The sequence below is a fragment of the Geotrypetes seraphini genome, chromosome 10, assembly GCF_902459505.1.
Source record: "Geotrypetes seraphini chromosome 10, aGeoSer1.1, whole genome shotgun sequence".
In the NCBI taxonomy this organism is placed as follows: domain Eukaryota; kingdom Metazoa; phylum Chordata; class Amphibia; order Gymnophiona; family Dermophiidae; genus Geotrypetes; species Geotrypetes seraphini.
The window spans coordinates 134,995,504-135,097,369 of record NC_047093.1 but is presented as its reverse complement, the minus strand read 5'-3'; the positions used below and the strand labels follow the sequence as shown (position 1 = coordinate 135,097,369).

The window sequence follows — 101,866 nt, the reverse complement described above, 5'->3', positions numbered from 1 at the left end:
ACTTAGCCCAGTGTTCTTCAACTGCTGGTCCACGGACCGATGCCGGTCCACAGAATAATTCTTTTATTTTTGCCGGTCCATAGGTGTAAAAAGGTTGAAAAACACTGCTCTAGTCTGAATCTGTGTGGCCAGACTAGAGGTAGCAGTGTGTTAACCTGCTGCATCCTTTGTCTGGGGTTGGACAGAAAGCTCTCCCGGGAGTAACTCTATATGCAAGACAGCCTGCCTGTACCGTAAACAGGCTTCAGTATATTTTGGTTTTAAGAAATAAAGAGTTCTTGTGTAAATTTCATACCTGCTATGGCCTCTTTCTGTGAATGCTCACTGCTCAATCATTGTTCATGCTATCCCAAACCCTTTTCCTAAGATGGAACCCAGGGCATCCGGAAGTTTCGCCTCCAGGTATATTTTGGCTCCAACATTCACTGCTATACTAAATTGCATTATCATAAGCATTACTGACCCACTATTGAGCTCATTTTATGAATGTTTATCGGAATATGCCATTATAATCTTTGTTCACTTGACCTAGAATTTTTGATCAATTCATAAGGCTACAATGAAATGTTATTTTTCATATCTTGGGGGGGTGAGAGGGGGGCAGTGCCCTTCCAGGACCGGGAGGGGTGCACCAGGAAAGCTGCAATGAGGAGAGCAGGGAGGAGAAGCAGATTAATTGCGGACAGTTCATCGTGTTGAAACGGCCGCGATGAAACTGTCCTAGACCCTCTACTATGTATTTTTTTACTTTTATGATTTTGTTACTTGATTTTAGACTTTTTGATGAAAAATAAAATAAAATTTCATAAATGTGCACGATGAAAAAAAAAAAGCTACGTAGCCATAAAAATGTATTTGAGTGGCATATTCAAATGAGCAAAGCCAATAAAAATGGTAGATGATAATGCTTTATTTAATTATTTATATACCATTTATAGTCTAAGGCAGTGATTCCCAACCCTGTCCTGGAGGAACACCAGGCCAATCGGGTTTTCAGGCTAGCCCTAATGAATATGCATGAGAGAGATTTGCATATGATGGAAGTGATAGGCATGCAAATTTGCTTCATGCATATTCATTAGGGCTAGCCTGAAAACCCGATTGGCCTGGTGGTCCTCCAGGACAGGGTTGGGAACCACTGGTCTAAGGGGCTCATAATCGAAACAGAAAAACGTCTAAAAACTGGCCTAAATTGGTACTTGGACGATAAGTAACAAAAGTCGTCCAAGTGCTGATAATCGAACTGGGTTTTAGATGTATTTAAAAATGACTTAGGCCTTCACAGTGCTGCTGAACGGCCAGAGCTAAAAGGGGCGTTTTAGAAGGAGTGGTGAGGGTGGGATTTGGGCGGGACATGGGCCGTCCTAGACTTAGTTGTACTGCATGTATAACCGAAAGTTGGAAAACACTGCCTAGATGGAACTTAAATGTTACATCCTTCAGCTACGCAGACGACATCACCATACTCCTCCCCTTCGACCCATCAGAGCCCACCACTACAGCAAAACTGGAAATAACCCTAGATGCAGTGGAAAAATGGATGGTAGACCACAAACTGAAACTAAACTCAGATAAAACAAAATTACTTCTGCTCGAAAAGGCCAAAGCTCCCACCATTACAGAACTGAAAATTAAAAACACCAAATACCCAATAAAGCCCGAATTCAAACTCCTAGGAGTAACGATAGACAGATGCTGCACCATGCAGTCCCAAATCAATAAAACATCCCAGAAAGCTTTTTTAATTATGAGAAATCTACGTAAAATAAGAAAATTCTTCGACCCAGCACAATTCAGGCTAATTGTCCAATCCCTAGTCTTAGGTTTACTGGACTATTGCAACTCCCTCTATCTACCTTGTCCTGCCAACATGATAAAACAACTTCACACTATACAAAACACTGCCCTCAGACTGATCTACTCCCTGAGAAAATATGATCATATTACAACTGCCTTCCTAGACTCTCCTGGCTACCTATGCAAGCACAAATTCAATTCAAATTCTACTGTCTATTATTCAAAGCATTAAACGGCTCCGCCCCCCCTATCTAAATAACCACCTAAACCAGATCCTCACCTCAAGACCAAGAAGAACTCCGAACACTTTTGCCTTCCCTCCACTCAAGGGCACTCAGCGCAAAAAAATGTTTGATAACCTTCTGGCGACGCAAGCAGCAAAACTTAACCACTCCATCTCCAACCTGTTGACGGCAACGGGCGACTTCAAAACTTTTTGAAAAGAAATCAAAACCCTACTTTTCAAAAAATTTATCCAGATATCTTAACCCAACCCTTCCCCCTCCTCCTAGATAAATTCTCCCCCAAAACCTCCACTTAAATAATCTCTTCCTCCTCAAAACACCAACCAAGTATTCAGATCCCTGAAATGTAACGTAATCTTATTTGTACTCTAACTGTAATCTATTTGTTATACCACACAGTAACGTACAGTCAATTTAATATCCAATTTGCAAGTTTTTCCAGAATTAATCCAGGTACCTCTCCTCCCTTGTAACCAAAAAAAAAACAAAACCCCAAAACTGTTGTAACTTCACTGGAAATGTCCAGTTAGCTCTTTTGTAATCCGCCTTGAACTGCAAGGTATAGGCGGAATAGAAGTCCCTAATGTAATGTAACTTGGGCGTTGTGACTTAGGCCATCTAAAACCAGGTCTAACTCCACAGAAGGTATCCAAAGTGACCAGAGAACCACTGCAGACACAAAGCACAGACCTCCACACACTGCCCCAGTGATCACTGACCCCCCTCCCTAAAAATCATAATAACAACTTTACATATCTGCCTCCAGAACATCAGCACCTGGCAGCCTGGCATAGGAAAGCCTAGTAGAGCTACACAGAGGTGGCTTAAGTGGTCTTGGGGGTGGGTTATTGAACCATGGCGAGAAGGACCCAGGCCCATAAGCCACTCTAATCACTACATTCATGGTGAAAAATGTGCACCCCCCTTAAAACCCTTTTGTACTGCCATATAAGTGGCTCCTGCAGCCATAAAGGCTATTGTGGTGGTAGATAGGTGGGTCTAGTAGGTTCTGGGGGATGTTTTGGGGGGGCTCACCATGACATAAGGAAGCTGTAGTTAGATGTTTCTGTGGCACCCTTTTTGTGAAGTTCACAGCAGTGCCCTGTAAGGTACCCCACTACTGTGTTGCCATGTCTGGGTGGTCCAGTCCATCACTTTTCTGGCCCCTCACGCGCCCAAAAGGTCTTTTTCTAGGCATTTATAACTTAGATGAATTTTTGGGCGAAAATGGGGTATAAAGATGGACGACTTAGCAGTCTGGGCGATCAGACGGCTGGACGTAGAGTTGGTCAATTTGTGGGATGTATTTCTCGAAAATGGACCTTTTCCCGTGTCCGACTTTGGGTGACTTAAGCCAAAACAGACTTAGACGTTTCTTTTCATTCAGGCACTTAAGCATTTTTTTTCTGTCTGTCCTGGTGGGCTCACAATCTATCTAACGTATCTGGGCAATGGGGGATTAAGTGACTTGCCCAGGGTCACAAGGAGCAATTTTGGGATTTGAACCCACAACCTCAGGGTGCCGAGGCTGTTGCTCCAACCACTGCTTGGAAAACAAACAGGAGAAACCGCCTTCACGCCAGTGAACAGCAAGAAACAACAACAAAGGTGACCAAATGGTGCTCAATCTCTTTTATTGTTAAATCGTACTAGATTAGATGTACAGATTCACATACTCTTATTGTTCATTGAGTTGACATTGAACCATGAGAAACACCACCACTTGAAGACACGCAATAAAGTGAAAACCTTTCAGCACCCCCTCGGAATAGGTTACTAGAGTGAGATTCCTTTGGCTGAATTGATGTTGACGATGCCCCTTTAAGCCATGACTAGCTACATGGCCAGTCATTTTATTTTTTCAAAATAACCTTCTCCTAATTTACTCACCCTTGACCCTTTGTAAAAATTGGTGTGTTATTTGCCATTCGTCACTCCCCAGATACTGTCAGTATTATTAATGAATAGATTACAGATCGTGATTTAATTTTTCAGTCCTTGCAGACCTCAACTGTATACCATCCAGTCCTGGTGATTTGTTACTCTTTAGTTTGGCAGTCTGCTTTACTACAACTTCTAGGTTCACAATGACTTGGTTCAGTTCAATTTGAATTGTTATTATCAAAGAATGGTTCTGGGCTGGGTATCTCCCTGACTTTCACCTCAGTAAAGATCAAAGTAAATAATTCATTTAATTTTTCTGCTGTGGCCTTGCTGAGCATGTAATTTGCCTGTACCACTACTAGTACGGGAGTAAAATTGACACCTGAAGCAGCCAGCATTGGTGAATTACTGTCCATTGTTGGTGATACGATTTTTTAAAATTTTGTGAAGACTGACATTCTGCATCTTAGAATCTGTGAACCAACTAGAACAATTGTTAAGGTACGCCTTTTTCTTTTTCATTAAGCATAATTTTTTTTTAAAAGGAGGATTTCAGAGCCATTGACGTGATGTCTCAAATAAAACTATTTTTGGAATTAAGGTCTTCTTCCTCCTTTTTTTAATATGAGTGGATGTTCTAACCTCCCCGGTGATCCGCAACACCGAATCCGACAGACCACTGGCAGCTGAGGAAATCCCAGCGTGGGCAGCAGGGGAAGCCCGGGGCTCACCCCCGCTGAAGAGTGATGCATGCGCAAAGGACAACCCAGTACACCAACACCCGAAGCCGGGTCTCCCTCGAGGTGGCCAGAACATTTTGTGCACACGCCAGCCGCATCCATTGCTCGGCGCCCAAAGAATGCACTTTTTCTGCTTGTTTGAAGTGCTCATAATGAATGTGCCAAAATGCACAATGCCGTATAAAAACGATGGCCTCAGGCCTTTTTTTTTTCCTTCAATACAAATCTCCTTTTATTTCTTGTGTCTTTTACTGTTTTCCTTTTTTATTTCTTCTCACAGCCAACCAGCTGTATCAAGGAAAAGCAGACCCCACAGGCACTCTAAACTGTAGTTGGTGCCGGTATCTGTGGCCAGGTATACAGTTGAGACCCCTCTAGATTCAGAAAAACCTGGGGAGGTAGGAGAAATGGGGGAAGGACTCAACCCTTCCGAGTATGACACCCCTGAGGTCGATAGGACCCCCGAGAAGGTCTCCCAAGCTCAGTCTGGATAGACAAAGGGACAAGAAAGATTTATTAACCAAACCCAACAGGCCTTAACGAAACCTCAGCACAGTCTGCACCACCTGCAGGAGACTGAGAAAAAAGACTGAATGTAAGAGGGACTGCACAGCCCAATTGTACTGATGTGAAAAGTTAGTGTCTCAGTCTCCACCTGCTGGCAGAGGAGCGTAAACCCATCCGTTTCTGTGCCGGTCTGGAGGGATGATAAAAAATGGGTTATTTTAAGGGCAATTCTATAACTTCATGTATCACTTGAGAATACTGGCAATATCAGGGGTAAGTGTGTACTTAGGTATATAAATGGAAGCAGATTGACTAAGTGCTATTCTATAAGGGTGCATAAAGGCAAGGAGGGGAATGGTCATGGGCATTTACGTGACTATAATTACTCTGGGTTACGATACTATTCTATAACAGAAACAGGGTGCCCAGATGCCGTTACAAAACAGGCTCTCACCGCATTGGAGCATCTAAAAGAAGGCGCCCACTTATAGAGCGTCTGAAGCAAGGAAGCCTATGACATTTTGGAACTTTTGGCGATCACATTAACTTTGAAGAAATTACGTGTGGGTTCCCTCAGGAAGCCTGGTCTAGCGAAACGCGTCAGAACCTGGAAGAATCAAGACTTCTAAGATGAGTACACAGTAGCTTTTTTGAATCGTTTAATACTTTCAAGTAGCTGGAGGTTTTCACCAATGTAATGTTTGAAGTGCAATGATTGAACACTGAGGACACTGCTTTCGGGGGTTTCACCCCGTTGTGACCTTCTTTTACCAACTGACTGGTACTGAGCACTTTTAACCACATTAAGCTTAGCTGTTCATATAAAAGCATAGAGTGGGTGTTTTCATATTTGCATGTGCTCATATTAATCCTGTCATATTGCCCTGTTATGATAGTAGGTTCATAGACAGTAACGCGGAAGACAAAGGCGCGCGCCGACAACTGAGCGCAAGACGGAGGCGCGCGCCGAAGAAAAACTTTTTAGGGGCTGCGACGGGGGGGTTTGTTGGGGAACCCCCCCCCCACTTTACTTAATACATATCGCGGCGGCGTTGTGGGGGGTTGTAACCCCCCACATTTTAGTGAAAACGTAACTTTTTCCCTAAAAACAGGGAAAAAGTTAAGTTTTCAGTAAAATGTGGGGGGGGTTTACAACCCCCCAAACCCCCCACAACGCGGCGCGATCTGTATTAAGTAAAGTGGAGGGGTTCCCCCCCACACTCCCCGTCGTAGCCCCTAAAAACAGTCTTTTTCTTCGGCGCGTGCCTCCGCACTGCGCTCAGTTGTCTGCTCGCGCCTTTGTCCCGGCGCGCTTTTGACCTGACACCGAACTATAAAGACGCCTACTTACTTTTATGGATTAAGCTCCAAATAGCTGCCAATTCATAGAATTGCCCCCTTGCATTCATCACCTCTGTTTTTCCACGCACAAGTAGGATTAGACACACAGAGGTGACATCAAGTGGATGGCGCAGACTGAGTTGGGGCGTTTGTTACGCAGGAGGCATGCTTATCCAAAGAATTTACAGGCTCTTGTGAGCACCAGGCGTGCTTTCACCCATGTATATGGCCAATTAATCCTGTTCACAGAGAACCCCCCATTACAGGTAAGTAACTCTACTTCAAGTACTCCGCTACTGCCTTATTCACACTATTACTTTTAGGTCAGCAAAATCAGAATCACCCCAAAGTCATTCTCCTACTTAATGTACATTGATATCTCCTTCTATCATATTTCTGCACTCCAAATATCTAACCCATACCCTCTTAAGATCCTTTCCTACCCATCTCCACATTTAATCTCCTCCTTCCCCACCTGTACCTGCAGTTGACACTAGTGCTGCTCGATTCACTGATTCACTTTGGTGAATCGATTCAAATCGATTTGTTTCCCCCCCAAAATGGCTCACTGATTCAGTAACCAACCGACACCCCCCCCCCCCACACACACACACAGTGAGACCTGACATACCTCTGGGCCTCCTAAACCAGCAGCAGCAGTGGTGGTGTATAGCAAGTAGATGCAGTGCTCTGAACAGGCTACTCATGGCCTGTTCCCCCGGAGCCTTCCCTCTGCTGGGTCACTGATGACGCGGTAGAGCAGTGGTCTCAAACTCGCGGCCCGCCAGGTACTATTTTGAGGCCCTCGGTATGTTTATCATAATCACAAAAGTAAAATAAAACAGTTTCTTGATCATATCTCTTTAGCTATAAATTACAATATTATTATTAAAACTTAGCCAAAAGGAAAGTATTATAAACTATAAAGAGTTTTACCTCATGCAAAATTGTCATTTCTTTAATAAGACATTAACTATTTTTTCCTGCGGCCCTCCCAAGTACCACCAAATCCAAAATGTGGCCCTGCAAAGGGTTTGAGTTTGAGACCACTGCGGTAGAGGGAAGCCTTGGTGAGGCAGGCCACAAACAGCCTGTTCATAACAGCTGGCTACCGCTGCTGCTTTAGGAAGCCCGATGGTATGTCAGATTGCACGGGGGGAGGGGTCGTTGGGAAGTGCTGCACAGAGGGATGGAAAGCTGCTACACAGAGGGTTTGGGAGGCAGGTAGGGATGGAAAGCTGCTGCACATGGAGATGGAAGGGATGGTAAGCTGCTGCACCGGGGGGGGGGGGGGGGGGAGAGGAACAATTGTTGGTCATGGTTTGGAGGAGAGGAAGGGAAAGATGCAACAGAAGCAGAACGGGATGAAAGAGAAATTCTGCATATGGTGGAGGGGAGGGAGACATACATGGAGAAGAGAGAGGGAGAAATGTTGGACATAGGGTGGAGGGCAGGAAAAAATGAAGAAAAGGTGCACATGATAACAGAGGAAAGAGAGAGATGCTGCATGGAAGAGAATAGAGAGGTTTGACCCAGGGCACAAGGCAGGGAGAGTATATTTCATCTGTTTAATATTGTTGTTTTTAATTCTGGTTTAGTATTTTGATAAGCGTTCAATCTAATTTACAATAAATTTGGAAACTTGGGGCTCCTTTTACTAAGCTGCACTAGCGGTTTTAGCGCGTGCGCTAGACGCCAACGCCGCCATTGAGCTGGCGTTAGTTTTTCCGCATAGCGCAGGGGTTAGCGCACGCTAAAAAACGCTAACGCCGCTTAGTAAAAGGAGCCCTTCGAGAGATGATAAGACAGTGGGAAAGAGATGTTGGATATGGTGGTGGAAGAGAAGGTACAGAGATGGAAGATGGATGGTGAGCACAGAGAAAGAAGAAAAACGTCAAATGGGCAGGAGACCCTGGTGAGTGAGTTAACAGGAAACAAACAGAAACAAGAGCCTGGGACCAACATCCTCTATAATAAAACCCTAGGCGCGCATGCGCACTTAGGCTTTTGTGATCCCCGACAGCGTGCTGTGTCCTTCCATGGCGGATTCTATTTGTGGCTTGCGCCGGCTTACAACGACTGTCGGCGCGTGCAGGGATTTGAGCGGCGGTGGCAGTTTCACTCCTGATAGCTGGCGCCTAGAGGAACGGCTGGAGGGTGTTGTGCGGCTGCTGTGAGGTGTCCCTTGCTGGCTGGTAAAAATTCCTGCTGGAAGGGGTGCTGCTGGACAGGGGGAGCAGGGAAGGGGTGCTGTTGGACATGGGGGAGATACAAGGAAGGGAGAAGGGCTACTGTTGGACAGGGGAGCAGGGAAGGGGTGCTGGACAGGGGGGAGGTAAAACGAAGGGAGAAGGGCTGCTGCTGGACAGGGGGAGCAGTGAAGGGGTGCTGCTAGACAGGGGGGAAGTAAAACGAAGGGAGAAGGGCTGCTGCTGGACAGGGGGAGCAGGGAAGTGGTGCTGTTAGACACGGGAGATACAAGGAAGGGAGAAGGGCTACTGCTGGACAGGGGGAGCAGGCAAGGGGCAGTGGTGGACAGTTGAGGAAAGAGACAAATAGAAAGAAAGAAAGACAGACAGAAAGCAGCCAAGGAGAAAGAGAGAAAGACACACACATCTATTCTAGCACCTGTTAATGTAAAGGGCTTAAAGACTAGTGATTTGAATAATTTGACCAGAGAAAAGGTAGAAAAAATAATTGGATTGGATAGGTTTATTTATAATCTGCCTTGTACAAGGCAAAGTACATTAACACATTCATAAATATAGACAAATGGCATTTCAATTAATAAGACCATAAGAAGGATTGCAATACTGGGACAGACTGAAGGTCCATCAAACCCAGTATCCTGTTTCCAACAATGGACAACCCAGGTCCTAAGCACCTAACTAGATTCTAAGTAGCAAAACAGATTCTATGCTGCTTTTCCTAGGAATAAGCAGTGGATTTCCTCAAACCAGCTCATTAATGGCCTATGGACTTCTCTTTTAGGAAATTATCCAAACCTTTTTTAAGCCCCGCTAAGCTAACTGATTTCACCACATTCTCCGGCACCAAATTCCAGAGTTTAATTACACGTTGTGTGAAGAAATTATAAGTAGTAGTAGAAGTATGTCGCTGGAGATGACAGCCTGTCCCTATTCACTGACTGGAGGTTCTAGGATGATTTAGATAGGAGCAAATAACATAAGACCATGCTGCCTGTTCTGCTAGGATGGGGCCTGCAAGTCTCATTTGGAGTGCGCCTAATATAGTCATTTATTTTTCCAGAAGGCTTTCTCCCATCGCAATATGCCAATCTAAACAAAGTTAAAAGTGAACACAAGCTATTATAACCAAAATCTTCTAGATGGTTTGGTAATGCTCAGACTCTTTGGGTCTAATTTATTGGAGACATATTCTGTTTGCTGGTTATAGTAAAAGCATTGCTGGTTTTGGCCCAATATGAGATCTAAGTTATAACTTAAAATTTATTTGCATATGCAAAGGTATGATCAACCAGCTGTTTCCGTGTCCTGAACGCTAGTTCATTGATGCCTCCAATGTGCCGAATTGGCTGCTCTGACTCCCAATTCCCCTCTGCCAGAAGGGCGTCATCTGGAATGGGAAGCCCATTCCAGATTGCCAAGTTATGCAGCATACAGCAGACGGTGAAGATTTTGCACACCTTCTCTGGTGTGAAAGGCAGGGCGCCTTTGGAATTATCAAGGGCTCGAAACCGCGCTTTCAGAAGCCCCAGGGTTTTCTCCATCACTCTGTGTGTGGTCCGGTGGGCCCGGTTGTAAGCATCCTGGCTCTCCTCTCTTGGATGCAAAAAAGGAGTCATGAGCCACGTTTCCAGAGTGTACGCGCTATCACCTGTAGCCAAAAAAGAAATTAAGAAAATGCGCTCTCATCATTAATTCAGTCAGGGAAGACGCACAGTAATATACAGCAGACTCTCAGTTAACCGGCACCCATGGGGATTGGTAGATGCCGGATAAGGAGAAATTAGGTTCTTACCTGCTAATTTACTTTCTTTTAGCTTCTCCAGACCAGTAGAGGTCTCCACCTGCTGGTCATGATTGGATATATACCCATTTGTAAAGATTAACCTCTACTGGTCTGGAGAGTGCTAAAGAAATGCAATTTCAGGTTGCTTGAGAGTTACTATTAAAAATGGGCCTAATACTATACCCCATACCAGACTCTGTATTGACTTGATATTAATACTGAAATATAGAAAATAAAAGCAAATTAAGATCACTTTAAATTACCGATAGAAAACATTTTTTTCGGCATTTTAGATTATTTACATTTCCTACTGTAAAAAATTGCATATATAAAAAATTTTTCTAAAGAATTTTATCTTTTCAAGCTGAATCATGGGATAAACCCTTTTCTGTCCTGATAACAAACTAACTCCCATCTTTCCTTTAAAAAAATGCTAAAGACCTACTTATTTGACAAATTCTTCTGAATGTGATTATAATACACTGCGCTTGACTGGTGTTAACCGTGTTGAACCAAGAGGTTACTGCGGTATAAAAGTGAATTTGTTATGTTATGATCCTTTTGCCCAAATATGCCAAATTTCAATCAACCTTGATACTTCACATGCAGGTTAAACTTCTCTCTATTGTGAAGGTCATTTAAGTTTCGCTTCAGTTCCATCCGCTTATACGAGGATATTTTGTATTTATCCTGTGAATTTTTTTTGTATTATCGCTGTTTTTGTCCCCGTTACCCCCATCATCTAACATGATGTGAGAATATTTACCTATGAGCCAGCCATGGCCGGATCCCTCTGCTCGCATGTACTCTGTTAAGGGACTCTGGTTGAGGATATGGGCGTCATGGCTGCTCCCAGGAAATTTGGCATAGACATTGGTGATTACGTGCTGGTAATCACATGCCACCTGCATGTTCATGCTATGTTGTTGCTTTCTATTCCTATAGACTTCTTCTTCCGTACTTGGCGGGATCAGGGCCACGTGTGTGCAGTCCACAATTGAAAGCACCTTCGGAAAACCACCTATAGCAAAGAATCCAGTGTGAACTGCTCGAACCTCAGTTTCTGTACAAGGGAAATGGACAAAATGATCCACATGCTCCATCATCCCATCCAGAAACTTTTCTAGGCTGCGGGATACAGAGGCTTGACTGATACCAGTTGTGTCTCCTGTCACTCGCTGGAAAGATCCCGTTGATAAGAATCTTAAGGCCGCTAGTACTTTGACCTCTACAGACAGCGTGTAGGGAGTGTCTATGCGAGGTGAGAGATGAGGCCTGAGGAGTGTGCAGAGGTCTCGAATAATGGGAACGCTGAGCCGGAAACGTGAGAGAGACTCACGCTGGAGCAGTTCGTCCAAGCTGAGTCTGGGCTTGAAGACCCTACGTCGAGATGCCCTTGAGCGGTATCGTCCTTCATCCATAATTAGGAGGATCCTCAGGGCAACAGAAGTGCACTGATCTCCTGGATCAATCATCTTCAAAGCAAGATTGAAAATGCTAGTGTCACCTGAAAAGAATTATATTTCTTGTCTAAAAGTAATCCAAATGTTTACAGCTATAAGCGAGAGCTTCCACCGAAGTAACACTAAATACTAGCAGAAAGAGGGCATTATCTTGAATCTCTCCAGCTTGGGTAGATTAAAACATGGCCTGAGTTTGCTGTGTTAAAACAGGGAGAAAGGGAATCTGTGTGCACAGATCAGGAAACAAACTTCTACAGCTACCATCGTCATAGTCGGATTCCTGGATTCATCCATCCGGCTGCATGATGACATGAAGAACCTAAAGGACAAGGAAATCAAAAGTCAAAGTATGACAAACATGAATCTCAAACTAAAAATCATTTCATTTTCAAGCCACATCATTTGTAACCAGTTCAGCTCATAGCTACTCAAGATATTTGTTGACCTATTTCAGATCAGCTGGTAATACCATACCATATCATATAGCTCATTATATCTCACAGTTTTCAATGAGGAATCATTGCGACTTACAATAAAATTAGAATTGCTTATTACATTAGCAATTTGATTCTGGAGAGCGGTTTGGGTAGAGATCGGTCATTATGAGGAGAAAAGATAAGTCTTGAACATTCTTCTGAAGCTGTAATAAGAGAGAACTTGTTGTAAGTATAGGGGTAATCTATTCCAGACTCTGGGGCCCAGGGATTTGAAGGTGGACCCAAATAGATTTTTTTTCAGTTAACATGTTGAACTGAGGGAAGAGATAGCTTAAGACACTGCAGGTTTCTTGCATTACGGAATGAACAAGAAATCTTGATGTCCGATTCTAATCTGCCAGAGTTATCATCATAAATCGCTTTATAGACCGTAATTCATTTGACATTTTGTCAAGATCAACTTAAGAGGTATTTTACTTTCAATTCTCCCAAATAGCAAGAATGCGGTCAAACATTTAAAGAATGTTTTTTTTTTCAATTCAGTTCTCAACAGGGTATTATTGGCTGAACTTCATATCATGCTTGATGTTATGCTTTGGAATGTTTTCTTGCTTTATAGAAGGAATCGTTGTAGCATGCAAGATACCTTTTTCCTCAGTCATTCAGCTACTCTCTGTGAAAGCTGGGTACTCAGATGGATAGTAAAATGTGTTGCAGTTATTTGGATTGATCATTATGAGAGATTTCAGAAAGTCTTACAAACCTGGCTATTTCCTGGAGAGGATTGGCAGGCTGAGGAGGAGATTCATTATGTTATTGGGGGAAGGGGGAAGAAGAATTGAGGAAGGAAACTTAGAACTTACCTGCTAATTTTTTTTTTTCTTTTACTCCCACCAGATCAGTCCAAAACTTGTAGGTGCTGTGTTGATGGACACTATACTCACAAGTTCTGGACTGGTCTGGTGAAAACTCCAAGGCAAAAGCCCGGACAAAATGCCGGGTTTTGAAAAGCAGTCCTGACCCACAGCCATGTTCTTGAAAAGGAGGACCTGTCCGGGGAAATCCGAACCTCTGGTAACCCTATAAATCTGAGTTATTCTTTCCAATAATAATAATAATAATAACAGCTTATATACCGCAATACCGTGAAGTTCTATGCGGTTTACAAAAGATTAAGCAAAGGTACAAATTGACTGACTTCAAGAGGGGAAGAAGAAAGAGAAGTAGTAATAAGACAGGAAATTCATTGTTGAGGAGAAAAGTGATCAAAAGGACAGTGTGCATCACTTTGTATTTGTCCACATTAAATTTCATCAGCCATTTAGACACCCAATCTTCTAATTTCCTAAGGTTTGCCTGGTATTTTTGCATAAATATATGCACATAATTGTGCCTGTAATTACATCATCTTGGATATTCTGATTTAATTAATATTTTGTTATACTGTATTATAAAAATTCAGTAAAAATAATTATTTCAAAAAATAAAATTACTTATCTCAATTTTTTTGCACTCACAGTCCACTAAATAATCCAAGTCTAGGCAGGTATACATAATCAACGCCCCTCCCAAATCCCGCCTACGACCTCTTTTCCACTTCCGGGTTTCCATTTCCGGTAGCTTCCACGCACGTAGCCAGACAGAGGCCAAAATTCTCCCCGCCTCTTTATGCCTTTTAATTCAAGAAACCAATCAGAAAGCGAGAGCCGGAGCAGACCAGAAATCAACTTGGAGCTGTCTCCGCCCCTCGCGTCGCTGTCTTATGGGTTCCCTAGCAACAGATGAGTATGGCTGTAGGAACTCATCATCTTCGCTTCGCCGAGGCGACGTAAATTCAGAGAGAGGCTTGCACCGCATCGCCCTTCCGCTACGGGCGGCCATATTGGGGTTGGCGTAAAGACGTGCTCTGCATTTGATGCTTGCTAATATTATGCCTGCTGCAGCCATATTATGGTTGGTGTAAACCCCTGTTTAGCCTTTGGATACTTCCCAACAGAGCTGTGGACAGTGGAGAGGCCCGAGTGAATCTGGGCATGCTCAGGGGATACTTCCCAACATGCACTTGTGGTGAGACTGTCAGAGGCTGTTTGTCCTCTGCTAGAAGATTTTTTTTTTAATTGATTTAGGGGGGTAATAAATATTCTCTTCATGGTATATCACTGAGATCCTGTGACAGCTGATTCCAAAAAGCATCAGCTCCCTTCTGCCTATCCCTAAAGAATCCCTGCATCTAATCTGCTTCCATCACTCCCAGCACTGAGACCCTGAACCGTCATCCCAGCTGCAGGTGGGAAGTAATGTCTGGTCCAGAGTGTGAGCAGGTAAGGGCAAAGGTGGAGAAGCAAATGATCTGGCTGTAATACCATCCCATCCCTACCCTCTTCCTCTCACCCTCTTCCCTGGGTCTGGATTGCCTTTTCTTATTCTCTTATCCCATCTTAATATATTGGGTCTTTTTTCTTAAAATATCTTCTCTTATACTGTTCTGGTTTCTACTTTGTATTTGCACTTTGCCTTTCAACCCAGTCTTTGGGGCATATTCACAGCCATACAGGCTTTCAGGATATCCACAATGAATATGCATGCACTCTCTCCTTGGTATGCAAATCTATCTCATGCATATTCATTGTGGATATCCTGAAAACCCTGACTAGGGTGTGCCTGAAGGTCTAGGTCAGGGGTGTCCAATGTCGGTCCTCGAGGGCCGCAGTCCAGTCGGGTTTTCAGGATTTCCCCAATGAATATGCATGAGATCTATTTGCATGCACTGCTTTCAATGCATATTCATTGGGGAAATCCTGAAAACCCGACTGGACTGCGGCCCTCGAGGACCGACATTGGACACCCCTGGTCTAGGTTGAGAAGCCCTGTTCTAGAGCAGTGGTTCCCAACCCTGTCCTGGAGGACCACCAGGCCAACCGGGTTTTCAGGTTAGCCCTAATGAATATGCATGAGAGAGATTTGCATATAATGGAAGTGACAGGCATGCAAATCTGCTCCATGCATATTCATTAGGGCTAACCTGAAAACCCGGTTGGCCTGGTGGTCCTCCAGGACAGGGTTGGGAACCACTGTTCTAGAGGGTTGACAACTTCATGTGTTCTGTTGAAGATTTGCTCTTCAACTCTATGCTCTATTGATTGGGGTTTCATTCTGATGCTGCATATACAGTTCTGTTGAACTCCTCCGCTGTTTGTGCTGTTTTAATTTGTCACATGTATACAGCTGTGATGAATACCTGCTCCTCAGCTGTCAAAGCTGTATTTTAATTAGCGCACTTTCTGCTCTCCGGCTGCCTTTACTTTAGTCATGTGGCTGTGAAGATTTGCCTTATGGTTGCCTGTGCTGTATTTGCACTTTACATCTATCGGTGATGTAAGGTTCAGTAGTCTGTGTTACCATGGACTGTGAGCTCAGTTTAAAGAATGCAAAGTGTGTACAAAACATAACTTAAAATTTAGCATACATTTTCAGGAGAGGGCAAAACCCAGATGCTCTGGATCCCATACTTTCCATTGTAAAAATGCAAGCAGAGAGTATCCAGCTTTTATTTATTTGCTTCTTCAGGATGTGTGTGTATGGGGGGGGGGGGGAAGGAAAGGCTGCAGTTTCTCATGGCAGTGGGCTGCTTATGGCTCTTGCCCTAAAAGCAAATCTACAAGATCCAAATAAGATTTCTGGAACCTCTTGATCTGCTTTTAGTTTTCTTCATTGCTAACAAGAAAAAGGGAGAGCCAGAGATCTAATTTAGATCCTCTGGATTTCCTTTTAGACTTGAGGGTTGCATTGATTGGTCATGACCAGTTTTACAGGCCATATATACTGTATTTTCAAATAAAGAAAACAATGTTTAAATAACACTTTTACTCCTGTGTCAGCACACATTTTTTAATGCATTTATAGCTTTATTTAATTTGGCAGAAAGTTTAACCCACAGGTAGGTGTATTAAGAGAAGTACATTTTATTCCGCTGGCCTGTTTGTGGCCTTCTGTTTGTCTCTGACCTCATCTCCTCTTTTTCCCTCCCAGATCACGGTGACATTTAATGACGTGGCAGCTTATTTCTCGGAACAGGAGTGGCAGGCTTTGGAAGAATGGCAGAGGGAGCTTTACAGGGGCGTGATGAAGCAGATTCACAGGGCACTCTTCTCTCTAGGTGAGGGGCGCACTTTCTTGTAATTTTATAATTTTTATATGTAGATTGCGCATTATTCAGAATGCTGCCATTCGACTGATATTTAATCTGAAAAAGTTTGATTCATGTCACCCCTTTGTGCCATGAATTGCCAGTCGAGGCTTGTGTGAAATTTAAATTTGGTTGCATTTGTTATAAGGTATTGTTCGGCCTTGCACCTAATTATCTTGTGGATTCGTTCACATTTGTAAATTCAAAGCACTCTCGACGCACTCATGCTGTATTTACCTTTCCTTCAGTGAAAGGCTGTCAATATTAAAAAAAATATCATCAACATCTTTTGTCGTTTCAAGCTGCAAATGGAATAAAGATTTTAATTCTCTAATAGCGACCTCTTGCTCATATCAGCATTTTAGAAGACAAAGGAAACTCTGGAATGAGAAGGCATAGGATGAAGTTAAGAGGTGATAGGCTCTGGAGTAATCTAAGGAAATACTTTTTTACAGAAAGGGTGGTGGATGCATGGAGCAGTCTCCCGGAAGAGGTGGTGGAGACAGACACTGTATCTGAATTCAAGAGAGCCTGTGGTAGGCATGTGGGATCTCTTGGAGAGAGAAAGAGATAATGGTTATTGTGGATGGGGCATTTGGCCTTTATCTGCCATCATGTTTCTACTGTGTTTCCCCAAAAATAAGACCTACCCCGAAAATAAGCCCTAGCGTCATTTTCAGAAAAATAACCCATGGTCCCAGGATTTGCCAGCAACTGTTCAACCAGCCACCACTGCCACCCCCCTGTGCAGTCGAACCCCTGCTGACCCTCCATCCTTCCTTCCCCGCCGACCGCAAGCGAGCCCTACCTTCAACCGAAGCAGCGTCGGGCCAGCAGCACTCTAAATAGGCTGCTTGGCCTTGTCCATCGGGGATTTCACTCTGCCGCGTTACTGATGGGGAGGGGTGCTAAGGGTTCTGCTGAACAAGGGTTGGGAAGGAGGGAAGGATAGAAGCTGGGCAAGGGTTATGCTACACGAGGGATGGGAGGGAGGGAAGGATAGAAGCTAGCAAGGCTGCACGAGGGATGGGAGGGAAGGATAGAAGCTGGGAAAACTTCTGCTGCACAGGAGGATGGGAGGGAGGAAGGGGAGGAAAAATGCTGCACACGTGGAGGAGAGAAATGAAAGAAGAAGAATTGGGGTGAAGGAGAGGAAGTGAGAGATGGTCCTGTGCATACCCCGAAAATAAGACCTAGTGCCTTTTTTGGGCCCCACTGTCTTATTTTCGGGGAAACACGATATGTTTCTTTCAAAATCCATTTTGTCAGAGAGTACATGGTTTAGAGCAGGACTGTGCCCTCTTCTGATTTCACACATTGAATTTGCCAGCTTCTTATTAATCTGGTGTTCTTAAGTACAGTATCACCATCTTCACAGAGAGTAGTGAAGATCAGTGGCATAGTAAGGGAGAGTGGTGCCCCCTCCCCTCCCCTCTCCCCCTTGTCATGCGCACGCCCTCTTCCCTTTCCCCATACCTTTTTAACTTCTCCAGCATGAGCAGCATGCCCATGTTGGTGTTGGCTCGCCCTTTGATGACATTTCCTATGCATGGATCCCAGAAGTGACGTCAGAGAAAGTGCCGATGCTGACATGGGCAGCAACCTTGTGCCGGGGAAGTAGAAAGGCAAGGAGAACACGCGCATGGCAAGGAGAGGAGCAGGGTAGAGGAGGAGGGGTACCGCCCCTTAGGAAGATCACGCCTGGGGCAACCCCCCCCCCACACACACCCTTTACTAGTCCACTGGTGTAGATACATTCCCAGTTCCCTAGCCCTTGGGATACACTGGTTGAAGTATGGATTCTGAAGAGAGCAGAAATCCTTAAATCTACAGAACGGTAAGTTCGTTTTCAGTTAGAATAAAACAAGTTTTTTTAAGGAACTGTTGAATCCAGTCTGGTGATATTATTAAGCTGTCTGGAATCCGCTGGATAGCCAGCACAACTACATCCATTGTATGCAAATTGTCTCGTGCATATCCTTTATGAGAATCCTAAAAACCTGACTGCCTAGGTGTACCCGCTGTAAGTTTCAAGTTTATTAAAAATTTGATTAATCGCTTATTCAAAATTCTAAGTGATGTACAAAATTAAAATTACAAATTTCAGGGGGACAAAATAAACTACTTAGACTATACACACAGAACATACAAAACAGAAAAGGGAAAAAAGGGGGAAGAAATACAATTATTGAAAGTAAGTAAGACAAAAAAGGAAAAAACAACAGGGAGGGTGAAAGCAGAAGGCTTGAGATAAATCAGAAAATAGAGTTCACTGAAGGATCCTAATCTAGCTTACTAATGGTCAAATGCGTCTTTAAAAAGAAAGCATATGAACTTGCTCTTGAATCTGTCGAGAAGACGCTCCTCCCTTAAATAAATGGGGATGGAATTCCATGTTTGAGGCGCTGGACTTGCTTACCTACTCCTTTTCTTGCCGAATCATTTTCCTGCATCTTTTCTGATTTTGTCTGCAATTAGTCACCCTTATCTTCTTTCTAACTCCTTTCACTCTATCTTATCTATCTCTTATGTTCCACCTGCTTTCTATGGAGATGTTTTAATATGTACTATAAGTAGCTTACTATGCTAGGTGGTGCTTTTATATTTATATATATATATATATATATATATATATATTCTTCTGTTGTAATTGTCTATTGCCTGTGTCTTTATTATTCTTGTTGTACACTGACTTGGGTGAATTTCTTCAAAAAGGCAGTAAATAAATCCTAATAAATAAATAAAACAATAAAATTCAATGGTGTTTTTATAGTACACTAATTTGTTTTGTTTCTCAAATAACATTGCATTTCCTCTACTAGGGTTAGTAAGGGAAGGAAATGGGAGGCAGGGCCAGCATTAGGGAGGAGGGGGGTCAACCAAGGCAACTGCTCTGGGCCCTGGGGCTCCAGAGGGCCGCTGTGGGCCAGGCTGTCCTTCTCTTCTCCCCACCCTGTTTCGATGCCCCTCCCCCACCTCTCCTTTTAAAATGGAAAGGAGTCACCGGCGCAGCAGCGATTCTCTAGCACTGTTTGCGGCTTCTTCGATGCTGTTCCTTTGCCGTGGACCACCCCCCTCTGATTCAACTTTCACTTTCTGCTTGGGCAGACCACGGCAGAGGAGCTGCACAGAATTGCTGCCACGCCTGCGACCCCTTTGCATTATAACAGGTGAGGGGGGGGAGCTTTGGAATGGAGTGGGGAGAAGGGAAGGTCATCCCAGCCCATGATGGCCCCCTGGAGCAACTGATTTTTAAATAAAGGGAGGAATGCTGGATGGAAGGACATGCGGTAGACCCAGAGGTAGGGGGAGAGGAAGGGAATGAGGAGGAAGGGAGGGCATTTGTTTGGGGGGCAGGGAGGAGGAATTGTAGGTCTCCTCCTTAATATCTCTCCCGGGTACCAGCATGTCTAACACTAGCCCTAATGGGAGGCGGGAGGCATGGGTGGACACTTAGTACAGAAATACTGAGTATCATTTTCTGGAACCCCGACTTGAAGCTAATGTTGCATCTTTCTCTTTGCTTAGGTTATTCCATTGCTAATCCGGATGTTTTATTCCGCATTAAGCAAGATGATGAGCCGTATTTCCGGGACCCCTTTGACTCTGAGGGAAGCAACAATATCGGTGGTAAAGATGCAGGTGAGAGAGAGTTAGAGCAAGACAGAGGTTAAAGGAGAGGCAACGGAAAGGGAGAGACATAGAAAAATGATGGCAGATAAAGGCCAAATGGCCCATCCAGTCTGCCCATCCGCAGAAACCATTATCTCTTCCTCTCTCTCTAAGAGATACCACTTGCCTATCCCATGCCTTCTTGAATTCAGACAGTCTCTATCTCTACCACGTCTTTCGGAAGACTGTTCCACGCATCTACCACCCTTTCTATAAAAAATTATTTCCTTAGATTACTCCGGAGCCTATCACCTCTTAACTTTATCCTATGCCCTCTCGTTCCAGAGCTTCCTTTCAAATGAAAGAGAGTTGACTCATGTGCACTTACGCCACATAGGTATTTAAATATCTCCCCTCTCCCGTCTTTCCTCCAAAGTATACAAATTGAGATCTTTAAGTCTGTCCCCAAACACCTTATGACGAAGACCACACACTATTTTAGTAGCCTTCCTCTGGACCAACTCCATCCTTTTTATATCTTTTTGAAGGTGCGGCCTCCAGAATCATACACAGTATTCTAGATGAGGTCTCACCAGACAGAGATATATAAATGATACTGGTGCGGGGGTGTCAGGTGCCCTAGGGGATCCTCCAATCATATGCCTCCTTCAGCTGAATTTCAGGGCCCTAGGCCAGGGTTAGGCAATTCCGGTCCTCGAGAGCCACGGGCAGGTCAGGTTTTCAGGATACCAACAATGAATATGTATGAGATGGATTTGCATGCACTGCCTCCTTGAGATGCAAATCTATCTTGTGCGTATTTATTGTGGATATCCTGAAAACCTGACCTGCCTGTGGCTCTCGAGCACTGGAATTACCTACCCCTGCCCTAGTTCATCTCTCTTCCACCAGGATGGTTCTAATTAAGCTCAATAACCATGGTTATCCCATAGCAATCCTTTAAAAAAACAAAACAAATTGAACATTATAAATATTAAACTTTGCTGCCCTTCAATATACTACCATCCCAGGCAACTGCCTAGTTATGTTTAATGGTTAAGCCACAGCTGCTCACAAGAAAGATTAAATATAATAAAGAGACCTTTGGACAGTCTTGGCATCTTCAGTAAAAAGTCAATAAAAATTATTTGGTTGGATCACTGAATCTGTCCTCTTATAATAGAGGTGTGGGGTCTACCGTGAACCCAGAGCTGCACAGAATGGGAAAGACTCTCAGTGAAAACACACTGTATCCACTAAAACTCCCCTGAGAACAGGCATGGAGCAAAACATTTCCCCTCATTACCATACGGAATAGATATTTTTGTTAGCGTCCCTCCAGACCAGCCTAGACACTTACCAGCAGGTGGGTGGAGATTGAGAACTACAGAATTCTAGTGGAGCCTAGAAAGGCCAGATTCTCAAAACTCACCGTGCATTTAACGATGTTCGCTAAACCGGTTCTAGCCGGTTTAGCATGCAAGTATTTTGCCTGCTGATTCTCGGAACGTGGCCTTTTCTCCCCGTGGCCTTTTCCGAGCTTCCTAGCAGCTTCTGACTCTGCCGGGCAAATGTAGTACAACGAGGTCATTACTGTTAAAATGGTAGTAAAATGGGGGTCTAATATTTAAACGAGCACGCCGGGCGATTCTCCAAACGATGCGCCGGTTTTTAATGATCAAAAATTGCTGGCTGGTTCGAGGCTGCCGGTACTGCGAAAAGCACATCTCAGGCATGTGTATCTGGCTGTGGCTCATGATTAAAAACAAACAAACAACAAAACCCCACACTATTCACATAAATTATAGTAATATAGTAATGGGGGGAAAAGAAATCTCAAAAGCAGGCATCTAGAGCGCATTTATTAAAGGCATGTATTAAAGGCTTGTTGAAAACCTACGATTGCACCTCCCTTCCATCCAATAGTACTTATTTAAGATAAGATAAGATAAAAACAAACCATATCATAAAATCTACATACCATATTTTTCGAACCATAAGATGCACTTTTTCCATCCCCAAAAAGGGGGTGCGTCTTATGGACTGAATATACCACGTGGCCCCCACCCCCGGTACCTTTTTTATGTGGCGATGGTCCAGCGCGGTCTCCTGCTGGACGGCTGCCTCTTTGCAGAGCAATGCACAACGCAGGAGCGCGACCTTTGCGCTTCCTGCCTGGTCCCACGCCGCTCTGTGATTGGCTGCAATCAGTTACTGACTGCAGCCAATCACAGAGCGGTGCGGGACCAGGCAGGAAGCGCAAAGGTTGTGCTCCTGCGTTGTATGTCGCTCTGCAGAGAAACGCAGCCATCCAGCAGGAGACCGCGCTGGACCACCGCTAATTAAAAAGGGTACCAGGGGAGCCATTCTTCGGGTGGCTTCGGGCTGCAGGCTGCTTCTTCGGACTGTTTCGGGCTTTGGGCTGCAGGCTGCTGCGGGCTTCCCAGCACCAGACCACCAGACGCACCTATGTGTAAAGGAGGAAAAACCAAGAAGAAAAAAATTCTGAACCAAATTTTTTTTTTCTTGGTTTTTCTTCCTCTACAGGTGGGTGCGTCTTATGGTCCGAAAAATACGGTAATTAATCAATTTCTTCTCTTCAAATGCCAACTAATAAATCACAAAAATGCAGTAACAAACAGCTGAGTTTTTAATGGTTTTTAAAAACTGGAACCGGTTTACACGCAGTCCCAACTGGCCCACCAGGGCATTCTATGTTTTAAGACCAGCCATGCAGAAAGTCATCGCTTTATAATTTCCCTGCGCTATTGGAATTAATAGCTTTTGATTTTCGGATCGTAAAGATCTATTAGACTTATAAAGTGCCACAACTTGTGGAAAGTACCCTGGTGTTTGATGGTAGTCTGGTGGACCACAGAAACTACTTTATCCCCCACTTTTACAAAACCACAGTAGCGGTTTTTAGCGCAGTCCGGCGCACTGAATGCTCCACGCTGCTCCTATGTGTTCCTATGAGCGTTGGGAGCAATATGGAGCATTCAGCGCGCCACCCTGCACTAAAAAATGTTATTGCGGTTTTGTAAAAGGGGGGGGGGGTTCATTAGGAAGATTTTAAGATTTTAGTTTGTCTTTTATTTTATATCTGTTCTTATTTCTGAGCACGGATTTGTGTGCCTGCTACAAGCTCAGTCCCCTCAATATCCTGATGCAGCCGTGAGGCGAAATGCTGGACATCATCGGCCGGGCTGAGAGCTTGTTTGCTTCACACGCTAAAAGATAAATGATAAAGTTTGTTTGACTTGCTATTCTGAGATTTTGAAAATTAGCTATTCTGAAAATTTGAATTAACAAACAACAGAGGTTTTTCTGCCTATGAAGTTACCAGCCCTCTCTAGTTAGAGGAGGGTTTCCTCCCTGACGGGGTTCAGAGGCTTTTCCTCCATGTTGAGAATCTATTAGCTCTTGTCTATTATTGTTTCATAGCTGGTTTGGATGTTTGATAAGTAGTGGCTTCCCCATTTTTATCTCAATAGCAGGCTATGGACTTTTCCTCCAGGAACTTGTTTTGAAATTTTGCTGCTTCTGAAATCTTGGCTGTGACTGTCAAAGAACTAATGCCAGCACTATCATATTATAATACACATGTAGCCACTAGCAATTTGTCCATTAAATCTGGGTCCGTTAAGTGAGGGCTGACTATATTGATGTGTACAGCCTTTCGCCCCCTTTTCCTGAAGTACTTATCTGTGCGAGTATGCGCAAAGCAGTTTCTGATCTTCCCAGTGCATACACGTATTGCAGTGCATCGCAAATTGTGTGCCTCCTGAGATTTCAGGTGTGCCATGACACACTGGGGAGGAGCAGAGATGCCGGCTGACTGTCTAGACTTGCAGGGATCTCAAAGTCCCTCCTTGAGGGCCGCAATCCAGTCGGGTTTTCAGGATTTCCCCAATGAATATGCATTGAAAGCAGTGCATGCAAATAGATCTCATGCACATTCATTGGGGAAATCCTGAAAACCCGACTGGATTGCGGCCCTCAAGAAGGAACTTTGAGACCCCTGGTCTAGAGGATGTGCCTCTCGAGGCAAGAGGCACGTCCTGTAAGCAATGAGCTGGAGCCAACGCCTCTCCTCTCTGGCCTCTTCCCTGCTGACATCCCCCACCGGCGTCTCAAGGCCCGTCTGGAGGGCCTTCGTGCAAGTGCGGACCTCAACGTGATGATGTCACACATGCACGTAACATCATCACGGTGACGTCTGCGCACTTCAGATGCCTCAAGCCGCAGCCATGTTTAGTGGCTCAAGAAAGTTTGCAGGACACTGACCTATTGGATGCTTGAAAATTGGGTTGATTTTATATATATATGCACAGGCGTGAGTCTGCACTCAGGCGTGTTAGTGACACTCTGATTGTCGCCCCAAGGTTACCCCTTCATCCGACCTGATGTTCTGTTCAGGATTAAGCAAGAAGAAATGGAGGAGGCGTATTACTGGGATCCTCAGGAGCCAGAAGGAGGAGATGAGACTTTTTGTACCAGCGCAGGTAAGATTTTATAGAGACAGAGTGGTGTGGAGTGGGCAATATCAATGTCTGATATTATTTTATGTTAAACTGCCGTGATGTGCCTAAAAAATGATAGAATACCACATTAATAAATACAGTACAGCTCAAAATTTGTGTTCGGCCTTGTTTCAGTGTTAGCATTTTTTTCACCCACTCGGTTGTAAAAGACTTTTTAGGCACTCGGGGTTCAATTCTACAACTGGTGTCACAGTTTAGGCCAAGGGTGGGGAATGAGGGCCGCAATCCAGTCGGGTTTTCAGGATTCTCCCAATGAATAAGCATGATAACTATTTGCATACAATGGAGGCAGTGCACGCAAATGGATCTCGTGCATATTTGTTGGGGAAATCCTGAAAACCCGACTGGATTGCGGCCCTCATTCCCTTCCCCTGGTTTCGGTGCTTCACATGCAGCACATTGAGGCCCTGAGTCTCAAAACTGCGCCATAAGTTAGGTGGTGATAAACGGCGTGGTAATTAAATTAATTAATTAAAAACAAAAGTAGGCGCGGTTTGCGCTGGAAGTCGACGTAAACGCCAGTAGGCAGCTCTTTAGATGCGATTCTCGTCACAGGTAAGCACTGTAAATTTAGGCCTGTGAAACCCTGGCCTACATTTCTGGCGCCTACTTTTGACATGGCCACGATTTTGTGAATCCAGCCCCGAGTGCTAATTCTATAATTACATCTGGGCTCTAAGATTATGTTACAGAATCCCAGCATAAATTGGCATCTCTGTGTGCCTGTGTTAGGTCAATAGCAGACATTTTATTTACTTGTTTATTGGGATTTATTAACCGCCTTTATGAAGAGATTCCCCCAAGTACAATTCAACATAAAACTTTCAATTTTGTTAACAGCATTAACAGTAGTAAAAAGGCCAAATGTAAACAAAAATCAGCAAACTGAAACGTAATAACAGGACTACCATGAATAGGGTGACCAGGTTACCCATTCCAGAAGGGAAGATTTTTGGCCAGTCTTGGTTTTAAAATAACATCCCTAAGCAGTGTGGGATTTGTAGTCCATGATTCTACCCATTGAAATCAGTGCTGCAGGTCCCATAATGCACCAGGATGAGGTTGCAGAAATCTAGGACTGGCCTTCTGGAATGGGTAACCTGGTCACCCTAACCATGAAATAGTTTCAAAAGTATCCTTATATCAGCACTGAAATTCAAATAAGTGCGATATAATACAGTGTGGACATAATGCTTAATAAACACCTAATAAGCACACATCAGAACTAACACAGATGTGCCGCTAATGCTTTTCTACAATACAACTTATTCTGTAGCCGAGGGGCCAAGTGCAGATATTAGATGGGGACAAGATGGGAGGTGCAGAGTCTGATGGGATAAGCAGATGGGAGGCTAAACTCAAGTCAAGTTGTTTATACAGTTAAACAAGATATGTTTAAATATATTTATTAAAGTTTTCAAAAAATGTGCCAGTAAACAACACGGAAACTACAAAAAGAATTCTCAGAATTGTGCACAAAATATTGCTTTACCCCAGCCTACCCTTCCACCACCCCCTAGTCCCACAGACCCCCACATCATCTACATGTCATGAGCAACGAAAACAGAGAAGAGAAAATCATAAGTTCAAAAGTCTACCACGGGCATGAGGAGTAAGGTCCTTCCAAAAATGTTCCCAAATAGTACAAAAGTGACGACCTAAATTAAAATCCAGGTCACCGACATGCCTGCGCTCCAGGGAAGCATGTACTATCATCAGCGATCTCCATTGGGCAAAAGTTGGTGGTTCCACAGACAACCAGTTAGCTAAAATTGCTTTCTTACCAAGGAGCATCACCCTGGCAATAAACGCTGACATTCCTTTGGGTTTCAGTGGTGTAATGATATAATGTCCAAAAAGTGCTCGCAGGACAGGAGTCCAATGCTGGCCCCACAAGGATGTAACATAGTGACCCAATCGTTGCCAAAAACGAGAAATATGCAGACAAGACCAAAACATATGTCCCAGAGAGGCATAGGCTCCACTACATTTAGGGCAAGTATGAACTAGAGTGATAACCATCCGATATGCTCGAATGGGAGGTATAAAAAGACGTACAGTTAAACAAGATATAAGGAACTGATTTAGTTATAGTAAGCTAGTCTAGGTGCGGAATGAGTGTATAGTCGATCACCCTATGGATTAAAGGTTTGGGAGAATTGCCAGGCTTTCGCCTACTTCCTGAAGTAGAGTTAGATGTAGCCCTTCTGGGAGTAAATTCCAGAGCATGGAGGTTCCTCCTAAGACATGAATCTACGCCAGGGGTAGGGAACTCTGGTCCTCGAGAGCCGGGTTTTCAGGATTTCCCCAATGAATATGCATTGAAAGCAGTGCATGCAAATAGATCTCCTGCAGATTCATTGGGGAAATCCTGAAAACCTGACTGGATTACGGCTCTCGAGGACCGGAGTTCCCTACCCCTGATCTACGCACTTAAATATGCCACTTTAGCGCATAACTTACTATTCTCCTCTTTTACTAAGGCATGCTAGCTGATTTAGCACACGCTAACACGCCCATTATATTCTACGGACGCGTTAGCATTTGGCACGTGCTAAATCGGTTAGCACGCCTTAGTAAAAGGACCCCTATATGTTGTAAGCTCCATTCATAAATGTTGGTCCCGCCCATGCTTCTCCACTGCGAACACCCCGTCGCAGTTCAGCAAGTTGCTTGCATCACTTGCAGAAGAGCGCCGAATGCAAACCTAGTGCTTCTGACGTGATGTCTTCTGCTAATTTGGAATTGGATGGTACGGGGAGGAGGTTTCCTATGATTCTGTTAGTTTTCAGCAGATCTCTATTCTATTGGGAGATCAGATAGTTATTTGGTAAGGTGGTCCTGGATGACAGATTTTTACTGTACAGGCACAAATTGTTAGTTATTCAGCCTGCCTTTGACATGCTAAAAGCAGGGCTATAGAGTCAGAGTTGGTTAAAAAATGTACTGACCCCAATTCCAGCTTCAAAATAAAAACTTACAGCATTATAATCTCTAATCAGAAAATAATGGATATATATTGAAGAACTAAGGCTGGTATTGGGCAGACTTGCATGGTCTGTGTCCCGTATATTGCCTTTCAGTTGAGGATGAGCTGGGGAGGGCTTCGACTGCTGGGATGGTTTAGATAGGCTGGAGTGAGCTTCGATGAAGGCTCCAGTAGTTGGAACCTAAGCACGGTACTGGGCAGACCTCCAGGTCTCTGTCCCATAAATATCTAAGAAAAAAGACAATTTATAACGTGTGTAGGAAAACAGGGAAGCACGGTGAGGACTGGCCTACAGAGTATCCAAGGGTGTATCTTCTGTCATTTACCCCTCCTTTACAAAGCCGCACTAGCATTTTTTAGCGCCTGCCACCAAGGTAACAGATCCGATGCTCATAGAATTCCTATGAGTGTCCGAGCTGTTACCTCCATGGCCGGCGCTAAAAACGCTCGTGGGGCTTTGTAAAGGAGGGGGTTAGAGTATGACGGCAGAAAAGGGCCGTCGGCCCAACGAGTCTGCCCACTCGAAGAACCCTCCCTCAACAAGAACCCTCCCTCTTGAGAATTTCCCGGAGCGAACCCACTCCAAGAACCCTTTCTCATCGAGAACCCTCTTTTTTAAGCATTTCCCTGGGGTTAGTATGGTAAATTTATCATTATATACTTTTTTAAGGTCAAACCATCTTTATTATCTTTAACAAATTAACCCAAAGCGTGTAGAACTGTGTAAAGCTGCTGCCAGGCAGTGAGACTATTGGATTCGCATTTTCCCCTGATGGGGGCCCTTGTTGGGAACTTGCTCATGTTTGAAGTAATGCCTCCAGCCTTCACATACCCCACCCTCTTTACAAAAGCGTAGCGCGGTTTTTAGTGCTGGCCACGGCGGTAACAGCTCCTACACTCATAGGAATTCTATGAGTTTGGGAGCTGTTACTGCCACAGCTAGCACTAAAAACCGCGGTAAGCTTTTGCTACAATAATTTAACAAGTTTATTAAAATTTGTTATCCCGCCTTATCTGTAATCAAAGCGGTTTTACATGATAAAAATTATAAAATGCAGGGAGTAAATAAACATCAAATTCATTACATCAAAGAAACATCAAGAGACAAACTTTCTTGACTGACATGACTAGCCAAACCGAAACAAACTGGCACGTGAGGAAAAGGGGAAGAACTGCAATCAATGATAGGAAAGAACAAAAATAGGAAAAAACGAAAGTCAAATCAAAGTGGTGTACAATAAATAAAAACAGCGGGCTATATTTAAAATAAAAACATAACAAGGGGAATGTACACAGACAAATTAACCAAAGTAAACACAAGAGGACGAAAAGGACAGGAAAGGTTTACAATATCTTAAGGGAAAAACAAGCAGGAGAGGAACAAGAGGGCAAGATGTGGAAAAAAATAAAAAGAAAGAAAAGTAAAGATTAACGAAGATACTGACTACTTGGTTACAAGTAGTGTGAAAAAGTTACAAGGAAATTAACCACCTAGTCAGAATCGTTGAGAATAAGTTGCAAAGATAATGACGCCCTAGACACAAGTCATGACAAAAAGTTGCGGGGGGGTGGGGGGGAGGGGGGCATTAATCAGCAAAGAGATTCCTGCACCAGAAAGGAAAGCCAGAGAAAACAAAAAAAAAAAACTCTGTGGAGTGACGATGTTCCTAAATGGACTTTATTTGAAAGTGTACACTGAAATCATCCACATAAAATAATTCCATTCACATAAAAATAAAAATAAATTCATCCACATAAAAATAGGTTATCCACATAAAAGCCTTAAAGGACCTAGTCCGCTAGGGATACAGGACCCAACACGGTCCGCGTTTCGACAAAAAGTCTTCTTCAGGAGTCTCTGGGGGTCCTATAAAGGTGCAAGCAGTGTCTCACTTCCGGCTCACCACACAATTGTTTCCCACGTACTCACCTTTATAGGACCCCCAGGGACCCCTGAAGAAGACTTTTTGTCGAAACGCGGACTGTGTTAGGTCCTGTATCCCTAGCGGACTAGGTCCTTTAAGGCTCTTATGTGGATGATTTATTTTTATGTGGATGGAATTATTTTATGTGGATGATTTCAGTGTACCTTTGGAACTTTGACACTTTCAAATAAAGTCCATTTAGGAACATCGTCACTCCACAGAGGTTTTTTTTTTTTGTTTTCTCTGGATTTTCTTCTTTGTGGATATTTTGGGGTCAGTTCCTTTTGTTTTTTGCCAGAAAGGAAAGCACAAGTTAGGTGATTTTTCTTAAACTGACTCTTGTTATAAGTTAAAAGGTTTTTAGAGCATGATTTTTGATCATTTAAAAGTATCACTTATGATAGCGGTTTTCTAAGGTAATTAATAAACCTTGGATAGAGATGTAACTTCGCAGAGGTATTTTTCTCCACTTGTTTACTGAGAATTTGTTTTAATTTCAGGATATCTGGGAGGGGGGAAGGGTTTCTAATATGTAATCACAGATTGGATAACCTAGAATTATTAAAAGTATATTTTCATACATATATCAATGTAGCAGAATACAAAAATGTGACTTAATAAAGAAGTTAGCAAGAAAAAAAATATCAGAAACAAACCCCCCTCTTCTACAAAGCCACGCTAGCAACAGCCCTGAAGCCCTTTAAATCTCTATGGGCTTCGGGGCCGTTCCAGCGTGGCTTTGTAGAAGAGGAGGAAAGTACTGTAGTTGTTTTACAGTGTCCCACAAACTTTTTGGCCGGTGGCACACTAAACCCAGTGCCCTGGCCAGAAGGCAACCAGAAGTGCGTGGATGTCAACACAATGTGTGTGATGTCATCACGTCGACATCCGGGCATGCGCGGAGGCCCTGTTACTTCGGTGGGGGGATCCTGGAGGAGGGGAGGTATGGGGAGAGGAAGAGAGACGCCGGCTGACTGCCTACAAGACATGCCTCTCACCGCGAGGGGTCCAGTACAAAAAGGATTAAAGGACCCTCTGTTAGGCTTGTTATATACTTGTTATATATTTTCTGTATATGTTATATATGTTTTATAGTCATAGTTTCAATAAATTGGTTATCCTTGAGGTTGATTGATCGTGTCCCTTCCCTACTCCTTTTTTTTGTCTATATCAATACACGTGGGGTTGTTTTTTCCTTTTTTGTTGTGGGGTCATGGACTCGTTGACATTTTCTTTCATTACTCCAGCAGGGGAACTGGTGGCCAACAAGTGGGAGAAGGGAAAATACCTGGAAGAATGCATTGAAAAACTGAAACTTCAGGAAACCTTGCCCAGAAAAGCCGTGGAAAACCTTTTTCAAGACCCCGAGCAACCCCGTGGTTTTAAGAGGCAGCGCAAAGCGATGTCTCACCTGTCAACCCCTTCGGAGCCCCAGGCAGATCTGTCCAGCGAGAGCGACGGAGGTTTCACCGTCCCTACAGGTCCAGTCTCGGATGAGGGCGTCTGCGAGGGCGAGGAACCAGAGATGAAGGTGGAATCTGGGAATAGCTCCGATTCAAATCCCACTCCGAAGCTGCAGAAAGCGAAACCGTACAAGTGCGATCAGTGTGAGAAGCGCTACATTAAAAGTTCACACTTAAAAGTGCATCAGAGAAGCCACACGGGGGAGAAGCCATACACATGTGGTGTCTGCGGGAAGAGCTTCAGCCATCGTGAGACTATTGTGGTCCATCAGAGGACTCACACGGGGGAGAGACCCTACAAATGCACGGAATGTGAGAAAAGGTTTTTGAAAAGTTCTGATCTGAAAATTCACCTCCGGATCCACAACGGAGAGAAACCTTTCTCCTGTACTCAGTGTGACCGGACCTTCAACCACAGGGGAGATCTGAACAAACACCAGCGGATGCACACGGGGGAGAGACCATTCCAGTGTACATTGTGTGGGAAGACCTTCAGTCAGAAGGGCAACCTTTTGCTACACCAGCGGACTCACACAGAGGAGAGGCGCTTTGCCTGCACGTTGTGCGAGAAAAGGTTCAAGCAAAAGACAGAGCTGGCCAAGCACCTGAAGATTCACAGCGGGGTAAAACCATTCAAGTGCGAGGAATGTGGGAAAAGCTTTAACCGGAATCAGAATCTTTTAAGACACCTGAAAGTACACCTGGGAAAATACGAAAGAAATGCTGATGGCTGCTTTGTTGGTGTCGCTTTCAATTAACGGTAGTCAGAACGTTTCCAGTCTGGATATGGCCTACCACAGGCTTAAGACCTAAAAAAAAATTAGTTCCAGATCATTCCTTGTTCTTCTGGAACATTTAGCCGTAGCCCTGTATTTAAAATAATGTGTATAACTCCTAATTTGACAGCTATAGTTCTTTTTTCTTGTCAGCTAATAGGACTCCAGACCTCAGAATTCATTGCAATAGGAGTTGTGAGAATCCAGGCTCAAGGTATTCAATCAAACTGTGTCCAGTAGGATAGGCTAGGCCCCGCTGCTTCTTTGAATTCTTTAGACCTGCTTTCCCTAGGCAATTTTAGAAGTAGAAATTCACACATGCAGTCGGAATCCTAGACAGCAAAGCCTTGATTTAAACATCCAAAATCTCTGATTATAGTTTAGGTCAGTACTTCCCAATCTTTTTTGGGCCGTGACCCTATGGCCATGGCTTCAGCAATCTGGTGACCGTGCCAAGATACATCAGAATGACTAGCCCATTTAGTTCTGGGGCAGGTTGTGACCCCAAGCACACCGTGTGTGGCCGCATTTGATGGTCGGGACCCACAGTTTGGGAAGCCCTGGTTTAGGTACTTGTTGGATTTTCGCACCTGCTGAACACAGCTCCCAGAACACAGAGGAACAGTCCTTAGAAACAATAACTGTGACCCTTTAAGGACCAGGACACTTTTTGTTCCCAGCTTCAGTTGCAATCAACCTGACCAGGAAAATGTTGGAGGTGGAGTGGGAAGAACAGAATGCTGTAAAATGATAGAAGGGAGCAGAATACCTGACTAGGAAAATATTGGGGGTGGGAAGAGCCGAATTCTGGAAGATACTGGAAGGAAGTGGTATACCAAGTCCTGTCAAAAGGCAAACCTGGACAGCAAAAATGAATTTAGGCCTGCAGCAGAAGCCTCAAGATTTAAGGAGCTGAAGATGTATTCCCTGTACAGATCCATGGTGAGACCTCATCTTGAATATTGTGTTCAATTCTGGAGACCACGTTATCAAAAAGATGTGCAGAGAATCGAGTCGGTTCAGCGAATGACCACCAGGATGGTCTCGGGACTCAAGAACCTCCCATATGAGGAAAGACTGAATAAACTGCAACTATACTCGCTCGAGGAATGTAGGGAGAGGGGGGACATGATTGAGACATTTAAATATATCATGGGCTGCATCGAGGTGGAAGACGATATCTTCTTTCTTAAAGGACCTTCAACCACAAGAGGTCATCCGCTGAAAATCAAAGGCGAGCAATTTCATGGCGACGCCAGGAAGTATTTCTTCACCGAAAGGGTAGTCGATCATTGGAATGAACTTCCATTGCAGGTGATTAACGCCAGCAGCGTGCTCGATTTTAAAAAGAAATGGGATATGTATGTTTGATCTCTAGCCGGGTGAAGTCTGGGGGTGGGTCATTGGCGTGGGCAGACTTGATGGGCTACAGCCCTTTTCTGCCGTCATATTCTATGTTTCTATGTTTCTAGAAGAGGGAAAGGGAAGATATGATACATTCACAAACCTAGCGGGTTTCAATAAGATAGCAAAAGGAGTGAGGAGCTTATGAGTATGGGGTCATCTTATGAAGCTAAAGGGGGAAAGGGATCATGAAAAGGTGGTAGACACCTGGACCTCTCTAATAATATACTGGTGCTTGTAAATATAAAATTTATAGTATAAATAATATAACAAGAACAAGATTTGGTTTTTGTATATCAACTTTACACTTGGGTGATTGGGAAAACACCACCGGAGACCTAAGGAACAGAGAACTTGAGGAGGAGTGAAAGTGGATTGAACTTTGAAGCAACAAACAGATAAGTGGATTTATTTAATATCTATGGTTGTTATATAAACACATGGATCAGTGAAGGAGATGGTTACTTCTATAATTATAAAGTGTTGCGGTTACATCAGGAGTGGTTATATGGAGAAAAGAGTGGAGTGATGATGGTCCTCTGTATCATTGGTCTCTAGTTCCATTGACCGTTGTGTGTGGGGTTACTGACCACACTCAAAAAGAATATTTATATTATTTATACTATCAATTTTATATTTACAAGCACCAGTATATTATTAGAGTGCTTTGTTTATATGGTTGAGTTCCCAGAATGCTATATTAGGGACCTGGGCCAGATATCTAGGAAGGAAAAGGGATGGGATTTGATATGATATACCTCTTTTCTGTGGTTACAATCAAAGCGGTTTACATATTATATACTGGTACTTATTTTGTACCTGGGCACTGAAGAGTTAAGTGACTTACCAAGAGTCCCAGGAAGCTGCAGTGGGAATTAAATCCAGTCCCCATGGTGCTGAAGCCACTGTAGACTATTCCTAATAAAACCCCAAATCGTGAAGTAATTCAAGTATGCATGAGAAAGACCCGGAAGGACCTTGATGGCAGAGAGAAGAAGCGACAGGCCAAGGAAGGCCTATGAAAACACAGCAGAGGAGAGGAAGGAAGCCAGATAGTCCATATCTGCTGCTGTGGACCAGGATAGGGGTGGGATAAGTAGTTTATGTCTGCCACTCTTTGTATTTTACATTCTACACTGAGCTTGGATTTTCAGCATTTTGGGACAGAGGACATAGTGCTCAGGAGAGGGGTGGTCCTCAAATTAAGATAGGGAGGCAAACAAACCAAATTTGTAGCCACCGACCCGAGAAGGCCTTGCATGGATGAGAAAGGTGAGAAAAGCAAAGATGACAGCAAGTTGCAATCTCTTTCCAGGCTGGAGAATTCTCGCACACAAAACATTTCCCATCCCCCACCTACCTAGGTTCAAGGTTCAGTTCTCCTGATGTTCTGACTTTAAAAAAAATAAAAGACCTAAGTGGGTTACAGAATTTCATTAGAATGAAAGGGTTAGGGGATCAGCTGTATTCAAAAATACAAGTGGATATTACATTAATAGATAAGGGGAAGTATGGTAGGTATGAGTATAGCTTAGTTAAGCTCTGGAATTTGTTGTCAGAAAATATGGTAAAAGTAGTTAGCTTAGCAGGGTTTATAAAATGGGCAAGTTCCTAAAAGAAAGGTCCATAAGTCATTATTAAGATGGACTTGGGAAAATTCACTCCTTAGGCCAAGGATAAGCAGCATTAAAATCTGTTTTACTACTTGGGATCTAGCTAGGTACTTGGGACCTGAATTGACTACTGTTGGAAACAGGATACTGGTCTTGATGGACCTTCGGTCTGTCCCAATATGGCGATGCTTATGTACTTATCTACCACAAAGGTTTATGGGGGTGGTAATCACAGATGGAGAAGAAACTCTCATTTATTGATCATGTACAAAGTCCTACTGGGAAAATAGAAGAAAAATAAATTAGTGAATAGAAATGATTGGTCATTTAGGGCAGTTGAAAAAGCTGCAGAAAAAAAAAGGCTTTAAGCAGAGCTTTACATTGGCTAAAAGAGGATTCTTCTGTAAATTAAATTATTGTGGTTGCCCGATTTGTCCCCTGACCGGTAAATTAAAAGCCAGAAACCCATAAGCTGCAGGAATGAACAAAGATGAGACGTTTCCTGTAAAAAAAAAAAAAATCAGGCCTCAGCAATCCTGCCTTTGGGCTTTTTGTGTTTCTTATTGTGTTGTCAGAACAATAAACAGTCCTGGACCGTCAGTGTCCACATACTTGTAAATATTTCTGCTGTGACGCATCGGCGGCCGATGTTATTTTATTATTTTCAAGTTGTTATGTACCTCTTGCAAGACGGTATACATTCAGGTACAAATAGGTGTTTTTATGTCCCTGGAGAGGTCAGAAGAATCTTGAGGGGGGGGGAGGGGGTGTTAACTTGCCCAGGGTCACAATGAGCTCACAGCTCTAACCATTAGGCTACTCCACTACTTGAAAAAAAATAATATTTTTTTATTTTGCTCAATTTTTTTTTCAGTAGTAGCTCAAGATAAGTTACATTCATGCACAGTGGGTATTTCCCTGTCCCCGGAGGGTTTCCAGTTTAGTTTTGTACCTGAGGCAAAGAAGGATTAAGTGACTTGCCCAAGGTCACAAGAAGTTGCAGTGGGATTTGAAGTGAGCTACACTTGTAAGTAAAAAGGCAAGGGAACGAGTACTGAATTGGAGAAAGGGCAGTGGATACTGCATTACATTACATTGATGTCTTCTATCCCGCCAATACCTTTCAGTTCTAGGTGGTTTACAACAAGAAATTAGCCTGGGCATTCCCAGGGAGATTACAAGGTCGATAGCTATAGTATGCGTCAGGATCTGGGAAGGATCGATATGGTTTGGTTAGACCATTTGATAAATTTCTTGAATAGTATGGTTTTCAGTTCTTTCTTGAATGTTTTGTAGTTGGGCGTCATGGTCAGCAGATTTGAGAGGTGGTGGTCTATTTTCGCTGCTCTGGTGGCTAGTAGACCGTCATATATTTTTTTGCTTTGCATGCCTTTGATTGGGGGTTGGGTAAAGTATGCTTGAGTTCTCCTTGGTCTGGATGTGTTTTTCCTGATTAGGCAGTTGCTCAGATAGCTTGGTCCATTTAGGGCTTTGAATAGGGTGCAGTAGAATTTGTGTTGTATGCGTGCTTATACTGGGAGCCAGTGTGAGTCTTGGAAAGCTGAGGTAATGTGGTCGTATTTTTTTCAGCGAGTATATTAGTCTTAGGGCTGTTTTTTGGACTGTTTGTAATTGTTTTAGCATGTTGGCGGGGCATGACAGGTAAAGTATATTACAGAAGTCCATGAGTCCTAGGATTAGTGGCTTGTACTATGAGTTTGAATTGTTCATTGTTAAAGTATTTTCGGACTTGTCTTAAGTTGCGCATGGTTGCGAATGCCTTCTGAACCATTTTGCTGATTTGAAGTTGCATGGTGCAGCCTTTGTCTATCATTATTCCCAGCAGTTTTAGGTTGGGTTGTAAGGGATATGTGATGGAGTTTATTTCTAGGTTTATTATGGTTGGGATTTTGTTTCTTTCTAGAAGTAAGAATGTGGTTTTGTATTGGTTCAGTTTTAATTTGTGGTCTCTCATCCATTTTGACACTGTTTCTAGTGCAATGTGTAGTTTGTTCGTTGTGTTGGGGGTGGTTTGGTCGAAAGGCAGGAGGATGGTGATATCGTCTGCGTAGCTGTATGACGTTATACCTTGTTTGTCTAAGCATGTGCCAAGTGTGGCTATGTAAAGGTTGAAGTGTTGGTGATAGTGGGGAGCCTTGGGGGGACTCCGCAAGGGTTGTTCCAGGATTCTGATTGCTCATTGTTTGCTTTTACTCTGTATCTTCTTGAGCGGAGGAATCCTTCAAACCAATTGTAGACTTTGCCTGTGATTCTTATTGCCTCCAGTGTTTGTAGTAGGATGTCGTGATCTACTAGGTTGAATGCCGCTGTGAGATCAAGTTGTATGAATAGCATTTTGCCTTTGCTTAGGTGTTGTTTGGCTGTGTCTAGGAGAGAGACTAGTAGTGTTTCTGTACTGTAGTTGCCTCTGATGCCTGATTGTGAGGGGTGAAGAATGGTGTGGGTTTCTAAGTATTCGGTGAGAAGTTTTGCTACGAGGCCTTCCATTAGTTTGACATATAGCGGTATTGAAGCTATAGGTCTGTAATGCTAAGAAATGCAATGTCATGCATTTGGGCTGCAAAAACCTGAGGGAATGGTACAGTTTAGAGGGTGAAGAACTTATGTGTACAACAGAAAAGCGGGACTTGGGTGTGATTGTATGTGATTTTCTTAAGGTGGCCAAACAGGTTGAAAAGGTGACGGCGAAAGCTAGAAGGATGCTAGGTTGCATAGGGAGAGGTATGGCCAGTAGGAAAAAGGATGTATTGATGCCCCTGTATAAGACTTTGGTGAGACCTCATTTAGAATATTATGTACAATTCTGGAGGCCGCACCTTCAAAAAGATATAAAAAAAGATGGAGTCGGTTCAGAGGAATGCTACTAAAATGGTATGTGGTCTTCATCATAAGGCATATGGGGACAGACTTAAAGATCTCAATCTGTATACTTTGGAGGAAAGGCGGGAGAGGGGAGATATGATAGAGACGTTTAAATACCTACATAATGTAAATATGCATGAGTCAAGTCTCTTTCATTTGAAAGGAAACTCTGGAATGAGAGGCCATAAGGTGAAGTTAATAGGCTCTGGAGTAATCTAAGGAAATGCTTTTTTACAGAAAGGGTGGTAGATGCATGGACAGTCTCCCAGAAGAGGTGATAGAGACAGAGACTGTGACTGAATTCAAGAGGGCCTGGGATAGGCATGTGGGATCTCTTAGAGAGAGGAAGAGATAATGGTTGCTGTGGATGGGCAGACTGGATGGGCCATTTGGCCTTTATCTGCCATCATGTTTCTTAGGAGATTTCGTAATGAAAAAAAGAAGACACGTTCCGCCCCCAGCCCCACCCCCTCATCTCTTCTTCCCTGAGTCCGGGCCACATCTGGAGAGCCTCTGAGCATGCGTGGATGCGACATGATGATGTCACTTGCGTGACATCATCATGTCGCATCTTTGCATGCTCGGAGGCCCTCCAGACACGACTCCAAACTCTGGGCCTTCCCAACCCCAGACAAACTGCCAGGTTTTGCAAATCCATCCAGGCAGGGGTACCATATTTTGGGCCAAAAAAACCCTGGACACATGGCTAGGGTTACCAGATGTCTGGATTTCCCCGGACGGCTTTTCAAAACCCGGCACTTCGTCTAGGTTTTGAAAATCTGTGACGGGCAGGGAGGAAGTCCATGCATGCGCAGGCTTCCTGTCCGACAAGGCAGGCAGCAGGGGTTGGAGCTAGAGCGGGCTTGGGGGCAGGGATGGGCATAACTGGGCGGGCCTGGGGTCGGAGCTAGGGGGGGTCTGGATTTCCCTCTCACACCTTTTTATCTTTGGCGCGAGCAGCCACTGCGTCAGCTTCGGCGCTCTCTGAGGTCACTTCCTAGGCGCGGGTCCTGGAAGTGACGTCAGAGAGCGCCGAAGTTGACGTGAGCAGCTATTTCGTGGCTGCTCGCACCAAAGATAAAAAGGTACGGGGGAGGGGAAGGACGTGTGCATCAGGGGTGCAGAGAGCAGGAGGGGTGCGAGCACCCCAAGAAAGACTGTTCCCAGGGCGGACTGCCCCCCCACCCCCCCCCCCCGATCTCATCTATAGTCATTGTGGCTAGCCTGAAGAGCCTGACTGGGTTGAGAACCCCTGACTCTAGATTAACCAGTTTCACCCTTTTGTTTTTGTGATATCAAGTTATTACATTTATGAAGCCAGACAATTAATTACAGTAAAAGCAAAAAGGAGCAGAACTATGGATTAACCAATAGCACCGTTCCACCTTAAAAGATTAAAGCAACCCTCCCAGCATGCTTTTAGCGGTCGGAACTGAGCAGGCGCAGCGGTCGTTGCTTTCCCCGCACGCAAAGTAGGATCGCGGCTCTGCGTACGGGATGGGTGAAATTCGGAGCAGCTGTGCGCATGCTCGGTAGCGCCCTGCTGGCGTTCTGCGCACAGTCGGTTAGGCGTTTCCCAGCATGCCGTGCTCTCTGTCTCGGCTTTGAGCATGCGCGGTAGAACGCGGCCATGCGGCGCTGGATAGCTGGACATGGCTGGTGGCGGCGCGCGAGGGTGGCGGTTCCTTGAAGTGTTTTGCGCTTAAAAAGTCCAGTTTTTCGGGGGCTGCGGTTTAAATAACTAGTAGACAGCGCTCCCTTGTGCAGAAGAGAAAGGAATGCTAGAGCTTTAATCGGCAGAAAACCCTCAGGAAAAGCTAAGAGGAGGGAGCCCTAATTGCCAGGCCTGGACAGGAAAAGCCTCGAGATGAGCCGCCCATAGACTTACAAAGAAATGAAGAGTCTGGTCTCAGAAATGTTCAAGCAATCTGGGAAATAACAGCTCATTCTGCTTCCTGGCCCTGTTCCTTTGGGGCACAGACCTTTGCTATCCTTCCTGGTCCTGTGCCCGTCTCCATATTGCCACCATCACATTGAGTGGGGGAAAAAGGTTATAATTCATAAGGATTCTTAGAGCAAAGGAGAGCTGCAGAAAGACAAGCCACGCAGGAGCATTATGTACACTCTGATGTTTATGCAGGAGTACGAACAGGTAAGGAAGCGTGCTGGGTAAATGCTACACTGTGTATGGAGAGTGGGGGGGTGGAAGGGGTGCTTGTCCTAAATGTCCTAGGGGAAAACACCCTCCAAGGATTCAAGACAAGTTCCTACTGAACAAGGACGTACGCTGGTAGGGCTAGTCTCAGGGCGGTGGTCTTTGACCGAAAGGGCCGCCGCGCGAGTGGACTGCTGGGCACGATGGACCATTGGTCTGACCCAGCAGCGGCAACTCTTATGCTATGACATGCGACACAGCTTTCAGCACCAGTGTTGTGGGGAGTGGATGAGTTACTTCACTTATCCTGCACATAATCCCCTTTAGTTTTAGAAAGTTGCATGTCCAGATTTCTGACCTGCACAGATTTGTAAGTACAATTGCATGCATGACAATAAATTAATTAGGTGCTAATTGTAGGATTCACACATAACTACCCTTAGTGTTCTAATCTAATCTTGAATTTCTGGGTCACACTATGTCCAAATAGGTTCAAGATGAGTTACAATTTGAAATTATGGGTATACAAGTAGGTACCTTATATACTACTACTATTTATAATTTCTATAGCGCTGAAAGGCATACCCAGTGCTGTACATTTAGGAAAGTAGGAATTCTATATGTTATATTCTCAAATTCCAGAGCTGTAACTCCAAGAGGGGTATGAGCCATGGGTAACAGGTATTTCAGGCACATAGGAGAATAGAAACATGATGGCAGATAAAGGCCAAATGGCCCATCTAGTCTGCACATATCTTTCTCTCTCTGAGAGATCCCACGTGCCTATCCCAGGCCCTCTTGAATTCAGACACAGTCTCTGTCTCCACCACCACTTCTGGGAGACTTTTCCATGCATCTACCACCCTTTCTGTAAAAAGTATTTCTTTAGATTACTCCAGAGCCTATCGCCTCTTAACTTCATCCTATGCCCTATTGCAGAGTTTCCTTTCAAATGAAAGAGACTTGACTCATGCGCATTTATATTATGTAGGTTTTAAAAAGTCTCTATCATATCTCCTCTCTCCCACCTTTCCTCCAAAGTATACAGATTGAGATCTTTAAGTCTGTCCCCATACGCCTTATGATGACCACACACCATTTTAGTAGGACCATCTTTTTTATATCTTTTTGAAGGTGCGGCCTCCAGAATTGTACACAATATTCTAAATGAGGTCTCACTAAAGTTTTATAAAGGAGCATCAATACTTCCTTTTTCCTACAAGCCATACCTCTCCCTATGCAACCTAGCATCCTTCTAGCTTTCGCTATCACCTTTTCAACCTGTTTGGCTACCTTAAGATTATCACATTCAATCACACCCAAGTCCCTTCTGTCGTGCACATAAGTTCTTCACCCCCTAAACTACCATTCTCTTGCTTTTTTGCAGCCCAAATACTCTTACATTTCTTAGCATTAAATTTTAGCATCCAAATTTCAGACCATTCTTCAAGCTTCGGCAGGTCTTTCTTCATGTTATTCATACCATCCGGCGTGTCTACTCTGTTGCAGATTTTGGTATCATCCACAAAGAGGCAAATCTTACCCGCCAACCCTTCAGCAATATCGTTTATAAAAATATTAAAAAGAACATGCCCAAGAACAGAACCTTGAGGCACACCACTGGTAACATCCCTTTCCTCAGAGTGATCTCCATTGATCACTACCCTCTGTCGCCTTCCACCCAACCAGTTCTTGACCTAGCCCGTCACTTTGGAACCCATCCCGAGGGCACTCAGTTTATTTATTAGACGTCTGTGTGGAACACTGTCAAAGGCTTTGCTAAAATCTAAATACACCACATCTAGCACACATCCTCTGTCCAATTCTCTGGTCACCCAGTCAAAGAAATTGATCATCCTCTATCCAATTCTGTGGTCACCCAGTCAAAGTAATTGTTCAGAGCTTGTGGGGACGGGGATAGAAAGATTCCATGGGGATGGGGACAGATTTGTCCTCATGTCATTCTCTACCATCTGTACTGATGGTTCTGCCCATCTGTATGCTTTTCTGTAAAAATATAAAACCCCATTTGTTCCAGAAATGTTTGTCGATTGTCGTTATTAACATAGTTTGATAAGTCTAAATTAATATAAACCACATTGGGACTTTTTAGAGAGCTAGCAGTCTAAAAGTACCTGGATTAGATTAGATATTGCACATAACCTTATGAAGACACCCATAGGTTCCATCTCCAGTATTACCCCACTTGGGAGACCCTTTTTTACTCCGACTTCTACACCATAGGCCTCTTGGAGGACGACCTGAGAATCCTGTCTTGCTTTCCAGATCTCAGTCACCTTCAGAGATGTGGTGGCATCTTTCTCGGAGGAAGAGTGGAAAGTGTTGGAAGATTGGCAGAAGGAGCTGTATGGGAACGTCATGAAGGAGATCCATGGAACCCTCATCTCTCTGGGTAAGGAACTCTGTAGTCACATTTCTAATGATTGTAATCATACTCTGAAAACATCACTGCCTTTCTATTCACTTTTTGATTTGATGAATTCTTATGATGATTTTTTTAGGGGTAATTTTATTTGCAAGTTTGGCTCAGTTTGATGTCAAGTTTTTGGCTTATGAAATTGGTCTTCTGATTCTATCCCCCCTCCCTTTTATAAAGCTGCATTAGGATTTTTATCACAGGCCGCAGCGGTAAAAGCTATGACTCTCTGGATCTGTAGTTTTGCTTTGACTATTGATGGTCACTACTGCTCTAGGGCAGCTGCCTAGTCTTGCCTAATGAGCAAACCTCATTGAAAACAGGATGAGCTCTCTTCTGATGAAGTAAGGAAGAAGATCAGACACAAATGTGGTGGGATTAACCAGAATCAAAGAAATGATCAACAAATTTTTGATCCCTCCCCCTCCAAATCCTATTCTTTCCTGGGATCTTTTTTACTAAATTGGTGATCTGAAACACAGAAAGTGGGATTAAAATGAGGAGACAAAAATGATCAGAGAAGTATGAAGCAAATTTCTTTTCCCTTATCATCCTGCAAGACCATTCCATACCAGTGAGTTGTGTCTCTTCCCAACCATGAGATGGAGGTAGACCCCATTGCACCCCCACAAAGTTCAGAATAAAAACGTACATACCTGCCTTCGGAACATCAGTACTTGTCATAGGAAAGCATAGTAGAGCTGCACAGAGGTAACTTAAGTAGTTTGGGGGGTGAACCATAAAGAGGAGGATCCAGGCCCATAAGCCGCTCTAACCACACTACCAGTGTTCTCCCCAGAAATTTTTCCAGCCGGGTGGCATGAAAAAGTAGCCGGGTGGGGCGGAATAGGGAAATTTGGTGGTGGGGAAAATTAATCCCCTCTTTTACTAAGGTGCGCTAACATTTTTAGCATGTGCAAACTTCTGCGCCACGCGGGAAAACTAACACCAGCTCAATGCTGGCATTAGCGTCTAGCGCGCGTGGTAATTCTGTGCGCACTAAGCACACGCTGAAACAATTTTCGCAACTTAGTAAAAGGAGCCCTAAAGGTGTACTATTTTTATTAGTTAATTATTATTTTCCAATGCTCAATATGACTTCATTTTTTAAGGTTTGACACTTGTGCCAGAATATTTTTACTAAATTTAAGAAGCATCCAATGCTAGAAGGGAATAATTAGATATTTGCCGTCTTTCAAATGGTATAGAGGTTTTAAAAAGGGAAAGGCGTTAATGAAGTCATTAGGTTCAGTATAGCCATTTATTTCTGCATGAATTTAAACAACTAAAAAAAAAGATAAAATATAGCTCATCCAGTCATACAAGAATGGCTCTACAGCAGGGGTGCTCACACTTTTTGGGCTTGTGAGCTACTTTTAAAATGACCAAGTGAAAATGATTTACCAACAATAAAATTTTAAAAAACACAAAGCACACTACGCAGAGAAAATGTTAATTATCATTTATATTCCACGGGTTTTCAAAGAGGTCAAGGCAGATGACTTTATGCAATGTCACCTGAAGAACAACTATACAAAAATAGATAAATATACCCCCTCCCTTTTTACTAAACCACAATAGCAGTTTTTAGCGCAGGGAGATGCGCTGAATGCCCTGCACTGCTCTCGATGCTGATAGGCTCCCTGCGCTAAAAAACGCTATTGCAGTTTAGTAAAAAGGGGGCAATAGTGCAAAATATAGACAGCAGATATAAATTCTAAAAACGGACACATTTTGATCACTAAATTGAAAATAAAATCATTTTTCCTACCTTTTTGTCTGGTGATTTCATGAGTCTCTGGTTGCACTTCCTTCTTCTGACTGTAAATCCAATATTTCTTTCTTTCTGCCACTTCCCTTTCCTTTCTGTCTCTCTTTCTTTCTCTCTCCCCCTGACTGCCTGTTTCTCTCTCCCCCTGCCCCTCTTTATTTCTGCCTTTCTTTCTCTATCTCCCCTTGCCTGTCTTTCTTTCTCTCTCCCCCTGACCCCCAAGCCATCGTGCCAATTTCTCCACTTCCTCGATTCTTTCCCTACCCCCTAAGCCACCATGCCGATTTCTCCCTGCTGCTTCTCTGAGCTAGGCCAGGCATGTACAAGTGCCGGACTCACAAGACTTCACATCTGACGACAATTCTAATGTCGGAGAGGAAGTTCCAGGCCAGCCAGGCAGCGATTGGCTGGCCCAGAACTACCTCTCCGACATTAGAATTGTCGTCGGAGGTGATGTCTTGTGAGTCTGGCACTTGTATGCGCCTGGCCTGGCTCGGGGAGGCAGGAAGAAAAAGATTGCAAAGGCAACGCAATCGACTCACATTGCCTTTGCGATCTACTGGTCGATCGCGGTCGACCATTTGGGCACCCCTGCTATTATGGTATCCTGTCCTGACCTGAGGAAAAGGGTTTAGTCCCCAAAAAACTGCCTTATTTCAATTTCCTATTTATAAACTTTAATATAGTTACAATACTACTTGATTCTAAGTAAAGCAACACAAAATTTTTTTCTTTACCTTTTGTTGTTTCTGCTTTAATCATCTTCTCTTCGCTCTCTTCTTTCTATTCAGCATTTGTCTTCACTCCCTTCCATGCAACATCTGTCCTCTCTTTGTCCCTTCCACCCAGCCTCTGCCCTCTCTCTCTACCCCTTCCATCTACTGTCCACCCTCTCTCAGCCCCTTGCATCCACTGTCCACCCTCTCTGCCCTTTCCATCCAGTGTCCGCCCTTTCTCTGTTCCATATGGCATCTTCCCTCTTTCTATGTCCTTCAATAAACTATATCCTGTGCCCTTTCTCTCCTTTGTACCTGATTCATTTCAGCTTCACCTCCCCCCCTCCCCTATGCTCTGGCATCTCTCTCTCTCTTCTCCTTTCCTTCCTTCCGTCCTTCCCACTCCACCCCATGATCTGGCATCTCTATCTCCTTCCCTTCTCTCCCCCCAAGCCCTGGCATCTTCCTCCTCTCCCTCCCCCCATATGCGCTGACATCCCTCCCCCCTCCATGGTCTGGTAGCTTCTTTCCCTCCCTTCCATAGTCTTGGTGTCTTTTGCCTCTCCTCTCCCTTCCCTGGTCTTCCTTCTCTCCTCTCTCTCCCCAGTTGGTTGCTGTTGCAGCAGCACTTCTCATCTCCCCTCCCCAATTGGGTCTGCTGTAGTAGCACTTCTCATCCCCCCTCCCCAATTGGGTGCTGCTGCAGCACTTTTCTTCCCCTCCCCTCCCCAATTGGGTGCAGCAGCAACATTTCTCTTCCCTTTCCTCCCAAAATGGGTGCAGCAGCAGAATATTTCTCTTCCCCCTCCCCTCTTCTATTCGGTGCAGCAGCGGCATTTCTCTTCCCAACCCTTCCAGCTCACAAACCCGTCGGTAGAGTCGCTAGGGAAGTTGTAAGCTTCCCTCCATCGCTGACCTATCTTTCATAGATCAGCGACAGAGGGAAGCTTACAACTTGCTGCTTTTACTTGCTTCGGGCCTTCCTCGTTGCCGGGTCCTGCCTACTTTCTGTTTCCGCGAAGGCAGGACCCGGCAGCGAGGAAGGTCCGAAGCAAGTAAAAGCAGTACGTTGTAAGCTTCCCTCTAGGGCTCTATCGTGTGCGTGCCGGCTACCCTTCTCTTCTCTCCGAAACTGGAAGTTGCATCCCGTGGGGGGGAGGGAAGAGAAGGGAAGCCGGCACGGACACGTTAGAGCCCCGGATGGAAGCTTACAACTTACTGCTTTTACTTGCTTCAGACCTTCCTTGCTGCCTTGTCCTGCCTTCGCGGAAACAGAAAGTAGGCAGAACCCAGCAACGAGGAAGGCCCAAAGCAAGTAAAAGCATGCTGGCAAAAAAAAAAAAAGGCAGGCGTCCAACAAAATTTTTGGCGGAGAGTCAGCCTGGAAAGGCGCATTGGTGGCAGCAGAAGGATTCGCCGGGCGGTCATCTAAATTAGCTGGGCGGTGCGCCCGGCTAAAAGGCCCTGGGGAGAACACGGACTACATTCATGGTGGAAAATGTGAGCCCACCAAAAAAAAAAACCAAACCCTACTCTACTGCCATATAGGTGACACTTGCAGCCATTAGGGCTATTAGGGTCGTAGACAGGTGGGTATAGTAGGTTTTGGGGGGTTCACCATGACCTACAAGGGAGTTATGAGAAGTTGGTGCCCTTCCGCTTTGTTGCCATGTATGGGGTGGCCAGTCCATCACAAGGCTGACCCCTCTCACGTCCAAAAGGTCTTATTCTGGACTTTTGGGACTTGGATGAATTTTGGGTCAAGAATATGGTATAAAGATAGATGTAATGGTGATAAAACGCTTGGACGTCCAGATAGATAATTTTAAAAAAAAAATATTTTAGACATACTTTTTGAGAATGGACATTTTGCCACTGCCGACTTTGGGCAACTAGCGCCCTACATTCAAATCCGACTTAGACGTTTCTTTTTATTATGCCCTTCTATGTCACTGGAACAGTTCAGAATTTCGATCTCTCTGCTGGTTGGGAGGAGATACAGCCTACTGGTATGGACAGGTGTAGCAGGATTCAAGGACAGGAAATGAACAGGTATGAATAAACTCTTCCATTCAAATATGTCAGAACTTTTTTCTATTCATCTACAAGAGCCAGATGAGAAAAACACCCAAATTTGTGCAAAACGATTTTTTTTCTTCTTGAAACAATGTGAACATGAACTTGTACTGTCATCCCACATGAGGATTTCTATAAGTGGACAATGCAATATGCTCTTTTGGATCAAGTTCGGCTATTTTCTCGGTGACATAGCTAATTTCTCAATCAAGTTACTCAGTCTAATAAAGCACTTGTAGAGAGATCTGTCTACTTCAACTGCTCACTACTTCTTTGGCTAATACTGTCGGCTCCGGGCGGCTTTCCCGCAGAGGAGAGAATCCTGCATTCACCGTGGGCCTCATCTGGGGCAGCCTCCTTGGAGCGGCTGGGGCACGGGCAGTGTGTCTGGGAGGGAATGCATGGATGGGAGAACATCGCAGGGGAGGAGACATAGGCATCCTGGGACTGTCTGCCAAGTCTCTTCCCTGAAGAAGCCCTTTCTGGAAACGTCAATCGCTCCTCCTAAACTTACTTGCTCCACTTCATCACTGACGCTGAAACCGTGGATTGAAGACAAAGTTTTATTTTATTTTTCTTTCCAGCTTATGATTTATCTTTAATCTTATCTATTGTTTTGCCTTTTGTCTTTGTTTTGTTCTATTTCTATCATTTAAATTTCTCCAGAATTCTACTGTTCAACGGCTCCCCCTTCTGCTTCTATTCCTTTCTCTCCTCTCTTCTACCTTCCAAAGTATTTAGATCAATGCTGTCTTGTTAAAATGTTTATTTTATTTTTATTTTTCCTCTAACTCTACTTTTCACTTCTCTATTACCCTCCAGGTACTTTAGTTAGATTGTGAGCCTTCGGGACAGTAAGGGAATTTTTCAAGTACCTTTCTTATTTCTAATCTTAATGTATATTTTCTGTAAACCGCTTAGAACCTAACGGATGTAGCGGTATATAAGAAATAAATTACATTACATTACATTACTGGTTGTTCCTAGGTTCTTCTCTGCCCTCTACAAGCTGCCGAAGAACACAGCATTTGAATTGTTTCAAGTTTATATAGTCTTGATATATCGCTTTTAATACCAAAGCGGTTTATAGTTGCAAAAAAGTTTAAATAAATTGAAATATTAAAAAATGGGAAACAATAGACAAGTTACATGGTCATTATAGACGAAACATGCAACAGAAGGGTGGGATATATTGCGTTAAAATAAAACGAGAGGGAAGCGGGAAGAACAACAGGGAAACTGGGAGAGTGTGGCGCAGTAGTTAAAGCTACAGCCTCAGCACCCTGAGATTGTGGGTTCAAACCCATGCTGCTCCTTGTGACCCTGGGCAAGTCACTTAAGCCCCCCATTGCCCCAGGTACATTAGATAGATTGTGAGCCTGCCAGGACAGATATAGAAAAGTGTTTGAGTACCTGAATAAATTCATGTAAACCATTCTGAGCTCCCCTGGGAGAACGGTATAGAAAATTGAATAAATAAATAAATCTGATGTCTAGCAATCATCTGAGTCTCGAGAACAAGTAGTCCTAGGGATAGATCTCAAAGGCATCTAAAGAGAGGGGATTTGAGGCTAGATTTAAAATGGTTGAGGTTGGTTTTCCGTCTTATGGCCAAAGGGAGGGCATTTCACAGTGTGAGGGCAACTGTGTCATCAAATAACTGACAAACAGAAGAGACCGTTAGAAGATACTATTGGGAAGAACGAAGTGACCGCAGAGATTCATATGGAATCGATTGTCTGTAAATGAGGGGATGTGATTAGACTAAACTTTGTATGCAAGAAGAAGAATTTTGAATGTAAGTCTATGGGAGATAGGTAACCAGTGAGCTTTTTTCAGGCTATGGTACTTTGCACATTTTCACACACATAAACTAGAAGAGTCCTGGGATGTTATTAGATCCAGCTTGGGACGTCCATATATATTGAGGAGCGTTACAATAGGCATGGAATCTGAAGAGTTAATTCCACCGTTTACCTAAGTTTACTATTTGCCTGCCAAAGTCTTGGATCAACAGGGAACAGACCAAGTTCAGCAAGAAGTTCAATTAGATATTACCACAATTTTGGAAACTTCAATTAAAGAACTGGTGAAACTTTCAACCCTTTTGGTAACTGTGGCATTAATGCCGGACAGAAATTGGATAATGAAATTATTCTTTAGAAATAGAAGTAAAGAGTTTCTATGCCTGAGGGTACAGATTTTTCCTGACGTTTCCAAAGAGACTCAGAAACGAAGGAGTCAGTTCCTATTACTAAAGACACAGAAGAACCTAGCATATATACTTAAGGTGTGATTAAGTTTGATAGATGTACTTTTTTCCAGGATGTGCTGTATAGCTTTCTTTTTGGTTCTTACTCTGATTTCTCTCTAGAGGAGAGAATGGATGGGGTGATATGATACAGACATTTAAATACTAGAAAGGTAATATTTTCCAGAGAAGGGAAATTGGTAAAACTAGAGGACATACATTGAGGTTGAGGGGTGGTAGACTTAAGAGTAATGTTAGGAAATTCCTTTTCACGGAGAGGGTGGTGGATGCCTGGAATGCCCCACTGAGGAAGGTGGTGGAGAGGAAAACGGAGACGGAAGTCAAAAAAAGCATTGGATGAACACAGAGGATCTCTAATTAGAATATAAATGGGCAGACTTTCGCGGTTTGGATAGGCTGGAGCGAGCTTCAACGGCAACTCTAGTAGTTGGACCTAAGAACAATACCGGGTGGATTTCTAAGGTCTATGGCACGGAAGAAACTAAGAAAAAATATGATTTAATCATGGCATTGTAAGTCATGTACAGCCTGGATGGACAGTTCGTCTTTATCTGCTGTCATTTACTATGTTAGTTCATCTTTTTCACTTTTTCTTTGATTTTTATGCATATACAAGTGTTTGTGAGTCATTTAGATGTTTGTGATGATGGGCAGTATATTGGACTTTGTATAAACTCTGAGCTTAGGTCACTGTGGCAGATTCCAAGTCCAAATCTGTCTTGTCCCACACAGGGTATGCAATTGCCAATCCCAGTGTTTTATTCCGGATCAAGCGGAAGGATGAGCCAAATGAATGGGACTCCCAGAATTCAGATGGAAAAGATGGCATTGGTGTTTCCTCCGTGGGTAAGCAGGACATAGAATATAGTCAGAAAAACAGATAAATCACTTATAACATATGTAGGTAATAAAATAGAACGAACATAGTCTGAAAAATAGACGTCGCTATTAAAACTACTACTATCTTATTCAGTTGTGTCTGACCCTGTAAGCCAATCCTCGTCAAGCTTCCCTGTTTTTCACGGCTTCTTTCAATTGCTTGATGTTCATTCCCATTAAAGCACACACATAATTAAAAAAAAAAAAGTTCTTAATTTTCTATTATATTTTTATCAATACTTTTAAAATTTCTTACCCTCCGTTTGTATTTTCCTTTTATGTATCCTTTACTATACTTATTGTAGTTCTCCCTGCTTCCCTTATGTATTCGTACGTCATGTCCGTTTGTGTTGGTTTTAGTTAATAATTAAGACCCTGTTTTAATTGTAAATTGCTCTGAATTCATGATATTGCGATACATCAAAATTTTAATGAAACTTGAACTCCAATCATCCAGATTTGCCATTCCCATTGGGAATTTAGTCGTGTGTTTATTCCGTCCACAGTGTTCAGACATTACGTACCTTGGAAACAATCCTTACTGCTGTGCGTTTGATTTCTTGTTTCTTATTCGTTGCAGACTTTCTCTCGATAAAACCTGACATTCTGCTCAGGATAAAGGAAGAGGAGGAGGAGGAGGAGGAGGAAGAAGATGTGGAGGCTTTCTGCTGGGATGCTCAGGAAGTGGAGGGAACTGACGACGATGCTAACTTGGGTAAGCCAGAAACACAGGACAGCAGAGCAGTGAGCTTCAGAAGCTGTCACTACACAGTTGGAGCCTATTTGTGCTGTAATTTCTAAATAATACTGGAAGTGGCGGGGAGAAAATCACAGATGTCTAGATAAATGACCCTTCATTCAGGGTTGGCCCAAAAGGTTATGACACCCAGGACCTACTCCTCTTTTTGGTCCCATAGACCCAGGTACATTTTTTTTTTCCCAGTGCGCCCCCCCCCCCCTTAGGCCAGTTCACTCCTCCCTCCTCTGATGCTACTGCCCAGTCCCAAAAGGATGCGGTTTTATAGGTTAGCTGCTGCGAGGAGGGAGGTCCAGTGTCAATTTCCAGCAGCTACGCCAGGAAGGAGGAGGGACTTCCTCCTCTGGCGCTGAGGTTGACGCTAATGCTGGCCCGCCCCCCCCTCCTCAAGGCAGATGGCCTATGAAGCTGCATCCTATTGGGACCGGGCAGCAGCGTTGGAGGAGGGAGAGTATGATTTTGTAAGATCATAATAACCTTATTGGGTCAGACCAGTGGTCCATCTAGCCAAGTAGCCCATCTTCAAGGTGGCCAATCCAGGTCACTAATACCAGGCCAAAACCCAAAAAGAAGCAACATTCCATGCTATCAATCCAGGGCAAGCAGTGGCATCCCTCATGTCTTTCTAAACAGACTATGGACTTTTCCTCCAGGAACTTGTCCAAACCTTTCTTAAAACCAGCTATGCTATCTGCTCTTACCACAACCTCTGGCAATGTATTCCAGATCTTAACTATTCTCTAAGTAAAAAAATGTTTCCTCCTATTGGTTTTAAAAGTATTTCCCTGTAACTTTGAGTGTCCCCTAGTCCTTGTAATTTTTGACTGAATAAAAAAAGCAATCCACTTGTACCCATTCTACACCACTCTGGATTTTGTAGATTTCAGTCACATCCCCCCCTCAGCCATCTATCTTCCAAACTGAAGAACCCTCACCTCTTTAGTCTTTCCTCATACTAGAGGAGTTCCATCCCCTTTATCATCTTGGCCACTATTCTTTGAACCTTTTCTAGTTCTGCTATATCTCTGTCAAAAAATTACAAAGACTAGGGGACATTCGATGAATTTACAGGGAAATAGTTTTAAAACCAATAGGAAGAAATATTTTTTCACTCAGAGAATAGTTAAGGTCTGGAACACATAGTCAGAGGATGTAATAAGTGTTAATGTAGCTGGTTTTAAGACAAGTTTGGACTCATTTTTATTTCAACAAGACCTCAATGCAGTAATGAGACTTTATTTTCACAATACTCAGACTCCATATAATGGGCAGCGGGTTTGGATCTGTCCTGACGCGACTTAAGAGACACAGAAATAAAGGAAAGCTTTTTTTTTTTTTTTTTTTAAATTGATTTTTTCATATATCAACAAGTGTTATAAATTTTCCATACAATTTATCTTAACAGTACACTTGATATTCCTATATTGTACTTTATATAAACCATATTTTATATTGTTCTTCTTATGAATTTACATAGTATATATATTGTAATGATTTTATCAATTATTATTTAATTATGAAACCTTTTCCCTCCCTTTATTACGTTAATTTCACACTAGACTATCATTTATTATGATAAAATATTTATAATGTATGATAAAAAGAATAAATTCCTTACCCCTTCCCTCCCTCCCTTCTTTAACCATTATCTTATTATGGGAAAAATTTTAAAATCAGTCATTACAAAAAAACTGTTAATGGTCCCCAAATCCTTTTGAACTTATCCATATATCCTTTTTGTGTTGCAAATGTACGCTCCATCTTATATATATGGCAAACTGAGTTCCACCAAAAATTATAGTTCAATCTGTCATAATTTTTCCAATTATGTGTAATTTGCTGTACTGCTACTCCAGTCAATATAAATAAAAGTTTATTGTTATTTGATGAAATTTGACTTTTAGCTCTCATTGCAGTACCAAACAAAATCGTATCATATGTCAAGGCTACCGGATTTTCTAACATCCTATTAATTTGAGGCCAAATTGATTTCCAAAATATAAATATGAATGGACAATAGAATAAAAGATGATCTAATGTCCCTGCTTCTAGATGACAATGCCAGCATCTATTAGACTTAGAGCTATCAATTCTATGTAAATGTGTAGGGGTCCATAAAGCTCTATGTAAAATAAAAAACCAAGTTTGTCTCATAGAAGCTGACAATGTGCACCTTAACCTCCAAGACCAAAGTCGTGGCCATTGAGATGCATTAATCTGATGCTTAATCTCAATGTTCCAAATATCTCTAAGACCATTTTTTTTCTTTTTATGTACAAATCCAGATATCAATTTATACCACATTGCGGCCTGGTGACCCATGGAATCTATCTGAAAACATAAGAATTCCATACTATGATAGTTATTAAGGTTTTTTCCATTCAGAGAACCCTGTCTGAATGGCCTGCTTCAATTGCATCCATCTGAAATATTGTGATTTATTCAAACCAAATTTATTTTGCAATTGTGAAAACTCAAGCAGTTTACCTTTATTCATTACATCCTCTAAAACAGTGTTTTTCAACCTTTTTTGGGCAAAGGCACACTTGTTTCATGAAAAAAATCACGAGGCACACCACCATTAGAAAATGTTAAAAAATTTAACTCTGTGCCTATATTGACTATATATAAAGTAATTATCTTGAATAGGAATCAAATAAACACAAAGAAAGTATTTTATAATTACTTTATTATGAAATATTAAGTAAACAGAATAGTGAAAAATTATAAAATACTTTATTCAGTGCGAAACCTGGGCCTGTTTGGCTGAACACAAAGCTGATATTCTGGCTGGAATTGAAGAAAGACACACACGTAGCTCTTCGTCAACAGCCGTTCCCGTCACCGCCATCTCTTTCACTGCCCCGTCACCGCCACTGCCATCCCATTCACCGCCCCGTCACCGTCCCCGCTGCATCCATATAAGCCTTAGTACTGTAATATTTAGCTTATTCCTTTCTTATAAATCAAAGTTCCTGCTGCTGAACTAGAGAAAGAGATGTTCAGCTGGCAGGGCTTTGTTTATAAATTTTTATCAACACAACTAATATACTATTTTATCCTAAAGCAAAAAATAAATAAATATAATTTTTTTTTGTCTACCTTTGTTGTCTGGTTTCTGCTTTCCACATCTTCTCATTCAATTCCTTCCATCCACTGTGTGTCTTCTCTCTACGTCTTCCATTTGCTGTTACTGTGCCTCTCCCTTCACCCCCCCCCCCAATTGGTCTAGCACCCATCTTCTTCCCTCCGCTCCCCCATAGTCTGGCATCTGTCTTCTTCCCACTCTGTCTTCCACATTTCCCTTCGGGGTCTGTTCCTCTCCACCCTCCTTCAATGTCTGTCCTATTCCTTTCCACCACCACCCTTCCCTCCCTCCTTTACCATCTGTTCCTTTCTACTACCCTTCAGCTCCTCTCACGTGGCTTATCTATCTACCTTCCTCCCTCTTATTTTCATGGCACGTTACAATGTAATTTGTGCAAGCCACTGGAGCCTGCAAGCTCGGTCCCTGTCCCATCCCCACAAACCATCTCGCTTCTGTGCTCCTATTTTCTCCATTTCTAATATCTCCCCTATGTATCTGTCATTGCCCCCCCCTGTGTCCATATACCATCCCCATGGCATGTCCCTTTTATGTCTCTGTCCCTATGCCCCATGCACATAATTTCCCCTCTTTCTGTTACCTTCCTGTGTCCAGATTTCCCCTATCTTCCTCTTCCATACCAGTGTGTCTCTTCTTTTCAACCCCATCTAGCTTTTTTCCCTCTTTCTTCCCCCCCCCCCCCCTGCTTCTAGCATCTGGCTCACCTGCCTGTCCTTCCCTTTCTTTCCTGCTGTGGGTTTTTCTTTCCGTCTTCATCCCCTTGGCCCAGAATCCTTTTCCCTTTCACTCCCTCCTTCCAATTTGAGCTGGGAACACGAGCGATCGCACGGTCCCCGCAGCCACCACTTGCCTGCCCAATCGATCCTACTGTTTAGCCAGCTCTCTCCCTTCGCCTCACCTTAGTTTGTAGGTTTTGTTTTTCGGCGACATGCACTCTTTCCCAAAGAGCTGCGCACGCGCGGCTGCTCAGTGTTCAATCTTCTGCTCTGCTGCAACTTCCTGTTTCCGGTTGCGTCAGAGCAGAAGATCGAAACTGAACAGCAGCGGGGACCGGGGGAGTCTCATGGGAGCGCGTGCGGGACCCGGCCTGAGGCCCAATCAGTGTCTGCACCGTACGGCACACCAGGCAACATCTCGCGCCACACTAGTGTGCCGCGGAACAGCGGTTGAAAAACACTGCTCTAAAATACGAATTCCAGCAATCATCCAATGTGTCCAGATAATTTTAAAATCGCCAACTTTGATCTTTGGATTGAGCCATATTGTTTGAGTCGTTGATTTAGTTATTGGAATAGGAGTTAGATTACTTATATATCTTATAGTTTTCCAAGTATCGACAAATATTTTGTGATCCTTATATAACCTTGGCATTTGAATACTGATAACATGGCTCAGACGTAAAGGAAACATTAGTCTCCATTCTAACCAGAACCAATCTGGTATATGTTCAATGGGCTCTGGGAGGATCCAATACATACCCTGACGCATAATATAGGCTTGATGGTACCTATAAAAATTTGGAAAATTTACCCCTCCCTCCATAATTGGTCTTTGTAAAGATACTAGAGTAATTCTGGGGTTTTTTCCAAGCCAAATAAATTTTGTTAACATCTTATCCAATTTTTTATAAAAAGACCCCTGAAAAAAAATTGGTATCATTCCCATTTGGTAACAAACTACTGGTAAGATCATCATTTTTACAGTTTGCACTCTCCCCCACCAAGATATGCATAAAGGATTCCATTGCTCACACATTTCTGACACTTTTTGTAATAAATTTTTTTCATTAATTTTCATAGTCTCATCCACAGTTTTTGTAATCCAAATTCCTAAGTATTTTAATCCTTCTTCTTTCCAAATAAAAGAAAATGAGTCAAATAGACTTTTTGTACAATGTACATTGAGTGGAAGCATTTCTGATTTATTCCAGTTTATTTTATATCCTGAAAATTTTCCAAGTTTTTCAATCAATTCAAGCAAATTTGGAATGGTTGTTTCCGGATTTCTCAAATAAAGTAAAATATCATCCGCATATGCTGATAATTTATATTCTCTATCTGAATGTGGAATACCCTGTATCTCCTTTACCTGTTCTATAGCTAACAACAAGGGTTCCAAAACGATATCAAAAAGTAAAGGAGATAGTAGGCATCCTTGTCTAACCCCCCTCTGTAGAATAAATCTTTCTGAAAAGTTATTATTGATATATAATCTAGCAGCAGGGGAGCTATACAATGCTTTTATTATTTGTATAAATCCGGATCCTATACCAAACCATTCCATTGCCTGAAACATGAAGGACCATTCCACTCTATCAAAAGCTTTTTCAGCATCTAATGAAATAGAGAATGCTGGGTCATTAATGGATTTTGTCAAATACAACATGTGATGTGCCAATCTAGTATTATGAGATGAATGTCTTTGAGTAACGAAACCTGTTTGATGCATATCTATAATGAAAGGGAGAGCTTTAGCCAATCTTAATGCTAATGTCTTAGTTAAAATTTTTCCATCCACATTTATTAAAGATATAGGTCTATAATTTGAAACCAAAGTGGGATCTTTATTTGGCTTAGGTAAAACTATAGTTATTGATTCAGCCATAGTACCTGTAATACAACCTTTATTTAGTTGTGTCTGATACAATTTTAATAAATAGGGCATTATAATGTTTTGAAATGATTTATAAAACTCTACTGTATAACCATCTCCACCTGGAGCGGATCCAACCCTAAGGGATTTCAAAGCTGTATCTAACTCTTTTAAGGATATTGACTCTTCTAAACTTCATTTTATATGTTCAGGAATCTTTGGTCCCTCTATTAACTTTAAAAAATCTAAACCATCTTTTTCCTTTTTCGAATAAGGCTCAGAAGAATACAAATCTTTATAAAATTTTAAAAACTGTTTTATAATGGGATTAATTTGAGATAACATTTCACCATTCTCATTTTGAATAGCAATTATTTTTGTTTTTCTTTTTTTTGCTTTAAGATAATTTGCTAGCATTCTTCCCACCTTATTCGAATTTCCATAATACAAAGCTTGCTGTACAAATAAATCTTTTCTAATAATTTTTGAAGAAATTTCATTATATTTACCTTTAGCTTTTAAAAGTTCTTGTGTCAAATAATCCCATTTTTCAATTAATTTTGATTCTAGAGACTTAACCACTTTTTCCAATTCTATAAATTGCTTTTTTTCCCTTTTTATTTGCAAAGCTGAATAAGAAATAATTTGTCCTCTAATATATGCTTTAAAAGCATCCCACAGAGTCTCTATTGAAATTTCTTCTGTATCATTAATTTGAAAATAATCTTTCATTTTTTCCAAAAGATTATCACAAAAGTCAGTATCTGCAAGCAATGTATTATTTAATCTCCATATAGGTCTATTTCCATTCTGATCTATTATTTTAATTTCAATCCACACTCCAGCATGATCAGATAGTATAATTGGATCAATGACAGCCTGTGTGACTTGATGTACTAATTGATTAGAAACAAAAATGTAATCTATTCTAGAAAAAGAATTATGAACCTGTGAACAAAACGAAAATTCCCGACCATCAAAATGAAGAATACGCCAAATATCTTTTAAATCACAAGATTGTATCAAATTAACAAGGCCTAATGATTTTATAAATCTTCTCGGACTTTTATCTATCAGTGGATCCATGACAGCATTGAAATCCCCTGCTACTACTAGATTTGAAGTAGCAAGTGGAAGAATCAATTGTTGCAGGGTTTTAAAAAATTCATTTTGATTCGAATTAGGGGCATATATATTGAAGAGCGTCATGGTGGTATTTCCCATGCCCATTTCCACATATACCCACCTTCCAAGAGGATCAGCTGCCTTAAACTTAAATGAAGCAGAACATTTTTTATTTATTAGTATAGCAACACCAGCTTTTTTCCCTATTGCCGAAGAAAAATAACATTGTTTGACCCAATCACCTTTTAGTTTTATAGATTCAGTATTTGACAGATGGGTCTCTTGTATGTAGCATATATCAGCGTTCTGTCTTTTTAAAAATAATAATGCCTTTTTTCTTTTAATTGGATGATTGAGACCATTAACGTTTAAAGATATTATCTTAAGACCCATTATGTATTAATATAATTTGTAACATATCATCCCAATCTTCAAAATTCTTTATAAATTCCTTTTTCCCACATATAAGATAAATCAAAGAATTACCTATTTTATACAGACCCTTAAAATTTAATACCCCCCCACTTCCTCCCTTCCCACCCCATACATATACGAATACTTGGAAACGCAAAATTAGATCCGGTAACATCACTCCTTTCAAGCTAAAAAGAAAATACTTAAATTATCTCAAGCTCCATAATAGTAATATTATTATTAAAATTTAACAATTTATATCTCTACTTTCTTATTTATATGGTTACTTTCATCTATTCCAAGTTTATTATATTTAAGTTTAATTAAATGTATATTAAAATATTTTGAATTTATAAAATTCTTATCTAGTATAAGTTTACTAAAAATCATTAAGCAAACACTTTATCTTCCATACCTATAATCATTCTTCATATTAATTACTTTTCTATTCCATAATATCCATTCATTCAAAATTAGAAGGTAAAAATTATAATCAAATTAAAATCTATCATAACCCATTCTTTTCCCTATTTTAATCATTCAATTAAAATCTTTAGTGAGTTCTATTCATAAACTTTCCTCTATATCCTGTGGAGAACTGTGTCTTAAAGAGAATGGATTCAACATATTTCTGAGACCTAAAACCTATCTATCCTATAAATATATTATTCTTTCCTATGCAAGACATTTTATTTCATTCTACATACTATATCCTATGTTTAATATTTTTTCAGTTCGTGTAGTCCCTCTGGTACGAACGTCTCTTTTTTTTTTTTATAACTTCCTCTTCAAAGACCCTCTTCTTCCTCCGTAGACGTGATGATGTGAAACAAACCAATCCTCTTCACTTCCGGTGCAGTTCATTGGTTAGATGAAGATTTCCTGCCGATGCATACTCCTTCGCGTATTTTTCAGCAATGTCTTAGCGATCACCATATTTCGGGCATATTCGTGGCACTGAGGGAATATCTGGCAGGAAGACAGTTATTCTTTATTCTCCTCAGCCGATCAGAAAATCCGACGCCATCAATCAGTTCCCAGAGTCGTGCACTGTAACCGAGGGGAAGTCAACACTCGGCCCCCCTTCGTGTCACTCATTTATCTACGTCTTCACCGAGTCAAGTTCCATGCTCGTGACAGCGACCTTCTTTATTTTTGAAAGTAAGATGAAAAATTCTATACATTCGAAACAGTTGAATCAATCTGTTTTTTTTTTCCCAGAGTATATTTGCAGTAACGATTTAAAATAAAATATAAACAGAATTATTTGATATAAGTTCAATCTTAATAAACTTACTCAGTTCTTTATTTAAGAAGTCATTGGTTGTTCACATTGTTCTAGATATTCTGCTAATTTCTTGTGATCAGTGAAGTTTTGCGTTTTATTTCCCAAAGTTACTTTCATAATCGCTGGATAAAGAAGTCCGTATCTTGCCCCTAGTGCCCTTAATTGAGGTCTTAAATCCAGTAGTTGTTTTCTTTTGAAGGCAGTTTCTCTGGCAAAATCCGGTATAATGTGTATACGTGCATCTTGACACCGTAAATTTTTATTTTCCTTAGCCAGCTGACATATTTCAGCAACATGTTGGTATCTTAATAATTTAAATATTAAAGTTCTTGGACCTTTTTGTACTGCTGTTTTTTGTCCTGGTATTCTGTGAGCTCTTTCAATTTCAAGAGGCACTTTGGATTTCAGAGGCAGGATTTTTGGAAGGACTTGTTCAAGGAAGGTGATGGGATCATTTTTTTCCACTCCTTCAGGCATCCCTATAATTCTTAAATTATTTCTTTTTTCTCTATTTAAACAATCTTCCAAGTCTCTCTTTATTATTTCCATTTCTTTCCAGGCTTTTTTATTTTGCATAACTTCAGTATGTACCTCTTCCGATTTTTCTTCTAAGTGAGTTATTTTGTTATCAATTAGGTCCACTCTTTTTGTAAGTATGGCTACGTCGTCAATTGCCTTTTGAAGTTGTTTTTTGATTTCTAAAACGATATCTTTGATCTGTCTTATTTCTGCCATCATGTCTGGATCTCCTTCTGAAGGCAGCGGAACCTTTGAAGGTGTCCCTGGTTCAGGCTTTGATCTTTTATTACTGCTTGTTCCTGATCCTCCGGCTCCTGCATCGTTTTTATTTTGTTTACCCGATGCCATTTTCTTCTTATCCACCTTTTTTTTCAGCGAAAAATCGATTTTGGAGCTTTTAAATTTGAAATAATAGCTTGTCTGACTTGGAGCACTGCTATTACCCGACCATTTGCTTGCGTGTCCAAGCCACGCCCAAGGAAAGCTCTTTTTTTTTTTTAAATTCTTTATTCATTTTTAAACTTTCATCAAGTGTACAAAAATTCATAATAAACACTATTAATTAGACCACTTGAACATCTTATCATTGTATCCTATAAATATAAATGCAACCCTCCCTCTAATCCTATTATTCATTATAAGATCATAAACCCTACAATTGAAACCCTCCCCCCACCCAACACTAAGTGGCATATAATTAATAGAAAAATGGCATTTAATCATGACAAAAAGATGTTAATGGCTCTCATATTTTTATAAAATTTTTATACTTTCCACTCTGTACTGCCAATGATCTTTCCATTCTATATATGTAATATAACGAATTCCACCAGAAATTAAAATTAAGCCTACTGTGGTTTTTCCAGTTATTAGTAATATATTGGATGGCAACTCCAGTCATGATCAATAAAAGTTTATTATTACACGATGATATCTGACTCTCTTTTCTCATAGACATTCCAAATATCACAGTATCATAAGATAACGTTACATGGTTTTCCAATAAACAATTTATTTGATCCCAGATTGAATTCCAAAAGGCTAAGATATGGGGACAGTAATACAAAAGATGATCCAAAGTCCCTACATCCAGATTACAATGCCAGCATCTATTAGACAAGGAACTATTTAATTTTTGTAATCTAACTGGGGTCCAAAAAGCTCTATGTAACAGAAAAAAACAAGTTTGCCTCATAGACGCTGAGTACCTGATTGTAAAACTTCTTAGATAACCTTGATAGGCGGTATATAAAATCCTAATAATAAACTTGAATTGTACATCATATTCTCCAAGACCAAATTTGTGGCCATTGAGATGCTGAAATCTGATGCTTAATCTCAATGCTCCAGATATCCCTAAGACCATTTTGTGGCAGGAACCAAAGGACTTGGGAACAATTTTTTTGCTTTCATATCCCTGTAAATGCTTTATTCAATTTGCTGGGGTTAAATTTTTTGTATGCCCCTGCCTAGTTGAAAAGATTTCTAGATTTGAAGAAGATCTCTATTGGGTTGGGTTGTGGGGTTTTTGTTGTTTTTTTTGTTTTAGAATGCCTTTTCTTTGGTTTCGCTAAGCCTAACATATTGACGTTTCATTTTCTTTAATTTTAGCTACTTGGACTGGTCTCCCTCCCTATTGGGGTCTAAGAAGAATTATGTAATATTTACTTATGGATAGTTTGTGGATCATTATATGTATGTTTTCGCTTTTCCTAAAACAAGTGTTGTACTTGTAAAACTTTTCAATAAATGTTAAATTAAAATGAAGTTTTGGTCGGTTTCCAGGAGGAAAAATCCATAGTCGGTTAATGAGACAGACATGGGGAAAGCCGTTGCATGGAATGTTGCTACTCTTTGGGTTTTGGTCAGGTACTTGTGAGCTGGATTGGTCACCGTGAGAATGGACCATTGGTTTGACCCAGTAAGACTATCCTTTGAGGGAGAGCAAGGATTAATGTCTTTAACTTACCTTTCTTTTTCCCCAATTGTTACGTTTTGCTGTTAATGTTAATAAACTTCAGAGGCATTCTGTCTTAATCATAGCATTTTGTCCATCTTCAAGGGTATCCATATCGTAACTATAATGTTAAAAAATATTTTTCTGTTGACTCAAATGAAGTGATCTGCTCAGGCTTAAACTAATTGAACACTTAGGGGTGGAGGAGTTACAAGGGAGGGTCACGGAAGAAAGTACATCACGTCCATAAGAACACCAGGGTAGAGTAATTGGATGGTGGGCGGGGAGAAATGGGTGAGAAGGCCGGTTAAAAGGAAGGCAGGCCAACTACCCGAAGAAGTTTCACGTTTATTAGTTTCTTGATATACCGTCTATCAAATATATCTAAACAGTTTACAATAAAAATGCTTTATATAAATAAAAAATGGAAAGGATTTCATAAACCAGTGTATCGCAAACTGTGCCTCCTGAGATTTCAGATGTGCTGCGGTTCTCTTTCCTGCTGGCACTTCCCTCCCACCCCCCCATTGGCGTCTCAGGGCCTGTCTGGAGGGCCTTCGCGCATGCGTGCGACATCATCACAGCAATGTCTGCACACTTCCAGATACCTCAAGCCACACGGCCACTACGTTTAGTGTGCCGCGGGATGCTGTCATAAACAGTTCTTAAATAACTAACATGACACCAAGAGGATCTGGGGGAGGGGAGTACATCGTAACACAGAGATAAAAATTAAATAGGGAAGGAGAGGGGAAAGCCAGTAGGTTAGGGGGAAAAAGTTTAGCCTCGAAAGGGATGGTGATTCTCATGTATTGAATGCATTCTTGAATAGGAATGTTTTGAGTTTGGATTTAAATATTATCAGGGTGGCTGTTTATGCAATAAGGGAAAAGATGCAAAAATATGGTAGCGAGGGCGGGGTACATAGGGGAGGTGTGGAAAAATTAGGAGGGAGTCTATAGCTAATGATGGAGCTATCTATGACTATGTACTTTATGGTAACGGTGGTTAACTTCGGGTAGTTAACTTCGTTTTGAGAATTGTGTTAAGTTTGGCAAAATTCAATAAAGATGATTGAAACAAAAAAAAAACCCAAACCAAAACTAATTGAACGTTTATTTTATTCCTACAGAAGAAAAGCCATCCAATGAACAGAAGAAGGGGAAACATCTTGAGAAATGCATTGAAAAGCTGAAATTGCAAGAGACTTTGCCCAGAAAAGCTGCGGAAAACGTTTTTCAGGATCCTGACCAATCCCGCAGTTGCAGGAGGCAGCGCAAGGCGACGCTGTCTCAGAGAGTTTCTTCAGAGAAACAGGTAGGCCTGTCCAATGAGAGTAAGAGCAGTTCAGCTGTACGGGCAAGTCTGATCTTACAGGAGACCGTCCACTCAGCGGTGAAACAGGAGATGAGAGGGGAATTTGATGATGGCGTCGACAGAAAACACACTGAAGCTCCAAAGATCCCAAAAGCAAAACCCTATAAGTGTGATCAGTGTGAGAAGTGCTACATCAAAAGCTCCCATCTAAAGGTGCATCAGAGAAGCCACACGGGTGAGAAACCATACATCTGTGGTGTCTGTGGAAAGAGCTTCAGCCACCGGGAAACTATAGTTGTTCACCAGAGGTCTCACACGGGCGAGAGACCCTTCCAGTGCACGGAATGTGGGAAAAGTTTCTTAAAGAGTTCCCACCTGAAGGTCCATCTCCGGATCCATAATGGAGAGAAACCTTTTTCTTGTACCATGTGTCACCGGACCTTCAATCACAGGGGCGACCTGAACAAGCACCATAGAATGCACACTGGGGAGAGACCGTTTGAGTGTGCATTGTGTGGGAAGAGTTTCAGTCAGAAAGGCAACCTTTTGACCCACCTGGGGACCCACACGGAGGAGAGACTGTTTGCCTGTATGCAGTGTGAGAAACGGTTCAAGCAGAAATCGGAATTGGCCAAGCATCTGAAGATCCACTCGGGAGAGAAACCGTTCACCTGCAATGTCTGTCATAAGAGCTTTAATCGGAACCAGCACCTCCTGAGACACCAGAGAGTGCATGTGGGGAAATATGAAATAAAAGTGGAAGTGACTTAAAAACTACTTAGTGCTCCTCGAATGGGAACTGAGACTGAACCTGAAAGGATGTTGTCTTTGGTATAAAACGACTGTTATCTGCAAGGGCCTGCCTGGCAGGTCACCTGGAGTGTCCATCATATCCCAAAGAGGAGGAGAAGAGTAGCTTAGTGATCATCGCACCAGACTGACCACCATTGCTTCAACTACACATTTAGATTGTAAGCCCTCTGGGGCCAGGAAAATATCTAAATAAAACACCTTGAGTTACTACTGAAAAAAGGTGTGAGCTAAATCCAAATGAACAGATAGGAAAATCCATTCCAGGTTGCTCACTTTTCAGAAGATTATTCCAATAAATTGTGGTTAATGTAGCTGCTTTATAGAAACTTCTCCAAATCTTTTTTTTAAACTCGGCTAAGTTAGTAGTCTTGATCATATTTTGGGCACAGAACTGACACACTTTGATCCCTCTTCCACCACATGTTATGTGACCTTGATCGAAGTCTTTCTGCCTCCCTGTAGAGTCAGGTTGCCAGTTCCCAAGCCCAGAGGGTGCTGTGTTATATCAGAATTTAATCTCTGGTGATATGCAAACCTTAAGAGACTCCAGGCCATGCGCTAGCTGGTAGTGAAATGAATTTGGAGAGACTAACCTGGGCTGAATAGGGGAGAAGGGCTTTACACAGCTGAGGGAGGTGGTAGGAAAGAGTTGTGGTACCCTCTTAGAATCTCCTTTTTTTAATTAAAGAATCCACAGTCGAGAAGAATCTCACTGCCTTCCCACCACAAAAAAAAGATCTTTGGCAAATATTGAGTCAGTGGTTTTCGTACATGGTTATGTTTTTCTCCACTGCTTTTCAGTCCCTACTGACTTGTGAAAATGAGACTCCAGAATAAGTCTTTACATGGCCCTGCATTCCATCTGCATCCTCCAGAGGTCATCTCTGAAATCACATATTGACCAAGAACAAGACAAGTGTGTGGGAGTGTATTTGTGAATGCTCCAGCATAGAGAGCTGAATGGGGATTGCGGACATCCCATGCATTTCCTGCAGGGATGGAAGAAGTTGCCATGGGATTCCCGCAGGAGTGTAGATAAAATCTCTGGTGACTCCAGATTGAAAGGCATAGAGCAGGACAATTGGAGCACCGGAATGAAATTTTGAGCGTATGCAGTTGGAGTACCAGAATGAGGCTTGGAATGCTCAGAGGCGGCTGGAACACCAGACTGAGGCTTGGAACACTCATTGGTTGAATAGTGAATGGCATCCAAAAACCTGCAGAGGCTTTTAGGGTTGGGAGGAAACAGGGCTGCAAGCAAATAAATAATAGTGTTAATTCTTTCAGGTATGGGTGGGGATGGCATGGATCTTAGTGGGAATGGGAACTTATTGACCAAGTGTCTTTTTGTGGCTTTGGCATTTCAAAGCGATGGGCACTTGCCCAGGGTCACAAGGAGTAGCACCTGCATTTGATCTCGCACCCTCTGGCTGCAGAGGCAAACTAGTGAGCCACACCACACGTATGGGTAGAATTTCTGTCCCTATGCAACTTCTGTACTCCAGAGACCCAGCAGATGAAAGACGTCTGAGAACATGGAGGAGTATCTTTGTGGATTAGAGCAGCAGACTGAACTAGAGAGATGAAAGGGGTCACATCTGACACTCACTGTGGCCTTCAGCAAGCCAGTTAATCCTCCATTGTCTCAGGTATAAGCTTGGATTGTAAGCCCTCTGGGGACGGAAATACCTCCTGTGAAAGACATGAGCTAACTATTAACAAAAGCTTAGTGGAAGGATTGTGGCTGGGAACGCTTTCTACATTAAATGTGATTGTTTCTTCCTTAAATGTGATTGTATTGTTTCTTACAAGATCTATGCACGGTCTAAGGCAGTGGTCTTCAACTCAGCCCTTAGGGACCATCTGGCCAATTGCGTTTTAAGGATATCCACATTGACTATGCATGACAGTGCTGTCATGATAGCAAATCTCTCTTGCGCATAATCATTGTGCATATCCTCAAAACCTGACTGATCAAGTGGTCACTGAAACCAGTGCTCTAAGAGATCCACATGATTGGGATAGCTCTGATTATTTCTTTGAGATTCACTATATCCCTCCATTTATCTAGCAAAGGTTGTGAAGGAGAATCCTTATCCATTAGAGCAGTGGTTCCCAACCCTGTCCTGGAGGAACATCAGGCCAATTGGGTTTTCAGGCTAGCCCTAATGAATATGCATGAAGCAAATTTGCATGCCTATCACTTCCATCATATGCAAATCTCTCTCATGCATATTCATTAGGGCTAGCCTGAAAACCCGATTGGCCTGGTGTTCCTCCAGGACAGGGTTGGGAATCACTGCATTAGAGGTTGTGTTTGTAAAAGGTTGGGACTTGTCTACCACCTTTTTTTTTTTTTGTAGTTTTACAACCACACTCAAAAGCAGTTTACACGCAGGTACTTCAAGCATTTTCCTGGTGGGGCAGTGGAGGATTAAGTGATTTGGCCATATGGAACAGTTTGGGGTTTGAACCCATAACCTCAGGGTGTAACTCTTAACCACTGCGCCAGTCTCCTTAAACATTCCTCAGGGAAACTAAGGATGTGATCCCCAAGCTGTGAAGGCCATGTTGAAGGAAGATCCAGAAGACAATAATCAAAATCTTAAGGTGAAGCACGCACTCAGAAAAAAATTAAAAATTCCAAAACAAAATTTTTCTTAATATACAGAAAACAACAACTTAGGGCCTCTTTTACAAAGCCAGGGTAAATGCACCAAAGCTCATTCAATTCCTGTGGACTTTGGTGCATGTACCATGGCAGCATGGCTACTGCAGCTGTGTTTAGAGGTCCTTAACCACCGAAAAACAATTTGGAAATACCATTCGCTCATAAGAGGAAAGTTGATGTCTCTAACTTAAAAGCACTTTTTTTTAATAATAATTTTATTCTTATATACTGCCAAAGCCATAATAGTGCGAGGCGGTTTACAATAAGAAGTGCTGGACTATCTGAGAAATAGTCACAATATAAAGTCATTAAATACATGCATACAGAATAGAAGTAAGAACATTAAAAGTTCATAGGTTACAAATCGATTGAACAATTTCATTTTTACCGATTTTCTAAATCTAAAGTAGGATGAGGATTGCAATCGTTCCATTTACCTGCCGGAAAGCGAGGGTTCTGTCCAGGAATCTTTTATAACAGCAGGTCTTTATTGTTGGATAGGTGACCATAAGAATTCTATGTGTGGGCCTAATAGAACAATCCAAATTAAATTGAGAAACCAAGTACAAGGGGCCAAACCAAATATAGATTTAAAACAAAGACAGAAAAATTTGAACAAAACTCTTGCTTCTAGGGGCAGCCAGTGTAGTTTTTGATAGTAGGGACTTATATGTTCCCATTTTTTTAAACCAAAAATCAGTCAGACTGCTGAATTTTGAATAACTGAGTCTTTGAAGGTTTTTTTTGAAGGTTATCAAATAAATGATGTTGCAAATAATCTAGCATGCTGGTAACCCGCCAAAATGGTAGGGGAAAAACTGTTCACCGTGGCTATGGGGATAAGTGAGCGATGAATGGCCTTGTTGCCGCAGTTAAGGGAGGGAACACGCACGGTCACCTATCGCGCTTCCTCTCTCCTTACTGATCGCTGCTGCCGCCGCCCAGTCCAAACATCTCCCTGCCCCTTACCTTTGTGGCCGGCGATTTCGTTAAATTGCTTTCCTATGAGCAGCCGGTGTTGAAGCTGCATGTGGCTACTGTAAAGGTCATCTCTGACGCAATTGGAAGTTTCATTAGAGACGACCTTTCCGGCAGCCATATGCAACTTCAACGCTCCGGCAGCTTGTGGGAAAGCAATTTAGAAATCGTCGGCCACGAAGGTAAGGGGCAGGGAGGTTTGTCAGCACAATTGTGCGCTGCAAGTAGGAAACACTCCTGCTTGTCGGACCGAGGCCTGTTGTCCAGGGGGGGGCGCAGGTGCATGGTGGAAGCGGCTAAGAGGTGTTCTCGGTGAGGGGGGGGTGAAAGTGCCACCAAGGTAAGGGGCAAGGAGGGAGAAAGGGAGGAAAGGTGGGGTGGAGAGGAGCAAACGCTGAAGAGAAATGGGGAAGACAGAATGGGGAGAAGACGCTGATAGGGCATGGGGAAGACAGTGGGGAGAAGACGCTGAAGGGAAATGGGGAAGACAGTGGGGAGAAGACGCTGAAGGGAATGGGGAAGAGAGATTGGGAGAAGATGCCAAAGGGAAATGGGGGAGAGAGAGTGGGGAGAAGATGCTGGCAGGGAAGAAGACAGAGATGCCAGAATATGGGGGGAGTAGAGGTAAGAAGATGGGTGCCAGACCAATTTGTGGGGGGGAAGGGAGAGGCACAGTAACAGAGAAAAACCTTTTAAATGTTCCAAATGTAATAAACACTTCAATCAAATAAATTATCTGAGACTTCATGAAAGAATCCACTGGAGAACAACCTTTTAAATGTTCCAAATGTGATAAAAGCTTCACTCAAAAAAATAACCTAAGACTTCATGAAAGAATCCACACTGGAGAAAAACCTGTTAAATGTTCTGAATGTAATAAAGGTTTCACTTGTAAAAGTAATCTCGGAACTCATGAAGGAATCCACACTGCAGAAAAACCTTTTAAATATTCAGAATGTGATTAAAAGCTTCACTTAAAAATATAATTTCAGAATCCACACTGAAGAGAAATCATATAAATGTGAGAAAAGCATTAATCAGAAAAATACCTTCAAAATTCATGAAAGAATCCACATTAATTAAAAGCAAATGGAAGATTATTTAGTATAATGAGAAATAGAACCATTCACAGAAAAATATTGGACACATAAAAGGTTGAAATTGACTTCTTACCTCTAGGACAGTGGTTCTTAACCTGGGTTCGACCGAACCCCAGGGGTTCGTTGAGTCAGTCTCGCGGGTTCGGCGGAGGTCAAAACACACCTCCGACTCATATAGCACTTTGGTCACGTTCAATCATCTATCAGTTATTCAGTGATTTTGATCAAGACTTATCGTGTACTCGGTTTCTTGATCTATCAATCTGTAACTAACGCCTTATATACATCAATCAATTCCTGATCAAAATTTGTGATTTAACTGATAGATGATTGAACGTGACCAAAGCGCTTATGATTCGTGATGATACGCCCCGTTTGTCTATAATTGGCTGCAGGTGATCACGCAACATCGCTTGGCCTATCTGTGCTGCAGGGGATTTGTATACCTATGTTTTGAATTTGTAAAAATCATATTTTATTTTTCCAATAAAGAAGAGTTCGGTGAACACGCATATGAAACTGGTGGGATTCAGTACCTCCAACAAGGTTAAGAACCACTGCTCTAGGATGATTGATTTTTAATTACAGCCCAGGGCATCTATAGATTCTATAAGAAAGAGTTTCAAATCTTGTAGCTTGATGGAAAGGGCTGATGGCTGAAAGTTTCTATACAGAAAGGCACAATAAAGTGGTCTTTCTTATCTGTGAGCTGCTTAGGTTTAAGCGGGTAAGAATTTTAAAAATAAATATTACAACATTGCTGGAGAATGAAGAGGTTATGATCACATGGGTCATCCTCATTCCAGCAATAACAAACTGCACAGAAAGAGCCTGGATCGAATGGTAAAACAGAAAAACATCACAATGGCATTGATCAGTCAAGTTATTTGCTCTAAATTGCATGGAGAAAGAAACAAAAATCCTTACGTACCACAGGCTTGATTAAATTGATAGATTGTATATACATGTTGCATGTTACATTTAGGGCTTGCAAATTAATTGTAGTTAATGATGCAATTAATATATTACAACTGATCCTCTCTTCTCTCTCCCCTCTATAGCGATTAATTTGTTCTATTGATCACTCTCTCCTCAAAAATGGATTTCCTGTCCTATTAACCCTCTTTCTTCCTCCCCTCTTAAAGTCAATCAATTTGTACCTTTGCTTAATCTTTGTAAACCGCATAGAACTTCACGGTATTGCGGTATATAAGCTGTTATTATTATTATTATTATTATAATTATTAATATGATTTTAAAAAATAATTCCATTGCAGCATCTCCTGTCTCATCCAAATAAATCTCCTCTCTTGCACTCCCAATCCTCGGATGATTCAGCATCTTTCTCCCTTCTCCTCCACATACAGATTTACATTAAAGGTGGTTCTGTATTGGGTCTTGGTATTTGCAGTATTGTATATATATGTTATCTGTAGCTTGGTCCAAAGCTTTCCCTCTGGCCATCCTGCTGTAACATCACTTCCTGTTTTGCATGGGCGGGATAGGTCAGAGGGAAAGCTTTGGAGCAGGCCACAAACAGCAAGTGTGCCGGGGACCAATGGAAGACCACCTGTAAGTTAGTCCAGCAGTGGGGAGGAGGGGCAAATGTCAAACTGCAGTGGGGGGGGAGGGAGGGAGCTGCAGACCTATGAATAGAACTGGAAGGGCCACTGCTGGAAGCTATGGCTAAGGCAGTGAGGTCCAGAAGCCATGAAAAAGGCTCGGTGCTGCCCACCATCAAGTTTCAAGCATGGAATGGGAGGGGGAACACCTGAAATCCTAGCTCTGTTCCCCTTCTCTTCATAGCACTACAGGAACTAAAGAGTTGTCTAAATTAGAGAATGACACGGTGACAAAATTCATCACCGTTCCCGTCCCCGCAGATAACCGCGGGAAATAATACCATGTCATTTTCTAGTGTCTATTTCAACCTCGGTCCTTCTACACCAGCATTCTTCAAAGCAAAGCTTGCGGGTCAGTGGTTGTGCCCAATTATACTCCGATTCTTTCCTCTCTCCTTAAAGAATGACATGAAGATGGTTTACCGCGGGGACGGGGACGGTGATGAATTTTGTCACCGTGTCATTCTCTAGTCTAAATCTCACCCAACCCATCCTCAACAGAACTTAGACCGCCTCCAATCAGGGTTGTCAGTTCACTGCACATAGCCAAGACTTAGGGCTAGATTCACTAAGGACACCGATCGTGTCCCGACCACTTTGGGACCCCGACCCGATTCACTAACCTCACTCTCGACATGATCTGCGCCCGATCCAATCCGTGCATGCAAATGAGGGGGAATGGCATGCAAATGTAGGAAGGCAGCGATTCACTAAAAAAAAAAAAAAAGGAACACCGACTGGGCTAACCGATTGAAAAACAAGGGAAGGGGTAAAACTTCACGGATCTAAACCCGCACGTCCTTAAAAATCTGAGGTCCGTGCCGCTTGTAGGTAGTTTCTGGTTCTGACAGACCTCAGTGACAGTTTAGTGCTGACTGATCTGTCTCAGCATAGGGAGGGAAAGTATTAGGGTCTGTCAGCGCTACAATGCCAGAGACTAGTGCTAGTGCTGGAGTGGCTCTAAAACGAATCCTTTAAACTGGTTTCCTGCAGCCCCAGTAAATCGGCTCTGACAGACCTCCATGACATTGTAGCGCTGACGGATCCTAATACTTTTCCCTCCCTATGCTGAGGCTTATCCATCAGCACTAAACTGTCACTGAGGTCTGTCAGAACCAGAAAACTAAACTAAACCTTAAGTTTGTATACCGCATCATCTCCACAGAAGTAGAGCTTGACATGGTTTACAGGAATTACAAAAGAAAGGAACTCCAATGGGAAGAAGAAGAGCTTGGTAAAAAGGAGAGAGAGAAGGGATTAAGTGTAGAGGAAAGGGAGGGAGTGGTTACATTTTAGAGAAAAGCCAAGTTTTCAAATGTTTTCTGAAGCGTTGGAGGGAGGTCGCACTCCAGAGAGGGGCAGATAAGCTGTTCCACAGCTCGGTGATCTTGAAGAGGAGGGATGTTCCAAGTTTTCCTGTATGGGATATGCCTTTTAAAGAGGGGAATGATAGTATGAATTTCTGAGAGGATCTGGTGGAGTTGGGATTCGCGGAGAGCCAGGATAGTGGAAACAGGGGAGGAAGGATGCCGTGTAGAGACTTGAAGGTTAGGCAGGCGCATTTGTAGTGGACCCTGAGGAGAACTGGGAGCCAGTGAAGCTTAGATAGTAGCGGGGAGACGTGGTCAAATTTGCTTTTTGCGAAAATTAATTTAGCCGCGGTATTCTGAATCCGCTGGAGTCTGAGAAGACTTTTCTTTGTTAGGCTTAGGTGGATGGAGTTGCAGTAATCCAGTCTAGATAGAATAATGGATTGAACGAGGACAGCGAAGTGTTGGTGGAAGCAGGATCTGACTTTCCTTAGCATGTGAAGGTTGAAAAAGCATTTTTTTACTAAGGAGTTGAGGTGATCGTTGAAGGACAGTGTAGAGTCAATGATGATTCCCAGAACTTTGCTTGAGTGCTTGAGAAACTAACTACAAGCGGCACGGACCTCAGATTTCTAAGGACGTGCGGGTGTAGATCCGCGAGGTCTGTCAGGTCCATGAGGTCCGCATTTTACCCCTTCCCAAAAACAAGCGACTGGCTGAGAAGATTGTCAAAGGGCTCCTTTCACTTTTCAGAACACTCTGTGCCTTTAACTGAAATGTCCAGGGACAGAGGGGGGGACATCTAACTTTTCATATCGGGTTCCAATCTCCGGAAAGCTCACGCGATCATATGCAGACCATCTACAGGCATAGAATATGGTCTGCGCATACGTCAGGATCGCTCAGCAGCGATCCGTGTGGGCAGTGGGGGTGGGAGGGGGGCGTGCCTCTGATCACCCCCATTTGCATGAGGACGCATTGTGGATCAGTTGGCCTGCCTCGAATCACCCACGGATCAGTGGGCTTAGTGAATCTAGCCCTTAGTATTCCATTTTTACACTGCAGGAAGGCAGATTGTAAACTAAGTGATATAAGGAGACCACCGGGCACGTCTTGAGCTCAGAATTTGGAAGGATTTCCTGTCCCACCCCACCCCCACATTTATAGACTGCAGGAAGTCATCATGAGACACCCATCTGTGACACCCAGCTCACCAAGTTTTCTGGGTCCCCATCATGTGTTTGCAGTTTTAAATACTGCAGTGGAGAAGTGGAACAGAAAGTTCAAACTGTGTTGTTTTGAAAATTGACAGCAGGCAGTTTTCTGCTATTTAATTCTGAGATAATAGTATGTGTTTGCAGGGCTAGTTATACATATTGTGGGGTCAAGGGCGGAAATTAAGAAGGGGGGCCTCACCGAACCCCTCTCTTCCTTGTCCTCCTCCCCCCCCCCCCCTCGAGAGCTCAGCTGCCTATTACCCGTGCTGTGGGGCCCAAAACCTATGTGTACCACTGCCAGTTTCCCACCCTTCTCTGTCTGTTGCTCACTTACTCTCCCTCCTGCTACCATCACAACCACCACATGCAAACAAAAGTAACCCGTACCGCGGGGTCTTAATGCCGTGTATGCCGCTGCCAGCTTCAATCTTCCCCCTCATAATGTTACTTGCTGCTTTGTGAAGGGGAGGGAAGCCGGCAGCGTGACACACGGCATTAAGGCCCCACGGCACGGGTTAGATTTGTTTACACGCTGCCGTAGTGGCGGTGGGAGAGAGAGGGCAGCAAGTGAGTGACAGGTAGGGAAGGGAGGGAAGCTCACCTCGTCAGTAGTCAGGCCCAGAGCAACTTCCCTGTTTGCTTCCCCCCAACACCGACCCTGCGTATTTATATGTCTACGCACACTGGTAAGTGTGTCCTTTTGAGTGTGTCTGAATGATGATGTTTGCCTTTGTGCTCAGGTGTGTGTGAGTCTGATTTGAGTTCCACTGCAAGAGCTCTCATTGGATCTGCCTGCAGGGGGGCAGGCCATTGGTTGGAACTAAAAACAGGCGTGGCCTCCATGGGCTATAAAAGCAATCCAGCAAGCTCTCTGCTTTTAGACCACAGGAAGTCTCTTTGGGTCTTGCTTCAACAGTGTTTGAACAGACTTAGAGCTAGTGCTGTTCCTAGGGTCTCTACTGCTTTCTCTTTCTTCCACCACCATGAGCTCTCAGATTTGCCAGAACTTCCACCAGGAGAGTGAGGCTGGAGTTAACAGGCTGGTGAATCTGCTCCTGCAGGCATCTTATGCCTACCTGTCCCAGGTAAGAGCAAAGGGGTTGTGTGTTTGTGGGAGGGGTAGAGGGAAGGGCAGGGTGCATTTTTTAAGGATCTAGGTAATATATGTAGAAACAAAACTATAAATGAAATAAGGTAGTACTACTTTTTTATTGGGTTAACTTCATGCATTTTATGATTAACCCTTAAAGAGTCACCAGATAGCCAGTAAGGCAGCGAGTTAAGGGCAGTGTGAATGTAGAAAGGTCCCACATAACACAGTCAGTAATTAGAGCAAGGTGTGAAGCATCCTCTCATTAATTCCTCTTGGTGAAAGTAGTGTCTGCTGGCCAGGGGTGGCCTATGGAACTTGCAAAATCTCAGGCGCTGAGAAGCAGGGTGGAGGAATGGGACCATATAAGCCCCACTCCCAACAACAACAGTCCCTTAATGCCTGGCCTGATGCAAGTATTATATAGAGGAGCTGCCTGGTTTTGGTCATTCCTCTTCCCCCCCCCCCCTCTCCTGGGAAAGTGTGAGTTGAGCAGGTGCTGAAGGGAGTGTTGGCTTCTAGTCCTTCTCCTTGTTGGTGTCTAGCTACAAGAACATGCCCTTCCCTGGGTTTGGATCTCCTTGTTCTCCTCTAATCCCTCACAATTGATGACCCAAAACTGTGGTGCCCTTATTAAAGCTGGTGGAGATCACCAAGCCCTGCCAGCTGAAGAGGTCTTGCTTAATTGCATGCTTGCTGCAGCCACTGGTACTTTATGGGTCACTGCTAGGCTGGCTCAGTTTGCCCATGCATAAGAGGGCTAGTTTGATGGTGGCTCATAGTGAGTGCTGCTAGCTGCTATGGATACTGGGAGTGATCTGAACTGCTGGAATAGGAGCTTTTCAACTGGTGGGGCTTGGGGATCCCTGCCAATTTGGGAATTTAATTTGGGATAATGAGGTGGGGGGCAGAAGAAAGTGTACTGGCATGTCTGGTTAAGCTACTGTTGTTACTAGTTGCAGTTTCTTTCATTCTTGTGCATGACATGGTGGGAGAGAGGACTGAGGTGGTACTGTGCAACCCCTCATACCAACACTGGCCTGAAGGGAGGTGCTAGGAGCCCCTTCATTCTGGAGGTGAAGCAGAAGCTTGCGTTCATAAACTCATGACTTTTATCCAGTCTCAGCCATTCACTATTAAATTCATTAAAATTAGTCTCATTAATGAAAGGGGGTTGGGGTTCGTTAGTCGGCCTTTGACTATGGACTGTTTCATAACCTTCTGGTTCAGGATACTTGAAAGAGCTGCTCAGATACCAGTCAAAGCTGGTGTGGTTCTGGCTTAATTACTCAAGTTCTGAGTGGAAGGAGAAACTTTAATGTGATTTTACCTGTTTTAATCTGGTTAGTGATGTCTTGGGTATCATTTGGCTTGGATGTCTGTGCTTATCATGCAGCAAGCTGGGACCGGGAGTTATGCTCTTTATTCAGTCTTGTTCCTATTTACATTTTAGGAAATGACTAATCGATATTTACAAAATTTATAGAGCACTAATATGATTTTATGACGAGTTTTGTAGATCACTGGAAATGTCCAATTTTCTTTTTGTGGACTACATCAATCCATAAGGTTTTATGGGTCTAGAAATGTAAATGTAATATATTGAATGGTGAGGAGAAGGTGGATATTTCCTTTAGCCCAAGGATCCTGTCTTTTGGTGATTTAAATGAGCAGAGCTTGTACACATGAGAAGCTTTAAGTAACTGGGGAAGTGCTGAAGCTTAGTGACTGGAGAGGGTGAGGCTATTGCCAGCAGGCCTCTAGCTCTAGGTCTGACCTGTGCCTATGTGGCTATTTATTCCCATCTCCTCATCTTTAAGTGACTGGTAGGCAAAGCACACTTCCCTATGTAAAATTAACAAATCTACTGCAACATCAACCTAAAAGCTCACACTCTTTCCACTTCAATATGCAGTTAATCTCTTGAGCCCTTGTTCACTAAGTAGGCTGGAGAGTCCTTGGATTCAAGTTATTCCGGAAGCTTGGCTGTGTGCTGAGGGTATAGGGTGGGGTCTTTTTCCCAACTCTCCTGGGATGTTTGATTCTACTGCCATTTATCTGTTTCAGGGATATTATTTTGACCGGGATGATGTGGCCCTGGCCAGGTTCTCAAAGTTCTTCCTGGAGCAGTCCAAGGAGAAGCATGAGCTGTCAGCGCGATTCCTGAAGTTCCAGAACAAGCGTGGGGGGCGTGTGGTCCTGCAGGATGTGAAGGTAATAAATGAGGCATGTTCAACCAGCCACTGTACCTCAAGACACTTACTCCTTTAACTTTTCAGGATGAGATGGGAGCAAAGGTATAGATGTCTTGGTTCTGCTTGTAACCATTGATGGCTTGGTTATACAGTAGATGTCTCTGCTTAGTACATAAAATGCTATTAATATATTGAATCATTCTTGCTATCAAGTGTTCTAGTATCATGTAAAATATTCAGTTTCTTAGGCAATTTGCTTGGTGATCCCTTGTGATATAACAGTTGCCTGGGCTGGTACTTAGACAACTCTATGCCCCATTTTCAGAAGCCAGAATCTGACGAGTGGGGAAATGGGACCCAGGCCATGGAATATGCCCTAAAAATGGAGAAGACCATTAACCAGGCTCTGCTGGACCTGCACAAGACTGCTACAGACCATGCTGATCCCCATGTATGTATGAGGTGGGGAGGGATTTAGGGGTGGTGTCTATTGTAATTACTTGTGGTGGTAAAATCTGTTTGGCCAAAGAGGATCGATTCAGCAGCTGGGAAGTGGAGGGGTATTGGTGCTAATTCATGTGGCAGTTATATTGGGCTTCTTTCACTCTTAAAGAACTGCAGAATGGCTGGACTCTTGGTATAGCATATTTCAAATACTGTAGTAATGTCTGGTCTCATTTCTGGACAGTTGTGTGACTTCCTGGAGTCCTGCTTCCTGGAGGAAGAGGTGAAGCTCATCAAGAGGCTGGGAGACCACCTGACCAACCTGAAGAGGCTGAAGGCGGCAGAAGTAGGCATGGGAGAGTACCTTTTTGATAAACTGACCCTAGATGAAGCTGACAGCTAGACAGCTGTATACCCTGCAGAGCTGTAATCTTTTTGTGATTAACAAAATAAAAAACGGTTTCTTATCACACTGGCTCTTTCATTCTCAAGTGGGAGGGGTACAGGCTCTCCTTCTAGAGCAGAGGGGTCACTGCCACAGAAGGGTTCTTAGATTCCGAGTTGGCCAAACATGGGTAGGGCCAGTTCTAGTCTGAAGGGGACTTATTCAGTTCACCTGACAGATCTTTGTACTGTCTTTAATTAGTGGCTCAAACTTCAGGAAGAGAAGAGCTGTCTTCTGCAGGGGAGCGGTGCCAAAGCACAGAACAAGAGGAGAGACGCTACTCCCTAATGGCCTCTTCTCTTGTAGCATGGAACAAATAGTCAAGAGGTTTCCTGACTGGAGTTGTTGCAAAATTCTACTTAGTAATAGATATCCTTCTTACAGGATAGGCTTGGGTTGTATTTTCCTAGTAGAAGGTACTGCTCTATTACTACCAGGTTTCCCTGAAAATAAAGACCAGGTCTTTGTTGGGGGTTTTCCCATGTACAATAATCTCTCCCACTCCTCCACCCCAATTCTTCTTCATCTTTTCTCCCCTCCTGTCCCCCTGTGCAGCAGTGACTAGAAGTGCACACAGTATTCAAGATGTGGCCATACCATAAAGTGATACAAAGCCATTATATAACATGTTCATCCATGTTTTCCATTCTTTTCTTGATAATTCCTAAATTTGCACATTCAGTTTGAGGTTTCAACATATCCTCAACAATGACACCTAGATCTTTTCCTGGGCAGTGACGCCTTAACACAGAACCAGCATCATATAGCTATAGTTCAGGTACCTCTTTCCCACAGGCATCACTTTGCACTTGCTCACATTAAACAGCTGCCATTTGGATGCCCAGTCTCTTAAGGTAGCTTCTGGTAGCACCTGCTCCTGAAGTCCATCTTGGACATTCACTGAGATGGACTTCTGGAGCACATAGCAGTGACATAATTCAAGAAATCCTGGATCAAGCACAGAATCTAAGGAAGCAAGAAAAAAAGCATTGATCAGCAGATGAGGTGGACCTTCTCTGAATAACAGTGTGGTCTTTGTCAGTCTGCTTCATTACACAATTAAAAAACCAAAAACAAAGTGATATCTTCAGCCTGCCATTGCAATGAATGCTTTGTTTTTAATGATTTCTGGTGTTTTGCCATCTTTTGCTCATTTGCTTTAGGTCTGAGAAAGGAAGGAGTCATTTGGCAACGACTCAAGAGATGGCTTAGGTTCATACTCTGCCACATTATAGATGGAGCACCCTCTTCCCCAACTATGGAATGCAAATAAAGATTAATTCACTCACTTCTGTTCAGAATCTGATGTATTTCACCTTTAGGGAAGACTACACAGCACAGGCTGTTTCAGTAGCCATCCTGAGGGCTGTTTTAGTGAGTCTCAAATGTGACTGTGGATTTGCTACTCCATCCCAAGTTGACCAAACTGATGCATGCAGAGACTTCTAATTGTCTGCTGCTTTTCTTGAGACAATCAGCTTGGCATTCAGTGGGGATAAAAGGTGGACTGGATCCATTTGTTAACTAATCCAGAGAGGGATGAACTGCCATCTCTGGATCAAACCTTCAGTCCATCAAATCCAGTGATCCACACACAGGCCCAGCCAGGTATACACCTGGTGTAATTTAGTCATCCATATCCCTCTATGCCTCTCATAAGGAGATGTGCTTCTAGTTTGCTTTTAAATCAAAGAATGGTCGCTTCTGCAATAACCTCCTCTGGGAGAGCATTCCAGGTGTCCACCACTCATTGTGTGTAGCAGAACTTCTTTATTTGTCCTGGACTTGTTCCCCCTCAGCTTCTGTCCGTGTCCTCTTGTCCATGTCTCATTGGACATTGTAAATAATTTTCTTCCTGCTCTATTTTGTCAATTCCTTTCAGTATTTTGAAGGTCTTGATCATATCCCTCGCAGTCTCCTTTTCTCGAGTGAGAACAATCCCAGTCTCTTAAGTCATTCCTCATATTCCAGTTTCTCCATACATTTACTAGCTTCGTTGCTTGTCTCTGCACCCTCTCCAGCAGTTTTATATCTTCCTTAAGATTGGGAGACCAATGTTGGACACAGTATTCCAAGTGTGGTCTATAAAGCGGCATTATAACTTTCTCCTATCTACTTGTGATTCCATTTTTTATCATGCCTAACATTCTATTTGCTTTCTTTGCTGCTGCTGCTGCACATTGTGCCGACGGTTTCAGGGTCCTATCTATCAGTACACCCAGGTCTTTTTCTTGTTAGCTCTTTCCCAGAGTTGTACCTGACATTCTATACTTGTGTTCCTTGTTCTTTCTGCCTAAATGCATTACTTTTGCACTTTTCCACATTAAACTTCATCTGCCTTTTCTCCGCATGACATGTCATTCTGGAGTTCTTCGCTATCCTTCTGTGATCTGATTGCCCAGCATAGCTTTGTGTCATCTGCAAACTTGATGATCTCACTGGATGTTCCTTCTTCTACGTCCTTGATGAAAAATATTAAATAAGATGGGCCCAAGTACTGAGCCCTGGGCTATACTGTTAATCACTTTCTCGCAGTTTGAGAACTTCCCATTTATGCCCACTTTCTGCTTTCTTTTCTCCATCCATTTGCCTATCCATCTTTGTATATCCCCCTCTATTCCATGGCTTTGTAGTTTCCTGAGAAGTCTTTCATGTGGAACCTTGTCAAACGCTTTTTGGAAGTTCAAGTATATTATGTCCACCAGTTTTCCACTATCAATTTGTTTGTTCACGGTCTCAAAAAATTGAAGTAGATTCGCCGATATGATTTCCCTTTCCTGAAGCCATGTTGACTGGCTCTCATCAGGTCATGTGTATCCAAGTGCTGGACTATGCTATCTTTAAATATTCTTGTTTCCACTGCCTTTGAATTGGGTCATGCAGGACATCGCTGTCTCCTAGCTAAAAAGGCTAAAAGCTTCCCTGGGCTGGACAGCAGTTGCACCGGGTCTTCAGGGTGGTGTGAGCCTAAGCAGAAGGGATGGGAATGTGCACCCGATGCTCCTGGAGTTTGGAGAAGAGTAAAGTTCCTCGGAAGATCATGCTGTTACTTATTTTTTTTGAGAGGGTGTTTCCTTGATTAAATGGATTTCAAAAATAAAAGATGAATCAATATTTGGAACTCTGATGGGCCAAGCCTGTCCCGCTGGGGTGTTTGCTATGTATGTCCACTACTCCTGACCCATTTCTGTTCACAGTGGTAATTATTAAGCAGGGAGCTTATCCAGGTACAGGACCTTGGGCTGGTGCCTCCTAAGAAGAAGCATTTCACAAACTGGCTGTGCAACTGAAGCGCCTCTGCTTTTAAACATGAAACATCTGTAAGGCTTCCAACTGGATCCAGTGCTGGGTTTACTCCCTTGCAGGCAAGGACATGGACTTCTGAGTTCCCCATTGCATTCCCTAAGAAAAGCAAGATTCAGATGGGAGATCATAGGTCAGTTCTGAGTTTCCAACAGCCTTATCCTTGATGCCTTTGATTTTCAGCACAAAGTTCAGTGGGTAAAACCATGGACTACGAATCCCATAGTGCTTAAGGATTGAGGTTCAAAACCAGGGCTAGCCAAAAAGGCTCCAACCTGAAACTAGGCAACCTTGTAGCCATGGATTTGCTTACCAGCCTTTAGGAAAGACTCCACAGCTTCTGCACAGCATAGGCTGTTTCAGTAGCCATCCTGAGGACTGGTCTAGCGAGTCTCAAGTGTGACCGTGGATTTGCTACTCCATCCCAGGTCGGCCAAACTGATCCAGTCCTGAATTGTACCCTACTTCGTACAGAGACTTGTTCTAATTGTCCACTGCTTTTCTTGAGAAAATCAGCCTGGCATTCAGTGGGGATATAAGGAGGACTGGATCCATTTGTTAACTAATCCATAGGACAACTGATTTGGTATAAACATGTGCATATAAGTAGGATGATGGATTATTGGCATAACCATACCGGTATTAATAACTCTGTAACACCACCACAGAGCTCTGTGTATTTCAGTATAAGAGAAAGAAAAGTCAACCCAAAGGTTGCGGGGTAAGTGATGGCCTAGCGGAAGGTGTTTCTGTTCTTGGAACAAGAAGCTGAGGATTCAAATCCTTTCATGAATAAATGTATTTTATCTATTAGTAAAAGCAAATCATAGAGAGAAAAAGACTTGTTCAACAAATCTCTGGAGACGGGAGTGATTCCTGGGGATTGGAGGAGAGCGGATGTGGTCCCTATTCATAAAAGTGGTCACAGGGATGAAGCAGGAAACTACAGGCCGGTGAGCCTCACTTCAGTTGTTGGAAAAATAATGGAAGTTTTGCTGAAAGAAAGGATAGTGTACTTCCTTGAATCTAATGGGTTACAGGATCCGAGGCAACATGGCTTTACAAAAGGTAAATTGTGCCAAACAAACCTGATTGAATTTTTTGATTGGGTGACCAGAGAGCTGGATCGAGGACATATGCTAGATGTAATTTATTTGGATTTCAGCAAAGCCTTTGATACAGTTCCTCATAGGAGGCTGTTGAACAAACTTGAAGGGCTGAAGTTAGAACCCAAAGTGGTGAACTGGGTCAGAAACTGGCTGTCAGACAGACGCCAGAGGGTGGTGGTTAATGGAAGTCGCTCAAAGGAAGGAAAGGTGAGTAATGGAGTCCCTCAGGGATCGGTGCTGGAGCCAATCCTGTTCAATATGTTTGTGAGTGACATTGCTGAAGGGTTAGAAGGAAAAGTGTGCCTTTTTGCAGATGATACCAAGATTTGTAACAGAGTAGACACCGAAGAGGGAGTGGAAAATATGAAAAAGGATCTGCAAAAGTTAGAGGAATGGTCTAATGCCTGGCAACTAAAATTCAATGCAAAGAAATGCAGAGTAATGCATTTGGGGATTAATAATAGGAAGGAACTGTATATGCTGGGAGGAGAGAAGCTGATATGCACGGATGGGGAGAGAGACCTTGGGGTGATAGTGTCCGAAGATCTAAAGGTGAAAAAACAGTGTGATAAGGCAGTGGCTGCTGCCAGAAGGATGCTGGGCTGTATAAAGAGAGGCGTAGTCAGTAGAAGGAAGAAGGTGTTGATGCCTCTGTACAGGTCATTGGTAAGGCCCCACTTGGAGTATTGTGTTCAATTTTGGAGACCGTATCTGGCGAAGGATGTAAGAAGACTTGAGGAGGTCCAGAGGAGGGCGACGAAAATGATAGGAGGTTTGCGCCAGAAGACGTATGAGGAGAGACTGGAAGCCCTAAATATGTATACCCTAGACGAAAGGAGAGACAGGGGAGATATGATTCAGACGTTCAAATACTTGAAAGGTATTAACGTAGAACAAAATATTTTTCAGAGAAGGAAAATGGTAAAACAAGAGGACATAATTTGAGGTTGAGGGGTGGTAGATTCAAAGGCAATGTTAGGAAATTCTACTTTACGGAGAGGGTGGTGGATGCCTGGAATGCGCTCCCGAGAGAGGTGGTGGAGAGTAAAACTGTGACTGAGTTCAAAGAAGCGTGGGATGAACACAGAGGATTTAGAATCAGAAAAGAATATTAAATATTGAACTAAGGCCAGTACTGGGCAGACTTGCACGGTCTGTGTCTGTATATGGCCGTTTGGTGGAGGTTGGGCTGGGGAGGGCTTCAATGGCTGGGAGGGTGTAGATAGGCTGGAGTAAGCCTTAACAGAGATTTCGGCAGTTGGAACCCAAGCACAGTACAGGGTAAAGCTTTGGATTCTTGCCCAGAAATAGCTAAGAAGAAAAAATTAAAAATTTAAATTGAATCAGGTTGGGCAGACTGGATGGACCATTTGGGTCTTTATCTGCCGTCATCTACTACTACTATAAGGGAGAGAAAAGTCAACCCAAAAATCATTGGGTAAATGGTGGCCCAGTGGAAAGTGTTCCTGCCCTTGAAGCAAGGGGTAAAGGCTTCCCATCCTTTCAGTGAATAATAAATGTCTTTTATCTATTTTAAAAACGAATCAGAGAGAGAAAGGTATAAGTAACATGACCATTTATTTTTTTCATCAACACGGGACATCTATTAATATTCAGTCCTGCCCCCAATCCCGCCCTAGCCCCATCCCCAATTTCTTTCATTCATTTTTCATGTACACACAATATCTTATTTCATAATGGTAACCATAAAATAAAAAAAAAAAAAACACAAAGCACCCTATACGCAGAGAAAATGTTAATTATTTATATTTGGGGGGTTTTCAACGATGTCACTTCAGTAACTATAGAAAAATAGACAAATATAGTGTAAAATATAGACAGCAGATTTAAATTCTCAAAACTGACACATTTTTATCACTAAATTGAAAATAAAATCATTTTTCCTACCTTTGCTGTCTGGTGATTTCATGAGTCTCTGGTTGCGTTTCCCTCTGACTGTGCATCCTATCTTTCATTTCTTTCTGCACTCAGGCCCAACAATTGTCCCTTCCTATTCCCTCCCTCCTTCCTTCCTATGTCCTTAGTGTCCCCAGTGCCTCCTTCCTATGTCCTTAGTGCCCTCAATGCCTCCTTCCTATGTCCTTAGTGCCCCCAGATCCAGTGTCAGTTCTCCTTTGTACCTTTGTTCCAGGTCTCCCTTTCTCTCTCTCCCTCCTCTGTTATGATCTTGCCTCTCTCTGCTCTTCCTCAGGGGCTCTCCCCCTCTGTCTACACCTCCCAAAGTCCTGCTTCTGCCTCCTGTCTTTCCCCTTTGGTCCAGGCCTTTATCTCTCTAGTCTTTCTTCTACATATCCCCCCCCTTCTCCGCCGTTTTCTCTTCTTCCTTCATCCCTCCTTCCTATGTCCCCTCACTGCTTCCAGCCTTTGTCCCACCCCCTCCCAAAAAGCCTGCCGGCCTGCCTCCCCCAGAGCCGACCTTCCTGCCTCCCCCAGAGCCAGCCTGCCTGCCTCCCCCAAAGCCAGCCTGCCTGTCTCCCCCAAAGTCAGCCAGTCTGCCTGCCTACCTCCCCCAGAGCTGCCAGCCTACCTGCCTCCCCCAGAGCCTGCCTGCCTGCTTGCCTACCTCCCTCCCCCAGAGCTAGCCAGCCTGCCTGCTACCTCCCCCAAAGCCTGCCTACTTCCCTCCCTCCCCCAGAGCCAGCCAGCCTGCCTGCCTACCTCCCCCAAAACCTGCCTACCTACCTCTCTCCCCCAGAGCCAGTCAGCCAGCCTGCCTGCCTGCCTGCCTGTCTACCTTCTCCCCCTCCCCTACCGCGGAAAACAAAAGCCTCCCTCCAGGCCCGATTTAGGTCCACCGCTGCTGCTCCTCTGTTGCAAACTACTCGAACCCGGAAGCCTTTCCGACATCAATTCTGACATCGGAGAGGACGTTCCGGGCCAGCCAGGCAGCTGGCTTCCGGGTTCGAGTAGTGGCAGCAGAGGAGCAGCGGTGGTGGACCTAAATCGGGCCTGGAGGGAGGCTTTTTTCTTTTTTTTTTTGGTGCAGCAGGGGAGGGACAGGAAGCGATCGCCTGTCCCGTTGTCCCTGCGCACAGCTTCCGGACGCTGTCTCTGAAAACGGGACATTTTGGGCGTCCCAAAGCTATGTGTGGGGACAACGGGATATGGGATCCAAAAACGGGACTGTCCCATTCAAAACGGGACGTATGGTCACCTTAGGTATAAGGGACAGAAAAATCAACCTAAAAATCACTGGGTGAGTGGTGGCCTAGTAGAAAGTGCAACTGTTTTTGGAGCAAGAGGCTGAGGGTTCAAATTCTTTCATGAATAAATATATTTTATCTATTACTAGCTGATGCCCCGGCGTTGCACGGTATTTAATTATAGCAATAACACTGTAAATGGAATCAAATAAAGATACTTTATAGTGGTGAATGAAATTATATTTTAACAGCTTTATAAAAAGTACAATATTCAAATTATAATGTGAAATATTTGACAAAATGAATACAATACAACTAACACAAAACTTGATTATAAACAACATTTTTAGTTTCACCTCCAGGAGCAAGAACATATAAATTCTTGGGTGAACCCACCCTTGAGCAAGCAACATAGAGTTGTCCATGGGAAAAACAGGGGGATCTTAAATCCACTCCACAGTATGTAATAGTCTGTCCCTGTGATTTGTTGATTGTGATAGAGAATGCAAGTCTCAGTGGAATTTGCAATCTCTTAAACTGAAAAGGAAGATCTGTTGGAATAAGTGGCATCCAAAAGTTCCAGTATTGATTTAAACAACTCAATATGTGGAAACTCAGGTTGAAAAGAAACTCCATGCAGTTGTTTCCCGGTTCAGCATATGTGAGTATTCATGTAATGTAATAACATTATGAACTGGGGTGCATGAAGGAAACAGTTACAAACACAGTTAGAACATACAAACTCTATATGTATGGTGTCCGTGGTAGAATAGAAACGATGTCCCTAGTGGTTATAGTGTCATAGAAAGTGTTTTATAGTTGGAATTACGGTGAGAATGGCAGCTTTTTACATCCTTTCCATTGACATGAATGGGTGAAATCTGATTTTCTGTTTGTAGCTCCACCCACGTGTGCAGGTGGGCAGCAAGACCCCCAGAACATATCACCCCAGGTAGTGAGGGATCTGCATACCAAGTTGCGTTCAAATCGGTCAAGCCGTTTTTGAATTACTGAGAGAATGGCAGCTTTTTACATTTTTTCCATTGACATGAATGGGTGAAATCTGATGTTCTGTTTGTAGCTCCGCCCATGTGTGCAGGTGGGCCACGAGACCCCCAGAACATATCACCCCAGGTAGTGAGGGATCTGCATACCAAGTTTCGTTCAAATCGGTCAAGCCGTTTTTGCGTGATCGCGGCACATACATACATACACCCGATTTTATATATATAGATTAAAAGTGAATCAGAGAGAGAAAAATATAAGGGAGAGAAAAGTCAAACCAACACTTACTGGGTAAGTGGCGGTCTAGTGGACAGTGTTCATGCTTTTGGAGCAAGAGGATGAGGGTTCAAATCCTTTCATTGAATAGATATCTTTATGTATTTGTAAAAATCAAATCAAGGCATAAGGGGTAGAAAAAGAAAGCAAATCCTGGTTGTTCTAGTAGTGGACAAACTAAATATAATTAACCCAAGTGGTCCAGTCAACCTATACTCATATATAAAGTAACAACCACTTCATAAGAGGAATACACTAAGTCTACAGCATACTGCTGTTCAGAAACAGGGCCTCAGATATCTGAGGCCCTGTTTCTGAACAGCTGTAGACATAGTGTATTCCTCTTATGAAGTGGGTGTTCTAGTAGTGGACCAGATGTGTTGCTTGTTCCAATGTGTCATGAGTTCAAATCCTTTCTAAGGCCTGCAGTTTGACTTTTAAACCCAAATCATGGAAGGAAAAGTATAAGGGGGAGAAAAGTGAGTCAACCTTCATCAATCTAGTGGTGGCCTAAAGGAAAGGCTTATTTCCTTACACCAAAGAGGCCTGGGTTCGATTTCTGTGATTGGATGTTTGAATATTAAATCCAAATCAAAGCATGAAAGGTATAAAGGGAAGAAACCGAGAAAATCTAGGGCCTGGCTGACTGGTGGCTCAGTGGCCTAAAAGGCTTTGATTCAATATAGGAGATTGTGGGTTCTAGTCTAGCTTAGTCAGAAGCTAGACTGGGGCCAGAGCAGATAAGTGGTTGGAGGGGGATAGATAGACCAGGTGTGTTGGAGGAGGGGGTTAGGGTTAGGAGGAGGGGTTAAATAAACCTGTGTTCCAAGTATATTGTGTTAAACCTAAGAGCCACCAACAGCTAGGGATTATGCTACCCATTATTATGAGAAATGGACTTAATTTGAGTAAAACTACCCTCTTCACTTGGTGCAGTATCAGTCCCTACTCCTTAGCTGATACTTGAACCCTCAACCTCTTGTTACTACCTTCTTTGCAAGAATCCACCAGCAGCTACCTTCTTTGCAAGAATCCACCAGCAGCTGGGGATTATGCTAATTTTTACTATGAAAAATGGGCTAAATTTGAGTAAAACTATCCACCTCTATTTGAGCAGTATCAGCCACTACTCCTTAGCTGGGGCTTGAAGCCTCAACCTCCTGTTACTAACCCAGCACTCAACCCTTGAGCCAGCCAGACTTAGACAGCAAGAATTTTTCAGAACTTCTATTTCTCCATCTCTGGGTTGAAATCACCACAGCAGATACAAGAACACTTGTAGAGTAACAACCCAGCCGGAGCTGCAAGTGGCTGTAAGGTAGTTTCCATCCCAAGTTCCTGCCTTTGTCTTAGTCCTGAAAACAAAGGCAGTATTAAGAATTATGAGTTGAAATCTCAAGTTTTGCCTGGCTTTAAAAGTATAGGAACATTCATGTGTACAATTTGGGTAAGTTGTTGTCTTGAACCTTACACTTTTCAGCAAGTCAAAAGGAGTTCATCATAGACACAATCTCTGATGATTTTAATCCCGTGGTGGGTGACAGATCACAGAGAGACCAAATCTCTTCCAGTCCAGCCTCCTGTTCAGTGCCAGCTTTTATAGTTTAATTAAGGCGCACAGCCCAAGGAAGTTCCTGTTTTCTCCAGCTTTGGGACTGGCTCTTGCCTGCTTTGAGAAACATAGAAACATAGAAAGGTGACGGCAGAAAAGGGCTACAGCCCATCAAGTCTGCCCACTCTACTGACCCACCCCATTAAGTCTGAGTGCTGCTCGACCCACGTAGGGATCCCACGTGGATGTCCCATTTATTCTTAAAGTCGAGCACGCTTGTGGCCTTGATTACCTGCGTCGGAAGTTTGTTCCAGTGATCCACCACTCTTTCTGTGAAGAAATACTTCCTGATGTCACCTCTAAATTTCCCTCCCCTGAGTTTGAGCGGGTGCCCCCTTGTGACCGAGGGTCCCTTGGGAAGGAATATATCGTTTTCTACCTCGACACGACCTGTGACGTACTTAAAAGTCTCAATCATGTCACCCCTTTCCCTGCGCTCCTCTAGAGAGTACAGCTGCAATTTGCCCAGTCTTTCCTCGTATGAGAGACCCTTGAGTCCAGAGACCTTCCTAGTGGCCATTCGCTGGACCGACTCAGCTCGAAGCACATGCTGGAGATTCAGTTAACTACTTCTACCACATTCTCCAGCAATGAATTTCAGAATTTAATTACACATTGTGTGAAGAAATATTTTCTCCGGATTGCTTTAAATCTACTACTTAGTAGCTTCAGCACATGTCCCCTAGTCCTAGTATTTTTGGAAAGAGTGAACAAGCGATTCACATCTACCCTTTCCACTCCCCTCAGTATTTTATACACCTCTATCATATCACTCCTGAGCTGTGTCATCTCCAAACTGAAGAGCCCTAGCTGCTTTAGCCTCTCCTCATAGGGAAGTCAACCATCCCTTTTATCATTTTCATCTACCTTCTCTGTACTTTTTCTAATTCCACTTTCAAACTACTTAAGACTTACAAAGTTCCATAGGTTACACCTCCATATTCTATTTTTGAGATGCAGTGACTAGAACTGCACCCAGTATTCAAGGTGCGGCCATACCATAGAGCGATACAAGGGCATTATAACATTTTCATCTTTGTTTTCCATTCCTTTCCTGATAATTCCTAACATTCAATTTGCTTTCTTAGCAGCCGTCGCATATTCAGCTGAGGGTTTCAACGTATCCTCAACAATGACACCTAGATCCTATTCCTGGGCAGTGACTCCTAACACAGAACCCAGCATCACATAGCTATAACATAGTAAATGATGGCAGATAAAGACCTGAACGGTCCATTCAGTCTGCCCATTATTTATACTCATTAAAAATACATGATTAAATTAACTTGTCTCTTCTTTGATATTTCTTCATCATAGACTGTAAAGTCCACCTGGTATTGTCCAGATGTTGTCCTTTTCTTGGAAGCTCCTCTTTACTGCACCTGTGTATAAAAACCTGTTTTTCATCTCATTGTGCCCCACAGGATTGTAATAACAGTTCCTCCTGATTACTACTCTGAAGTGTTAGTTAGATTGTTGACCTTGGATCAAGGTCATTCTATGGTGGTTTACATTTTGTCTGAAATCACAGAGGAGAATACCTGGTTGTTTTTCCACACAGCTTTTAAAGAGCTGGTTTTGCTTTTAAAGAGCTGTTTTGGGGACTGTGTAGAGAGTCAGACAGTATTCCTCTCACTGGGAGGTGGTCACATCTCCATCAATGCATATGAATCTCACAGCCATGCCAATAGCTTGGTGACCCGAGAATGGTATTTCTGTCTCATCTAGTCAAATAATAAAAAAAAACTACATCACCAGCACCTAAGCCTGGAAAATCTGACTCCGAGAAGCGCTATGTTGATCCTTCTCTCTTTCATGTTTCTGATTGTTGCTCATCTATTTGAGAAAGCTGTGAATCAAGCGACTGGGTTTAACCTGAAAATCAGACAAGACCTGTCCATGTCCATGTACCATAAGGACGGAGACCTGATCCTTGGTGGAATCTTACAGATTCACATGCAAAGTAGTTCCCATGATTCAACAAACTTCAGGGAGCCTCCAGCTTCTACGAATTGCCTATTGTAAGTAGCTTCTTGAAGCTTAAATCAAGTTATGAGTGAAAACGTTGAACAGGGTAATAGAAACATGACATCAAATAAAAGACAATTGGTCCATCCAGTCTGCCCATCTGCAGCATCCACTATCTCCTCCTCTCCCTAAGAGGAGGGGATAGTGGATGCTCACCTTTACTGTCTATTGACAATGACAACTACAACACATATGCTGCATCAAATAAATGTTAAATTAATAAGTCAAAATGTCAGCTTACAACATTGGCATCAATAAGATGAATATACAGCAAATGTGCCAAGTGGAGGAGACGACCAAAGGCTAGCAAGTTTGTAGAAGTCTCAATCCACTCTGGCTTGGATACATTAAGCTTGCTTGTTTATAGAATATTACATGGCTACTTTGATTGGTGGATACATAATCAGTCTGATTGGTTATTACACTTTCAAATTACTAATTGGTTGCCATGACAGGCAACTTTGGGTCATTCCAAGGCTTTGGTGGTATAACAAATGACTTCCCTATCTCCCATGACAGGGTGTTTTTGGTACTTTATCCTAGACCAGGGGTAGGCAATTCCGGTCCTCGAGAACCGGAGCCAAGTCAGGTTTTCAGGATATCTACAATAAATATGCAAGAGATAGATTTAGGAGGCAGTGCATGCAAATCCATCTCATACATATTCATTGTGGATATCCTGAAAACCAGATCTAGCTCAGGCTCTCGAGGATTGGAATTGCCTACCCCTGTCCTAGACCATTTGGACATGGGCCCCTCCCTTCTCAGTAGCCATTCTTGCTTCTGCTGTCTTGGATATTGTGGTTATCAGTTCCTTTAGCTTGTTGTGTTCTTAGGTCATATGAGTTATTTCCTACAGGGCAGATCATGTTGACCTGCTGTGGCCACCAGTGTTTTTTTCTTTGAATTTTTCACAGCAGCTGTCTGCATATTGTTCAAAGTTCATGTTGTTCATAGTTCAGGCAGTTTTTGTATCAGAGATGAAGTCTTTAGAATCCATTTTTTGTTACTTGACCTATTTTTCCTAAGTAGGCCCAATTTCTTAGTCCTGATCTCGGGGGTCTCATGAGGGGTCCTCTCTGAGATCCCACATGCCTGTCCCATGCTATCTTGAATTCAGAAACAGTCTTCGTCTCCACCACCTCCGCCAGGAGACTATTCCAGACATCTATTACCCTTTCTGTAAAGAAGTATTTTCTTACAATACTCTTGAGCCTGTCACCTCTTAACTTATATTAGATTCTGATATAAAGGGTTCTTCTGTTGTATGATCCAAAATTTATTTTTACTTTTTTATTCAATTTTCTATCTGTTCTCCCAGGACAGCTCAGAGCAGTTTACATGAGTTTATTCAGGTACTCAAGCATTTTTCCTTGTCTGTCCCTGTGGGCTCTCAATCTATCTAATGTACCTGGATTACATTTTACTCAGGCATGTTCTCTGTCCCTAGTAGGCTTACGATCCAAGCAATGAAGGTTTGAGTGACTTTCCCAGAGTCATAGTGGGAATCAAACCCAGCTCCCCAGGTCTTCAGCCTCCTGCACTACCATCAGGCTACTCATAAGACCATCAGAATTTCCATACTGCGACAGATCAAAGGTCCCCCAAGCACAGTATTCTGTTTCCAACAGTGGCCAACCCAGGTCCCAAGTACCTAGCTAGATCCCAAGTAGTAAATCTCCTCCACTCTACTCCTTAGACTTGTTTATTTACGAGTTATTATTGTTTATTAAGCTGTTAACCAAATTGTAAGCGTTCTATTAAGCTTACCTTGGGTGAATCTCTTCATGAAAAGTAGTACGAGGGTGGTTTGAAAAGTTTGATTAAAAAGCAAGTTAAACAACATAGTTTCCATGGAGGACTATACACTTAGTCCAGTGAGTTTCTAGTTTTGTTGAATTGTAGAAAAAATAGCTTATGAAAAAACCTGGGAACTCGCTGGACTAAGCCTACAACCTTCCATGGAGACTATGTTTTTTAACTTCCTCTTTTACCAAACATTTCAAACCACCCTCGTACTACTTTTCATGAAGGGATTCACCCAAGGTAAGCTTAATAGAACGCTTACAATTTGGTTAACAGCTTAATAATAGTAAAATGATCAATTATAAGCTTAAATAAAATCGAGGAGGTAAACTTGGAATTAAATCCATTTAACAGCACTATAAAACAATCATATAATAGAGATATGTTAAATGACAGCACAATACAAATGAAACAGCTCATAGAATCCAAATACAAGATTCTTGCCCTCTGGGCAATTTTAACAAAGCTATTTTAAACTTCGGATTAAGCCATAGTAGCATAAAAAATAAAAAAAATGCATGCCACCAATTGCACTTAGTAATTTCCCAAATGCAGCCTGAGTGACAAAAAATACTAGATGATTTTGATGGGAATCAGGGAGGGACATAAGAGGTGCCAGGAACAGAGAATACTGAAAGAATTTAAGAAAGTTCTAGTGGCTCTGCTGTCTTATTTATCTAATGCTTCTCCAGAAGGAAACTTTCCTTTGGTCAATGGCTGCCGTAAATTGGAGAACTTGAGTTGACATCCAGCAGTGCCTTTCGTAAGAGTGAAGTTCATCTCTGGCATTCTATGCACATACAAGTAGTTAGAGATAGCGATCACTTCTGGTGACCCCAGGTGGAATTACAGAGTGAATGGCCTTCCAGAATGGTAGTTTTGAATAACATACTTGATGTAAATTTTTGACCTTTGCAGCTGCTTCAATGTTTCTTTTTTACCATTCTCCTCATGTTATCATAGTCACCTTTTTTACAGTTAAGTGCCGTTTTATTGGATTTCCTGTGTGAACTTATTCCAAGGATTATAAAAAATCTGAGTCATGTTATGATCACTGTTATCAAGCAGCCCCAGCACCATTACCTCCCGCACCAATTCATGCACTCCACTAAGAACTAGGTCTAGAATTGCTTTGCCTATTATCATGATTCCTGATCTAGCTGCTCCATAAAACAGTCCTTGATTTCATCAAGGAATTTTATCTCCCTGGCATGCCCTGTTACATTTACCCAGTCAATATCAGGGTAGTTGAAATCACCCAGTATTATTGTGTTACCCAGTTTGTTAGCCTCTCTAATTTCTGATAACATTTCAGCATCTCTCCATTCCTCCTGGTCAAGTACACATGGAATTTCTACCCAAACATAGCATCCTATGGAGATCCTATGAAGAATGTCCTCATCACTTGTAAACTAATCAATGCTGAATTTTGACATCTCAATAAAATGTATCTCTCTTTCCACAGGCCTGTTATCCGCTATTATCGACACCGCTTGGCTTTTCACTTCACAGTGGAAGAGGTCAATAACAATGCTGAACTCTTACCCAACATTACCCTGGGGTATCAGATCTATGACTCTTGTGCTTGGGAGCTAAAAGCCATACATGGAACCTTGAGCTTGTTGTCTGGGAGACAAGTGCCAGTCCCTAATTACAACTGTGAAGACAGAGGAGTACTGGCTGCTTTCATTGGCGATTTGACTTCAGATACAACTTACTCAATATCACAGCTTTCAAGAATCTACCGCTGCCCTCAGGTAGAACTTGTCTGCTCAGTTGGATGTGTTTAATGAGGATTGACATCAACAATCTATTTTTTTAAATGCTGGTCAATAAAAAACATTGACCATGAGAATAAATGGTTTCTTTAAAGAGCATGGTTTTGTGTAGTCCAGGGTTAATAAGAGATTATGTCCTTACCTTGATAATATCTTTTCCAGAAGATACTGTAGGTGAGACATTCTAGACATGTGGGTTGTGTCATATGCAGAAGGAATCCAATCTGAATTTATTTTGTGACTCTCCTCTACTTCACTGGGAGCTGTAGCATCACCTGTAGTTAATACCCAAGCACTGGGAGCTCCAATAGAGAATGTGAAGTAGAGACATCAAGGGGAAAATCACCAAAAACAACTGTTCTGTCCAAAGAAGCAACATGTAAACTCAAATTGAACAGTGAACAAGTAGCTCAAGAAAGACCCCAGCATGCTTTAGCAACATATATGCAGAATCCTTCCCAGCCCAGAGGGCTAACTGGCATCCAAGAATCAGCTTGGAAAAGCATAAATAGAATGAGACAGTAAGCAGGTATAGGAAGGACAGGGTGGGAGTCTAGAATTTTATTAATTCATTCAATTTTCTATACCGTTCTCCCAGGGGAGATCTGAACGGATTTACAAGCATTTTTCCCTGTCCTGGTGGACTCACAATGTATCTAATATGCCTGGGGCAGTGCCAATCAGGGGTTATAAAGCCCTACCATACCAAAATAGCAGCAACTTCCACGAGTCATATAACCAGCACCTACTTAGAAAAACACTGTACCACAAATACTGCAATGGGTACTAGATCATCAATAAACCTATTGGAAAACTGAAGAAGACAGATTAGTACAGATCCATCTTGCACAGTTAATGCTAACACAAAACCATGTCCTTCTTTGTCAAAACTCTCTAGACCAGTACAGCTGTCACTGATGGGTAATAGCTCATTATGACCAGCAGATGGAGACCGAGACCAAAATTTTGGTATTGTACAGTGTTTCTCAACCTCTTCAAGCCAAGAACCCCTAACCCTAACAAATACCAACTGAGTACCCCAGCCCAAGCTCCACCCCAGACCTGCCCAAATGCCGCCCCCGACTCAACCCCCCATAATAATAGTACTAATTGTAATGCAATTTCTTCCATCCATTTTTCATATACACATATTATAATCTTATCAATACATAATGGTAACTACAAAATTATAAAAATACAAAGCACACTGTACGCAGATAAAATATTAATTAACATTTATATTCGGGTGTTTTTCAAAGAGGTCAAGGCAGTGCCTTTAAAATATGCAATGTCATATGAGTGACAACTATAGAAAAATAGTGCAAAATATAGACAGCAGATATAAATTCTCAAAACTGATACATTTTGATCACTAAATTGAAAATAAAATCATTTTCCTATCTTTGTTCTCCGGTGATTTCATGAGTCTCTGGTTGCACTTCCTTCTGACTGTGCATCCAATATTTCTTTCTTTCTTTCTTTCTTTCCTTTCTTCTGATGCTTCCTCTCCTCCAGACCTCATTCCATTTCCCAACCAACATCTCTCTCTGTACCTCCATGAGTCCAACTTTTCTTCCTCTCTCATCCCCCAGATACTTTTTCACCACTGCCCACCAGCTCCATTCCCATTTCTCCTTCTATCACCCCTCTCCAACACCATGCCACATCTCTCTCTCCATCATTAAGTCCAACACTCCTCACCCTTGCATCCCCTTCAATCAATCCCTCTGTTCCCTCTCCACCACCATATCCAACATTTCTCCCTCTCATCCTTCTATTCCCCATGCATCTCTAACTCATTTCTCTCTCTCTCTATGCCCAATTTTCCTCTTCCTTTCCCCATGTGCACCATCTCTTTCCCTCTCACTCACTTTCTATTCTCTCCCTCACTCCTATGTCCCAAGTTAGTGCCCCCTTCCTCCTTCCCCCTTCCCTTGTGTCCCATGTTCATGCCCCCTCTCTTCCTTCAGTGTCCTGAGTTTGTGCCCCCTCCCCCTCACTGCCTTCCAGCATTTGGCCCACCCCCTTACTCCCTCCCCTGAAGTTGACCCACTTTGAAGCCTACCTGCTTCCCCTCGCTGAAGCCGTCGCTGTTGTCGGTATGCCTCCCTGCCTCCGTCTGATGACCGCTGCTCACCTCCCTGCCTACCAGATGCCTCTCCCTGGGAATCCCTGTCTCCCCCCTCCCCAACTGAAGCCGCTACCATCAGGATGCCTCCCTGCCATCGACGGCACACCTGCTGCAAAGCCGATCCGGAGCTAACATGCTCCATCCCTCCCCCTCTGTATCAGGGACTGGCCATGGCCACGTGCAGCAGCCAGCCCACGAGACTTCCCCCATCAATTCTGAATGCTGAGGAAGAACCGACAGTTAACCCTGAGGAAGCCGCATTTTGAGCGGCGAAACGGGCCCTGTCGGACCTAAAGAATGTATAGTGAATGAATAAAAATTAGCAGTTTTTCCAGACTTACCCAAATCACAGCAGTTTTGGCTTTGTGCATAAGAATAGCTTTACTAGGTCAGACCAATAGCCCATCAAGCCCAGTAGCCTGTTCTCACTGTGACCATTTCAGGTCCCTAGTACCTGGCCAAAACCCATGTAGTAACAACATTCCATGCTACCGATATAGGGCAAGCGGTGGCTTCCCCCATGTCTTTCTCACTAACAGACTAAGGATTTTTCCTCCAGGAAATTGTCCATACCTTTCTTAAAACCAGCTACGTTATCCACTCTTACCACAATCTCTGTCAACGTGAAAAATATTTTCTCCTATTGATTTTAAAATTATTTCCCTGTAACTTCATCGAGTATCCCCCAGTCTTTGTAATTTTTGGCAAAGTGAAGAATCGATCCACTTGTACCCGTTCTACTCCACTCAGGATTTTGTAGACTTCAATCATATTTCCCCTCAGTCGTCTCTTTTTCAAGCTGAAGAGCCCTTCCTCATGCAATAGGAGCTCCAAAACCTTTATCATCTTTGTCGCTCTTCTTTGAACCTTTTCTGTCCCTCTTTCTCAACCCTTATCCAGCGTCTGTCCTTCTTCTCCCCCCTACATTCAGAATTTGCCCCCTATCTTCCCCTCTCCCACATCTAGCATCTACTCCCCCTCATCCAGCATCTACCCCTTTCTGAACACAGAAAAACAAACAAACCGCAGAGTTCCTCCTCACGGCTTCCTGCTCTGCCCTGGAACTTGAAGTGATGTCAACAGTGGGCGAGACCAGTAGCTGCAAGGAGAAACAATGCAGCCCTATAGTTTGCTTGATTTTCTGTGTTCAGCAGCAGTAAGGACATTGTTGCGACAGCAGCTTTTTGAGGGTGTGGTTATTTTATAACATAGATGTTTCTTTGTAAAATGACTTCATGCAAGAATGTCCATTTTTCATGTATCACAGAGCAGACTGTGGGTCAACAGATCCTGTTTGACACTAGTTGAGAAATGGGCCTCCATCTGCATTGTACAGTCTTGGGCTTCCTCTTTAATTTGCCATTTTTTGTGTCCTTCACAGATCAGTTATGGAGCAATGGATCCCATCTTCAGTGACCGGATTCTCTTTCCATCCTTTTTCCGAATGGTCCCTAATGAGCGCTCTCAGTATGACGCTATTATACAGTTATTCCGGCACTTTGGATGGACCTGGGTTGGGATCCTGACATCGGCTGATTATCAAGGACAATCAGCTGGTGAAGAACTTAAGCGGGCAATTATTCAGAGCGGAGGTTGTGTTGAGTTTTTAGTAATGATACCAATGTTAGGGAATGTTCAAACTATGCTTGAGGTTGTTCATCTGATTCGCATTTCCACCTGCAACGTGATAGTCGTCTACAGTAGTATGGTCTATCTGCTCCAGCAGTTCATGTTGAAAGAATGGATAAATTATGAAATACCTGAGAAAGTGTGGATTCTGTCAGCGACTCTGCCAATTATTACAGATCTCGATTTAGGAAAAGCTTTCCAGATCTTAAATGGCTCGATAGCATTTTCTATCCCAAAAGGTGAAATTCCTGGATTCAAGGATTTCCTTTATAGTGTGAACCCAACCATGTTTCCAGATGATGTTTTACTGAAATTAATTTGGCAGGTAAATTTCAAATGTAGGCTGCAAATTTCGAATGCAGGCACAAAGATTTTGAAAGGTAGGCCAGATTTTGATAGGTTGCCTAATTGTACTGGGTCTGAGACGCTACGTAGCCTGGATTCTTCTCTCTATGATGTCTATAATTTCAGGTTCTCTTACAATATTTATACAGCAGTCTATGCCCTGGCACATGCTTTACATCAAATGTACACGGCAGAGCCCTTACAAGGACCGATTACTGACAGAGAGAGTCTGCGGCAGAGATTCCAGCCATGGCAGGTAAAATGACACCAGATGTTATAAGCAGGAGGTGTAAGCGAGACAAAAACACATAGCCACCTGCTTATATAGAAAACAAAGACACACACAAACAGCCAACCAAGCACAAAGTGATACTGAATATAGGGTTACCATATTTGTGAAGTCAACAAAGAGGTCACATGACCCCGCCCCAGGCCTCCTTTCCTCTAGTCTCACCCATGCCCAACTCCCCACCTTTCACAAGTCTTGCCCTTGTCCTGCCCCATCTTTCATCCATTTCCTTAGTCGCCTTCTCATCTTCTGTACCCTTTTAGTGCTTTTCTCTTTCCCACCCACCCCCTTAGGTACATTTCTCCCCCTCTCCCTAACCCCTCAAGGGTTCTTTTCCCTCCATACTCCATTGGTGTTTTCTCTCCCTCTTTTTCTCTTTCCACAACCCTCTCTCTTGTGAGTTCTTTTTTCTCTCTCTCTCCCTAACTCCCCTCCCATGGGTACTTCTCTCTCTTTCTAAATCCCTCCCTCCAGTCTCAGGGCACTGGTCTTTGACCTGGGAACCACCGCGGGAGCGGACTGTTGGGCACGATGGACCACTGATCTGACCCGTACTTTGAGGAGGATAGAGAGGAGAACTACAATTTAGATAGGAAATAACAAAAAAAGGAAAAAACCAACATGAAAATTATTGATTTCAGCAATCAATAAATGCATGGATTCAACCAAAATAGAACCAACTGATGTGTAGAGGACCCAACACAGTCCATTTGTCAGTACATAATGCCTTCCACAGGAGTTTAGTCTTCTATAAAGTTTCCACGTAGAGAATGACAAATATTTCCCCGTCCACACAATAATGTAGTAAATGAGTGGTTGAGATGTAATTTATAGGTTGAGACTAGAGAATGACACGGAGGTTGTTACCGGCGGCTAGCCACAAGTAGCCGCGGGTAACCCGCCAAAACAGGGAAGAAAAAATAGTGGTTTCTGCGGGGACGGGGACAAGGCCATTCACCACCCTGTGGAGCGGTGAATGGACTTGTCTCCAGTGAGGCATTCAAGGATCGCGCCGTCCCCACCCGCCCGATCGCAGCGTTCCGCCATCTCCCTCCCTCCACCTCACCTTTGATGTAGAGCAGGGCCGGCAAGATGGACAGGTGCAAAAAAAAAAAAAAAATCCTCCTTCCTTTTCCCCTATTCTTACCGCCATGCTGCAGCTACTAAAGCCGACAGGAAATCTTTCCGACGTCAATTCTGACGTCGGAGAGGACGATCTGGGCCAGCCAATCGCTGCCTGGCTGGCCCAGAACGTCCTCTCTGACTTCAGAATTGACATTGGAAAGACTTTATGTCGGCTTTAGCAGCTGCAGCATGGCGATAAGAGCAGGGGAAAAGGAAGGAGGCTTTTTTTTTTGAGTGGCAGGGAGGCAGCAGGCTGGCTTTGGCTAGGGAGGGATGGACAGAGGTAGACAGGCAGACTTAGGGGGTGGGGGTGGGACCAAGTGTGGAAGGCAGTGAAAGGGACATAGGAAGGAGGCACTAGAGGCACTAAAGACATGGGAAGGATGCACTGGGGGCAGTAAAAATAGGTAGGGGCACTAAGGACATGGGAAGGAGGCACTGGGGGCACTAAAGACATGGGAAGGAGGCACTGGGGGCACTACAGACATGGGAAGGAGGCACTGGGGGCATTAAAGACAGGAAGGGGCACTAAGGACATGGGAAGGAGGCACTGGAGGCACTAAGGACATGGGAAGGAGGCACTGGGGGCACTAAAGACATGGTAAGGAGGCACTGGGGGCACTACAGACATGGGAAGGAGGCACTGGGGGCATTAAAGACAGGAAGGGGCACTAAGGACATGGGAAGGAGGCACTGGAGGCACTAAGGACATGGGAAGGAGGCACTGGGGGCACTAAAGACATGGGAAGGAGGCACTGGAGGCACTAAAGACAGGAAGGGGCACTAAGGACATGGGAAGGAGGCACTAGGGGCACTAAAGACATGGGAAGGAGGCACTGGGGGCACTAAAGACATGGGAATCAAGCACTGGGGGCACCAAAAACAGGAAGGGGCACTAAGGACATGGGAAGGAGGCACTGGTGGCACTAAAGACATGGGAAGGAGGCACTGGGGGCACTAAAGACAGGAAGGGGCACTAAGGACATGGGAAGGAGGCACTGGGGGCATTAAAGACATGGGAAGGAAGCACTGGGGGCACCAAAAACAGGATGGGGCACTAAGGACATGGGAAGGAGGCACTGGGGGCACTAAAGACTTGGGAAGAAGGCTCTGGGGGCACTAAAGGCAGGAAGGGGTACTAAGGACATGAGAAGGAGGCACTGGGGGCACTAAAGACATGGGAAGGAGGCACTGGGGGCACTAAAGACAGGAAGGGGTACTAAGGACATGGAAAGGAGGCACCGGAGGCACTAAGGACATAGGAAGGAAAGAGGGAGGGAATAGAAATTGACAATTCTTGGGCCTGAGTGCAGAAAGAAAGAAATGAAAGAAAGGATACACAGACAGAAGGAAACGCAATCAGAGACTCATGAAATCAGACAGCAAAGGTAGGAAAAATGATTTTGTGGATTTTTAAAATTTTTTTTATTGTTGGTAGATCATTTTGACTTGGTCATTTTAAAAGTAGCACGCAAGCCAAAGAAGTGTGGGCACCCCTGGTCTATTGTATGTTAAAATGTACAGTGCACCGTACACCTTTCAGCGCTATAGAAATAATAAACAGTAGTAGTACTGGATGCATTTGCCTCATTGAAATGAAAAGTGTGGAATAACTTGCAAGTTTCATGGCTCCACATCATGCTCTTCTTGGTTGGGCTGAGAACTTTTCAGCGGCCCCTCGTAACCGCCACAGACTCGCGCAATATAAAATCAAAAGGATACAGACTATTGTTTATCCCACCTTTTTTGTTGGGACTATTTTTTTACATTGGTATCTTTGTTCCCCACCCTTTTTTCCTGTACCTCTTAATTCTAGCACAAAGTGGGTTTGTGCCATTATTCTATAAGGATGTGGGCTGTAAGATGCACCTAAAAATCAGGAAGGGGTGGTGCCCTGAAATACGAAGAACTATCTCTTAATGCATTGATGCTCTGAAAACCAAACATACAAGATTGAATCGAATATGGACATTTGTATTTTGCTTTTCCTTTGACGGTTCAAGGCAGATTTCTGAAATCACTGCACAACAAAGTTTTTGCTTCCTGAACACTGCTGGGTGTTTCTTATAGAATTTTGGGTGCTGATCATGAATATTACATCAAAAATTACCCATCACGTACCATTTCAGAGAAATCTTCAATTTTGTCGTGATTTTTTCTTATATTTGGATGCAAACAATTTTTTCTCCCATAAGTGTCTTATCAACAACGGTTTGTGCCGCCTGGGTATGTCCATGCATAAAATCTAGCCAGGTTGGAAGCTGTTTTATGGAAGATGACATCCTGGGCATGTCTGGGCAGGTCTGAACGAGCTTGCGCTGTCTCACCATGCTATAATGGTGGCTTCCATACACCGATCCTGCTCATTTGGTTAATATAGATAGTCCGTGTGTGTATATAGTATCAGTATAGTAAAGTATAGTAGTATAGTAGCTGTAGCAATATAACAGTAAGTAAGCTTGATGCTATAGACGTTTTGGTGTCGGGCAATATGTCTCGTCGGTGTCGTAACAGCCGCGACACATTCTGCTATATCTGTGGGGAATATACACTTACGCCTCAGAGACGTTCGATGACTGCCCTTGTAAAGAAAGCCTATCATCTGTATTTTGGCTGCAAAATAGGTGATCAAGACAAGCAATGGGCGCCTCACATTTGCTGTGCGACATGTGCTGTTAGTCTGAGAGCCTGGCTCAGAGGTACTCGAAAGACGATGCCATTTGCTGTTCCGATGATATGGCGAGAACAGAAAGACCATGTGACGGACTGTTATTTCTGTTTGACTAATGTGTCTGGTTTCTCTGCCAAAAACAAGAAGTCAATTGAATATCCTAATCTGCCTTCAGCAATGAGACCCATGCCACATGATGACAGTCTTCCAGTTCCGAAACCACCAGAGGATTGGACCTTAGACGAACCAGATGAAGAAACTGCAGTGCAGGGTTCTAACAGTGACATTGACCCGGATTTTGAACCATCCTCATCAGGCGATCCACATCTGATAACACAGTCCGAATTGAACGATTTGGTCAGAGATTTGGGTCTGTCAAAAGCAAAAGCTGAGCTGCTAGGTTCGAGACTGCAGGAATGGTGTTTGCTATCACCAGGTACGAAAATTTCTGTGTTTCGAGACCGGCATCATGATATAACCAAATTTTTTGCACAAGTCGACAGTCTCTGTTTCTGTTGTGACATTGA

General features: G+C 43.0%; 5 protein-coding genes across 10 annotated transcripts in view; 4 read left to right on the top strand and 1 right to left on the bottom strand.

Moving 5' to 3' along the window:
- Nucleotides 1–9,501: 9,501 nt before the first annotated feature.
- Nucleotides 9,502–14,052, bottom strand: LOC117368329 (putative nuclease HARBI1). 3 transcript variants are annotated; one of them, XM_033961888.1, is made up of 5 exons: nucleotides 13,925–13,996; nucleotides 12,502–12,610; nucleotides 12,232–12,289; nucleotides 11,274–11,982; nucleotides 9,502–10,372 (listed from the first exon to the last, which is right to left on the bottom strand). In XM_033961888.1, the coding sequence occupies exons 3-5, from the start codon at nucleotides 12,280–12,282 to the stop codon at nucleotides 9,978–9,980; spliced, it is 1,155 nt and encodes a 384-aa protein (XP_033817779.1). In that variant the 5' UTR covers nucleotides 12,283–12,289; nucleotides 12,502–12,610; nucleotides 13,925–13,996; the 3' UTR covers nucleotides 9,502–9,977. The 3 variants fall into 3 exon arrangements, with proteins under 3 accessions (XP_033817779.1, XP_033817780.1, XP_033817778.1); XM_033961889.1 differs by lacking the exon at nucleotides 12,502–12,610 and having other exon boundaries at nucleotides 13,925–14,052; XM_033961887.1 differs by having other exon boundaries at nucleotides 12,232–12,610.
- On the top strand, nucleotides 14,037–32,947 carry LOC117368326 (zinc finger protein 501-like). Of its 4 annotated transcripts, none has more exons than XM_033961876.1 (5): nucleotides 14,038–14,728; nucleotides 16,437–16,563; nucleotides 20,122–20,235; nucleotides 24,591–24,710; nucleotides 30,911–32,947. In XM_033961876.1, exons 1-5 carry the CDS (start codon nucleotides 14,705–14,707, stop codon nucleotides 31,882–31,884), a joined length of 1,359 nt encoding a protein of 452 aa, XP_033817767.1. In that variant the 5' UTR covers nucleotides 14,038–14,704; the 3' UTR covers nucleotides 31,885–32,947. The 4 variants fall into 4 exon arrangements, with proteins under 4 accessions (XP_033817768.1, XP_033817767.1, XP_033817770.1 ...); XM_033961879.1 differs by lacking the exon at nucleotides 14,038–14,728 and adding an exon at nucleotides 15,490–15,782; XM_033961878.1 differs by lacking the exon at nucleotides 14,038–14,728 and adding an exon at nucleotides 15,490–15,839.
- Nucleotides 32,948–39,256: 6,309 nt separating this feature from the next.
- On the top strand, nucleotides 39,257–65,784 carry LOC117368325 (zinc finger protein 501-like). Its single transcript, XM_033961875.1, has 5 exons — nucleotides 39,257–39,954; nucleotides 42,244–42,370; nucleotides 49,962–50,075; nucleotides 50,689–50,823; nucleotides 62,999–65,784. The coding sequence occupies exons 1-5, from the start codon at nucleotides 39,919–39,921 to the stop codon at nucleotides 63,952–63,954; spliced, it is 1,368 nt and encodes a 455-aa protein (XP_033817766.1). The 5' UTR covers nucleotides 39,257–39,918; the 3' UTR covers nucleotides 63,955–65,784.
- A 7,976-nt stretch (nucleotides 65,785–73,760) lies between these two features.
- LOC117368334 (ferritin light chain, oocyte isoform-like) lies at nucleotides 73,761–77,093 on the top strand. Its single transcript, XM_033961902.1, has 4 exons — nucleotides 73,761–73,979; nucleotides 76,052–76,198; nucleotides 76,505–76,630; nucleotides 76,868–77,093. Exons 1-4 carry the CDS (start codon nucleotides 73,878–73,880, stop codon nucleotides 77,024–77,026), a joined length of 534 nt encoding a protein of 177 aa, XP_033817793.1. The 5' UTR covers nucleotides 73,761–73,877; the 3' UTR covers nucleotides 77,027–77,093.
- A 7,554-nt stretch (nucleotides 77,094–84,647) lies between these two features.
- The window catches only part of LOC117368603, a 33,330-nt gene continuing 16,111 nt past the window's right edge, over nucleotides 84,648–101,866 (top strand). The window contains exons 1-4 of the mRNA XM_033962331.1: nucleotides 84,648–84,697; nucleotides 88,962–89,246; nucleotides 92,837–93,128; nucleotides 96,662–97,510. Coding sequence (XP_033818222.1) covers nucleotides 84,648–84,697; nucleotides 88,962–89,246; nucleotides 92,837–93,128; nucleotides 96,662–97,510 — 1,476 coding nt within the window. The remainder of the gene's footprint in view (nucleotides 84,698–88,961; nucleotides 89,247–92,836; nucleotides 93,129–96,661; nucleotides 97,511–101,866) is intronic.

Coding starts and splice junctions, on each gene's coding strand:
- LOC117368334 (XM_033961902.1), top strand. CDS start 73,878: ATGAGCTCTCAGATTTGCCAGAACTTCCACCAGGAGAGTGAGGCTGGA. Junction 76,199..76,504: donor TGGTCCTGCAGGATGTGAAG/GTAATAAATGAG, acceptor CCCCATTTTCAG/AAGCCAGAATCTGACGAGTG. Junction 76,631..76,867: donor CAGACCATGCTGATCCCCAT/GTATGTATGAGG, acceptor ATTTCTGGACAG/TTGTGTGACTTCCTGGAGTC.
- LOC117368325 (XM_033961875.1), top strand. CDS start 39,919: ATGTACACTCTGATGTTTATGCAGGAGTACGAACAG. Junction 42,371..49,961: donor TGGAACCCTCATCTCTCTGG/GTAAGGAACTCT, acceptor TGTCCCACACAG/GGTATGCAATTGCCAATCCC. Junction 50,076..50,688: donor CATTGGTGTTTCCTCCGTGG/GTAAGCAGGACA, acceptor TATTCGTTGCAG/ACTTTCTCTCGATAAAACCT.
- LOC117368326 (XM_033961876.1), top strand. CDS start 14,705: ATGTCTGGTCCAGAGTGTGAGCAG. Junction 16,564..20,121: donor CAGGGCACTCTTCTCTCTAG/GTGAGGGGCGCA, acceptor CTCTTTGCTTAG/GTTATTCCATTGCTAATCCG. Junction 24,711..30,910: donor GACTTTTTGTACCAGCGCAG/GTAAGATTTTAT, acceptor TCATTACTCCAG/CAGGGGAACTGGTGGCCAAC.
- LOC117368329 (XM_033961889.1), bottom strand. CDS start 12,282: ATGTCATCATGCAGCCGGATGGATGAATCCAGGAATCCGACTATGACG. Junction 11,983..12,231: donor GGAATCCGACTATGACGATG/GTAGCTGTAGAA, acceptor CTTGCTTTGAAG/ATGATTGATCCAGGAGATCA. Junction 10,373..11,273: donor CGGCCATGGCTGGCTCATAG/GTAAATATTCTC, acceptor TTTTGGCTACAG/GTGATAGCGCGTACACTCTG.